The following is a 135,748-nucleotide window of genomic DNA, read 5'->3' on the forward strand; positions in this document are numbered from 1 at the left end:
TCAGTAATGAATGAGATATGGGTTGGAGGAAGAGTAGTCAAAGAAATCTCCCATGTTTCTAGCTTGTATGAGAGAGAATTTATAGAAGGAGAAACTGGCTTTTCTCTTTCAGAGGAGGAAAAAATGTAGATAATTAGGAGTTTGATTTTAGGCATGTTGAATTTAAGATATATCCAGGTCTGGTTAACCAACTAAAAATGGATTTGAGTCTGAGGTTTGTTCAAGAAAGAAGCCAGGTTGGGGAAATGAACTTGAGATTCAGTGCCATGGAGGTGTAATCAATGTCATGAGAGTGGATGGGATCACATAGTGTGGATTTTAAAAATAAGAGCAGTGGGCTGGGGACAGAATCTTGGGGGAAATATTCGTTGTTAACAGGAGTTAAGGAGGAAAGGCCCAAGAAGGAGAGGAGGTGGAGTGAGAATAAGGGCTAGTCAGAGAGTTATGGAAAGCAAAACAAAACAAAAAACTCCAGGAAAGTGCAATGTCACAGAACCTTAGAAACTAGAATATCAAGAAGGAGGGATGATCACAAATGTCAAGTTAGCAAGGAAATCTAGTGAGATAAGGACTGGTAAATGTATATTGAGTTCAGCATTTGGAAATAATCTGTGAAAGCAGTTTTAGTGCAGTGGTGGGGCCAGAAGCTGTATTCTGATGGGTTGAGGAGTGAACTCAAGAAGTTAAAAAAGTAAAGAAACAGGCTTTATCAAATTAAATATACTTGTCTTTTGAACAATGCACAGTTTGGGACACTGGGCCCTGAACAGTTGAAAACACAAGTACAACTTTTGACTCCCCCAAAACTTTACTAATAGCCTACTGTTGAACAGAAGCCTTACTGATCACATAAAATGTATTAACATATATTTTGTATGTTATATGTATTATATACTGTATTCCTATAATAAAGTCAGAGAAAAGAAAATGTTAAAATCATAAGAGAAAATACTGTACTGTATCAACACTGTAAGTTTACATCATCTTTTTACAAGACTTCCCTGTCAGTATCTAATTAACACTAGACATCAAAAATGAAAAGATAATGTGAAAAAGAAATTCATATTTACAGGTACTGTATATTTATTTGTAGAATGCACAGTTCAGACCTCTGCTGTTCAAGGGTCAAATGCATATATAGTAAGATTTGGAGGATTATGTTTAAGAGGGGAAATAGACTGTGTAAATAACAAACCAATGAGAAGTAAAACTTGGAATAAGAAAATGCAAATAAGCAAAATTATCAATCATCTTCCTCAAGAATAAGACAAGGTAAAAATAAAAAATAAGCATAGAAAAGTGGAACAATTAAAATGTACAATACTATAAATGAAATAAATATTAAATATATTGAGGTTGTTAGATTGGATTATTAAAATCCATTCCTTCTTGCATCTTATACCTTTCTTCTGACCACTTTACTCACCTAAGTATCCTTTGGAAGTTCTTCTAGTGAAGATCTTTTGAGTCTTTCCTGAAGCCTAAGGACAGGAAAACGTTTAAAAAGAAAGAATGAAAAAGGACAATCAGGCAAGTATTAATAAAAAGTAATCAGGGATCAATATATTCACAAAAGATTTTAAGACAGAAAGCATTATTAGAAACAGAATGGATTTCTAGGTAATCCAAAAAGGTTCAATTGACAAGGAAAATACAAAAATTCCAAACAACTATGCATTTTTAAAAGTCTCAAATAAAGCAAAAATTGATAGAACTTTAGAGAAAAAGAGACAATCCACCATCAGTGCATAGATCTCCACCAAGCTTTTTTGTGGAAAGTGACAAGCTGATTCTAAAATTGATATGGAAATGCAAAGGATCTAGAATAGCCATGGCAATCTTGGTAAAAGAACAAATTCAGAGAGATTACATTACCAGATTAAAGATTTATCATGAAACTAGAGTAATTAAGACAGTGTGGAATTTGTGCTTAACAGACATTTAGACCAATTGAATCGAATACAGAACCCGGCAATAGTCCCATACACATTAGTTTATCAAAGTGACGATCAGGAGCAATGGAATGAAAGAAAGAAAGAAAGGATCTTGGGACATGACATACACATATAGAAAAAAGTGAAAGTTGACCCTCCACCTCACACCATAACAAAAATGAATTATGGATGGATTACACACCTAAATTTGAAATGCAAAATAATAAAGCTAAAAGATAATAGAGAATACTTATCCATGGTGGTGGGGAGGGAGGAACTTAAACAGGAGTTAAAAAGCACCAGTCATAAGGAGATTGATAAAGTTGACTAGATTAAAATTAAAAACTGTATCAAAAGATTCATTAAGAGAGTAGAAATGCTACAGAATAAGAGAAGATATTTGAAACACATAGAGTAAATGGCTTGAGTATATCTAAAGTATATGAAAAACTGCAAAACAAGGAAAAGGCAATCTAGTAGAAAAATAGGCAATAGAGACCTGACTAGGCACTTCAAGAAGATACCCAAATGATTAACAAATACATGAAGAGATGGCCCATCTCATTAGTAATTGGGGATATACAAATGAAAACCACAATGAAACATCACTAAACACCTACCAGAATGGCTAAAATGAAAAAAGATAATCCAAGTGTTGCCAAGAATGTGGCAATAGGAATGCTCCTACACAACTGGTGGGAGTGTAAATTGATCCAACTACTTTGCAGATTGGTTTAGTATTATCTATTAAGGTTGTTAGATAAATATACCTACAACACAGCAATTCTGCTCTTAGTTATAAACCAAATCAAAATGCATGTTCATGAATATTAAGCATAAGAATGTTCATAGAAGGAAGTATTCATTATTCATAATTGATCCAAACTAGAAACAACCCAAATGTCCATCATCAGAAAAATGGATAAATTGGTACAAAAGAAGGCTGAAGAGCAATGGACATTATCAAACTATAATTACATACAACCACATAGAGGAATCTCACAAAGTTTTAATGTTCAACACATTTTTCCCTATATCATTTGAAAGTATGTTGCAGACCTAGTGATACTTCACGCCTAAACATGTAAGCATGTACCTCCTTAGAATTATATATTCTCCTATAAAACCACAATACCATCTTTATACCAATGAAAGTTAGTAATTCAATACTGTCTAAAATGCAATCCATTTTCAATTTGCCAGCTACTTCCAAGAATTTTTTTTTAACCAAGATCCAATCTAGGTTTATACATTGCATTTGGTTAATATGTCTATTTGGTTCCTTTTATATTGGAACAGTGCCCCTAATTTTCATTTCAATGGCATTGGCTTTTTGAAGGGCTCAGGCCAATTGATAGAAAGTTCTACATTTTTTATTTACTTGGGAACTGGAAATTAGGTTAGAGGTTTGATTAAATTCAGGGTAAATTTGATTAGACTCAGGTTTTGACAGGAATACCTTAAAGTTTATTTTGGGGACATCATATCACACCAGGGAGCAAATAATACCCAGAGGAAGAGGGTTATAAAGTCATTAGTAAAAAATAGGAGGAATTCATGTGAAAACATTGAGGGTGTTCAATTAAGAAGAGAAAGATCACAGACTGAGAAAGGACTAGTGGTTACCAAAGGGAAGGAGTTGGGGAGGCTCGTTGGAGAGAGAGAAAGAGATAAGGGGCACTATAATTCACTGTCACAGTATAGGTAGGTCATGAGGAAAGCAGTATAGCACAGAGAAGACAAGTAGTGACTCTATAGCATCTTACTATGCCGACAGTGCCTGTAATTGGGGGGAAGTAATGAGGACTTGATACTATAGGTGAATGTTGAAACCACAAGAAGGTCGTTCATGTGAAACCTTCACAAGATTGTATCCCAATGATACTTTAATTTAAAAAATTAAGGGAAAAATATAACTTTAGGTCTAGTGCTCTTTATGGATATGGATGTGTCTGCCACAGATTTTAGATTTAATGTCCTGGTTCAAGCATCTGGGCATTTTTTTTTTTTTTGAGAGGGCATCTCTCATATTTATTGATCAAATGGTTGTTAACAACAATAAAATTCAGTATAGGGGGGTCAATGCTCAATGTACAATCATTAATCCATCTCAATTCTAATTCTCGTCAGTCTCCAATCTTCTGAAGCATAACGAACAAGTTATTACATGGTGAACGAATTCTTACATAGTGAATAAATTCTTACATGGTGAACAGTACAAGGGCATTCATCACAGAAACTTTCAGTTTTGATCACGCATTATGACCTATAAACAATCAGGTCAAATATGAATATTCGTTTGATTTTTGTACTTGATTTATATGTTGATCCTACATTTCTCCCTTTATTATTATTATTATTATTTTTATTTTTATTTTTATTTTTTTTTTGAGAGGGCATCTCTCATATTTATTGATCAAATGGTTGTTAACAACAATAAAATTCAGTATGGGGGGGGTCAACGCTCAATGTACAATCATTAATCCATCTCAAGCCTAATTCTCGTCAGTCTCCAATCTTCTGAAGCATAACGAACAAGTTCTTACATGGTGGACGAATTCTTACATAGTGAATAAATTCTTACATGGTGAACAGTACAAGGGCATTCATCACAGAAACTTTCGGTTTTGATCACGCATTATGACCTATAAACAATCAGGTCAAATATGAATATTCGTTTGATTTTTGTACTTGATTTATATGTTGATCCCACATTTCTCCCTTTATTATTATTATTATTTTTATTTTTAATAAAATGCTGAAGTGGTAGGTAGATGCAAGATAAAGGTAGAAAACATAGTTTAGTGTTGTAAGAGGGCAAATGTAGATGATCAGATGATCAGGTGTGTGCCTATGGACTAAGTATTAATCCAGGCTAGACAAGGGCAGCAAAACATCCACGGATGCAGAAGATTTCTCTCAAAGCAGGGGGGGTGAGGTTCTGGGCCTCACCTCTGTTGATCCCCAGTTTCTCACCTGATGGCCCCCCTGCGACTGTGCCTGTCTTAGGTTGTTCCTCCCTTGAGGAATCTTACCCGTCTCTGGCTAACCACTCATCTTCCGGGGCCATACAGGGAAATGTAAAGTTGGTAAGTGAGAGAGAAGCCATATTGTTTGAAAAGGTTAGCTTTTTACTTCTTTGCAGATTTATGCCCTGTGGCTTCTATGCCCAGCACTTGTCTCGAGGTATCTTTACCACCTGGAGGAATTATGATACTCGGTAAATTCGATATGAGGCACGAATTCTATTTAAGGGTTGTAATTAGGAAGGAAGAAGAAAAGCTATAGAGGTAGCATATGGGAGGATTGATTATTTCTTTGACATATCTTCTTGTAGAGTACCTTAAGTATGTATAGGTTTTAAACTACTAACTAATTTGCACACACATATTAACATAATAGGAATACGGTGACATAAACAAAGCAAATCTATAATTACCATCCATCTCCAGTGAAGCCAAGAAAACCATTTAGGCACCCTAGGCATTTGTGAAAATTTGTCTATGATATGATGGATATTGTCCAACTGTACTTGAACAGTCTGAGAGAAATAAGACAAATTAAAGCAGCCCATTTCTGGGATCTGTTCACCTCCCATATGTTCTTTTAACCGTAGATAGTCTATAGTCATAAGATTTTGGAGTGCTACACCTTGCACCCCTCCCAACTCCTAGTTGAGTTCCAACAGTACAGATCCGGTCAAATTCGTTGTCTCACTGTATGCACATGCCAGCCTAGACATCTCCCTCCTCATTCCTATGGCAAGTCCAGGAGACGGTGGGCTGGATGCAGCCACAACTGCAGCATCGTCTGGATACCTGTGGAGGCTTTTTGATGATCATCCCCCTGCACAAGTCCTCCAGAGAGTGCTGATGCCGGAAGCTCCTCCTCATATCTTATCTTAGTTCATTTTCTGGGTATCCAAGCTAGGCCTTGATTTTCTGCATAGAAACAAACAGACCCTATGCCCACACTTTGACATGCCCTCTATACCACTGTGCAGAACTCCTTGGAGTCAGCACACAGTAACTGCTTTATTTTTTTTTTTTATTAAGAGAAAGGAATATTATCAGAAAAGAGTACCTCCATAGCTGATCATCTGACACCCTTTAAGTGATCAACATTAAGGATATTTAAAGCATGCGTTGATCTTTGATTTACCAATAGTTTTATCCTATCAAGGAGTAATCCCCCTTTTCTTTCTTTCTTTCTTTCTTTTTTTTTAAATTTTTAATCTATACTTACATGAAGAATACTATGTTTACTATGCTCTCCCCTATATCAGGTCCCCCCTAACAACCACATTACGGTTACTGTCCATCAGCTTAGCAAACTGTTGCAGAGTCACTACTTGTCTTCTCTGTGTTGTGCAGCCCACCCTCCCCTTTCTCCCTCCCCCCTATGCATGCTAATCTTAATACACCCCTTCTTCTCCCCCCACCCTTATCCCTCCCTGCCCACCCATCCTCCCCAGTTCCTTTCCCTTTGGTACCTGTTAGTCCATTTTTGGGTTCTGTAATTCCACTGCTGTTTTGTCCCTTCAGTTTTTCCTTTGTTCCTATACTCCTCAGATGAGTGAAATCATTTGGTATTTCTCTTTCTCTGCTTGGCTTATTTCACTGAGCATAATACTCTCCAGCTCCATCCATGTTGCTGCAAATGGTTGGATTTTTCCACTTCTTATGGCTGAGTAGTATTCCATTGTGTATATGTACCACATCTTCTTTATCCATTCATCTACCGATGGACATTTAGGTTGCTTCCAATTCTTGGCTATTGTAAATAGTGCTGCGATAAACATAGGGGTACATCTGTCTTTCTCAAACTTGATTGCTGCGTTCTTAGGGTAAATTCCTAGGAGTGAAATTCCTGGGTCAAATGGTAGGTCTGTTTTGAGCATTTTGATGAACCTCCATACTGCTTTCCACAATGGTTGAACTAATTTACATTCCCACCAGCAGTGTAGGAGGGTTCCCCTTTCTCCACAGCCTCACCAACATTTGTTGTTGTTTGTCTTTTGGATGGCAGCTATCCTTACTGGTGTGAGGTGATACCTCATTGTAGTTTTAATTTGCATTTCTCTGATAATTAGCAATGTGGAGCATCTTTTCATGTGTCTCTTGGCCATCTGTATTTCTTTTTTAGAGAACTGTCTGTTCAGTTCCTCTGCCCATTTTTTAATTGGGTTATTTGTTTTTTGTTTGTTGAGGCATGTGAGCTCTTTATATATTCTGGACGTCAAGCCTTTATCGGATGTGTCATTTTCAAATATATTCTCCCATACTGTAGGGTTCCTTTTTGTTCTATTGATGGTGTCTTTCGCTGTACAGAAGCTTTTCAGCTTAATGTAGTCCCACTTGCTCATTTTTGCTGTTGTTTTCCTTGCCCGGGGAGATATGTTCAAGAAGAGGTCACTCATGTTTATGTCTAAGAGGTTTTTGCCTGTTTTTTTCCAAGAGTTTAATGGTTTCATGACTTACATTTAGGTCTTTGATCCATTTTGAGTTTACCTTTGTATATGGGGTTAGACAATGGTCCAGTTTCATTCTACATGTAGCTGTCCAGTTTTGCCAGCACCATCTGTTGAAGAGACTGTCATTTTGCCATTGTATGTTCATGGCTCCTTTATCAAATATTAATTGACCATATATGTTTGGGTTAATGTCTGGAGTCTCTAATCTGTTCCATTGGTCTGTGGCTCTGTTCTTGTGCCAGTACCAAATTGTCTTGATTACTATGGCTTTATAATAGAGCTTGAAGTTGGGGAGTGAGATCCCCCCTACTTTATTCTTCTTTTTCAGGATTGCTTTGGCTATTCGGGGTCTTTGGTGTTTCCATATGAATTTTTGAATTATTTGTTCCAATTCATTGAAGAATGTTGCTGGTAATTTGAGAGGGATTGCATCAAATCTGTATATTGCTTTGGGCAGGATGGCCATTTTGACGATATTAATTCTTCCTAGCCATGAGCATGGGATGAGTTTCCATTTATTAGTGTCCCCTTTAATTTCTCTTAAGAGTGACTTGTAGTTTTCAGAGTATAAGTCTTTCACGTCTTTGGTTAGGTTTATTCCTAGGTATTTTATTCTTTTTGATGCAATGGTGAATGGAATTGTTTTCCTGATTTCTCTTTCTATTGATTCATTGTTAGTGTATAGGAAAGCTACAGATTTCTGTGTGTTAATTTTGTATCCTGCAACTTTGCTGTATTCCGATATCAGTTCTAGTAGTTTTGGAGTGGAGTCTTTAGGGTTTTTTATGTACAGTATCATATCATCTGCAAATAGTGACAGTTTAACTTCTTCTTTACCAATCTGGATTCCTTGTATTTCTTTGTTTTGTCTGATTGCCGTGGCTAGGACCTCCAGTACTATGTTAAATAACAGTGGGGAGAGTGGGCATCCCTGTCTGGTTCCCGATCTCAGAGGAAATGCTTTCAGCTTCTCGCTGTTCAGTGTAATGCTGGCTGTGGGTTTATCATATATGGCCTTTATTATGTTGAGGTACTTGCCCTCTATTCCCATTTTGCTGAGAGTTTTTATCATGAATGGATGTTGAATTTGGTCAAATGCTTTTTCAGCATCTATGGAGATGATCATGTGGTTTTTGTCTTTCTTTTTGTTGATGTGGTGGATGATGTTGATGGATTTTCGAATGTTGTACCATCCTTGCATCCCTGGGATGAATCCCACTTGGTCATGGTGTATGATCCTTTTGATATACTGTTGAATTCTGTTTGCTAATATTTTATTGAGTATTTTTGCATCTATATTCATCAGGGATATTGGTCTGTAATTTTCTTTTTTGGTGGGGTCTTTGCCTGGTTTTGGTATTAGGGTGATGTTGGCTTCATAGAATGAGTTTGGGAGTATTCCCTCTTCTTCTATTTTTTGGAACACTTTAAGGAGAATAGGTATTATGTCTTCTCTGTGTGTCTGATAAAATTCCAAGGTAAATCCGTCCGGCCCCGGGGTTTTGTTCTTGGGTAGTTTTTTGATTACTGTTTCAATTTCTTTGCTCGTAATTGGTTTGTTTAACTTTTGTGTTTCTTCCTTGGTCAGTCTTGGGAGGTTGTATTTTTCTAGGAAGTTGTCCATTTCTTCTAGATTTTCCAGCTTGTTGGCATATAGGTTTTTATAGTAGTCTTTAATAATTCTTTGTATTTCTGTGGAGTCTGTCGTGATTTTTCCATTCTCATTTCTGATTATATTGATTTGTGTTGATTCTCTTTTTCTCTTAATAAGTTGGGCTAGAGGCTTATCTATTTTGTTTATTTTCTCAAAGAACCAGCTCCTGGTTTCGTTGATTTTTGCTATTGTTTTATTCTTCTCAATTTTGTTTATTTCTTCTCTGATCTTTATTATGTCCCTCCTTCTGCTGACTTTAGGCCTCATTTGTTCTTCTTTTTCCAGTTTCGATAATTGTGATGTTAAACTATTCATTTGGGATTGTTCTTCCTTCTTCAAGTGTGCCTGGATTGCTATATACTTTCCTCTTAAGACTGCTTTCACTGCATCCCACAGAAGTTGGGGCTTAGTGTTGTTGTTGTCATTTGTTTCTATATATTCCTTGATCTCTATTTTGATTTGTTCATTGATCCATTGATTATTTAGTAGCATGTTGTTAAGCCTCCATGTGTTTGTGAGCCTTTTTGTTTTCTTTGTAGAATTTATTTCTAGTTTTATACCTTTGTGTTCTGAAAAATTGGTTGGTAGAATTTCAATATTTTGGAGTTTACTGAGGCTCTTTTTGTGAGCTAGTATGTGGTCTATTCTGGAGAATGTTCCATGTGCACTTGAGAAGAATGTATATCCTGTTGCTTTTGAATGTAGAGTTCTATAGATGTCTATTAGGTCCATCTGTTCTAGGGTGTTGTTCAGTGCCTCTGTGTCCTTACTTATTTTCTGCCAGGTGGATCTATCCTTTGGGGTGAGTGGTGTGTTGAAGTCTCCTAAAAAAAAAAAAAAATGAATGCATTGCAGTCTATTTCCCTCTTTAGTTCTGTTAGTATTTGCTTCACATATGCTGGTGCTCCTGTATTGGGTGCATATATACTTAGAATGGTTATATCCTCTTGTTGGACTGAGCCCTTTATCATTATGTAGTGTCCTTCTTTATCTCTTGTTACTTTCTTTGTTTTGAAGTCTATTTTGTCTGATATTAGTACTGCAACCCCTGCTTTCTTCTCACTGTTGTTTGCCTGAAGTATGTTTTTCCATCCCTTCACTTTTAGTCTATGCTTATCTTTGGGTTTAAGGTGAGTTTCTTGTAAGCAACATATAGATGGGTCTTGCTTTTTTATCCATTCTATTACTCTGTGTCTTTTGATTGGTGCATTAAGTCCATTTACATTTAGGGTGACTATTGAGAGATATGTACTTATTGCCATTGCAGGCTTTAGATTCGTGGTTACCAAAGGTTCAAGGTTAGCTTCTTTAGTATCTTACTGCCTAACTTAGCTCGCTTATTGAGCTGTTATATACACTGTCTGGAGATTATTTTCTTCTCTCCCTTCTTATTCCTCCTCCTCCATTCTTCATATGTTGTGTGTTTTGTTCTGTGCTCTTTTTAGGGGTGCTCCCATTTAGAGCAGTCCCTGTAGGATGCCCTGTAGAGGTGGTTTGTGGGAAGCAAATTCCCTCAGCTTTTGCTTGTCTGGGAATTGTTTAATCCTGCCATCATATTTAAATGATAGTCATGCTGGATACAGTATCCTTGGTTCAAGGCCCTTCTGTTTCATTGTATTAAGTATATCATGCCATTCTCTTCTGGCCTGTAGGGTTCCTGTCGAGAAGTCTGATGTTAGCCTGATGGGTTTTCCTTTATAGGTGACCTTTTTCTCTCTAGCTGCCTTTAAAACTCTTTCCTTGTCCTTGATCCTTGCCATTTTAATTACTATGTGTCTTGGTGTTGTTCTCCTTGGATCCTTTCTGTTGGGGGTTCTGTGTAATTCCATGGTCTGTTCCATTATTTCCTCCCCCAGTTTGGGGAAGTTTTCAGCACTTATTTCTTCAAAGAGACTTTCTATCCCTTTTCCTTTTCCTTCTTCTTCTGGTATCCCTATAATACGAATATTATTCCTTTTGGTTTGGTCACATAGTTCTCTTAGTGTTGTTTCATTCCTGGAGATCCTTTTATCTCTCTCTATGTCAGCTTCTATACGTTCCTGTTCTCTGGATTCTATTCCTTCAATGGCCTCTTGCATCTTATCCATTCTGCTTATAAATCCTTCCAGGGATTGTTTCACCTCTGTGAGCTCCTTCCTGACATCTGTGATCTCCCTCCGGACTTCATCCCACTGCTCTTGCATTTTTCTCTGCATCTCTGTCAGCATGTTCATGATTCTTATTTTGAATTCTTTTTCAGGAGGACTGGTTAGGTCTGTCTCCTTCTCAGGTGTTGTCTCTGTGATCTTTGTCTGCCTGTAGTTTTGTCTTTTCATGGTGATAGCGATAGTGTGCAGAGGTGGTACAAGTGACCGCTGGAAGAGCTTCCCTTCTTGTTGGTTTGTGGCCTTCCTCACCTGGGAGAATAGCGACCTCTAGTGGCTTGTGCTGGGCAGCTGTGTGCAGACAGGGCTTCTGCTTCTTGCCCGGTTGCTATGGGGTTTATCTCCGCTGTTGCTGTGGGCGTGACCTGGCTTGGGCTGCTCCTCCAAAATGGTGGAGCCCCGTTAGAGGGGAAGTGGCTGGGAGGCTATTTATCTCTGTAAGGGGCCTCTGTGCTCCCTGCTGCCCAGGGGGTTACAGTGCCCAGAGATCCCCAGATTCCCTGCCTCTGGTCTAAGTGACCTGTCCTGCCCCTTTAAGACTTCCAAAAAGCACTCTCCAAACCACAACAACAACAGCAACAATGAGAGAGGGAACAGAAAAAAAAAAAAAGAGAAAAAGAAAAAACACTTGATTTTTTTTTTTTTGGTCCTCAGGCGCTGGTCCCAGGCACCCGCTCACTGGTCCTGCTGCCCTGCCTCCCTAGCACCAGGGTCCCTGTCCCTTCAAGGCTTCCAAAAAGCACCCGCCCACTGGTCCTGCAGGGAAAAATGCGCGATATTCTTTGTCCTCAGGCGTCTGACCCAGGCACCCACTCACCAGTCCCGCCGCCCTGCCTCCCTAGCACCAGGGTCCCTGTCCCTTTAAGGCTTCCAAAAAGCACTCGCCAAAAAGAGAAAAAAAAAGGGGAAAAACGCGCGATTTCCTCTGTCCTCAGGTGCCGGTCTCAGGCACCCGCCCACCGGTCCTGCAGGGAAAAACGCGGTATATTCTTTGTCCTCAGGCGCCAGTCCCAGGCACCCTCTCACCAGTCCCACCGCCCTGCCTCCCTAGCACCGGGGTCCCTGTCCCTTTAAGGCTTCCAAAAAGCACTCACCAAAAAGAGGAAAAAAAAGGGGAAAAACGCGTGATTTCCTCCGTCCTCAAGTGCCGGTCCCAGGCACCCGCCCACCGGTCCTGCAGGGAAAAACGCGTGATATTCTTTGTCCTCAGGCGCCGCTCCCAGGCACCCACTCACCAGTCCGGCCGCCCTGCCTCCCTAGCAACGGGGTCCCTGTCCCTTTAAGGCTTCCAAAAAGCACTCGCCAAAAAAAAAAAAAACCGCTCTGGTTTCTTTCCTCCCGCCGGGAGCCGGGGGGGAGGGGTGCTCAGGTCCCGCTGTGCCGGGGCTTGTATCTTATCCCCTTCCCAAGGCACTGGGTTCTTGCAGGTGTGGATGTGGTCTGGATGTTGTCCTGTGTCCTGTGGTCTCTATTTTAGGAAGATTTTTCTTTGTTATATTTTCATAGCTCTATGTGTTTTTGGGAGGAGATTTCCACTGCTCTACTCATGCCGCCATCTTGGCTCCGCCTGGGGGCATGTTTTTAATAGACAAAGCTAAACATAATGGTCAAGCTGAAGTGACAGAAATTCCTTTGTAAAATGTGGAGAAAGGAATCCAGGATTCAAGGAATTTTGGAATGAATTACCAAATATGTAATCCCCTTTCCCAGTGTATCCCTGTCAGATCCGTGTTATAGAAGTACTAGAATAAGTAAAATGTGACTTAGTAGATGTTTTCTGAAGGTCAAGAGTGCTAGGGAACTATACTTCATATTTTCAGTGGAGTAGGAATGTTTCCAATAGCCTTTAACAGGGGCCTGCCTGCAATTTATGGTAATCATAATGGATAAGAAGATCTTTGGAGGTGATTAATTGAGGATAGAGTCCGAGATAAATGGCAGCATATTAAAGTTCTATTTGATCTGTATAGACAGATTTCCCCAGGTTTGGAGACAGATGTCATCAAGATAGAAAGGTTGCCCTGCATTCTATTGCTAGACCTCATCTAGTTCACAGATCTAGAGCCCACTGAGTAATGGGGAGGCCAGGTATCCTTGAGGAAGGAGCTTATAAAACCCCTATAAGTATGTGTGCCTTACTCTTGGCCTTTCCTAAAGGAATCCATTATCATTTTATCTGGGTAACTGCACTGGGGAAACCACACATACAAGATTGAGCAACAATAGCTCATTAGCCATTAGCTATCACTAATTCCTGAGTACCCATAATATCACTGTCCACTTGTCAGAGTGAGCATATGGGGATCAGGTAATGATGGAGTTTTGACTTAAGTCAGCTTCACCAGAGGCCCAGTGAAACCTTAAACCCCTCCTATAGTAATTCCCCCAAGTTACTGAGTGTCTAGTTGGAAAAGATGTCCTTAGCAACTAATAGAATCCCCACATTCGTTTGCTTACCTGTGAAGTAGGAACTGTTAAGAAAGGAATAGACAAGAGGAAGCTCTTAGAGCTCTTCCTTGCCAAAATAATAAATCAGTAGCAGTCTTCCATCTCTGGGGGAGTTGTAGAGATTAATGTTCCCATAAAGACTTAACAGATACAGCCGTGTTGTTTCCTATCACATGTCCATTTAACTTGTCAGTCTAGCTGGTGCTAGACATGGATAGGTTTGGGAGAATGATGGTAGATTGTCACCAACTTCACCAGGTTAATAGCTCCAAAATGGGTGCTACCAATTGCAGCTGCTCTTCCAGAACTCATTTCCTTATTGAACTATATCCGAATAGTGCCTGACACCTCATATACATCTATTACCATGATAATTTGGGAAGGGGTATCTATCCTTATTTGTATGTTTTTGTTAAACCAAAATATCAGAAGCAGTTTGCCTCCACCTGGTAAATCAGCAGCATGAGTTTCCATCCTTTTTGATTAATATACTAGCTCTTAGATCTATGCCTGTAGAGGCTTTGACTGTCTCAGTGTGGTAGATAGTATTTTCCAAAGACGGCCACATCAATATATATCCCATCCCAAATGTTCAACTTATGTGACATTGGCATTGACATTCTTTCATTAAAAAGTGGAGTCTGTTTTCTCTTCCCATGAACATGGTAGAGCTTTTTAACTGCCTTGACCAATAAAGTACAGCAGATATGACGCTGCATGACTTCTGAGATTAGGTTATAAAAGGGCCATATGGCTTCTTCCTGACTCTCTGGATCTTGCCATTCAAATCAAGCCCACCATATTTTGATGAAGCCCAAGCCACATGCAAAGGTCATCTGTGGGTTTTCTGGCCAACACCCCTGGCCTGGCCTATGTGGTACTGAATAAATCTTCAGATGTTTCCAGTTCTCTGCCTTCAAGTTTTCCAGTTAGGCCCCCAACATCATAGAGCAAAGACAAGCTGTCTTCACTGTGCACTGTCTGAATTCCTGACTCATGGAAACTGATAGATTTCCATGAGACATAATAAGTAACTTGCTGTTTTAAGCAGGAAGTAATATGCAATCTATAATAAAGTCCAATCTATAGGGAGTACATTTTTTTGAGGTTTGTTGGGATAACTCTTTTAAAAGTGAGGAACAAGTTGCTGAACTTGCTACTTCTGTCATGAAAAAGAACAGTACTTCGTGAGTCTCTTTGGATTTGGGAAACACATATATTGAAACTGGGTGTTTTGGCTCAACCAATTTTTGGGAGGACCTGAAAAATGGCCTACATTAAGTGGAGCCCAGAGTAAGAGAAGTTTCTTCTCATTCAGGCTATAGGCAGCTCTATCTTCTGCCCTTATGATTCATTAAGATGATCAGTAGATCAGCAGCATATGAAGATACTGTATAGAGACTCTTAAAAGCCAGTTACAGAACCACCAAGGAGGAAAACAAGGTTTTCAAAGCTATGCTTTCTTTGGTAAGTAACTTTTTCTCCATCTGGACTTGGTGGGGATGAAATCCCTGATCAACCCTCAGTGCTATGGGACCAGAGCTACCCCACATGAACTGAGTGGGGGTCTGCTTGGGGCAGATCGTTAGGGAGCCCTCAACATCAATAACCTTAGGTCTTTTTCTTGTGCGCCAGTTGGAGTCACTGAAGGTTCCCCACCCCAACCCACCCCCAACTTGCTGCCTATACATCTAGGTCGAATATATTCTGGAAAGGTGATTGGGAAATATATAAATTTTCCTATATTGTCGTCCCATTCCCCCCTCCGTTGCCCACAACTGTTCTGATGTCCCTTGTTCAGAGGCCCCTCTGTTTTACCCTCTCGTGAGCATAGTCCTCCAGTCTCCTGCAGAGACAGAAAAGGAGAGTCACCAAACTATAGAGCAGCATAGGGGTGCCGGGAGTCTAACTGCTTCTTCAACAGATTCGCAACCAATATTCCTTTTCTAATATCCCTTTCACTCCCCATTTTTACCTAAGACCAATTTCTTTGCTCTTGGGGATTCTGCAGTGTAAATTGGATTTCTTATCGGCTTTCCCCACTGCCTAAGATGCAGCCTTTTCAGAACTTGTTAGTCTTGTCACTACTGTTTTTCAGTTTCCAAAATTTTGTTTTTCTCTTCTCCATTCAATTTGTCTCTGTGAGTTTATGCCTTTGGTTTTAAATCCCTCTTTCAGCAGTTACGGTGGGATTTTGTGAAGGACTAGAGCTAAATATATGCATTCCATCTCCCCCTTCAACTAGAATTTAAGACCACAGGACAAAGACATGAAAAGCAGAAAAGCCAGGGGATGAGACCCTTCTTTGGTGAAAGTGTGTAGTGTTCCCAGGGAAGGGGGCTGTACACTAGAGCCTCAAAGAAAAGGGCACCTATGGGAGGGGGATTGTGACCACCGTCCTTGGGGACTCCCATGTTGTCAAGTACTTTCTCTTTAAGAGATTGAAAGGTAATTACAATTTTAATTCTGAATTTCGCTTACTCCCCCATAAAAATATCACAAAACTGTACAGTCTGGTTTATTGATCTTGAGGGGGACTTAAGAAAAGCAAACAAAGATGGCTTTGTTCTGTCCCATTGTCTCCCAGGATGGAGAAAGGGTGTTAGCTTTGAGTACCCACCCTTCCTAGTGAAACTGGTAGTCGCAAAGAGACACAGGACCTTGGAGGATTGTCACAAAGAGGGTAAGTGAAGAGGGAATAACCTTTTCTTTACTCACATATTTTAGTGAAGCTTGTTCCTTTGAAGAGAAGGAACGACTCCGGCAAAATGCTGGATTATTTAGGTGGCGTGGCAAGATGATTTATAAACTGAATGAATTCACTAGACTAGAAGCTCAGAGTCAGACATGACTGTGAGTCTGAAAGATAGTTTTAATTGTTACGTATTTGTCTTTTCAGCTGTTTAATTGAAGTGCCTCCTATAGATAGGAAAGTACACAAATTATGAATGTATGACTTGATGAATTGTCTCTGTGCCTAGTTTTAGTTTGTACTAGCAGGAATATAACTAGTACATTAAATATGGAATTTCAAGGATTTTATTGTTTGGAATGAGGGCAGTGTATGCTGGTAAGGCTTGATCACTCACCTTACAAGGACTGCATGACTTACAGGATCATTGCTCATGTACTCAGCAGCTGTCTGATTTGGGTTCTCTCACAAGCAGGCTCTGAGACAAAGATTGGAGTGCAAATAGTTTATTTGGGAAACGGGAAATACCAAGAGGGAAGTAGGGGAAATGAAACAGGGAAAGGAACATAGCCAATAAAAGATATCTAGTAAGCTAACTATCACTGTAGGAGACTGGAGCTTAATCTCACTAAAACTCTGAAAAACTACAAAATGCAAACCTCAGAATTATGTCACCCATTGGGGAGCAGACTGGGCACTCTCTTAGCAACTGCCAAAAGCTGTTGATTGAGGGCTTGTGGAGTGGGTGGTGGGAGGGTAGTCAGTGTTAATTCCTTGACATTTGAGGCAGCCCAGCTTCAGGCACAGAGATGCAGGCACTGGCAGCCAGCATCCGTGGGGGCACACTGGAAGGTCTGAAGGACATGTGTAGGGCACGAACGGCATTGGCTGCTGTAACTAAACTTTCCATCCTAAATGCTTGGAAGCATGGAGAGTATCACGATTCTGAATGCTAGCATGGATTCACTTTGTCAAAAGAAGTATTTTTTACATTAGGAGATGTTGCTAGATTGCTTTTCAAAAGGCTGGTGTACAGTTCTCTCAATAATACATGGAAATATTCTTTCCCTGAATTCCCACCTGCAGTAGCTGTTACAATTCTTATTTTTGCCCAATTTGAGTGTAATGTGGGGCCTACTTATTGTTCTTAATTTGCATGTTTGGCTGTCTTCTCATATACTTGTTGACTATTTGGATGTCTCATCTATGAATTGTCTAATCATATCCTTTGCCTGTTTTCCTGTCAGACTGTTTTTTCTTCCCCCAGCCCCACCACGTTTATGTGGCTGAAGCTCACCTGAAATCAGTAGTTGAAATATTGTCATGGACTGTGGGTGCCCAAACATCAGCTATATGCATTGTTGGCGTTGGACGTGTTGAGTTTAATTGATATTTTAAGTATCTTAAAAGTAACAAAGTGACTTAGCACTATGTTGAAAAAATTGCCATGTTCATAAAAAGGCACAGAAACACAGCAGCATGAAATGTGAAAGAAATTGATGCCTAAAAATAGTCTAAAGAGCTCTCTTACCAAGTATAAAATAAAATTCTAAGCTATAAGAAAGCAGTGTGTATTAATTTAATTGCAATATTTTTCTTTATTGGTGGTACATAAATTATGGTATATTTAAAAACAAATGATATTTTAGTCAACCAAATATATATTTTGTCTGTCATCTGCTTATAAATGTGTTTTTCATATGCATCATCTGTATATTGACTTTAAGGCATCTTTTGCTTACAAAGGTTTTTAATTTTTATATAATCAAGCATGTTGATTAGGTTTCCAGACTTGATTAAAAACATCTCCCCACTCTCGATTGTGTATGTACTCTTAGCATCACCTGCAAGCTGATTGATGCAGGGCAAGTTACTTCTCCAAACCTCAGTTTTCTTAGCTGCAAAGTGGGAATAATAATAGTACCCATCTTGAGGGGTTGCTATGAGGATTAAATCAGTTAAAATATGTAATGCATATAGAACAAAGCCTCATACTCTGTAAATACTATATCCTAGCATATTAGGCAGCTTGGGCTGCTATAAGAAAAGAGTGGATGGCTTAAACAACAGGAATTAATTTTCTCACAGTTATGCATGCTAGAAGTACCAGATCAAGGCCTAGCAGGGTCAGCTGTTGGAAACTCTCTTCCTAGTTAGTAGATGGCCCCTTATGTTAAATCCCCACATAACCTTTCCTCAATGCCTGCACCTTCGAGAGAGAGAGAGAGAGAGAGAGAGAGAGAGAGGAGAGGAGAGAGGAGAGAGAGATAACGATTAGGGCCCTACCCTTATGACCTCATTTAATCTTGATTACTTCCTTACTCCAAATACAGCTTCCCTGGGGTTTAGGGCTTCAACATATGAATTTGGGGGTGGGTGGGTTTCATAAAGCTAGCAACTACCTGGTTTTATTCTATTTTATAAATTGTTGTTTTTGTAAGCTACTAATGTAGAAGTATATTTGGAATGCCATACATCTATTTTGAAGAGACAAACTCTAGCAATAAAACAGCATTGGGGTATAATCGTTGTACATAAGAATGCATGAAAGAACGTAAGTGGTGTGTGTGTGTGTGTGTGTGTGTGTGTGTGTGTGTGTGTGTGTGCGCGCGCGCGCGCGCGCGCGCTTAGGTTAAGTTTGTGCACCAAATATGAGCAATGTTTATCTCTTCTTGGTGAGATTATAGGTAATAATTATTTTGCTTTTGTGCATTTTCGGGCATTTCAGAAATATGTATAAGGAATGCAATCAACATTAGAACTTACTGAATACTAGAACAAAAAATCTCGCTGTGAAATTCTTTTGATAGAACACTGGATTCCATTCCATTTTCAGTCTTTTCCACGTACATAGTATTATGAAATATATATGAAATACTATGTGAAAGTGGTATGGCTTCTTTTATATCCATGTTGTTTCGACAAAAAGTGACACACATATGCTTCTCTTCTGCCAAGGTTTGCAAACCTCCACAGAAACATTCGCCTGCCTAGTCTCAGCAGAGGGGACACGGTTCTAGTCAGTAATCTCTGAAGGCAGGAGCACGGGTTCCACCTTCTTCCGCACGAGCGGGGCTGCTTTTCCCTGGGTTCGGATCCCGGGACGCAGCAAACCGCGAGCACCTGGACGCCGGCAGAGAATCCCTGGAAGCGGCCCCGGAGGACGCTGGGAACCACTCCTGGAGGCAGCCGCCGCGCAGGCGCACTGGCCAGGCGGCGCTAAGTGGGAGGATCCCCGCGCCGGGCGGACCCTTGCAGGTCCCGGCGGGAGGGCGAGGGCGTCTGGGCCTAGTCGGTGATAGGGGTGAGTGGGTCTGGGGAGGGGACGAGCAGGAAAGCGCCGTTTCTGCGCCGCCCGCGGTCACCCTTGGCGTCCCGAGCGCTCAGTGCCCTGGTGTCGGGTTCAGACAGGCCGCGCGGGGAGGGCCTGGCGAGGCCAGCCCTGGAGAAAGGAGGGAGAAACACGATTAGAGGGGTTCTGTGATTGTCCACAGCCGACGAGGGAAGGAGCTGGGATTCAAATCCAGAGCCTTTTTGAATCCAAGTCTCAGACTATTTTGAACATGGTACTACTTAAAGAATTGGGTTTTATTCAAGTCTTTATGTTTCGTGACACCAGCACACTGTTTGGACCATGTGGTCTGTGCATATCCACTGTCTTCATGTACTCTTTGTAAAAATTTTTCAGTGATTGGGCCAAGTTCTAGAATTCCGACCGTGTGGCAGTATTCTAGATCCTTTTGCTGACTTTAATGTTTTCTGCTCAGCCATCATTAGGGGACCGTAGAGAGGTGGCTGCTTAGAATAAATAACTGGAGCTTGCAGCTGCCTGGTAAGGAGACAGATGCAGCTTAAGGTGGGAGTTGTTCCTTGTGAGCCTAGACATTAAAAGGACCAGACTCCCTGGGCTCCTGAGAGTGGAGGACGCCCACGCAGCTGTGAAGCCTCCCGCCAGTTTCCTCATCAAAAGTGGGCAAGCCCCATCAGGACTCTCTGCCTTCTGGGCTGAGGCCAGAGAGTCCCCCAGAAGGAAGTGCTGAGGTCGTCATGCTGCAGCAGCTCCTGATCACCCTGCCCAGCGCACCCAGCGCCTGGGTGAAGCTGCGCCATCCGAAGAAGGCCGAGGACGAGGCGCCCCTGTGGGAGTACATGACTAAAATGTTTGAAGGAGCAGGTGAGAACACACTGATTGGTGTGAGGGAGGAAAAGTAGCATCTTCCGGTGTGAGAAGGAAGGTAGACACCTGAACAGAAGCATCTCTTGGGGAGACAATTGGGTTAAAGGTCTCTGGAGTTCTTGATTATGGCTCTTGGCGTCAGGTTTTCCTGAGTAGTGGTCAGTTCAACCTAAAATCAGTATTTCAGAGTCGTGGCTGTATACGTTATTTCTTTCATCTTCCCTATAGGAATGTGAGTCAGGGAAGACTTGCCTTATTTACAAGACTCTTATTTTACAGTAAGGAAATTTAAATCAAATGAGAGACCTGTCCAGGAACTTGGTAGCCAGGTCAGAAGTAGAAGGCAGAAGGTAAAGTATCAGCTGAGCCTGGAGTATCTTGTGCCAGAAAGCAAAGAAGAGCTCAAACACTAATGGATGTGTATCAGGATGCAACAGCCAGATTCAAGGGGCTTCCACTGGACAGATTTGGGCAGGTTAAGTGTCCAAGATGGTTGTGACACCTTGAATAAATAAAATTTCACAAGTTCATGATGACACTTAAAATAGAGAAAAAAATGGGGGAAAATCCATTTACCAACATTGGAGGTGATTAATACCCTGATTTCTTACTTTGAAAATATATTGTTCTTGGAACCAAGAAATGCATTTACCTTGCTTTTTAGATAATTTCTGGTTGTTGAGGGAAAGCTCTTTACAGAATATACCTTCCAGTAATAAATGTAGAAGGAATGATAGAATATTTTATTGTAAATGAAATAATTGAAAAGTTGATGGAAACAGGATATTCACATGGTATCAAAGTATCACCCACAAAACGCTTGCTAAATGCTAAGGAAAGAACATACTTTTCCAACAGCAAGATCTGGTGGTCACTTTCTTAAACATACGTCCCCATCATGGGGATAACCTGATATTTCTGCCTTTCAGGTAATGTAATATAAAGCACATGGTGTCACTCATGAAGTATTAATGCCAGAAATACTTAATCTGATCCTAAATTAAACTTAAAGGCTGAATTTCTGGTTTAAAGAAAATACAGGGGATGGGGAAGTAGGATAAAGCCCATCATGAGGGTACAGTCAGAATGTTCTGGTCTCTTAAAAATCCAATGTCATGAAACAAAGGCAAGTACTATTCTAGAGAAAGAGAGACTAGAGATAACAACCACTTTTAATGTGTGAACCTCGATTGGTTCCTGGTTTGAAGAAAATCCAGAATAAAAGACAGTTTGGGAGTTGAGGAAATCTGAATGGACAAAATATTTAGATGATTCTATGGAATTACTGTTAGCTTTCCTAGGTGTGACAAATGGTATTGTGGTTATGCAGGACAAGATCCTTATTTGAAGTATTTGGGAGATGAAGTATCTTGATGTCTGCAACTTTGGAACAGTTCAAAAACATATATAGATGAAGCAAATCTGGCAAATGTTAACAATCGCTGACTGTAGGTGCCAGTCATATGGGTGTTCAATATTCATTATAAAAAATTGGGAAAAAATACAAGGACAATATTCTACGTGCCTTAATTCCTACTTCATTTTTTTAATTAAAGTATCACTGATATACAATCTTACGATTGTTTCACATAAACAACACAGTCGTTTCAACATTCACCCATATTATCAAATCCTCACCCCCTCTTTATCGTCACTGTCTATCAGCATAGTAAGATGTTACAGAGTCATTAATTGTCTTCTCCATGCTGTACTGTCTTCCCTGTGACCTACCTGTATTGCGATTGCAAATTATAGTGCCCCTTAATCCCCTTCTCCCTCCCCACCCACCCTTTCCAACCCCTCCCCTTTATGACCACTAGTCCCTTCTCCATGTCTGTGATCTTTCTCTTCTTAATTGAACACCCTCAATGTTTTCACATAAATTCCTCCTATTTTTTACTAAGGACTGTATAACTCTCTTCCTCTGGGTATTATTTGCTCCCTGGTGTGATACAATGTCCCCAGAATAAATTATAAGGTATTCCTGTCAAAACATTGACCTGAATTTAATCAAACCTGAATTTAATCAAACTGCTGCTATTTTGTTCTTCAGTTTTACTTTGTTTTATATTCCACAGATGAGTGGAATCATTTGGTATTTGTCTTTCTCCACCTGACTTATTTCACTGAGCATAATACCCTCTAGATCTATCCATGTTGTTGCCTACTTCATATTTTTAATACCTCAAATTTAGCCAGTATTTCTTGAGTTCTACGGACCTTCCAGGGTATTATACTTAACACCTTATCAGATGGAGAAAAATGAACCAGACACTTCTACGCATATACTCATACTAATACTCAATTGAGGGAGATAATTATACAAATAAATATAATAGGAGGTGGCCTGAGTTAGATTCCAGAGTAGAGATTTAAAAAAAGTTTTGGGGAGGATGGAAACGGAAGCATTAAGGGTATCCGAGAAAACCTCATTTGAACTGGTCTAGAAGAATACCTCGGTTCTAGACTAAGTAGGACTAGGGAGAGTACTGAGGTGGGTGCTGTCCCGGTAAGTTCAGAGTGGTGGAGATGTGTATGTGGGTGGGTGGGTGCGTCCTGTGGATGAAGGGTGGTATTTAGAGGGAGATACTGCTTGGAGAAGCAGCTGTGGACTTGTTGTGCTGGATTTACAAGTCCATGGTAAAGATTTCCCTTTCTTCTCAATGGGGAACCTTTGAGGACTTTGAAAAGAGGAGTGGCCTGGCAGATCTAAGCTTTCGGACCAGCAGGCAAATTTTCTTTCTAGGGGGTTTGGGGGGATACAAACCTCACAGCTTTTTTCCTTCTTCAGCTCTTTTCTCTCGGGTGGCTGATAAGACCCAGGGAGAACGTTGTGAGTATGAAATGACCCATGGGTCTCTGACAACAGAATCCCAGGTATGTTGGAGTTTTCTGTCACTTCCTTGGAATTGTTTCTCAGCTTTTAAGAACCCTGGACTTTGATATTTTTGACTCAGCCTGCTGGACTGGATTTTCTTAGCCCATTTGAAACCAGGATGAATTGACTGATTTCACAGGTAATTTTACCACTGCTAGTGACCTTCCTCAGGAACCCTCTTGAGTCTAGCAAACTTCTAGCCATTTGTCCAATAAAGTTAAAGCTCATGCTGGTGTGCACATGAATGTAAAAGTTTGTGATGGAGTTCTTGCCCTTAAACCTCATGGATGTCATCTGCTGGAAAGAAAATATCATAAAATATTTTAAGCAACTTTTAAAAATTAACAGGATGTGGCTCTGATATTCTTAGAGGTGTATATACTTCATTAATGACCATTAAGAGTGTTTTGGGTCATGTCCTGGAGCAGAACTGTGAAAGAAAAAAAAATGAGTAAGGAAGCTACTGGCAGGTCATGAAGGACACAAATTAAATAGGCTGAGCAGAAAAGGAAAAGAAACTTCCAAGAGCAGTTTAACAGTGTCTGTACCATAAATGAGCTAATCAGATCAGTGGCACTGGCAGCTGACAAAGCTCTGTGCTGCCAAACCCCAGAATCATAGGGAAACTCAGGAAAATTCTAGAGTAATCAAAGATGACTTCAAAAAGGACTTATATAGAAGAAGATATTATTAGAGAACAGAAAAGTTTTAAAGTGGAATGATGGTAATTTCCAAAATCACTTGGTACAGGATTTAATACTATGTCTTTAGCATTTCTCAAATTCGGTTTTCTCATTGATTAAATATGGATGCTCTTGTTGACCATGCAGGCCTGAAATGCATTCCAGAATTATTTATAATACATAAAATGTCTCCATACTTAAAGAATACTTTGGTATTATCTTAGCCCTCTGGCTTCCGGGTTCTCTTTGCATTTGGTAATACTTTATTTTATTTTATTTTATTTTGATATCATTAATATACAGTTACTTGAACAACATTATGGTTACTAGACTCCCCCTATTATCAAGTCCCCCCGACATACCCCATTACAGTCACTGTCCATCAGCGCAGTAAGATGCTATAGAATCATTACTTGTCTTCTCTGTATATACTGCCTTTCCCGTGTCCCCCACCCCCACATTATGTAATGGCTAATCGTAATGTCCCGTTTTCCCCCCTATCCCTCCCTTCCCACCCATCCTCCCCAGTCCCTTTCCCTTTGGTAACTGTTAGTCCATTCTTGGGTTCTGTGAATCTGCTGCTATTTTGTTCCTTCAGTTTTTTCTTTGTTGTTATACTCCATAGATGAGTGAAATCATTTGATACTTGTCTTTCTCCACCTGGCTTATTTCACTGAGCATAATACCCTCTAGCTCCATCCATGTTGTTGCAAATGGTAGGATTTGTTTTCTTCTTATGGCTGAATAATATTCCATTGTGTATATGTACCACATCTTCTTTATCCATTCGTCTACTGATGGACACTTAGGTTGCTTCCATTTCTTGGCTATAGTAAATAGTGCTGCAATAAACACAGGAGTGCATATGTCTTTTTCAAACTGGGCTGCTACATTCTTAGGGTAAATTCCTAGGAGTGGAATTCCTAAGTCAAATGGTATTTCTATTTTTAGTTTTTTTGAGGAACCTCCATACTGCTTTCCACAATGGTTGAACTAGTTTACATTCCCACCAGCAGTGTAGGAAGGTTCCCCTTTCTCCACATCCTCGCCAACATTTGTTGTTGTTTGTCTTTTGGATATTGGCCATCCTAGCTGGTGTGAGGTGATATCTCATTGTGGTTTTAATTTGCATTTCTCTGATGATTAGCATTGTGGAGCATCTTTTCATGTGCCTGTTGGCCATCTGAATTTCTTCTTTGGAGAAGTGTCTGTTCAGCTCCTCTGCCCATTTTTTAATTGGATTATTTGCTTTTTGTTTGTTGAGGTGCATGAGCTCTTTATATAATTTGAATGTCAACCCCTTATCAGATATGTCATTTATGAATATATTCTCCCATAGCATTTGGTAATACTTTAAAAAAACTATCAAATGGTTAATTTGTGTAAATCATACATAACAGACTCTTGTGCTTCAGAACACAGAGTCTGCTTTGGTCAAGGCATCTTCCTTGCTAGACAGAATTCATGCTGCCTCCAAAAACATGCATGAATATACCAAAACTACCCACCTAAGGATATTTTACCCATGCTGAAATGTTCTCATTTTAGCCAAGTCTTTCAGCCCAGCAAAGGTCCCTATCTTCTTTTGGCCTTAGCTCCTTTTGAACACTCCCCTTTCTCTAATATTCCTGATCTTTATTGTCCTTAATGTAAATTATTATATGGTGTTCTGTGACCACCTTTAATATTTCATGAGTATCTTGCCTTCAGCCAAATTGTAAGTTGCAGAATACAGCTTACCTGGTCTCTATGTTGTTTTGTAACCTCCAGCAGATTGTCAACCAAACAGTTTTCAAGAGAGTGTCCAGGAAGCTTGGACACTAGACTCTCTTGGCATTTAGGCAAGGTTCAAACAACTTCCTGAACTCTAACTGGAAAGGGACACATTTGATGTTCTAGGAATTGTTGACCTTCAAGGACATATCTGTGGACTTCACTGAGGAGGAGTGGGGACAACTGGCCCCTGTTGACCGGAATCTATACCAGGAGGTGATGCTGGAGAACTATGGGAACCTAGTCTCAGTGGGTAAGGATGGCACCCCTAGTAACTAGAACCTGCCTATTGGAAGAGAGCCTCTTTCTAAGTTAAGTGGTATGTTTGGGTTTTGGGTTATGTGTTAGAGGCTTCTAGTTCCTTCTGAACAGCAAGTCAGGATTGCTGTGGCCTTTTCTGCCCTGACTTTATCCTCTTACCCTTCAGAAGGCCTGAATACCAAAGAGCTAATTCGTGGATGGCTCTTTAACCTCAGCACTTGTAGTTTTTTCTTTTACATGAGCAGGGTATCAGCTTTCCAAACCTGGTGTGATTTCTCAGTTGGAGAAAGGAGAAGAACCATGGCTAATTGAGAGAGATATTTCAGGAGGTCCAAGTTCAGGTAAGGTGGGGTCTTTGTCATGTTTGCCAGAGAGTTCTACTCAGAGACTCTCCAGGCTGTGGGGAAGACTGAAGCTACCTGGATGGGACCACGAGGCACCTGATTACCACTCTGTTACCCACTTCCTGCACTTGCCTCTTCTCGTTAGTTTCTCTGGAGTCAGGGGAAGAGATGCCTTTCTTAGCAGGGTAGCCTTCTTCACCATTTCTCCTGACCTGACTTTCATGGTTTTCTTCCTTTCTCCAGCATTCCAAACCTTACCCTGATCATAGTTTCTTTCTCCTGTATGTTCAGATATTCATGGGTCTCTCCTCATTAAGTATGACACCCTGCACCAGCTTCTCGTATGTAATTTTGTCATGGATTTCACTTTCTCTCATTATTTCATTTAAAATTTAAATCTTATTCTGTAGTCATAACTTCAATTCTGATTTTCTTTTTAACTTGTCTAATTGACTTTTAATTTCAGATTATTTGTGACTCCTTGAGAAATCACCATAGAATTCCTTCTTATCAAACCTGGTGGCTTTTAACAGTCTTCAGCTTTTAAGAACAGTAGTAATGATAGCTGTTTACAAGCTTCTCTGTGAGTCCTGTGCTTACCTTAGCCCCATCTGACACATGAGGAAAAGAAAGCCTATCGGTTAAAAAATTTGTACAGGGTCACTCGGCTACTACTTGGTGGAGTCAGTATTTGAATTCTAATCATTCTGACTCTGTAATTTGTGTCCTTATGGTGCTATTCTACATGGCATCGTAAGGTTATATAGACCTAGCCACTTCTTAGTATCCTTTCCTCCACCAGCTAGTTTAGTAATTTTTGTGTCCTCTGTATCTCTGCTGTGTTTTCAGTGCTTCTCACCAATATCCTTTTTAATGCAGATATATCATTTCTGCCTTCATTAGGATAGGCTAAACTATTAAAGTAAACAGACTCTAAAATTGGGCTCAAACAGAACAGGAATTTCTTGCTCATATACTGGTCTGGGGGAATTGTTTAGTTCAATGGACAGTTCTTTTCCACTTGGCGAATCTGGGACTGAGATTCCACTTCCTTCTGGTGGCTCCATCATCCCCTAGGACCTCCTCATCATCCAGATTCAGCCATCAGTAGAGTAAGGAGTCAGAGTTGCTCATATAGGAGGTTTCTATGGGCCAACCTGGAGTGGTTCACATCACTTGCAATCTTATTTGATTAAAGAGGAGACCTTTATCACTTCACTCAATCAAATTCAAGAAGACTGGGAAAAATAGTGCAGTTTTATGTCCAAAAATGGGGAGAAAAGATTTCAGTGAACAGCCATCTCTGCCACAATCCCCAAGGAACCTCTATCGTTTATGCTATTATTCTATTTCTGTACAAACTCCTACAAATGCATTATCAAGGTTTCGACAATCCCTTTGACAACCATATTCTCCATATTTTCACCTTTGTCTTCGATATCCCTATGGACTCTATTCCTACATGTTCTTGGTGTTTAGGACATCTCTATAGATGTATTTGTTGTCACTTCAAACCCAGTACATCCAAAATCAGAAGCTGTCTTCTCTTGTAAACAAATCTCTCATCCTGACTCCTATTCTTCCAGTCTCAAAGTCTAGAAATCATGGTATCAACAACAATGTATCATATTTCCCACTCAGTGTTTCCCTCATTCCCCATGGTTCTTCTCTGACATTTCTTGCCATACCCACTTCTGGTCTTCATCTCTGTTGATGCAGTACTAAGCCAACTTCCTATCATCTCATTCCTATTACTATAATTTATAGTCTTACTTTCTTTTTCTGAATCATTTTGCATGTTATTGCCAAATCTGACCACTTGAAAGATGACATTTTTCTTGTTCTTACCCTAAAAAGAAGTTAAGTGACTCTCTATTCCCTGTGGTAAGTAATCAAAACATCTCTACTTGATTTTTAAATTCATTCCAAAATTTATCCAGCTGTTATTGAGCACTTTGTATGTGCTGTTACTAAAGTGAGGTTAGAAATTCTGGGGAATAATATTTTGCTGTGAACAGGAAATATTGGTGCTTTAGGATGGCAGGGTCCAGAATGGATGGACAGGAATAGAAAGAGGAAATATCAGGGAAAATTCCTCATCTGAAAATGCTGGGCTATGTATACTATGGACAAGATACATATTCTCTATTCTTAAAGATTTTACAATATAGTTAATACTGTGTCACAAATTAAGAAACCATTTTTCACCTCTTATATAGGCAAACATTATGAAGATTGATAAAAATCCAGTGAGTTTGCAGGGAAAAGCACCCGTATTCACTGAGAGCACACATCCCACAACCCAAGTCCTCTTCAGTAAATCCTATGAAATACTGACAGAAGTGTATGCAAATTTATGTGTAATTAATGATAAAGTGGAAATTTGGAGACAACCTAAATATTTTTCCTTAGGAAAAAGTCAATATGATATGTCCGTAAAGTTGAATTCAATGCAGTTGTTAAAAACAATAAGGTAAATCTCAATGTATAGACATGGAAAGGGGCCCATAAGATATAGTTGAGTTAAAGAACAAAACACATGCAGAACTGTTTATATACCTTGATCCTTTTTGTGTTTGTGCAAATGTATATTTATGATGATATATACATTAAAGCACAAATATATATTGTTGGGAAATGTCTAAATGGAGCATTCCAAAATCCTAAGAGACTGAAGGGAATGAGGATGAGATTGAGAGAGGCCATCCCTTTATGGTGAAAGCATTCCTATATTATTTAATGTTTTATTTTAATGTATAAAAAGCCTGAGATAAATACTTTTTCATAGATTTTCAAAAACTTTTAATAAAAATTTTTTTTGTAGAAATATGGCCTTGAGATGATATGGTGTTAGAACCCTATCTTCCTTAATCTCTCTCTTCTTCTTACAATGATGCTCTCTTCTTAGTCCATTTCTTCCTGCAATTCACATGAACGAACTCCTCCCAATTTCTCAGTCACCTCACATACTTCTGATAGCTTCATTTCTTTGACCACTTTTTCACTTCCTTTCATTTTAGCTTTCTAGGTGGCAGGGATCACATTTGAAGGTAGTCCAAAATTCCTGTATGTAGCATATGTTATTTATTTCCCTTCTTTTTCTCACTATGGCCATTTACTTTTTGAAAGTACAGTGAATATATATTTTCTCACTATGGCCATTTACTTTTTGCAAAGTACAGTGAATATTTGTACTTTTGGATTTCTTTCAGAGTTGGAGAGCAAAATAGAAACCAAAGAGTCAACGTTCAAGAATGATATTTCATGGGAAGAATTACACCATAGCCTGAAGATGGAAAGAGGAGACACCTTGTATTCGAAATTGGGAAGAGTTTCCAAAAGTGCTAAGTTAAAAAGCCATCTGGAAAATCAAGGAATGGGTGAGGGGCAAATCTCCTTGACCCACAAGAAAACACTCATGCAGGAGAGAGGCCAAGAATCTAATAGATTTGAGAAAAGTTTTAACATGAGCTCAAAAGTTATTATAAGACCAGTTGGTTCTCCAAGAAAAAGAGACCATAAGTATGACATGTATGGAAAGAGGAGATACAATTTAGATTTGATTAATCATTCAAGGAGCTATACAAGAACAAAAACCTTTGAATGTAATATTTGTGAAAAAATCTTCAAACAGCTCATTCATCTCACAGAGCACATGAGAATTCATACTGGGGAGAAACCTTTCAGATGTAAAGAATGTGGAAAAGTCTTTAGCCAGAGTTCATCCCTTATTCCACATCAGAGAATCCACACTGGTGAGAAACCCTATGAATGTAAGGAATGTGGGAAAACCTTCCGACATCCATCGTCTCTTACTCAACATGTTAGAATTCATACTGGGGAGAAGCCCTATGAATGTGGTGTATGTGAGAAAGCATTCAGCCAGAGCATTGGACTGATCCAGCATCTGAGAACTCATGTTAGAGAGAAATTTTTTACATGCAAAAACTGTGGAAAAGCATTTTTCCAAATTAGACACCTTAGGCAACATGAGATTATTCATACAGGTGTGAAACCCTTTATTTGTAATGTATGCAATAAAACCTTCAGCCATAGCACATACCTAACTCAGCACCAGAGAACTCATACTGGGGAAAGACCATATAAATGTAAGGAATGTGGGAAAGCCTTTAGCCAGAGAATACATCTTTCTATCCATCAGAGAGTACACACTGGAGTGAAACCTTACCAATGCAATCATTGTGGGAAAGCGTTTAGGCATGATTCATCTCTTGCTAAACATCAGAGAATTCATACTGGAGAAAAACCCTATGATTGTAATGAATGTGGGAAAGCCTTCAGCTGTAGTTCATCACTTATTAGACATTGCAAAACACATTTAAAAAATACTTTCAGCAATGATATGTGAAATATGTTCAACATTGAAGGGTCCTCATACTGGAACAAAAGCATCTAAATCAGTGGTTTTCTGACTTTCTGATATTAAGAACCAATAATTTTTAAATGGTTTGAATCAGTGTTTCAACTATTAATTTTTCCGTATTAAAAAACTCACCTGTTATCAGCATTGTTTTAGAAAAGAAAGTATATTTTAATATTTTTAAATATACGAAGGATATCATCATAAAGAATAGCCCTTTACATTGAATTGTCAGCTTTATAAAAATCTACCAAATTTGTCTTTGTTTTTCTCATTTCACTATGGCCAATGAAAACTTCATCATGGCAAGTTAGTAATCTGTGGATTGGCTTTAAAGAATCACTGTTTTAAATATCCCTTTAATGAACCAGAATAAAGTACAGTGTAACGTTTTACTATAGCCCTTTAAATGGCTAGAAGAGGTATGAATAAAAATATTGGTTGGCTTATTTCTAGAAGAAATAATGTTAAAGTGAGCTTTCCAGAATTAATAGATAACCTACTATACACAAGATATTTATGTATATTTTATGGTTTCTTATAAAGAAGAATTGGCAAGGTTTTTCTATAAAGGGCCAGATAGTAAATATGCTAGGTATTGTAAACCATATGGTCTCTGTCCAAACTACTCAACTCATCACTTTAGTGCTATAAAGCATCCAGAGACAGTACATAAACTAGGGTATCCCAGTCTTAGTACTACTGATATTTCGGGCCAGATACTTTGTTATGGTCAGTTGTCAAAACTGGAAATTTTGACATTTTTGGTTGTCAAAGGGATAAGGGAAATTTTTGTGTCTAGCACTGTAGTCTGTTTAGCAGTTTCTCTGGCCCCAAGATGCCAGTACTAGATACAAAAATTTCCCTTACCCCTTTGACAACCAAAAATGTCTCCAGGCTTTCCTAAGTGTCTCCTGGGGTCTCAATTGGCCCTACTTGAGAACTACTGACATAAATGAATGGGCATAGCTGTATTCCAATAAAAATTTTTATTTAAAAAACAGGATTTGGATTGCATTTAGCCCAAGTGCAGTAGTTTACCACTTCTGCTATGGAGTCAGTCAATGATTAATAATGGCAAAATCCTTTAATGTCAAATTAGTATGTTTGTGTATATCTATGCCATGAGTCTTATCTCATTATGAATTCCTTTGCTATTTTGTTGAAAGAAGTTTTGAAAATCACATTTTCAATGCTGCCATGGGAGCCTAGGAATTATTTATGGAGATATTTATGCAGATTTCAGTTCATAATGATGCTTTTCTTGTTTATTTGTAAGTACTTTGGGATGTATCACTAAAAGATAAGCACTCTTTTAAAACATAACTGCAATGCTGTTTTACACCAAAGAAGATTAGGCCTTAATTCCTTAATGCAAATTGATGCCTTTTGCCTTTTGAAGATTTGAATTGAATTATGTATCCATGGTGTCAATAGAGAAAGGAGATCCCTATATTTTCCTACCTAGATTTAATAGTGAGGAAATGTTTTTGTCTGTTTATTTTTTTTTTGCTTTGCACATGAATCAGATTAATTCACTACAACCTATATTGAGATTGGTAGCTGCCATTTCGATTATCTTTAACTTTCCCTTTGACAAACAGTATCAGATTCAAAATGTGGTTTTTATTGATTGGGGGTTCTTTAAGAAAATCATCAGAATAACACATCTACAGACCCATCCCCCCCACCAAAGAAGACCAAGGAGAAGGTGACTTCAGGGGCCATACTGAGGCAGGAAAGAGGAGGAATTGGCTCATAGTACTTCACTACACTTAATAGATCCTGCATCCTTCCAACCGTAATTGGACGTAGGTTAAATTCAACTTGATACTCTTCCATGGCAGAGCAATTCAATTGCTTGAGCATTATATATGTGAACAATCAAAATAAGCCTGTCAGTCCAGAATATGTACCATTTACCTCTTAGGTTTTTTTTCCTGTTATTACACTTACTTTTTAAAAAATAGGGCCTCTAACTCTTGAGTCCTTGTATGATTTTGATGGGTTAAAGGACAGAGCAGATACATGATGTTTCTTACATAGGTTCTGTCATGTTTCTGTGGTCTTAGATTTCCCAAGAATTTTGGTTTTCTGATGCTACTTGCAGTGACAGTTATGACTATCATTTTTCTCTACAGTCTCTGCCTTAGTGATCTCATATGATCTTACGGCTTAAAATACCATCTCTATTTAACTGCCAAATTTGTGTCTCCAGCCCAGACCTTTCTCCTGAACTCCAGCCTTGTTCATGATCAGGCTTTTGCATTAGCTGTTGTTTCAGATATCCTACAATATTACCTTCTCGTCTTTGCTCAGATGTTGCCTTTTCACTACAGCCTATCTTGCTTCTTAATATTGCAACCTTTCCCTTTCCCCCACCCCAACTCTATCACTGCCAAACCCCTTAACTTATTCCACTTTTTCTATTACATATCACCTAATGTACTAGATAATTTACATATTTATTATGCCTATTGTTTACTATCATCTCTCCATAGTAGTATATAAGTTCCATGAAGGCAGGAATCTTTATTTTTACTGGTGTATCACAAGTGCCCAGAACAGTGCCTGGCACACAGTAGTGACTCAATAAATATTTGTTCATTTGAACTGAATTGGATTATGTATCCATGGTGTCAATAGAGAAAGGAGATCCCTATACTTTCCTACCTAGATTTTATAAGTGAGGAAATGTTTTTGTCTTTTTTTTTTTTTTGCTTTGCACATGGATCAGAATTAATAGGCCTGTAAGAACTATGAATCATAACTGACATACTTCTTAAGATAGGGTATTTTTAAGTTAATTTGCTAGAAATGCAGCTAAATATGGCTGATGAGCTATATGAGTTTATCTCTGTTCTGTAAACATGAGTTTATAAAGAACTAGGGGAGGATAAAAGACAATACAACATGAAGAGAATACAGCAGCAGACAGGACATGTCAACATTTTTGGTAGTAAGAAAACAAAAGTGGTAACTGATTTAGCAGAGTCTACAGAAAAGTATATGGCCAAGAAGAGGTTCCCAGGAAGGCTGAGGTCTTGCAGACACTGGAAATTTTGGAAGAAAAAAGGGCTGAAACAGGATTGGTTGAAGTTCTGTACTACTAACATTCCTGAGGTCCCCTCAGCTTCCCCATACAGCAGGCTGCTACACACACATTGCTCTCTCTTGGGCCTTTCTCCATTCCATTACCACCTTTCCTTATCCCAAAGGAGATTAGGAGTTAGTTCTCTGGAGAGCAGCCAGAGCTGATGTGGAATCAGGGACACCAGCCACAGTAGAACTACAGGTAAGAGGCAGGGCTAAAATAGAGCCTAAGGTTGCATCCTGAGCTGTAGGGCTCTCAGTACCCTTTCCCACTGAAAACCAGGCTTTCACCCCTTCAACAGTCCTCACCCCCCACTGCAGCACAAGGTGGGAGGAGTCTTCTCCAGAGAAACTGAAGGATCCAAAGAAAAGGCACTGCCACTGTGGCTACTTCAGTGAAAAACCAAGGCCAATCACCCAAATACCCTGCACATGCAGATTGAGCATCCAATCTCCAGAAAGAGAAGAGAAAATGAAGGGTAGCAAATATATGCACACACAAGACAATTTTGCAGAATTGAAAGACATGAATTTAAAGATTGAAAGGCTCTTTGTACTCAGCACAGTAAGCACAAACAGCTAACATTTTTCATGTACTTACAATGTGTGAGGCATTGTTTTAAGTGCTCTATACATAGTAGCTCATTTAATTCTCCCAGAAATCTCCTGAAGCGTCTAGTACTATTATCCCCATCTTACAGATGAGGAGGACATAGAGTCCAGGTTTTACAAGTGAAGGCACCAGATTGAAAATGGCAGAGCTGAGATTTGAACTCAGGCTCTCTGCCTCCAAACAGAACCCATTCCAAAGAACATCATTATGAAATAGTATTCCAGAGGAAAAGAGAATGTCCTAAAAGATTCTTGAGCAAGATGACAGGTAACTCATCTATATGGGAATCAGAAAAGAGACTACTCACAGCAATGATCAAGCAATGTCTTCAAATTTTTTAGAAAAATTACCTTCAGCCTAAAGTTCTCTGCCCAGCCAACTACCAAACAAGATGATGGGAAAATAGAGACATGTTTAGATAGCCAGGTGTTAAAATTTGTCTCTTATGCACCATTTCTTAGGAAGATGCAGGAGAATGTGCTCCACCAAAACAAGGGAGTAAGTAAAAAAAAAGAGGTAGTCAAAGGATCCAGAGAACAGGGGCCTCCAACACAGGAGGCCCTCCCTGCCTTCCCTGCCTCCTGGAAGCACAAGGAAGAGGTCATGTGAGCACACAGTGAGATGGCAGCTGCCTCTAAGCCAAAAGAAGAAGCCTTAGAATAAGTCTACCTTGCTGGCACCTTGACCTTGGACTTCCCAGTCTCTAGAATTGTGAGAAATTAGTTTCTGTTGTTTAAGCCACCCAGTCTATGGTATTTTGTTATGGCAGCTTGAGCAGACTAATAAAATATCGTATCTACTTAAATTTCTGGATAAACTGTAGTATTCCACACTACTTCTCCCAACTCCATTGGACTTGTGTCCTCTCCCCACCCCCAGCCCCTTTCTCTCACTCTCATTTTATTAAAAGAAAAATTGAAATGCAATACTTATTCATGAGTAGTGTTTGGACTGAGGGCAGAGAACCAACCTGGACAATTCAGTACACAATACTATAGTGCTAAAACAATGTGTCACTATCTTTTATTACAAGGACAACATAGAGGACTGCTTTTGTTATTTGGAGTCCTCTTGCCTGTGCATACTTTTATTTAATCGGGATCATGTTTTAGCCACTTTTGGAATTGGATGTTTTTCACTGAATATTAGATTGTGCTCAGATCCTAAGCCTTCATGGAATGTTAAAGAGTTTGCACTCAAGAATCATAAAAATCTGAATTCAAATTCCAGCTCTACTGCACCCTAGCTTTGTGATCTTAGTCAAATTACTTATTTTTTTCTTAATCTTATTTTTCCATCTGTCAAGAGGCATTTTTAGTAGGCACCTTACAGCAAGTTTGTTATGCCAGGTACACATAACCACTCCAAAATAAACTATTAATATTGTTTTTTTTTTTACTTCATACCAAAGAGTAAACACTCATTTATGAAAACATAAATGTGTAAAGAAAATATGGCAGAAACGAGATATTACAATGTTAAAATGTTTATGTGAAAAGACAACTATTGTATGATTCCACATATATGAGGTATCTAAAGTCAAATTCATAGAAATGAAAAGTAGGGTGGTGGTTGCTAGGGCCTAGGGGGAGGGAGAAAAAGGGGAGTTTTTGTTTGATGGGTATAGAGTTTCAGATTTGTAAGATGAAAAAGCTCTGGAGATCTATTTCCCAATGTGAATATATTTAATGCTATGGAACTGTACACTTAAAACTGGTTAATATGGTACATTTTATGTCATTTTTTTTTTTTACCACACACACACAACTTTTGTAAAACGGACACACAGAGCAACACTGGAGGCAGGCAAGTCCAGAGACAAGAAAAACTATTCCAGGCCATTGGGAGAAGCCAGTTATTTGCAAGCCAAGGAACACGGTCTCAGGAGAAACCACCCCTGCTGAAATCTGTTTCCTGGACCTTTTTCAGTCTCCAGAATTGTGAGAAAATAAATTTCTGTAGTTTAAGCCTGTGGTATTTACTTATGGTGGCCCTAGCAAACGAATACACTCCTCTAAGAACATTAACCATACACATTCCTGACTTTATTTTTTAATCTTACTGCTTTCTAAGGTGGGGGTGGCGCGTTTGGTAACTGCGGTGTGCTCAGAGCCTGTAACGACGCCCTGCAGATGGTGAGCAGTCAGAAGATAGCTGTTAAATGAATGACAGAAAAGGCCTCCCCTCTGGCAGAGCTGGCCGCCCACGAGGTCTCCCCGGCCACAGCCTGGAAACGCGCGGCGCGGGGCTCGGCTGCGCCAGGACAGTACGGGGTGCGCTCCGCCGCGTCCGGGTTCCGGGTTTTCGGGGCGCCCCCTTCCCTCCCGGGCGGCCCCTCGCGGGCGGAGCCCCAGCAGGGCGTGCGAGCCGCCGGAAGACGAGCCGGCGCGGGGCCGGGAGGCAGCGCGGCCGCTCCGTGTGGCCGCAGCCGGGGGCCCGCCGGGGCCGGCGCGATCGCCGGCCAGGGTGGGTCGGCAGGACCGTGGCGGCGGGCTGCGGCCCAGGAGGCGGGGCGCCGGGCTGGACCTGGCCGCTGACGCCGGCCGGCGTTAAACAGCAGCCAGCGAGGTGCCTTCGTGGCCGGGAAACCGGCCCAGGGCACCCCTTCCGTGGCGGCCGGAGCTCTAACTGCCCCCTGGGGATGCGGCTGGAAGAGGCCACGCTGGAGTGTGGCGGGTTGTTCTTAGCAGCAGCTCCCGCCCTAGGCCGGCTCTCGTGAAGAATTTGGAAAAGACCCACGTCCAGTCCTGAGGCCGAGGGTCCTCTGGGCTTCCGAAGGAAGCCTTCGTGAACGATGGGCGTTTTTTGAAGAATCATTGGGTTGAGTGGGGGGATGTGGTCTGTCTATGAAATGCTGGGAAAAAACAAAATCCGTTAACCACCGAGTCCTCGAAAGAGACACCCCGTGGAGCTGAAACCTCATGAGCCAGCGCTCTCGCGTCCCCTTCTCTGGCCCTGCCAGCGTCCGAGGCCGATCTGGTGAGTGGGAGGCCACCCTGTCTGTCTGCAGTCTCTGAGGCCGAGGGAGGCATGGCTGGGAACAGTGAGACGGGCATCTTCGAAATAAAGCTGCTCGGTCGTTAACCGTTTCCTAAGTAAGAACCGAAAGTTTCTCCACTTTGGTAACAAGACATTTACTTGTATACATTCAGGGGCAGAATATTTTCCACATGCTCCAGTCTGAGGGCTGCAGCTCCTCTCTGCATCAGTCATATTTAGGGGGTGGGGGAGAAGGAGCAGCAGCGGGTAAGCCATGCACCCTTCCTCACACACTTCAAAAAGTTGAGCCGGCTTTGTTTGCACGGAGCTAGTGTGTCCCAGATAACACTGAACCTGCTCGCCGTGGAGGCAAAGGGTTGGACGAGATGGTGGATTCGGGTTGTTCCCGGATTTTGCTATTACAAAGGGCTCTGCAGTAGACCTCATTATTCTCGAAGTCCTGTATTTCCTCCGTTTGAAAACATACCCTTTCACCCAGTTTTAACATTTCTGAAACCTGGATGCAACTTACAGACATTAAAAGGACTCGCCAGTTGCTGGGCATCTGCGTGGGTGGTGATGTCACTGTTTACCCATGTGAGAATGCAGCTGTGTGATTATTCCATCATTTGAGATACCTGAAACGAACTTTTAAATTTAGATATCTAATTGTTTTTTTAAATAACTTCAAAAGATAATGCTATGTTACAGCTTAAAAAATAAAGGTTTATAATAATGTTTTTAAGGGTTTAATGTGTCCCCAACATTGTCTCAATTAATAAACATTGCAACCTTATGAGGTACAATTATTATCCCTTTTATAGATGAAGAAACTGAAGCTAAGTGCCTTAGAGCTTTTACGTGCCAGGATTCTAATCCATGCTTTCTGATTTCAAAGCTTGCCCTCTTAATTCCTGTTAAAAGAAAGCCACAAACTCAAGAGTTAGTCACTTGTGCTGGGCCAGGTCTCCAAACTGGGGCCTAATACCTGGGCCCAAAATGTAGTCATGACAATCAGGAATTTTCTGGTCCATGCCAGAAATGAGGTAAAATATCACATGAGCCAAAAAAATGAGGTAATCTGCATTATAAGACCCCCTTACTCTTACCCCGAAAGGAGAATGACCTTACCTGATACAATCCTGTATCTTTTCCTAATGACTTCTTTTCCCATTCTCCTGTCTGTAAAAACCTGCCATTTTGTGTAACTCCCCGGAACATCTCTCTAAGTCCTGGATGGGATGTGTTCAGATTCGTGAATCGCTTAGTAAATCCAATTAGAGCTTCAGATTTACTCGGTTGAATTATTATTTTTTTTTTAACACTTGAGGGCTGTATCCAGGCAGGAGCTATATGCAGCTTACAAGGAGGCAGTCAAGGCAGGGTCTGTGCATGGTGGTGTCTCTGGCTGTTTGTGTTGTGTGTGTACGAAAGAGAGAGAGAGCCACATCCAACAGTATCGATCATACTTATTCCCACATTGATGCCAAATCTTTGTTTTTTGGTCTTTGCAGTTTTAAATCTATTTCTGCAAGTTCCACAGTTCGCGCTGTATGATTGGTGCTTCTGGATCCCTCCTGTCCTGCCTTTTGCTCTTCTAAGGAAATGTAGAGGCATGCATTCAAACCCACTCAACTGGCTACCTCACCAGGAGGCAGAACTTAATTTAAGACAGGAGCCAGTTTTTCAGAGTTGTTAAAGTCACATCAGCCCCCAGGAGTCCCCAGTTTCTGGTGCTTCAGGGTCCACTCAAAGCCCTGAGGGCAGGAGGTTGTTCCCAGAGGAGGACCACACAACCTGTGAGGACAGGTTCTGGCAGTTTCCTCACTGGAAGTGGCCAAGCCCAGCTGGGCGGGCTTCATCATGCTGCAGCAGCTCCTGATCACCCTGCCCAGCGAGGCCAGCACCTGGGTGAAGCTGCGCCATCCAAAGAAGGCCAAGGAGGAGGCGCCCCTGTGGGAGGATGTGACCAAGATGTTTGAAGGAGCAGGTGAGAACAGACTGATGGAGGAGGCAGAGGGGAAAGACAAGCTGTCCGTCTGCATGTGACGAGACAGGTATACATTTCATTGAGGTGGTGTCTTGGGGAGAAATGAGGGGAAAGCAAGTCTTTGGGGTTTGTGCTGTGGCTTTGGGGAAAGGGACAGCTGTGAGGGAATGCTGGCCTCTCAGCGTGGGCTCCATGCTGCTCTCATCTCCTGTCCTCACATACAATACACAACAGGAAGATAGCACTGAGGTGTTCCCCACCGGCAGCTCCCCCGTGTGTAAGTGTGAAGCCAGGCAGTGGGGTCAAAGGTTTCTACCCCCTTAAGCTCTCCAGTGGTTTTCCTTCACAAGTTTCGGTTATTTTTAGCCCCAAACCAATATTTTTCACAATTGTCAGTTCATTCTTTTCATCCTTTGCTGAGAGGAAGGAATGACATACTTGGCCACTCATTTTACCTTGAAATGGGTTGAGTGGGATTCATCTCCATGATTACACATCATTTAGTGGTCAGGACAGATAGATGGACAGAGGAATCGTGTGCCTCATTTGGTCTCTCAGTGTATACCTTTCACACTTTAAATTCAGCCACTCTTTACTGTATTCTAGTTGTATCATCAGGGACTTTTCAGCATCTTGCCAGATGGAAAAATGAATAATAATCTCCAATGCTAATTATTAATTGATAGAGATAGACACATGCCCAGATCAAAATAATAGAAGGTAGCCTAAGAGAATGCTATGATCAAGTTCTTTTGGAAGACAAAAGACAGGAAACATTTTTCTGGTTGTACTTATTGGAGAAATTCTCACAAAACAGGAAACATTGAATTGAGCCTGAAAGAGGTCTAAGTTTTTAATAGAAGGGTTGGGGAAAGGATACAAAAGTGGGTACCTTGGAACATGGTTCAGAGAATGGAGACTGTTCTAGTCTAACTTAGGGTTAAGAATGTGGGTGTATGTGTCCCATGGATAAAGGATGGTGGAAAGGAAATTAATGCTGGGAAAATAGACTTCAGGCAAACTGTAGAGTACCTTGAAGTCCATGGGAACTGTTTGGATTTTTCTTTCTTGTTGGGAACCTTTGAACAAGGGGTGGCCTGGTAGATCTGTGCTTTTGGACCAGCATTGACCATTGGGAAATATTAATCACCAAACACACTGCAGGTCTCCTTATTTGTGGGATGGGGTTTTGGGATCCTGACATTTTTTTATTGAAGTATCATTGATATACAATTTTATATTTGTTTCAAATGTGTAACAGTGGTTCAACAGTTACCCATATTATCAAATCCTCACCTCCTCTAGTGTGGTTATTATCTATCATTGTAGAAAGATGTTACAAAATCTTTGACCATATTCTGCATGCTGTACTATTGTCCCATGACCAGCTTATATTGTGATTGTGAATTATTGTGCCCCTTTATCCCTCTCCCCCTACCACCCCGCCTGCCCCAACCCCTTCCTCTTGGTAACCACTAGTCCCTTCTCAGTGTCTATGAGTCTACTGCTGTTTTGTTCCTTCTGCTTTGCTTTGTTTTTATACTCCACAAATAAGTGGCATCACATGGTACCTGTCTTTTCTGCCTGGCTTATTTCACTGCACAGGTCTTCTTCATTGAGGAGGCTGCAGGCTGCTCAAGTCCCTCTAAATGTCCTGCTTCATGAATGCATTGAAAGAGGAGCCATTATTCAGCAGATCTGTGGGCAGTTTTTCTCTTTGGAGGGCTTGGGGAGATGCAAACCTTATGGCTCTTCTTCTTTTTCAGCTCTGCTCTCTCAGGCAGCTGATGAGACCCAGCGAGAAAGTTTCAAGGATGAAGTGACCTCAGGGCTCCTGAAAGCAGAATCCCAGGTGTGTTGGAGTTTCCTCTCATTTTCTTGACATGCTTCTTGGTTTTGAAAGCTATAACTTGCCCCTTTTTTGGAGTGTGGGGTGTTGAGGCTAACATTTAACCTAGGGAGCTCAGTGCAAGTTGCTCTTGTACAGAAAACTAGGCCACATTTCTTGTAAAGAAAACTGGCAATTTGCACACTCATGGTGGCCTCCCTCTATGTATCTCTTGTTTCTAACCAATATCTAGATCTAAGATTGTGTTCCTTTCAGTAGAGAAAGCAAAATGCGTGAAACAGTTGTAGCCCCTAAAAACCAACAGATGCCACTTGGAGCCTAAGATAAACCTCAGTTATCTTAAATGTTTTATATTCAAAAACAAACTTTGTAAGTGAGAAGGAAGTTCTGATATTCTTAGTGATATACACATATCTCTGGTGAACTTAATGAGATGATCGTTAGTACTGCATTTGGGAGCAGAGTCAAATGGCACCTAAAGGAGAATTAAATGGAGGAGAAATGGTCCGGCAACACAGTGCACACGTGAGGCAGGTTGGGCGTTTCTGTAGAGTGTCAGAAATGGTGTCCTCACTGCCTGTTGGAAGCATAGGTGAAACAGAAGACAAATTTAGAATAAGGGTGAAAGAAAAACTACTGAAGAGGAGATGTTCTTTGAAGACAAAGAGTTTTAAGTGAAAAGAATTTGATTTCTTGTCTCTTGCATTTCCTTGCTTGCTGATCAGGGGCAATTTTTTTAGTCATTTACAATCCCAGTTCCCTTAGCTAATCAGATGCTAATAACCTCTAGGACTGCAATGCACTCCAGAATTATTTATAGTAATATGGAAGGTGTGATAATAGTCCAATTATTTTAAAAATTATCTTATCTCTATATTCCACTTATCTGGAATTCCTCACTTCCTAACGTTTATCAAAAACTGATGGAATTCTTAACTCTAGGAAAAGATTAAACCTTTTTAAAATTGTGGTATAACTTCCATGTTGGAAAATATACATAAAGTATATAGTTCTATTCTGACGTATTTATACACTGTGTAACTAAATCAAGAATGTTTCTACCATCTCAGAAAGGTCCTTCATGCCCCTTTCCAATCAAAACTCTGCTTTGCCGCCCGTAGAGAGTACATGGGATCTGTGTATTATTTCTTACAACTGCGTGCAAATCTATAATTATCTCAAAATAGGAAGTTAACTTAAAAAGAATGTCTATTCTGCCATTGTTAGGTATAATGTTCTATAAATATCAATTAGGTTTGATAGGTTGTTTGATAGGTTGTTCAAATCCATATCCTTGATTAATTTTTCTCTACTTGTATCATCTACTGAGAGAGGAGTGTTAAAATCTCTAATTATTGTGGTTTCGTCCTATCTTCCTTTAGTTCTGTCAGTTCTGCTTTATTTTGAATTCTGTTTTCAAATGCATAAACACATAGGATTGTTGTCTTCTTGATGAGCTGACCCTTTATCATTATGAAATGGCTCTTCTTTATGCCTAGTAATACTCCCTTTCCTAAGTCTACTCTGTCTGATTTGATATGGCTCCTCCAGTGTTCTTTTAGTTAGTGTTTGTATGGTATAGCTCTTTCCATTCTTTTGCTTTTACTCATCTGTGTCTGTATATTTAAAGAAAGACCTTCTTAAATGTAGCTGGGTTTTGCCGGTTTAGTCCATTTATAATCAATGTAATCATTGATATGGTGGGATTTAAGTGTATATTCTTGTGTGTTGCTTGTTCCTTCTATTCTTTGTTTCTTTGTCCCTCCTCTCTGCCTTCTTTTGGATTGGATATTTTCAGGTATTCCATTTTATGTCCTCCAGTGACTTTTTAGCTACACTTCTTGGGTTTGTTTTTAGTGTTGCCATTACAATATGCATTTTTCACATATCACAGTTGAATTAATATTATGCTGTTTCACATATAATATGAAAGCCTTATATTTCCATTTACTCTTCCCTTTCCTTTGTGTATTATCATCATACATTTCCCTTTACATGCTATAAACCCCAAAATATGTTGTCAATTTTGCCTTTAATAGTAAATTGTCTCATAACAACTAAAGGAAAAAAAAGGAGTCTTTCATATTTGCCCACATACGTACCATTTCAGGCATTCTTCATTCCTTTAGTTCTAAGTTTCTAATTGGCATCACTTCCCTTCAGCCAAAAGAACATGGGTTAGCATTTCTGATAGTGTTGGTATTCTGATGACAAATTGTCATAGTGTTGGTATTCTGATGACAAATTCTCACCGCCTTTGTTGATTTAAAAGTTCCTTTGTATTGTCTTCCTGTCTGGGGATCTTTTACTGGATATTATCAGGTGGCTTTTTTCTTTTAAGCACTTTAAAAGTGTTCTGTGATCTTTTAGCTTGCATTGTTTTGAATGAGAAGTCTGCTGTTACTTTTTTTTCCCTATATGTGACATGCCTGTTTACTAGAGATCTTTCTGCTGTTGATTTCTAATTACTTCCATTAAAAAAATTTTTTTTTATTAAAGTACGGTTGATATACACTCTTATGAAGGTTTCACATGAAAAAACAATGTAGTATTATCAAGTCCCCACCCATACCCCAATGCAGTCACTGTCCATCAGTGCAGCAAGATGCCACAGATTCACTATGTGCCTTCTCTGTGCTACTGTTCTCCCTGTGATCCCCCACACCATGTGTACTAAACACAATACCTCTCAATCCCCTCTCTCTCCTTCCCCACCTGCCCTCCCACACCCTTCTCCTTTGGTAACCACTAGATCATTCTTGGAGTCTCTAAGTCTGCTGCCATTTTGTTCCTTCAGTTTTGCTTCATTGTTATACTCCACAAATGAGGGAAATCATTTGGCATTTGTCTTTCTCTGCCTGGCTTATTTCACTGAGCATAATACCCTCTAGCTCCATCCATGCTGTTGCAAATGGTAGGATTTGTTTCTTTCTTATGGCTGTGTAGTATTCCATTGTGTATATGTACCACCTCTTATTTATCCATTCATCTACTGATAGACACTTAGGTTGCTTCCATATGTTGGCTATTGTAAAAAGTGCTGCAATGAATATAGGAGTGCATATGTCTTTTTGAATCTGAGAAGTTGTATTCTTTGGGCAAATTCCAAGGAGTAATTAGCTGTTCTACTTTCTTTACTGAGGCTCTTTTGGTGGCCTAGTATTTAGGGGACAGCTATTAAACCTTAGGAACACTTCCATCTATAGTAGTCCCTCCAAAATAGACTGTAGAAATGGTTTATGGGAGGTAAATTCTCTCAGCTTTTGCTTATCTGGAAATTGTTTAATCCCTCCTTCAAATTTAAATGATAATCTTGCCAGATAAAGTAATCTTGGTTCCAGGCCCTTCTGCTTCATTGCATTAAATACATCATGCCACTCCCTTTTGGCCTGTAAGGTTTCTGCTGAGAAGTCTGATGATAGCCTGATGGGTTTTCCTTTGTATGTGATCTTATTTCTCTCTCTGGCTGCTTCTAGTAGTTTGTCCTTATCCTTGATCTTTGCCATTTTAATTACTATATGTCTTGGTGGTGTCTTCCTTGGGTCCCTTGTGTTGGGAGATCTGTGAACCTCCATGGCCTGAGAGACTATCTCCTTCCCTAGATTGGAGAAGTTTTCAGCAATTACCTCCTCAATTATCCCTTTCTCTCTCTCTTCTTCTTCTTCTGGTACCCCTATGATGCGAATATTGTTCTGTTTGAATTGGTCACACAGTTCTCTCAATATTCTTTCGTTCTTAGAGATCCTTTTTTCTCTGTGCTTCAACTTCTTTGTATTCCTCTTCTCTAGTTTCTATTTCATTTATCATCTCCTATACCATATCCAATCTGCTTTTAATTCCCTCCATTGTGTTCTTCAATGATTGGATCTCTGACTGGAATTCATTCCTGAGTTCTTGAAGATCTTTCTGTACCTCCATTAGCATGTTAATGATTTTTATTTTGAACTCCCTTTCAGGAAGAGTCATGAGGTCCATGTCATCTTTCTCAGGAGTTATATTAATTTTACTCTGGACCAGGTTCCTTTGGCATTTCATATTTGTATATGGCACCCTCTAGTGTCCAGAAGCTCTACTCTCTGGAGCTGCTCAGCCCCTGAAGCAATGTCAGGGGTCACAGGAGAGTGGTATTGGTGCCTGGGGGGAGGAAAGAGTGTTTCCTGCTTCCCGGCCGCTATGCCTGTCTCCACTGCCTGAACCAGTGGGCCGAGGACACAGGCATAAGCCTCTATGCCTTGCATTTGCAGTTGCTGTAGACAGATCTTCCCTCTGGCTGGCCTCATGCCAGGGTAGGGTTTGCTGGTTTGCGAGCCAGGTGGGGCCGGCTGGGAGAAAGGCGCAGTAGGCTGCCTATCATGGAGGGGGTCCCTGGAGCTGTGTCACCAGCCAGGGAGCTGGAGCCCCTGGAAATCATGAAAGCTCCTAACTGGCTGGGCAGAGTGCACCCAGACAATTTTGTCTTCCTGTCCTTTCTCCTGAGGAGTATAAGCTCTGTGCAATCCTTGCTCCTTTAGTAGCCCTCTTGTTAAGGGCTTCCTTGTTAGAAAAGTTCTCAGACTGCCTGCCCTTCCTTTGTTCCAGAGCAGCTGGATATGGATCCCTGCTTTCCACAAGCAGCTGGAATCTCAGTCTCTCCAGGAATTCTGCCTGTCTTAGCTTTTCAATCCCCCAATCACGAGAGTATCGTGAAAGCACCACAAAATGTAGGATTGTGCTCTCAGTGCAGATCTCCGGAGTTAGGTATTCAGCAGGCCCAGGCCTCCACTCCCTCCCCACTCTGTTTCTCTTCCTCCAGCTGGTGAGCTGGGGTGGGGGAAGGGCTTGGGTCCCACCAGGCCACAGCTTTGGTACGTTACCCTGTTCCGTGAGGTCTGCTCTTTTCTCCAGGTGTATGCAGTCTGGCGCAGTCCTCCTACCTGGTGCTCTTTCAGGATTAGTTTTATTAATTATATTTTCATATTATATGTGGTTTTAGGAGGAATCCTCTGTCTCACCTCTTACGTGCCATATTTCTACTTCCATTGTTATTAGAGAGCATACTTGGTGTAACTTGAATCTTTTTTTAATTTGAAATATACAATATTATATTGACTACAGGTATACAACATAGTGATATGACAGTATATACATTATGAAATACCATGATATGTGTAGTTGCCATTTGTCAGCATACAAAGATGTTATAGTATTATTGACAGTATTTCCCATACTATACTTTCATCCCCTTTACTTATTTTATCCCCTTTACTTATTTCACCTTTCCTCCCTGCTATATGGCAACCACCAGTCTGTTCTCTATGTTTATGACTCTATTTCTGCTTTCTGTTTGTTTGTTCATTTGTTTTATCTTTTAGATTCCACATGTAAGTGAAATCCTGTAGTATTTGTCTTTCTTTTTTTGACTGATTTCACTTAGTAAAATACCCACTAGGTCCATCCATGTTGTTGCAGACAGCAAGATTACATTGTTTTTTTTATGAGTAATATTCCATTGTGTATATGTGCCACACTTTTTTTACCCATTCATCTGTCATTGGACACTTAGATTGCTTCCATATCATGGCTATTGTAAATAGTGCTGTAATGAACATAAGAGTGCAGATATTTTTTCAAATTAGTGATTTGGTTTTCTTCTAGTAAATTCCCAGAGGTGAAATTAACTGGGTCATATGGTATTTCTATTTTTAGTTTTTTGAGCAACCTTCATACTGCTTTCCATAGTGGCTGCATCAATTTTCAATCCCACCAGCAGTATATGAGGGTTCTGTTTTTTCCGCATACTCCTCAATGTATATTATTTCTTGTCTTGTTGATATTAGCCATTCTTAGTGTGAGGCAATATCTCATTGTGGCTTTGATTTGCATTTCCCTGCTGATTAATGATGTTGAGCATTTTTCAAGTCAGTTGGTCATCTATAGGTCCTCTCCCCATTTTTTTATTGTATTATTTGGGGTTTTGGTGTTAAGTTGTATGAGTTATTTATATATTTTGGATATTAGCCCCTTACCAGATATGTCATTTGTGAATGTCTTCTCCTTTTCAGTAGGTTGTCCATTTTATACCAACCTTTCTTGTTTGTTTGTGTTTTTTTGGTTCCTTTCTTAACTTCTGTTTTCTTCTGATAAATTCCCAGAGGTGAAATCACTGGGTCATATGGTGTTTCTATTTTTAGTTTTTTGAGAAACTTCCATACTGCTTTCCATAGTGGAAAACTCCCTTTTGCTTTTTAGGTCTTCCTTTTTATCTTTGCTTTTCATTTTCATTCAGGTTATTTCAATAGTTAACCATATTAAATCCTCACCCCTCTAGTGTGTTTACTACCTATCAGCAGAGAAAGATGTTACAGAATCATTGACTGTATTCTACATGCTGTACCACCATCCCTGTGACCAACTTATATTGTGATTGTGAATTATTGTGCCCCTTTATCCCCCTTACCCTCATTCTCACCCAGCTCAAACCCTCCCCTTGATAACCACTAGTCATTTCTCAGTGTCTATGAGTCTACTACTGTTTTGTTCCTTCTGTTTTGATTTGTTTTTATATTCCATAAATAAGTGAAATCATATGATACTTGGCTTATTTCACTTAGCATAATACTCCCTAGATCCATCCGTGTTGTTGCAAATGGCAAGATTTCTTTTCTTTTTATGGCTGAATAATAAATACTCCATTGTGTATATGTACCACATTTCTTTAACCATTCATCTATTGATGGACACTTAGATTGCCTCCATATCTAGGCTATTGCAAATAGTATGGTGTGTAGCTCCAGGAGTAGGGGGTTCCCCACTTGGGGCAAGTTTCCTATGGATCTGATGAAACTGAAGGAAGTCAAGGGAAAGGGCAGGTTAGGAGGAAGGGTTTTATTGATCACAGCTCAATCTCTCACTTATCTCCACTGACCAGCTCCCACTCCCTCCCTGCTGCCCTGGTGTGTGCGCACTTCCCCTACACCCTTTCCTGGAGGAATTCCCTAGGTTGGTCCCTGGTGACTGGTGGGGACCAAACCAATTATGTACCAGGAATGGAGGGGAGGAGAGAATGGCTGTTTTCCCCAGCCGTGGCCCTGCCATGGCCTATTGCTGTGCAAATAGCATATTTCTATTTTTAGTTTTTTGAGGAGCCTCCATACTGCTTTCCACAGTGGTTGCATTAATTTATATTCCCACCAACAGTGTAGGAGGATTACCATTTCTCTGCATCTTTGCCAACATTGTTTTTTTTTTTAATGAAGTATCATTGCAATATAATCTTATATTGGTAGTGATGCTGTTCACTTTCGTGTTTCTCAAGCAAGCCAATGATGCTGTCACCTGGGTCCTTTGTACCTGCCTACAACACTCTCCCCAGATTCCCACTTGGCTGTTACTTGCTGAATTAATGTCTTTGGTCAAATACCCTTTTAAAAGACTTCCCCAACCTTCTTACATAAAAGATTCTCCCTGCCCTCACTATGGATCTCTCTATTCCCCTTATCCTGCTTAATTTTTTCTGAGACACTATGACCATCTGTCCTTTTATATATTTAATTATTTATAGTAATCACCAGATAACCTCCAAACAGATCCAGTGGAGACTCCCAGTAAAACTAGTTTAGATCTCTCAGAACTTAAAATATTGTCAGACCTCTTTGAACCTTGATGGAGGTGGTCTCTGGCTAAAATGGAACATATCTGATGTTCTAGGAATTGTTGACCTTCAAGGACATATCTGTGGACTTCACCCAGGAGGAGTGGAGAAATCTGGCCCCTGCTCACCGGAATCTGTACCGGGAGGTGATGCTGGAGAACTATGGGAACCTGGTCTCAGTGGGTAAGAATGGGCTAAACATATATCCAGAAACCTGCTCATTACAGGAGAGTCATTATTTCTAAATCATTAAATGTGGAACTTGGCCTTGGGTTCTGTATTAGAGATATCTTGTTCCTTTGAAAATCAAGCCAGGGTATATTTGATTCTTCTTCCTCTTGGAAACCACTTTACTTTGGCAAGCTAGACTAGAAAGACATGCCCCTTTCCATTTTCAGAGACCCTGACTGCTTAAGGCCTAGAACTAAATTTTTCATGTGGTTCTTAGACCTCAGCATAAGCATTCATACTTTTTTTTTTTAACTCCATAAGCAGGATATCAGTTTTCCAAACCTAGTGTGATATTGCAGTTGGAGAAAGGAGAAGAGCCATGGATGACAGAGAACAATGGCCCAGGATATCCCAGTTCAGGTGAGACCAAGGTCCAAGGAAGATGGTATCTTTTAATATATAGGCCAGAGTGTGTCATTCTTCATAGGCTGTGGGGAAAGCTGAGGCCACTGGACAGGGCATCCACTAAATCTGATTTCACCCCTCCCTCCCTAACCTCTTTCCTGCACCTGACCTTGCAAAAGCCTCTCTGGGGTTGGGAGGAAGAGAAATCTGTCTTCATTAAGGTTAAACTTGATTTTCCCTCTTTCTTCAGTATCATAGTATCTGCCAATGGAAAGATCTTTCTAAGCAGTCAGATGTACATGGCCTCACCTCACAGAAGACACATCTCTTTTCAGGACTTTCACTGCATTCTACAAATCTTTAATTTTTTTCCCATGCATTCTATTTGCACTTTTCACCAACTTTCATTTTATAATCCCACCTTTGATTTTCATTTTCTTTTTAATTCATGCATCTTAACTTTTTTGTAACAGCTACTTTATGAAAACTCTTGTAAGAGAAATTACCATTTGATCCCTTTTCACCAAATCTAGTGGTGTTTAACAATCTCCTTAAACTTTGCTTTATTATGAAATATTTCAGATGTTAAGAAAGGCATAGAGAAAGTTGTAACAAATTGCTTTGTGGCTCCCACTGAGATTAAGAAATAAAACAGTGAAGCTCTTCTGTTCCTCTCCTACCTTTTGAAACAAACTCTTCTGACTTTAAATATTAGCATTCTCATGTGTCTTTGATTATTATAAGTTGAAAATAATATATTTTTGCATGTTCTTATTTTTTAAATAGGTGATATGTAACATCTTCCACTTGCTTTGCTCATTCAACAGTATTGATGTTCATCTATATTGTTCTAGTTCATTCATTTCCATTGAGTCAATAAACCACAGTTCATCCTCTTAATAGACATTTCTACTGTTCTATTGGGGTGGGAGCTACAAAGATACTGCAGTATATCTTCATGTATATATCTTTTTGTATACATAAACGAGTGTTTCTCTGAGATAATTTGGTAGAAGCAAAATTGTTGGGTAACGGAATATATGCACTTGGATTTTGCTAGGTATTACCAAATTGCTCTTCATGTACTCCCATCTTCAGGTTTTAAGAACTCCCAGAACTCAGCATCTTGTCAACACTTGGCATTGTCAAACTTAAAAAATTCAGTGTATGAACATGGTACCTTGTTTCTTTCATTTTCCTGATTACTAGTGACAGAATATTTTTCATATTCATTGAACATGCATCCAGGATTCCTCTTATATAAATTACTTATTTCTATCCTTTGCCAATTGTTCTACTATTGTTTATTTTTGTTTCTTATGAATTTAAAGGAAAAAATATGTTATCCTATATCCTTAAATTTTTGCTTTTCATATTTAGGTTTAATTCACTTGGAATTTCTTTTACATGTAGTGTGAAGTGAGGATCTAGTTTAACTTCTTCCACTTGGATAATCGCTCCAGGGACCAACTATTTAATAGTTCATGGCACTCTGTCACCTGTCAAGTTTCCTTATATGCTTGGGTCTGTTACTGGTGTCTCTCTATTCTGTTCCATTTTTCTTTTTTCTCTATCCCATCTGTAATGCCCAGCTGTCTTAATTACTGTGCTGCATAGAGAAACTTAAATATCTAGTAGAGATAGTTCTTCCACCTTGTTCTTCAAAATTGCCCTGGCAATTCTTAGCTTCTTGCTTTTCTGTACAAATAACATAATGTGAGCATCAAAATACACACACACACATGGTATTTTAATTGGAATAATATTGAATTTACAGATCCATTTTGGGGGCAATTAATATTATATATTGAGGCCTGTTATCCAGGAACATAGTATATTGCTCCATTTGTTGATACTTCCTAATCTTTTTTCTGTAAAGTTTCAGGGTTTTTCCCTGTTAAATTCATCTTGAACACCTTATAGTTTGTTGCTCTTGTAGATCATATGCATTTTTTAAATATTTCTTCTGCTTATATATTGATCTTATAGCCAACCACCTTGTTTCACTCTGTTATTTCCAATAATTTTTACATTTTTCTGGGTTTTCTCTTTTTCAACTTATAATAATGAAAATAACAAAATAAAAGCTACCATGAATGTTTTTTTTCCTGACTCTGGATGAAACTTGAAAGAGGTCTCATAAATGGCCGAGTCCCTTTGATCTTAGTAAAATGCTTAGTTCAGTGCAATAATTAAAACTCCCAATTTCATTCAAAGTTAAAATTTCCCCCATAGCTTGGGCCTGCTTCAGGCCTAGATATTGAATTGGGGAGCAGGACATAGATGGCTTCTTCTCTCTTTCTGTGTCTTCTTCTCTCGCCCTTTCCCTGTTCAAGACCAGAATCAGGGGCCTGCAGAACATAGACTCTACTATTACCTTTATTCACAGAACTTGGAATTTGGAAGTACTAATGATCCATTTCTGGTGACCAAAAGTCCCAAAAGAAGTTACATCTTTCAGGAATACAGAGCTGTCCACTGAAATATTAGTAATGGGTACATCAAATTATCAAGTAAGAAAACCTGTCAGAATTTTAAAGGTTAAAGGTATTTTCATAGACCACAGCATTGGTAGCAACATAGAAGACTGGGCTTCTTACAAGTCTCTTTTTGCATAAATAACACTTTCCAGGGACAGATTAATAACTACAGGAAATAGAGCAATCTATAAATATTAATACAAGTTTCAGTAGAAGACAGCTTAATGTTCTTATGAATGTTCTTACCTTATTTTTGAACTAGTGTTCAAGTCTTATTTTTTTAACTATAGTCTCTCCTGCTGCTGCTGGGGAGGGGAAAGGGACATCCTTTATCTTCTGAGATTGTTTTGCAAAAGTAGTTGTCAATTAAAAAGACATTTTTAAGGCATAAATGCTGACATTTTATTATCAATTATTATTAGAAAGAGCTGGACTTAAAGCACTCAAATTTTGCTCTCTATATAAATTCACACTTTTACTCTATTTACTGTTTCATAATTTAATTTCCCATTACCTTTCCAGGCTGCATAGCCATATTTAAATGTACTCATGTACTTTATATGTGTTGTTATCTAACTCCCTATTCTATGCCCACTACAATGATTGATTTTTCAAAACAATGAATATGAGTTATTTGCATTTTTTTCTACTTTCAGATTTGAAGAGTAAAATAGAAACTAATATGTCAACTGCAAAGAATGACATTTTACAAGAGCAGTTATATCATGGCATTATGATAGAAAGGTTCATGAGAGATGATGTCATTTATCCCACAATGAGAGAAGTCTCCAAATATGATGATGAATTGGAAAGGCACCAAGAAACCCATGGAAGAGATGTGAGACAAGCCATCTTGACCCACAAGAAGAGAGGCCAAGAAACTAACAAATTTGGGGGAAATTTTGTGAGTTCAAATAGTATCGTAGGACAGCGGTACCATAAATGTAACACACCTAGAAAGAGGAACAAATACAAACTAGATTCAGTTAATCATCCAAGTTACATAAAAACAAAAACCTATGAATGTAATATATGTGAAAAAATGTTTAAACAACCCATTCACCTTACTGAACACATGAGAATTCATACTGGTGAGAAACCTTTCAGATGTAAGGAATGTGGAAGGGCTTTTAGTCAAAGTGCATCCCTTACTACACACCAGAGAATCCATACTGGTGAGAAACCCTTTGAATGTGAAGAATGTGGCAAAGCCTTCAGACATCGGTCATCTCTTAATCAGCATCATAGAACTCACACTGGGGAGAAACCCTACATATGTGATAAATGTCAGAAAGCTTTCAGCCAAAACATTAGCTTGATCCAACATCTGAGAACTCATTCTGGAGAAAAACCCTTTACGTGCAATGAATGTGGGAAAACCTTTCGACAGATTAGACACCTTAGTGAACATACAAGAATTCACACTGGGGAGAAGCCCTATGCATGCACCGCATGTTGTAAAACCTTTAGTCATAGAGCGTATCTAACGCATCATCAGAGAATCCATACTGGGGAAAGACCCTACAAATGTAAAGAATGTGGGAAAGCCTTTAGGCAGAGGATACACCTTAGCAACCATAAAACTGTTCATACAGGAGTGAAAGCATATGAATGCAACCGCTGTGGGAAAGCCTATAGGCATGATTCATCCTTTAAGAAACATCAGAGACATCACACTGGAGAAAAACCATATGAATGTAATGAATGTGGAAAAGCTTTCAGCTATAATTCATCACTTAGTCGACACCAGGAGATACACAGGAGGAATGCTTTCCAAAATAATGTATGAAAACATTCAACATGAGAACAAAGCCAAGTCTAAATCAGTGATTCTATACTTTTATATTTCAGGATTCTAAATTTCAGGAGTTGATATGATGCCAACTCTTAATTTGCCCACTGTGTAAAAAACACTGTATTGATAACTGCTATCTACTAACACCTCTCTACAAAGTACTCAATCAAGAATAAAGGATAGTCCTTCAAATCAAATTCAGCATTATGGAAAATACACGTGTAACTATTATTTTTCTTATTTCATGGTGAATTTAAAAATTAGTCTTCATGGTATTTACTGATTTCCAGATGAGTGTTTGGGAAGTACTGTTTAAAATATCACCACCCTACTTTATTTATTTTTATTAAGTCATCATTGATATAAAATCTTATGCCCAGGTTTCACATGAGCAACATTGTGGTTACTATATTGCCCCCATTATCAAGTCCCCACCACATACCCCATTATAGTCACTGTCCATCAGCATAGTAAGATGCTATAAAGTCACAACTTGTCTTCTCTGTGCTACACATCCTTCCCCATGCCCCCCTATATTATGAGTGCTAATCATAAGGCCCCTTAATCCCCTAATCCCTCCCTTCCCACCCACCCTCCTCAGTCCCTTTCCCTTTGGTAACTGTTGGTCCATTTTTGGGTCCTGTGAGTCTGCTGCTGTTTTGTTCCTTCAGTTTTTGCTTTGTTGTTATACTCCACAGATGAGTGAAATCCTTTGGTACTTGTTTTTCTCCACCTGGCTTATTTCACTGAGCATAATACCCTTTATCTCCATCCATGTTGTTGCAAATGGTAGGATTTGTTTTCTTCTTATGGCTGAATAATATTCCATTGTGTATACATACCACATCTTCTTTATCCATTCATTTATGGATGGACACTTAGGTTGTTCCATTTCTTGGCTATTGTAAATAGTGCTGTAATAAACACAGGGGTGCATATGTCTTTTTGAAACTGGGCTCCTGCATTCTTAGGGTAAATTCCTAAGAGTGGAATTCTTGGGTCAAATGGTATTTCTATTTTTAGTTTTTTGAGGAACCTCCGTACTGCTTTCCACAATGGTTGAACTAATTTACATTACCACCACCAGTGTAGGAGGGTTCCCCTTTCTCCACATCCTCGCCAAAATTTTTGTTGTTTGTCTTTTGGATGTTGGCCATCCTAACTGGTGTGAGGTGATATCTCATTGTGATTTTAATTTTCATTTCTCTGATGATTAGTGATGTGGAGCATCTTTTCATGTACCTGTTGGCCATCTGAATTTCTTCTTTGGAGAAGTGTCTGTTCAGATCCTCTGACCATTTTTTAATTGGATTATTTGCTTTTTGTTTGTTGAGGCATGTGAGCTCTTTACATATTTTGGATGTCAACCCCTTATCAGATATGTCATTTATGAATATACTTTCCCATACTATAGGATGCCTTTTTGTTCTGCTGATAGCATCCTTTGCTGTACAGAAGCTTTTTAGTTTGATATAGTCCCAGTTGTTCATTTTTGCTTTTGTTTCCCTTGCCCAGGGAGATATGTTCATGAAAAGTTGCTCAGGTTTATAGTTAAGAGATTTTTGCCTATGTTTTTTCTAAGAGTTTTATGGTTTCATGACTTACATTCAGGTCTTTGATCAATTTCAAATTTACTTTTGTGTATGGGGTTAGACAATAATCCAGTTTCATTCTCTTGCATGTAGCTGTCCAGTTTTGCCAACACCAGCTGTTGAAGAGGCTGTCATTTCCCCATTGTATGTCCATGGCTCCTTTATCATATATTAATTGGCACTGTATGTGTGGGTTTATGTCTGGGCTCTCTAGTCTGTTCCATTGATCTATGGGTCTGTTCTTGTGCCAGTACCAAATTGTCTTGATTACTGAGGCTTTGTAGTAGAGCTTGAAGTTGGGCAACATAATCCCCCAACTTTATTCTTCCTTCTCAGGATTGCTTTGGCTATTCAGGGTCTTTTGTGGTTCCATATGAATTTTAGAACTATTTGTTCCAGTTTGTTGAGGAATGCTGTTGTTATTTTGGTAGATTTTCATTGCATTGAATTGAGTTGAATTCATTTGATTGCATTGAATATGTAGATTGCTTTAGGCAGGATGGCCATTTTGACAATATTAATTCTTCCTACCCAAGAGCATGGGATGTATTTCCATTTATTATTGTCCTCTTTCATTTCTCCCAAGAGTGTCTTGTAGTTTTCAGGGTATAGGTCTTTCACTTCCTTGGTTAGGTTTGTTCCTAGGTATTTTACTCTTTTTGATGCAACTGTGAATGGAATTGTTTTCCTGATTTATCTTTCTGTTAGTTCATCATTAGTGTGTAGGAATGCAACAGATTTGTGTATTGATTTTGTATCCTGCAACTTTACTGAATTCAGATATTAGTTCTAGTAGTTTTGGAGTGGATTCTTTAGGATTTTTTAGGTACAATATCGTGTCATCTACAAATAGTGGCAGTTTAACTTCTTCCTTACCAAACTAGATGCCTTTTATTTCTCTGTGTTGTTTGGTTGTTGTGGCTAGGACTTCATGTACTATGTTGAATAAAAGTGGGGAGAGTGGGCATCGTTGTCTTGTTCCCTATCTTAGAGGAAAAGCTTTTAGCTTTTCACTGTTAAGTATGATGTTGGCTTTGGGTTTGTCATATATGGCCTTTATTATGTTGAGGTACTTGCCCTCTATACCCATTTTGTTGAGAGTTTTTATTGTGAATGGATGTTGAATTTTGTCGAATGCTTTTTCAGCATCTATGGAGATGATCATGTGATTTTTGTCCTTTTTATTGATGTACTGGATGATATTGATGGATTTTTTAATGTTGTACCATGTTGCATCCCTTTGATGAATCCCACTTGATTATGATGTACGATCCTCTTGATGAATTTTTTAATTCAGTTTGCTAATATTTTATTGAGTTTTTTTACATCTATGTTCATCAGGGATATTGGTCTGTAGTTTTTTTTGTGTGGTGTCTTTGCCTGGTTTTGGTATTAAATGGTGCTGGCTTCATAGAATGAGCACCACCCTTATTTTTTAATTCAAGTTTTATTTTTTTTAATGGGGAAACTTTCACATGCCATGAAATTCAAACACACAGGCAGTTGTGTATGTGAAAAGCCTCCTTCTCCCATCTCCCAACACCAAAATCTACCTAGTGGCAACTATTTCTTTATAACTAATTTTTTGTGCACCCTTACAGATAGTTTTCTATTCAAATCCAAGAGAATACAAGTACATAGTTTTTCTTTTTAAGGATAAATGGTAGTCTCCTATACAAACACATCTGTACATTACTTTCATTACTTAATCATATATTATGGAGATCACTCCACATCAGTAAAGTACCTACTTATTCTTTTGAGCATACTTTAACTTATTAAGTCAATGATGGGTTTTTACTTTTTCCAGTCATTTGTTTATATGATGTTGCAATGGATAGTCTAAAGCATTTTCATTTCTCATACACTAAGTGTATGTGTACCATAGGTTCCTAGAACTGGAATTTCTGTGTTAGAGGGTATGTGTATTTGTATGATGAGGTATTGCCAAATTGATCTTCACAGAGGTTGGACCAATTTATTTTCCCACCAGCAAGGTGTAGAATTGTAGGAGATACATCTGGTGCTGAAGCATCTCCTGGACCAACTGTATAAGTCATCAAAGAAGTATTAGCTTGTCTCAATAACTTAGCCTGGAAGTATCAGCTGAGCTTCATCCCCAGAAAGAGCAGGACTTTCCATCCCTGCAACCAGAGAGGAATCTGCATCTTACCAAATGTAAGTCATACCCACCAAAGTCTCAGCTGGATAAGGAGAAGACATCTCTCCACCAACTGCTCCAGAGCCTAACTTTTGAGGCTGAAACTGATAAACAAGAGTCCCTTTGAAGAGACTGACCCACATGCTTTAGCAAATAAAATCTTGGCTGCAACTCCTTTGGAATTGAGGAAAACTGACAATTGGGTTGGTTTTTAAATGGCAGAATCTACCATGGATCATCTACCATACATAGTATTTTACAGGATGGTTATGTGAGTGAGTTATAGGTAAGACATGGAGAAAGACAGAAAAGAGGTAGGACAGGACTTCCTAATAATGAATGAGCACATTAATTAGTTAACATTCCTTCTTATGTTAAAGGTAAGCACGAAGTTCAGGACCACGGTGATTTTTGTACATGTTCATTTTTCAATCTGGTAAAGTTTTATTAAAGTATTAGTGATTCCGTGACATGTTGATGGATTTCCCTTCATCTCCATCTCCACAGGCAGTTCTTCAGTTAGAAATCAAAGCCTGGCACTTAAGATCCTCATATCTAGTCTTCCCTTAAAGCTTCACCTCCAGTTGATGTTTCACCTTCACATATGGGCTCTGACTAAACTCAGTATGTTAGTTGGGAATATCTAGGTTGCATATAAATCAACAGTCTATTTAGGTCTCAAAGGGGATGTTATTGGTGATGTATTGGGGTATCATATAATTCATGGGCTGTAATAACAGTCAAATAGAGGACAGGGATTAAAGCATTTTGGAAAACCCAGGTAGTTTTATCTCCATCTCTCAACAGGTGCTTGTGTCCTTCATTCTGGCCTTTTTTTTTTCTTTTTAAACCATCTTGTTGCAAATCAAAGTTACTATCAGCTCCAGATTTCACATATATTCAATTTCCATCAGAGAAAGATGTCTTGTTTTTCTCAATTCCAATCTCCAAATCCTGGGAAAGTCTCTTATTGGCCCAGATAGCTCAGGTGCTCACCTCTAAACAAGTCAATTGTAGGCAGAGATCTCAGCTTCTATGGGAATTGTGAATGGGAGGCTGGAGGGACAGGGGTGCAGAAGAAAGGGTTATTCATAGAATTCCACATCTACCCATTCTTCAATGCCAGCTTATAGGATCAAATTTTCAGAAGTGGGATTCTAATGAAAACTCTTCTAATTATAACTAAAACTCCTCACTTTTTAGATGACTAAATGGGGAATCCCCTTTAATTACTCATGTCCTTTTACTTGAGTCACATTTATGAGCATTTTTCTCCTAAGTTTTTTAGCCTAGCTTTCAAAACATCTGTCCTTAGTGGTTGAACATGGCTGTTCTTAGATCTACTACCACCTCAAGGGGTCCTTATAAGTTATTCTTCACAGCCCATGTGCTGGCTTTGCCTAGTGCCTATTCATTCTGTTTATCTCACAGTCACTTCTGTCTCTGATGATTACATGAATGTTCTACAGGGCTGTGTCCCTTAGGCATATTCTCTTCAACTACACATTTTGTCTAATTGATCTTAACATCCCATCACTTCTTACATCTACATCTATTATCTTAGGAATCTCTCCTGAGCTGCAGAGCATTATAGTCAATGTCCCATTGAATATCTCCACTTGGATATAACATGGTCACCTCAAAATCAGTATGTTCAAAACTCACAATCTTTTCAATAAAATCTGTACTCCTTGATCTAGGAATGGTACTGCCATCCACCCAATTCTCCAATTTAAATAACTTCCCCTGATTAATCACCAAGTTATATATAGTCTATTCAGGATCTCGTCAGTCCTTTCCACTCAGTTGTCAGAGTTCTTTAATAAGATTCTTACCACTTCCTAACTTCTTAAGTAGATTCCAAACTGGTTTTTCTATATGAAATTTGGAATCATCTCTATTCTCCCCACTGCAGCTAGAGTGATCATTTTAAATGATATCTAATCAAACCACATTATTGCTTAAAATCCCTCAATGGCTTCTCATAACTGGAAGATGAAGGTCAGACTTTTTAATATAGGACAACTTGGTATAAAGCATTATCTATTTCTTGGCAGTGTCTCCCAAATTTCCCCTCAAGCATAATTTGCTCCAGCCATAAAGACCTTAATGATCCTTTATTCCATGCTAATGGAATCTAAAGCATGAAATCATGGTTTCTGCTCTTTGTGCTATTTTTCCTTCCTTCTGCCTAACTTCTTTGTTTAGTTAGCTCCTCCTACTCATCCTCCCAAATTTATTTTGTGTCACATTATCAGGGAATACTACACAAAATGTATGCCTTCTTGGGTGAACACTTGGATTCTCGGCTGAATTTACTAGGTAAAAGGATAAGTCTCAAAATATTTTTGTCCAGAGAGTGACATGGATTTTAATTTTATAAAATTACTCTGGAATCTGTGGAAAGATCATGGATCAACATGGAACAATATCCAGTGAAAAAATGCACCATTACAATTTGCTTCAAGTTGTTGCTTGCTTCACTTCTTTTTTAAAAAGTCAAATCCTTTGCCTATTTTTTTAAAAATTGAGATTTAATTGACATTTCTTTCTTATCCTTTTTTCAAAAAGGCATCTAATCTTTTCCGTGGGCTCTGTTTTCTAGAATACTCTGGCTAAGACATGAATACAACACCAGTTGACTAATCAGGGCCATGGGATAATTTCTGGATGTATCTTTGAGGTATCAGGGAAATGGACTTCCATTTTTCCTACTAGACACAAATCTGGAAGGCTGTAGCCCTGGAAGTTACTGGCAGTGGAAAAGGAGGGAGGCTGCCTAGCAAGCAAGCAAACACAGGGAAACAAATCCAAGAAATGGAGACAGAAAACTCAATTCTTGTCATACTGTTTGACCACTGGATCAAGCCTCATCTGAAGCTAGACCTCCTAGGTTTCCAATCTCATATAAATAAATAAACCCGAATTGATTCCAGGGTTTAAATGTAATATATCTGAAGCTGCATCTTTGTAGCAGAGGCACACCCCTGTCTTACATCCTTAGCTCATTCCCACCTCTTCTAGCTTCCTTGCATAGGGTTACCTCCTCTGGAATTCTCTGGGTGAAGCAATACCCTCTTCAATGACCAGATAATGGTATTTGGCTGAAGAGAGGCTGCTCTTAATATGTGTAAGAGAAAATTCTTAAATACAGAATACTGTCAACAAGCTTCTCTTGAGCATATAAAAGTTAGGTCAGTAATTGTTCTGGCACTTGTAATGAACACAGACTTGAACAAGATAAATTCCCTGCCCTTAGGCTCTAATGCTCTAAGCAGCACTGTCCAAGAGAAATATAATGTCACAACACAAATGTGGACTGCTTATGTAATTTAAAATTTTCTAGCAGCCAAATTAATAGAATAAAAAGCAGTAAATAAAACTAATTTTAAAACTATATTTCACTTAATCTAACATATCCAAAATATTATAATTTCAACATGTAATCAATATAAAAAATTATTTGTATTATTTTACATTGTTATTTTTTCCACACTAAGTCTTCAAAATGTATTTTATAGTTACAGTACATCCCATTTTGGACCAGCCATATTTCAAGTGTTCAAGAGTTACATGGGGCTACTGTATTATACAGTGAAACTCTAGAGAGTGCTCATATAGATAAACACCTACATGGTGAACTGTAATCAGTACAATGTTAGAGGTATAACTCCTGTTCTCTGAAGGAGTGAGAAAACAGCCCATTTGTGTCTAACAGTATTTCCATGGTTATAGATATCCCTGAGGATGAAAGAACTTAATCAATGACTTTTGTATATGATGAACCTTAAATACCCAGACTTCTTAGGATAGCCTTTTGTGGAAAGAGCATCCTTTTCTAAAATTTGACTCCCACAGTCTTGAAAATGACAGCTTTAGGGAGCATGGTCCTGCTGTCTTCGTATTTCTTTTTCCCAAAGACTCCATGTTTCTGAATCTTCTATATTACTTCTCGTAGAAGAACTGCCCATGCAAACTCCATTTGAAAGTAGGTCCACATGTGAAAAGGTTGAGGACGGGCTTTCCTGGCATTAGGAGTTACATCCTGGCTACAGATCATACTGGGGAGGAGGCAGAAACCTCCAGCCTCAATCCAGCAAAGCCTACTCATCTTTCACTTTCTTAGAAAGATTTTCCTCAAACTTTCATATTTCTAAGGACAAGGCTGTTTTCCTACAGAACCACAATATCATTATCACACTCAGGATATTTACAATTGATTCAACTCTTATCTAATATACTAGTCACGTCTAAATTTCCCCATTGACCCAAAATGTCCTTTGTAGTTTTTTAGAAAACATTTCTGTATTTTTAAGAAATCTTTCCCTATTCTGAACTCCAAAAGGTATTTTCCTATATTCTAAAAGCTTTACAGTTTATATCCTTTCACATTTAATACTTTAATCCTCCTGGAATTTATTTTTGTGATAAAGTGAGATAGAGGTCTTATTTTACACATATATATTTTTAATAAGGATATCCTATTGTCACAAGGCCTTCATTTAAAAGACCGTATTTTCTTCGTTGCTATGCGATCCCATCTTTATCATAAATTAAATTTCCAAATATGTAATAAAATTGTAAAAAAAAAAAGCAAGGAAGTGATTCATAAAAGTCAGATTAGTGCTTTCCTCAAGAAGGAGGCATGGGAGTATTTGGGAAGAGCTTGACACTCTTCTATTGTTCTAATGATTACACGTCTTTTAAATAATCCTTATATTTCTTTAATATTTCAGAATATAATTGTGTTGCATCCCCCCCCCACACACACACAAACACACAAAAAAGTTAAAGAGTAAGCAAACAGAAAAACGAAATCCACAAATAAGACGAATACAGCATCTTTTCAAAATGAGGCCGTGGTTGTTTGCAGCTGGGAAAGCTGACGCGAGGTGCTAACAGCGGGATACGGATTCCAAGAGGGGCAAAGGCAAGACGCAGCACTCAACAGGTAGAGGGAGGCACACCAGGGAAAGGGATATGCCCAAACGTTCCTCGGACACCGGCTTGGAAGTAGTCGGGATACCCCCGCGGGAGTGGGCGCATGGGTCGGCTGACAACGCGGTTCCTTCCCGAATTACTCCGCACCCTCAATCTGCGGGCAGAGGGAAGCCACGCCCAAAGAGGACCCTCCTCCGCCCCGTGGAGAGAGAGATTCCCGTCTGAGCCATAACCTCGCGAGGACTCAGAGTCACCGCTGAGGCTTCTGGGAGGGGGCGTACCTGGAGCAGCTGCTGGGCCTGCTGGGTCTGGTCTCCCAGTGCGGTTGTGCAAAGCTGGGTCCGAACGGGTCTGTGCTCAAACTGCCTATGCTCTTTGCGGAAAGAGTCCGGGAGCAGTTTCAAAGCCGCCACGGAACCGAGTGGAGCCCAAGGTTCGGAGGAGTATCCGAAGTTTAGGGGAAGGCCGCCGAATGGGGGTGCGGGGTTATGGGGCTGCATTTTGGAGCCCAGGGTCTGACCACGCGTGCCCCACCCGACCCCTCACGTGAGAGAGGCTCCCGGGCAGCGGGGTGCCTCCCCTGCCTCCGCAGGCCAGGCTTATGTGGGTTCTGGATCTCCCGCCCTCCGAAAGCCCTGCAGTGCGCCGGGACGCCTTGCCTTCGTTCTCGGCCCCTGCGGAATATTGTAGGAAGTGCTCAAAAAATTTGACGGCATGCACAACTCCGGGGAGACAGTGGCCTTGGGCCAGTGGGAAGATCCCTGCTGAAAGCAGATGCTCCCAGCCCACAAGTCCGGGCTGCACGGAACAAGTTCGGAATGGTGAGGGTGAAAGTAGTGGCCGTTCCACAGGCAGCAGAAACCTATCAGAAGAGAAAAGCCTCTCATCAGAGGTCTCTGCCAAGCTTTTGGGCTGAAGTTGAAGAGGGAACTGATTTCGGATCTCCTGGGGGACCTTGATTATTTTTGACCCTTTTACTTGCAGGAAGGAGGGATTGGGTCAAATAACTACACTCAGGGTATGGGGAAAACGAAGTCATGGAGAGTTTGATCCAGGAGGGAGGCAGCCTAGGATCTGGAGTGGGCAGCAGTCTGTGCAGTGCGGATCAGAGAGGAGGAGACGCCACGATGTGAGGGCCTGGTCAGGTGAGGAAGGACCAAAAGTCCCCTTTGTACCACAGCAAGGCCCAGAGTTGCGCATCTAGATTCTGAAGTGCAGACCTGGTCTTTCAGAGCTCCTTTCTCCTCCCTGAGCCTTGTCATTTCAGCATTTGCCCTTCCTAGTGAGAAGGAAAGGCAACCAAGCCCCAGGTGAGTAGCAGTTTTCTCTCAAAGTTCAGTTCCATTTGTTAGAGGGAAGATACACTATTTCATTTCTTCTTGGGAAGGGGAAGGAGATTCACGTTTGGTGAATGCTAATATGCATACTATGTTTTATCATTTAGTCCTTTGGGTAGCTGACTTCAGCTGGAAAGAGTACTCTAATTTTAAAGATGTGTCAGTAGCTTCAGGAAAACTAAAAACTTGCCCAAGAGTACTCATAAGGCAGGTAGCATACTGGTAAATGCTACTGGTATAGTTCAGGTTCAGAATCCAAATCTTTAGGATCCCCAGACTCTTGACACTATGCTAGTGTTTCCCAAACATTTCATTCACTACCTGATGACTTGCCGTATCTATTTACTGCCTGTATTGTTCTCATATTTTGATCTTTTAAATTACATTTGTTTAAAAATCAAATTTGTCCTAAGAAACACTATGAAATTATGTATTTGATGGATGTAGTAATAGCTTTATATTTATTGTAAGGTATATCTAAAAGTGTTGAACCATATACATGTAAAATGATCTTATGTCAAAAAGATACAAACTGCGTTTTGGGACACAGTGCACTGCATCATGGATTTTTTTCTGCATAGGAAAGCCCAGGCAACACATCTGAGTCTAAATTGTCCATCCCCCAGTATACTGTTTTCTTCTTTTAGATGTAATTCCATAGAGAATGCCCCACCTTTTGTGTCTTCTTACAAAACAGTTTACTTACATGTTCAGGGCTACCCTGTTGTCAGTATTGTATGTAAAACAAGTAGAAAGTCCATATGGTTCAGGAGCTTACTCTCTCTTTGGGGAGTTAATACATACACATAAAATAGTCTAAATCCATACTATCCACTAGAACTTTCTGTGATCAGGGGAATGTCCTGTTAGTTGTGCCTTATGAAGTCGTACCCACTAGCCACATTTGAAGTGTGCCTGATGCAACTGAGAAATCGTTTTAAATTTAGTTTAAATTTAAATTTAAGTAGCCATATGTGACTGGTGGCTACATACTGGACAGCACAGGTATAGGTATTTGAAATAAAATATTTTCAAGGTCAGCGGATTTGGATCTAGTGCCCTTCCCCTGGGGGTGGGGAGGGACCCAAAATACACATGTTAATTGCTGTTAGCTTTAGTTTATTGGTGGCAGCAGGTATAAAGATTTTCTCCAACACTCAGGGACCTGATAGTTCAAATAGCATTATACATTTTGGAACTATCATCTTCTAAGGCACATTTATAGTTGTAAGTCACTTGAGCAAATGTGCATCTTCTGTGTTTTATTACTATTGAAGTATCCTATAGTCGAGTAACTTTAAGGCTATAAGCAAAAGTCTTAGCATTGTATTGCTTTTGTTCATTGCAGATAACTTTTTTTTCCAGCTATCTGTTTTTTCTTCATTAGGGATGTTTAGACTATTTAAAAATTAGTTAACTGCAACCATGACTAATAATACCATTTCCAAGGCATTAGTTCTTCAGCTTTAAGGCAGGAGTTGGTGTATTCAGCTTATTCATTCCTTATTAGAATAACAAGGAGGAAACATGGCTCATAGTTACCTCAATCAGTTTAATTTTGTGTCACATTATTTTTCTGGCAGCCAAAGTCAAATACTGGTGGGCTGGTCATACCTTGTTTTGTTTCATTTCTCCCTGTACAGGGTTAGATATGTGAGATTAAAAGGAAGGCTTAAAAAGAGTATCTTCACAAGGTAATTTGTCCAGTTTCTTAAGGTTAGAAATACTTGGAGGAGAAAACAATCAAACATAATGTGTGGTCTCTGTTTCCTGACTTAAAGCTATCCAAGACATTTTTAGAGCATTTGGGGAAATATGATACATTCCAGAGTATTAGGGAATTGCTAATTTGTTAGCTCTGATAATAGTATTGTAGTTAATTTAGGAGAATGTCCTCATTTGGAAGTGTATGCTGAAGCATTGATATTGGAAGTGTTAATGATGTCTAGTTTACCTTAAAATAATTCAGCCTCCACAAACACTGTGCACATGAGAAAAGCAAATACAGAAACATGTCAACAACTGTTTTCTGGATGGTGTGTATATGGTGTTAATTGTTCTGTTCTTTCTATTTCTCTGTCTGAAGTTTTTTTTTGTTTTTTTTTGGTATCATTAATCTACAATTACATGAGGAACATTATGTTTACTAGACTCTGCCGTTCACCAAGTCCCCTCCACATACCCTATTAGTCACTGTCCATCAGCGTAGTAAGATGCTGTAAAATCACTACTTGTCTTCTCTGGATTGCACAGCCCTCCCCGTGACCCCCCACCCCCCGCATTATACATGCTCATCGTAAGGCCCCCTTTCTTTCCACCCCCTTCTCCCTCCCTTCCCACCCATCCTCCCCAGTCCCTTTCCCTTTGGAACTGTTAGTCCCTTCTTGGATTCTGTGATTCTGATGCTGTTTTGCTCCTTCAGTTTTTCCCTTGTTCTTATATTCTACATAAGAGTGAAATTATTTGGTACCTGTCTTTCTCCGCCTGGCTTATTTCACTGAGCATAATACCCTCTAGCTCCATCAGTGTTTTTGCAAATGGTAGGATTTGTTTTCTTCTTATGGCTGAATAATATTCCACTGTGTATATGTGCCACATCTTTATCCATTCATCTACTGATGGACACTTAGGTTGATTCCATTTCTTGGCTATTGTAAATAGTGTTGCGATAAACATAGGAGTGCATCTGTCTTTTTCAAATTGGGCTTCTGCATTCTTAGGGTAAATTCCTAGGAGTGGGATTCCTGCATCAAATGGTATTTCTGTTTTTAGTTTTTTGAGGAACCTCCATACTGCTTTCCACAATGGTTGAACTAGCTTACATTCCCACCAGCACTGTAGGAGGGTTCCCCTTTCTCCACATCCTCGCCAACATTTGTTGCTGTTTGTCGTTTGGATGGTGGTGATCCTTTCTGGTGTGAGATGATATCTCATTGTGGTTTTAATTTGCATTTCTCTGATGACGAGCGATGTGGAGCATCTTTTCATGTGCCTGTTAGCTATCTGAATTTCTTCTTTGGAGAACTGTCTGTTCAGCTCCTCTGCTCATTTTTTAATTGGATTGTTCACTTTTTGTTTGCTGAGGTGCGTGAGCTCTCCATATATTTTGGATGTAAATATATTCTCCCATACTGTAGAATGCCGTTTTTGTTCTATTGGTGGTGTCCTTTGCTGTACATCAGCTTGATGTAGTCCCACTTGTTCATTTTTGCTTTTGTTTTCCTTGCCCGGGGAGATATGTTCATGAAGAAGTCGCTCATGTTTTTGTCCAAGAGCTTTTTGCCTATGTTTTTTTCTAAGAGTTTTATGGTTTCATGACTTACATTCAGGTCTTTGATCCATTTTGAATTTACTTTTGTGTATGGAGTTAGACAATGATCCAGTTTCATTCTCTTACATGTACTTGTCCAGTTTTGCCAACACCAGCTGTTGAAGAGGCTATCATTTCCCCATTGTATGTCCATGACTCCTTTATCGTATATTAATTGACCATATATGTTTGGGTTAATGTCTGGAGACTCTGTTCTGTTCCACTGGTCTGTGACTGTTCTTGTGCCACTACCAAATTGTCTTGATTACTGTGGCTTGTAGTAGAGCTTGAAGTTGGGGAGCGAGATCCCTCCCACTTTATTCTTCCTTCTCAGGATTGCTTTGGCTATTCGGGGTCTTTGGTGGTTCCATATGAATTTTAGAACTGTTTGTTCCAGTTCGTTGAAGAATGCTGTTGGTAATTTGATAGGGATTGCATTAAATCTGTAGATTGCTTTGGGCAGGATGGCCATTTTGACAATATTAATTCTTCCTAGCCAAGAGCATGGGATAAGTTACCATTTGTTAGTATCCTCTTTAATTTCTCTTAAGAGCGTCTTATAGTTTTCAGGGTTTAGGTCTTTCACTTCCTTGGTTAGGTGTATTCCTAGGTATTTTATTCTTTTTGATGCAATTGTGAATGGAATTGTTTTCTGGTTTCTCTTTCTATTAGTTCATTGTTAGTGTATAGGAAAGCCTCAGATTTCTGTGTATTAATTTTGTATCCTGCAACTTTCCTGTATTCCGATATTAGTTCTAGTAGTTTTGGAGTGGAGTCTTTAGGGTTTTTTATGTACAATATCATGTCATCTGCAAATAGTGACAGTTTAACTTCTTCTTTACTGATCAGGATTCCTTGTATTTCTTTGTTTTGTCTAATTGCCATGGCTAGGACCTCCAGTACTATGTTGAATAACAGTGGTGAGAGTGGGCATCCCTGTATTGTTCCCGATCTTAAGGGAAATGCTTTCAGCTTCTCGCTGTTCAATATGATGTTGGCTGTGGTTTTGTCATATATGGCCTTTATTATGTTGAGGTACTTGCCCTCTATATATCCATTTTGCTGAGAGTTTTTCTCATGAATGGATGTTGAATTTTGTTGAGTGCCTTTTCAGCATCTATGGAGATGATCATGTGATTTTTGTCCTTTTTGTTTATGTGGTAGATGATGTTGATGTATTTTTGAATTTGTACCATCCTTGCAACCCTGAAATGAATCCCACTTGATCATGGTGTATGATCTTGATGTACTTTTGAATTCGGTTTGCTAATATTCTGTTGAGTATTTTTCATCTATGTTCATCAGGGATATTGGTCTGTAATTTTTGTTTTTGGTGGGGTCTTTGACTGGTTTTGGTATTAGGGTGATGCTGGCTTCATAGAATGAGTCTGGAAGCATTTCCTCTTCTTCTATTTTTTGGAAAACTTTAACGAGAATGGCTATTATATCTTCTCTGTATGTCCGATAAAACTCCACAGTAAATCCATCTGGCCAGGGAGTTTTACTCTTGGGTAGTTTTCTGATTACTGCTTCAATGTTGTTGCTGGTAATTGGTCTGTTTAGACTTCCTGTTTCTTCCTTGGTCAGTCTTGGAAGGTTATATTTTTCTAGGAAGTTGTCCATTTCTTCTAGGTTGTTAGCATATAGTTTTTTGTAGTATTCTCTAATAATTCTTTGTATTTCTGTGGGGTCCATTGTGATTTTTCCTTTCTCATTTCTGATTCTGTTGATGTGTGTAGATTTTCTTTTTCTTTTTATAAGTCTGGCTAGGGGCTTATCTATTTTGTTTATATTCTCAGAGAACTAGCTCTTGGTTTCATTGATTTTTTTCTATTCTTTTATTCTTCTCAATTTTATTTATTTCTTCTCTGATCTTTATTATGTCCCTTCTGCTGACTTTAGGCCTCATTTGTTCTTCTTTTTCCAATTTCGATAATTGTGACTTTAGACTATTCATTTGGGATTGTTCTTCCTTCTTTAAATAGGCCCGGATTGCTGTATACTTTCCTCTTAAAACTGCTTTTGCTGCATCCCACAGAGGTTGGGGCTTTGTGTTGTTGTTGTCATTTGTTTTCATATATTGCTTGATCTCGATTTTGATTTGGTCATTGATCCATTGATTATTTAGGAGTATGTTGTTAAGTCTCCATGTGTTCGTGAGCCTTTTTGCTTTCTTTGTACAATTTATTTCTACTTTTATACCTTTGTAGTCTGAAAAGTTGGTTGGTAGAATTTCAATCTTTTTGAATTTACTGAGGCTCTTTTTGTGTCCTAGTATGTGGTCTATTCTGGAAAATGTTCCATGTGTACTTGAGGAGAATGTGTATCCCGTTGCTTTTGGGTGTAGAGTTCTATAGATGTCTATTAGGTTCATCTGCTCTAGTGTGTTGTTCAGTGCCCCTGTGTCCTTACTTATTTTCTGTCTGGTGGATCTATCCTTTGGAGTGAGTGGTGTGTTAAAGTCTCCCAAAATGAATGCATTGCATTCTATTTCCTCCTTTAATTCTGTTAGTATTTGTTTCACATGTGTTGGTGCTCCTGTATTGGGTGTATATGTATTTGTAATGGTTATATCCTCTTGTTGGACTGAGCCCTTTATCATTATGTAATGTCCTTCTTTATCTCTTGTTTCTTTCTTTGTTTTGAAGTCTATTTTGTCTGATACTAGTACCGCAACACGTGCTTTTTTCTCCCTGTTGTTTGCATGAAATATCTTTTTCCATCCCTTGACTTTTAGTCTCTGCATTTCTCTGGGTTTGAGGTGAGTTTCTTGTAAGCACCATATAGATGCGTCTTGGTTTTTTATCCATTCTATTACTCTGTGTCTTTTGATTGGTGCATTCAGTCCATTTACATTTAGGGTGATTATTGAAAGATATGTACTTATTGCCATTGCAGGTTTTAGGTTCATGGTTACCAAAGTTCAAGGTTAGCTTCTTTACTATCTAACTGTCTAACTTAACTCATTTATTGAGCTATTATAAACACAGTCTGATGATTCTTTATTTCTTTCCCTTCTTATTCCTCCTCCTCCATTCTTTGTATGTTAAGTGTTTTGTGTGTCTGTGTGTGTGTGTGTGCTCTTTTGTGTTTCCTTTGACTGCTTTTGTGGGTAGTTGATTTTATTTTTTGCCTTTAGTTAGTATTTGGTTTGTCTGCTTTCTTTGCTATGATTTTATTTTCTCTGGTGACATCTATTTAGCCTTAGGAGTGTTCCCATCTAGAGCAGTTCCTCTAAAATACCCTGTAGAGGTGGTTTGTGGGAGGCAAATTCCCTCAACTTTTGCTTGTCTGGGAATTATTTAATCCCTCCTTCATATTTAGATGATAATCATGTCCATATTTAGATGATAACAGTATCCTTGGTTCAAGGCCCTTCTGTTTCATTGCATTAAATATATCATGCCATTCTCTTCTGGCCTGTAAGGTTTCTGTTAAGAAGTCTGATGATAACCTGATGGGTTTTCCTTTGTAGGTGACCTTTTTTCTCTCTCTGGCTGCCTTTAATACTCTGTCCTTGTCTTTGATCTTTGACATTTTAATTATTATGTATCTTGGTGTTGTCCTCCTTGGGTCCCTTGTGTTGGGAGTTTTGTGTGCTTCTGTGGTCTGAGAAGCTATTTCCTCCCTCAGTTTGGGGAAGTTTTCAGCAGTTATTTCTTCAAGACACTTTCTATCCCTTTTTCTCTCTCTTCTTCTGGTACCCCTATAATGCGGATATTGTTCCATTTTGATTGGTCACACAGTTCTCTGAATGTTCTTTCATTCCTGGAGATCCTTTTATCTCTCTCTGCATCCGCTTCCTTGCTTTCCTGTTCTCTGATTTCTGTTCCATCAGTGGCCTCTTGCATCTTGTCCATTCTGCTTTTAAGTCCTTCCAGAGATTGTTTTATTTCTGTATTCTTCCTCCTTAGCTCTTGCATATTTCTCCGCAAGTCCATCAGCATCGTTATGACCTTTATTTTGAATTCTTTTTCAGGGAGATTGGTTAAATCTATCTCCTCAGATTCCTTCTTAGGGGAGGAAGTCTGGTTTAGTCTTGTCTATATCAAATTCTTCTGCTTTTTCATGGCAATAGAGGTAGTTGTAGGCAGTTGGCGTGTGTGTCAGCTGGGAGAACCAAGTCCCTTTCCACTTGCTCCTGGCCTTCCTTTTCTGGGAGAATGGTGGCCCCTCGCGGCTTGTGCTGGGCAGTTGCATGCAGATGGGGTCTCTAATTGTTGCCTGGCCGCTGTGGAGTAAGCTCCGCGCAGTTGCTGTGGGCATGGCCGCTTTCAGGCTGCTGCTTCGCTATGGTGCGGCCACACCAGAGGGGGAATGGGCGGGAGGCTGTTTATCACCATGAGGGGCCTCCAAATTGCACTGCTGCCAGGGGTTAGGGCGCCCGGAGTTTCCTGGGATTCCCAGCTGCTGGTCTGAGTGCACCGGATGCTTCCATCCAGCTGTGAGGCCCCTGTCCCTTTAAGACTTTCAAAAAGCACTCGCTTTTCTTTTTTCCCAGGGGCGCCAGCTGTGGGGACCTGCTCGCAGGTTTTACTGTTCCGTTTCTCTAGTATCCAGCACTCCACACACGCACTGTGTGTCTGCGCTCTGGTGTGGATGGCTAGGGCTGGCTATTTAGCAGTCCTGGGCTCCCTCTCCCTCCCCGCTGTGACTCCTCTCCTCCCGCCGGGAGCTGGGGTGAGGGGCACTTGGGTCCCGCTGGGTGGTGGCTTGTATCTTACCCCCTTCATGAGGCGCTGGGTTCTCACAGATGTAGATGTAGCCTGGCTGTTGTCCTATATCTTCTGGTCTCTCTTTTAGGAATAGTTGTATTTGTTGTATTTTCAAAAATATATATGTTTTGGGGAGGAGATTTCCACTGTCCTACTCATGCCGCCATCTTGGCTCCTCCACTGTCTGAAGTTTTTATAGTAAAAAGTTTTAAAAAAGAATACCTGACCCGTGGTAGAATGGTGAGACTGGATATGAAGCACTTGGCTCAGTGTCTAGCACACAGTTATGCACAATGAATATTCACTACTATTAGTGCAAAGACAATTATATTTTTAAAGTGTTTATTGAGAGATATTTTCCATAAGAAGCTAGTTTCTCATGGAGGGAGAAAATAAACAGCAGGAAACATTACTTTCTATAATGTTTGCAGGATAATTTATAAAGTCAGTAAGGATAAAATAAACCCACCAAGAGCATTTTTTTTCTTGTCCTTTCCTTAATATATCTCAAGTTTAGAAAGCAGTTGATTTCTACATGTTGCTATGAACATCCTCTCTTATTATGTCATTCTGTTATCTCCTGTATGAGATTTATTTGTATTTCTCTATAGTCTTTGACTTTGCCATACTATGTTCCTGGAGCTACATTTAAAAACAGTCATTATAGACCTGATTTTTCTCAAGGAACTGTTTGTAATTGAAATTTATGTTCCTAGTTAAGGACTTTGTAGCAAAGGAATTGTAGAAGTGGCTGATGGTAAGCAATCAAACATTGCTCTGACATTTACAAAGATCTATATTCACTTGAAATAATGTCCTAAGTCAGTAGAATTTTGAAGCAGAAAAGGCAAATCTCAAATCTCCTTTTAAATGAAGAAATTGAGGCCAAGTAAAGTGATTTGCTTGAAATAACACAAAATAAGTTAGTACCAATTCAGGAATAAAACTGTGTGCTTAAAAAGTTTTGCCAAGTGTTCATGTGTGGGTGAATTCAAGGAACCTTGTTATTTTAAGTTGTACTTGCGCTATACAACTGTGTAGCATTACTAATTGGTTTTTAGTAACTAGATTTCTTTCAAAAATGTAAATAAATAATTAGTCATATGATTCTTTTTATCTCATTAGTATTTGAAAGTGCTTTTGAGAAGTATTTTATTTGGATAATGTGTTTCTTTAACATGATGTGCAGGGCCTTTGCCCAATCCACAGCTGTTACATGGCAGAGCCTGGGAAAGAAGAGATGGCCTCAGCAGAGGCCTCAGGGTTCTCAGACTTGAGTGACTCAGAGATTCTAGAGTCTCTGGACCCAGAAGATAACCAAGAGTCAAGTGCTTCACTCAGCAAGCCTGGCTCCTCTTCACAACTCCCCGGGAAGGATGGCAAGCTTAGAAGCTTACCAAAGTGGAAAAGAGGATTGGATGTCTCATCACCTATGGAGCAATTCCACCTTAAATATTTGTATGTCACTGATCTATCTACTCAGGACTGGTGTGAACAGCAAATGATATATGGGAAGGAGTTTTCTGGTTTCTTGGCACCTGAGAAGGCAGCTGTTTTGGACACTGGTTCCAGCATCCACCTAGCTAGAGAACTGGAAGTTCATGATCTTGTGACTATCCCCATCACCACTAAAGAAGATGCTTGGGCAGTTAAGTTTCTCAACATTTTATCAATGATTCCTACCCTGCAGGCAGAAGGGCTCATCAGAGAGTTTCCAGTATTTGGAGAAGTAGAGGGTGTGCTTCTTGTTGGAGTGATTGATGAGCTGCACTATACAACCAAGGGGGAACTGGAACTTGCTGAACTCAAGACACGCAGGCGCCCTGTGCTCCCTCTGGAAGCTCAGAAAAAAAAAGACTGTTTTCAAGTCAGCCTGTATAAATATATCTTTGATGCCATGGTACAAGGGAAAGTGACAACTGCCAGCCTAATCCACCATGCAAAATTGTGTCCTGAAAAACCACTGGGACCTTCAGTGCTGAGGCATGCCCAGCAGGGAGGCTTCTCTGTGAAGTCCTTGGGTGACCTCATGGAGCTGGTCTTCTTATCTCTGACACTGTCTGACCTCCCAGTTATTGATATCCTGAAGATTGAGTATATCCACCAAGAGACTGCCACTGTGCTGGGTACAGAGATTGTGGCCTTTGAAGAGAAGGAGGTGAGAGGCAAAGTGCAACACTATATGGCCTACTGGATGGGCCACCGACATCCTCAAGGAGTTGATATAGAAGAAGCTTGGAAATGCGGGACATGCAACTATGCAGATATCTGTGAATGGAGGAAGGGTGGTGGGGTTCCCAGCTCCAACCTAAAACCCCAAGCCAAAAAAACTAAATGAACAAAAGTTATTCCTCCAGGAACTTTGATCCTCCTGCTCCTGATATGCTCAGCAGAGTAAAAGGGCCAATCAGTGAGCTTGGCTTTCATGGAGAGATCTGGGATTGTGTTGTCCCTGGAGCTTTACCATGGATTACTAATAAGACAGATGCTCATCATGCCTGGAGCAGTCTTCAGCAGTTAGTACTTCCCTAAGAAAATTCTTTAGTTTCTGTTAAGTCTTCTACCTATTTTTTCTTAATTAAGGCTTTCTACATTTTATATGATAAAATAAAGTGAAATGCTCTCCTGGTCTAGTTTCATACTCTCACTCCTTTATAGATGACCACTATAAATAGTTGTGTGTGTGTTATTCCCAAGCCTTTAAGTACATACATACAGATATTTATGAAGCACAATTAGCAGAATGAATAGACCAATAATTTAAGCATAATAAGTATGCTTAAAGGATTAAGGGAAAATGAAGTAGAACAGGAAGTCAAAAAATGAAAATATCAAATAAGAATACATGAAATAATATGTAACTTCACACACTGTACAATCCAGCAATACCACTTCTAGGTATACGCTAAGAGAAACTCTTGATACATGTACAACAAGAAATATGAACAATATACTCTTTAGCACTTTGACAATAGCAAAACTTAAACCAAAAAAATATCCAGGTGCCCATCATCAGAAGAGTGGATGATGTATAGCAGCCAAAACAAATAAGTTACAATGACATGCAATGATATGGATGAATCTTAGCAGCACAATATTAAGTGAAAAAATAAGTCCCAAAAGGTTACATACAGTAGGATACCTTTTATAAAATGAAAACATTTTAAGGAAAATGTAAACATAGTGGACAGGAATCTCAATGCAAATAAGAGCAAATGGATATTGACAGCTTGCAATCTCTGCATGGTTGAAATTTTCAGGAACAGAGCTGGCACTTTTTGTTTTGTTACACTCTTGGGGGAAAGAGGAAGAGATGAACATGTCCAGTCCTTAATTGGTCCCCACAACTCCAGGTTAAGGCAGATAGTTTTAAAAATGTGATGTCATCTGCTAGATCAATCTGGACAACTCTTTTTCTGCCTTGCATATTCTGGGGCAAAAATCATTATGAGGTCAACTTCCAGAATATGATAACTTGCACACCCACTGGAGGCCTGCAGGAGGCAGATCTTCAAGGCCATAAGATTTTGGAAACAATAATTCAGGGCATCCTGTGTCACAAAGAGGAAATCAGCTTTGAGAGGACCCAGCCAAGAGAAATGCAGTTCTGGCCTTCATACTTAATATAGTCTGCCACAGAATACAGACACGTAAGCAAGCAATGATAAAACCATATAATAAGTGTTAGTGTAGAGTGTTACAAATTAATAGAGATTCACAAAGGGAATACTTCACTGGACTTTTGAGGTCAGGAAAACATTCTTGTAGAAGTGAAGACTGCTGAGACCTAAATAATGAATTGGTTGAGTTGAGAGATTTTGGGCAGTTTTTCAAGCAGAGAATGTATGGACAGCATGGTAGATAATGAACATGCTACTAAACAACCAATGGGTCAAGAAAGAAAGAGAAAATCAGAAAATACTTGAGACAAATGAAAATGGAAACACAAAATTCCAAAATCTATGGGATGCAGCAAAAACAGTTCTAAGAAAGTTTATAAGATGATAGGCCTACCTCAAGAAACAAAATTCTGAATTTAACTTTACATCTAACCTTACAATCTAAATAACTTTTACAATCCAATTTTACACATTAAAGAACTTGAAAAAGAACAAAGCCCAAAGTGAATAAGTGAAGAAGGAAATAATAAAGATCAGAGTAGAAATAAATGAAATAAACACTTAAAAAATAGAAAATATCAATGACACTAAAAGCTGGTTCTTTGAAAAGATAAAATTGATAACACTCTAGACAGATTCATCAAGAAAGAGAGGGACCAAGTGAAATCCAAAATAGAAGTTACAGCTGATGTTACATAAAGGATCATAAGAGACTACTATAAACAAATATGTCAACAAATTTGAAACCTAGAAGAAATGGATAAACACAAAGCTTCCCAAGACTGAATCACAAATAAACAGAAAATCTGAATAGATTGGCTACAAGTAATGAAATTGAATCAGTAATTTAAAAACTCCTAGAAAACAGGACCAGGGAGCTTCACAGGTGAATTTCCCCAACATTTAAAGATGAATTAGTACCTACCCTTCTCAAATTATTGCAAAAATTAAGAGGAAGGAAAACTTCTAAACTCATTTTACAAGGCCAGTATTACTGATTAAAACTAGGTGCGTGCGCGTGCACGCGCGCACACACACACACACACACACACACACACACACACGAGAAGGGGGAGGGAGGGAGGAAGAAAGGAAAGAAATTAGGACAATGCTATATTTAGTGATCAAGATTATTGTCTTATAGACCTCTTCTTAACATTCCTTTTGTTTCATTTCAGACATACTAGCCTTTGAAACTTAAAGTCATAACTTTCAGAAGTACAGAGCAAAAAGACATGGATTCATGTTTTAAAAGACCTTGATAATAGTTGGCTTAAGATAATTTTCAAAAATACCAAAATTGAACTTCTAGAGATGAAAAATACACTGTATTAAATTAATGACAGGTTTGACATTGTAGAAGAAAATAGTAGTGAACTTGAAACATAGCAATAGAAAGCATCCAAAATGAAACACAGAAAAAATACTGTAAAGGAAAAAAACCCCAGCACTTGAGTTAGTTATGGGAAAACATTAAGCAATGTCTATTTTATGTGTATTTGTAGTCCACAAAGGAGAGAGAGGGAGGACAGAAGTTTTTGAAGAAATAATGTTAAATTTTTTTCCAAATTTTATGAAAACTATCAATCTGCAGACCCAAGAAGATCAATTACCTCCATGCCCAAGAAACATGGAGGAAATTACACAAAGGCGCATCATAATCAAATTACTTAAAACCCCAATGATAAAGAGAAAATCTAAAAAGCAGCCAGAGAGGTGAAATACATTGGATATGGAGGGTGGGAAAAAAAAGACAACAGATTGCTTGTTGGAAATGATAGAAGCCAGGAAAAGCGGTAGAGCAATATCTTTACTATCTTTAAATAAAACCTAGACTTTTTAATGCTGTGAAAATATTTTCCAAAAATTACAATGAAATAAAGACTTACTGACATAAAGAAGTTGAAAATAATGTTACATGACATCCTTCAAGCAGAAGGAAAATGATACCGGATAGAAATCTGGATTATGAACAAAGGAAAGAAAACTACAGGAAATGGTAACTACACGAGCAAATATAAACACTATAATTATTTAAATGTAAGAGATAACTTGTTTAAGGTAATAATAATAGAATGCTTTGTGGGATTTATAACTTGTAAAACTGTGACGATAATAGCACATAAACCAAAAAGGAAGAAATGAAAGTTAATTGTTGTAAACTTCTTTTCTTTTTCTTAAAAACTGAGACATAATTCCATATAGCATGGTATGTTGTAGGGTTCTCCACTGTTAAGTGAAGTGGTATAATATACCATGAAAGGTAGTCTTAATAAGCTAAAGATGTATATTAGAAACCCTAAAGCAACCACTAAAGAGACAAAATATATAATAAGCCAACAAAGGAGATTAAAATGAAAGGCATTTAAGAGAGGTGGGGGAAAAGGAATAAAAAAACAGATGGGAGAAATAGAAAACAAGATGGTAGACTGACAAATAGTTTAACAAATAGTTAAACTAAAAATGATTTATCAAGATGGTAGATTTAAACCAGTCATATCAATCATTACATTAAGAATACTGTTTTGAGGGAAAAGGCAGTAATTGTGAGGTTGTATAAAAAAGCAAGACCAATATATATATATATTATATATACTTCTTAAAAACTCACTTTAAACATAAAGACAGTAATAGGTTGACACTAAAAGAATTTAAAAGATATACTTTGGTAACTACTCAAAAGAGACAGCAGAGGATGCTGGAGATACTGGAGGAGGAGGATGTAATGGTTAATTTTCAGTGTCAACTTGACTGGGCTAATGGGTTCCCAGATAGCTGGAAAAACATTATTTCTGTGTTTTCAGAAGAGAGATGCATTTGAAGCAGAGTGCTGACTAAGGAAGATCTCTTTCACCAATGTGGATAGGCATTATCTGGTCCGTCAGGGCCTGAATAGAACAAAAAAGGTGAAGAAAGTGCAATTTCTTGGTCTCCTTGTAATGGGACATTCATCTACTCTCCTGGTACTCCAGGACTTATTAGCGCACCCACGCCACTCCAGTTTTCAGGCCTTTGGCTCAGACTGGGCATTACATTGCTGGCTCCCTTGGTTCTTGGGCATACAGACTTGGACTGAATTATACACACTGGCTTTCCTAGTTCTCCATCTTGCAGACAGCAGATTGGGGGATTTCTTACCCTCCATTACCACTTGAAACAATTTCTATGGTAAATTCTCTCTCTCTCTTTACTCTCCGTCACACACACACACACACACACACACACACACACACACACACACACGCGCGCGCATACCTTTGTTTATTGTCTCTGTCACATTTTGGTAATTCTTAAAATACTTCAGTTGTTTTCATTATTGTGATTTGTGATCAATGATTATGACTTGCTGAAAGCTTAGGTGACATCATTTTTTAGCAGTATTTGTAAATTAAGGTGTGCACTTTTTTAGATATAATGCTATTGCACACTTTAGACTACAATGTAATCACAATTTTTTATGCAATGGAAAACCAAAAAATTCATTTGACTTGCTTTATTGGGATATTTCCTTTACTGTGGTGGTCTGGAACACAAACCACAATATCTCCAGGGTATGCCTGTATGTATATATACATACATATATCTCCTATTGTGTTTCTCTGGAGAGTCCAAATACAGGAGTTTTCTTTCCTATTTCCAGTTGTGTATCTGAGCTCTTGCAGTGTGCATGTCTTTTTGGTAGTGACCTGGCTACCACCACTGATTGGCACCTCCCTAGCTTCCCCCTGTCCAACCCCTTCCTGTAGTTGCCAAAAGCATCTGGTGTTACCTCCTAATAAACAGGTTATTTGCTTTTTGTGTTTTGAGGCATGTGAGTTCTTTATATATTTTGGATGTTAACCCCTTGTCGTATATGTCATTTACAAATATATTCTCCCATACTGTAGGATGCCTTTTTGTCCTGCTACTGGTGTCCTTTGCTGTATAAAAGCTTTTTAGCTTGATGTAGTCCATCGTATTTTTTAGAGCACTTTTCACCCCCTTCTTAGCCAATTCACACTTACACCAATCACCTGTTAATAATTATTTTATTTTTTTTGTGGCTTAACAAATTTATTTTTTATTGAGGAACATATAATAAATGCACAAATCTTAGTGTATAGCTCAATGAATTTTGATGTTTATATACTTATAACCACCCAGATCAAGATGTCAAACATTCTCACTAATTTCCCTTCACCTCCCTTTTAATAATTCTTTACATGAAATTTTCTCTGCTAAAAATACTTGGCAGTTTCTACCTCTGGATTTAACCATAACTAATATTATGCCAGGGATAAAAAGGGGCACCTAGAAAATTTTAAAAAGGGTCAGTTTATCAGGAGGTTATTATAACCCTAAATGTTTATGCATCTAGTAACATCAAAATACATGAGGCAAAAACTGATAAAAATGCAAGGAGAAATAGAAGACAATTCCACAATTATACTGTGAGATTTCAATACCCCTCTTGTATAAATGATAGAGGACAAACCTAGAATATAGAACAGGTGAACACTATCAACTGTTTGACCCAATTAACACGAAAACAACACTCCACCCAACAAAAGCAGAGTATACTTTTTTTTCCCCAATTGCACACAGAATATTTACCAAGATAAACTATTTTTCTGGGCCATAAAACAAGTCTAAATGAATGAATACAGATGCAGGTCATATCAAATATGCTTTCTGATGACAAAATTTGATAACATCTGAATAATTAAAAGATATGTGGGAGCTAAGTAACACACTTAAGTATTCTGTGAGTCAATGAAGAAATCACAAGGAAAAATGAGAAATTATTTACCTTTGACTGAAAATAAAAATACAATATAGGAAAATGTATGGGATGCAGCAGTACTTAAAGGGAAATTGATCACACTAAATACCTATAGTGGAAAAGAAGAAATATCTCAAATTACTGACCTTAAACTAAGGAAAGAAAAAATGAAACCCAAAGGAAGCAGAAAAATGGAATAACATCAGAGCTGAAATCAATGAAATGGAAAACAGATAAGCAATAGAGGAAAACCGATGAAACCAAAAGCTAGTTATTTGAGATCTAATAGAATTGATGAAATTCTAGCCAGACTGATCAGGAAAAAAAAGGAGAGAAGACACGTGATGACCAGTATCAGAAATGAGGAAAGTGGTATCACTACAATTACTAAAGATATTAAAAGGATAATAAGGGAATATTAATAACTTTATGCCAGTACATTTGACAATTTAAACAGACAAATTCCTTGAAAGATGTAAGCTACCAAAGCTCTCTCAAGAAGAACGTTATAAACCAAATAGCCCTATATCTAATAAAGAGATTCACTTTACAGTCTAAAACGTTCCCTCAAAGAAAACTCGAGGTCCAGATGACTTTACTGCTGAATTCTACCAAATAGTTGAGGAAGAAATAACACCAGTCTACACAGACTTTCAGAAAATGCAAGAGAAAAACTTCATTACTCTGTGTGCCAGCATTACGCTGATACCCAGAACAGATATTACATGAAAAGAAAGGTATAGACCAGTACCCCATGAATATACATGCAAAAATCTTAAACAAAATTTTAGCAGATAGAATCCCAACAATATATAAAAAGGACAGTACACCATGACCAAGTGAAGTTTATTCCAGGAATGCAATATTGATTTAACAGTTGAAAATACCAGTTAATGTAATTCAGAATTAATAAAACTATCTGATAATCTCAGTAGATGCAAATAAAAAAAGATTTTGACAAAATACACCATCTGCTTTTCATAAAAACTCTAGGAAAATTAACAGGGAACTTCTTCAACCTCATGAAGGGCATCTGTGAGAAACCAACAACTAACATCATACTTAATGATGAAGGATAATGTTTTCTCCTGTGTTCAGGAAGAAGGCAATTATGTCTTCTGTCACTATTTCTATTCATCATTGTAGTGGTGCTTAAAGCCAGTATACTAAATCAAGGAAATTGATAAAAGGCATCCAGGATGAAAAAGAAGAAATAAAACTTTATTCTCAGATAACATGATTGTCTATGTAGAAAATCCTGTGGAAACCTTTAAAAAGCTACTAGATCACTATTCCAAAATAAATAGTATTTTTACATAGTCACAGTAAATAATTAGAAATGGAAACTTTAAAATACAATTTGTAATGTTAAAAATATGAAATACTTAGGGCCAAATCTGACCAAAAAGGATATGCAAGAGTTGTGCACTAAAAACTAGAAAACACTGCTGAGAGAAATTAAAGCAGACCTAAATAGATGTGAAGGTACAACATGCTCATGGATTGAAAAACTCAATATTTAGAAGTCAGTTCTCCCCAAATTGATCTAGATTCAAGACCCTGAGTCAGACAAGCTATATGGTGCAATAATGGAGATGAAACTATAAACAGTTTCACTTTTATTCAGTACTCACAAATACTTATTTAGCACCTATTATGTGCCAGGCTCTGTAAATACTGTCGTGAACAAAACTAAGATTCTACTCACACCAATTCCAATGTGTAGTTTTTTTCCCCACCACTGGCAATTTTCTGAACTGGTGATAGTGTCAGATCCCTGTGTATCTGACAAGGCTGCCCTGCAGTCCTACAAGACATGTTCACAACCCAGAAGCTCTTTTTTTGGTGGGGGAAGGGGTGGTTATACTTTGGTTTTTATGAAGGCTTCACCACATAGGCATGACTAAATCATTGGCCATTGGTGATTGACTCGAAGTGCAGCCTCTCTCCCCTCCCCAGAGGTCTGGGATGGGACTGAAAGTATCAACCCTCTAATTATGTGGTTGGTTCCCTTGGCAACCAGCTCCTAGTCTTAGGTGCAGTCCCAGAGTCACCTCATTAATATAATAAAAGACACCATTGTAATTTTCATCACTTAGAAAATACCAAGAGTTTTTGGGAGCTCTGAGCATGGGGATGAAGAGCAGTTATATATTTCTTATAAATCACAATATTGCAAAAACAAAAAATATGCCCTTATGGAACAAATATACTATGAACTATAGAACAAATATGAGAGAAAGAAGGGAAAGGAACAAGAGAAATCAATGATGACTCCTAAATTTTTGCTTTAGTAACCAGGTGGATGATGATGCATTTATTGAACTAGAAGTGCTAGATTGGGTATGGGGAGTAGAAATTGAAGAGTTTGATTTGGGCATGTGTGGTTGGAGGTGGCTTTTAGATACCCAAGAGGAGATTTCAGGTAGGAATTAAGAGTCTGAAGTTCAGGGGAGAAGTGAGGGCTGGAGATACAGATTTGTCAGTCATCATCACATAAATTGTATTTAAAGCCATGGCACTGAATGAGATAATTTAGAGAAGAACTTAGAAAAGGCCCCAAGTCAAGCGCTTGAGTATTTTAACATTTGGAGATGGAATAGAGGAAGAGTATTCACTAAAGGAAATAGAGAAGTAGTCTTAGTAAGGTGGGAAAACTAGCTTCTGTGAGGTGTTACAGAAACCAAAGTAAGGAAGTATTCTAATTTTGTTGAATGCTGTTGAGGTCAAATATAATGAGGACAGAGTGACCATTTAAATTTTCAACTGAAATTTCATTGGTAATGACAAGAGCAATTTCAGGAGAGAAATTAGGGTCAAGAAGCCAGTTAGAGTGGATTAAGAAGAGAACTGGAGGTGAGAAATGTAGGCAGCAACAAGAAACAACTCTTTAGAGAACGTTTTGTATTAAGGAAAGTTATGAAATGGAGCAATTGCTCAAGAGGGCTACAGGTCAAGAATATTTTTAAGATGAAATATAGAAATATGTCTTTATGACATTGAAAATGCTAGTAAAGTCAAAGGCTACTAATATCAAGTGGGCTCTTACTGCTGCAGACAATAGTACTACATTTCCTTAGTCTGTTCACTGTCCCACATTCCTCAATAACTAACAGAATCTCAGATACCCTTGATTATAAGATTCATCACTATTTTACTAACTACTAAAAAAGAAAGAAAATGCTCTCACTTAAACTATGGCATGGCATTATTTGTAAGAGCAATCTTCACATACACTGAAATATAAAAAGAGTATTAGAATCAATGAAATAAGGTATTTATCTTTTTCTTTCCTCAAATTTCTAATGCCTTCTCCCTATCTTCACTTTCAGCTTCCTACTTCACTGAGAAAATAGAAGCACTCAGAAGACATCTTCATTCTCCCACTACCAAATCTATCTGCCTATCTGGCATTTATGCCTATAAACTGCCTCCCCTTTATGTCAATGGGTGAATTGTCTGTACTTGTACTTAGAATGGGTACTTCTGAATGTGTATGGGAATCCATCCCTTCTCACCTCAAGAACTTTCTGCCTGCAGTTGTCCTGTGTAGGGGCTAAGGGCAGGCCTCCCTAAGATGTTCCACTGTGACATGCAGATTATTTCAGAGCTGAAAACAAGCCCCAAAAGACTCAGAAAGAAACTTTGACATCTCCCACATCCTTAACTGCATGAAAGAATTTATATGGAGGATCTGCTCCACGAAAACAGTTATCATCAGAGATAATCACATTATAATGTGAAATAGGTGTGGAAGACAGAGATGTGGCTAAATCTGTTAAAATTCCTCTCTGTGCCCCAGTGTTTCTGTATGGCACATCAAGTATGTATTTACCAAATATTTACTCTTTCATATTCCTGTGAATTGTCTTCGTTTTTCCTTGAAGTCTCAGACCCTACCTCCTCCTTAGTTCAGGATGACACATACACCTCATTGTCCCTTGATTGTCTTTGTAATCTATGGATTCCCCATATGTTTGAAATTAAGTTTTGGTGCTTTTTTTCTCCTATTAACCTGTTTTATGTCAATTTGATTCTTAGCCCAGCTAGAAGAACTTCGAAGTGTGGAGGAAAATTCTTCCTCACCAACACCCTTCTCTCTGATATTGTCAATTCCCCCTTCCACCATTTCATTTTAATTAGGATACATATGTAATTCCTTCTATCTTAAACATTCTGGACCCCAAATCCGTAAGCAACGAGAGCTTTATTTTTCTACTCATCTTAAAAGAGCCAAAGTTCTTAAGAGTATTGTCTATACTTGCTTTCTCCACTTGCTCTCCAACCATTCTTAATAAACTCCTGACTTTTTCAAACCCCCACCACTATGTCAAAACGTCATGTTTCCACAACCTCCGCGTTGCTAAACCATAGTTCATTCATAGTTCAATTCATAGTTAATAGTTCTTATCCTACTTGACCTATCAACTACATTTACGCACACAATGGATCATTCTCTCCTTTTTGAAACATTTTCTTCCCTTGATTTTTTAAGGTCTAAACTCTCCTACTTTTCAATCCCTTTTCTTTTTGGGGTCCTCTTCATCTCCCAAAGCTAGCGCATTGCTAGAAGAAACTGAACTAAGGGTAAATTAGATATTAGCATACTGTCTATTTAGATTTTCCCAGTACTTAAAAAATTCTGATGTATACCTTTTAAACGAAAATGACATACAGACCTCCCTTTGATCTCGGGGTAAACTCCAGAGGTTCCAACCCAAGAATCTCCTCCGAGAGCATCCCACGCTTTCCGGAAGCGAGCGCCACAGGCCTTATGGGAAATGTAGTCTCCAGATGGATAGTCTGTACCGCGGAGGAGCCTGGGAACTCTGGATGGGCAATTACTTCCGCACACGGGGGTCGGGTCGTAGTTGGTATTCTGTAATCGTTGAACCAGCACGGCTTGGAATAAGAGCGGGGAGTTTCTCTCCGAGTCTGTGGAACTCTGTAACCTGATCTCGAGTTTAGGGAGCCGAAGCTTCGAGCTTGGCTGTGAAAGGCTGGCAGGTATGACTGCGGAATTTGGCGGTTGTGAGGGAACGGCGAGGAGAAAGATAGGGACCTGTTTATTGGCTCACCCAACCGAAGATAAAACTTAACCCGATGTGGGGTGACTTTGTGTTCGGGTGTGTGGGTTCTGTCCAATTTTGGAGTAGTTCAGAGGAAGCAAGATAAAAGAGTCCGACTGCCATTCAGTGGGTTCCCAGATCCCAGGTGGAGCTGGGGCAGGCTCAGTTCGCATTCCTGCTCTGGTAGGTAAAAGGTCACTGTGTAGGAGTTTGTGCATCAAATTGTACCTTTCATGGTTGCAAGAGCACTATTGGCCCTACCAGAGTCTACCAAGAGAAATATCAAACCATTTAAAGGGGTATAGGAATCAAGCATTCTAGAGAAACTGCTTGCAGTCTTAGGGTATTCTCATTAACAATCATCTGAAGTAACTACATATGGATTAACTGAAGCTGAGGGATGTGATTAGTTACCTAGACTCACACTGCCTAGTAAGTGGGAGGGCTGAGATTCAAACCCAGAGTACTTTTCTCCAAATTTCATTTCTTTGTTGCAAAGTAACACCCAGCAAAAGGTAGACTTATTCTCCTTTTGAAATATTTGAGCAATGAATGCTGAGCAAATTTCGATTTATCTTTTTTTTAAGGTATGCTTGGTGCATCTGCAGATCTTCCAGTGAAGACTGTGTAAAACCGTGAATTCCTCTTGCACATTTAGCCTTCCTGGGGTCACAGCAGTGCTTGTTGGAATTTAAAAGCCCACTGGGCTCCTAGGAGATGATGAGTTCCCAGAGAGAAGTAACAGATTTAGAGTATAAATTGCAGGTTCCAGTTTTGGGGGTGGAGGGAGATTGTTTCTGGGTCCTTGGATCCAGCTTTCTCAAGAAAGCCCAATCTAGTTTGAGATCTCTTTATCTCAACTTCAGAGCAGAGTCCAGAGAATCATAAGGAGTAACACCCAGGGATACTGAACTTAAGAGACCAGGCTTTTAGTTAGTCTTTTTTTTTTTCCCCACGCAAAAGATTTTATTATCTGAAAGAGAAAATGACTGCCCCCAAAGAGAGAGAGCAGCAGCAGCTCCAGGAAGCACATTTTTAAGGAGTAGGGGGTAGGGTGTGTTCTGCGTTGGTGGTTGGATCTTAAGGGGTGGGCGACCATCTGGTCAGTGGTGATTGGATCTTAAGGGGTGGGCGACCATCTGGTCGGTGGTGATTGGTTCTTAAGGGGTGGGGGTCTTAGCGCGCCAGAATTTGCCTTCATTCCCATCTTTTTCTTAATTGGGCCTTTGGGGAACTGGGCATAGAATCTCATTCTCTAGCTACTTCCTGCTAGAAGGGGGCGCAGATTATGGGGTTAGCGAGGCCATTGCTGTAGAGTTGGGGAAGGGCGGGCATCCTGAGATGACTCGTGATGTCATCTAGCAGGTTTCGTTATTCTTCGTGAGAAGGCCTTAATAGCCCTGGAGGAGTAACAAATTGAACGCTGCTATTGGGCGAGAAGACGAGCGACCGGGGAAATGGATGGTGAGCTGGTGGAGGAGGATTGGTCAGTGAGGGTTCCCAGAGCAGCTCAGATTCCTCAGGACGACTCAGGAGACATGGGCCCATGCCAAGAAATTTTATCATCTGAAAGAGAAAATGGCTGCCCCCAAAGAGAGGTCGCAGCCTAGTTAGTATTTTAACTCATTCATTATTTTCTTAGGAAAAATTTCTGGGAGAGAAAAAAAAGTCACTGGTTTAAAGGTTAACAACTCGCTGTTAGATCACTAGAAATGTGTAGCAAACATATTTAAGTATCATATATTCATAATAGAACCACAAGTAGAGATGGATGCTTATAAAATATGGTCTTTGTGGCTTGCTAGAAACAGCATTTGCACACTAGGTGGCATTTTATGAAGCTGCACTGTGGGTGCTTCTGTTCTGATAGAGCTGGGTTCTACATTGTAGTCCTGGCTTTTCATATATTTCCATTATTTTCTCTAATTCTAATTTCATAGATCTCTGTGCAAGAACTGCAGAAAATGATCAGCTTCCAGGTAAGGCATCCACTTATTCAATCATTGAAATCTCAAAAACCCATATAAAAAGAAAATGTACTGTCGGGGAAAATGCAGATTGAATAAATCCAGCCCAAAAAGAAATTTTGAAAATTGTTAAGTTAGTATCTAGGTCATAGAGTCTGCACATAGTTGGAATAAGTTTTGAAAGGAAAGGAGTGACACACAGCAGCAATTCACTGGAGAATTCCGCTTTATTAGGGAAAGGTGCTGGGTTATATAGGAAGGGGCATGAATTGATTGAGGTGTCACTTCTACGGGGCTGGTGGCTGTTGGCTAGGTGCTGGGATTGGGAGGGGGAGCGAGAGGTGATTGGGCTTCAGGTGGCGCCGGCGGGAACCGAGGACCCCGAAGAGAAGCTGGAAGTTTGCCATCTTACTGGTGGGGGCCCTTCATTCCCCCCTTTCTCCTCTGTGGGGTTGTGGACGTTGCTTTCTCTCTGGCTGCTTCCTGCTGAACTGGGGCGGAGAAGGGAGTGAGGGCTTGAGGATTGGGAGGAAAGTGTTGATAAGACTCCCCACAGTAAGGATGAGTAGATGTGGACTTCTTCAGGTTTGGAAATCAATGAAGGTTCCCTGTAACCATAGGTCAAGGACCTGTTGATTCCAATGGTGCCAAGAGGATATGGGTGTCAGGAGCCAGGCGTCTGTGGCCATTGTTTCCAGGAACAGTTTCCAGTGGAGAGAGGGGTCCATCTCAGCGTGTGGTGAGGTCACGTGAGGGTGAGGGATCTTCTGTGGCCAGAAGCTGGTAGTTCCTGAGTAAAAGCTGGTTGAAAGCTTGATTAGAGATTTTTCCGACTTGGAATTTGATGAACTTTATTATACAGGCTAAGAAGAGACAGGCGAGAAGAATGATTATTATGGGGCCTGCAATAGGCCAGAGCTAGGTGAGGAGGGGGTTTGTTAGTATTGAAGAGAATGGGTTGGAATTGGAAGCAGAGTGGAGGCTGGAGGCAAGGTCGGTGAGTTTGGTAATGTCAGTTTCTACAATGCCAGATTCATTGATGTAATAGCAGCACTCTTCTCAGAGGAAGACGCAGGTGCCGCCCTTCTCGGCTGTAAGCAGATCTAGGGCCTGCCGGTTTTGAAGGGTGACCTTAGCTAGTGAAGTGACCTGTCTTTGGAGAGAGGCTAGGGAATTGGCAGTGGATGTCAGGGCTCCCTCAAGTTTGGCGTTGAGATCTCTAACTGCCCATAGAGAGTGACCCAAGGTTTCTCCCAAAAACCCTGCCCCAATGGCTGAGGTGATCAAAGAGATACCGACCATGATGGGAAGGAAAGCAGCTCTTTTTGTGCGCGAGGGCAAGGGAGGTTGGAGCTCAAGAAATTCTGCCATGCTGTAAAGTGTAAGCTGTGGGATTAGGGTGATGAGAATGCAGGGTGTATCGGAGTTGAGAGGCAGTGAGTTGAAAAGACTGCCATTACACCAAAAGAAGTGTCCCAGTTGCGTAAAAGTCTTAGAGCCGGAGGTAGGGGTGTAGATAGAGAGGCAGTGAAGTGCACTAGAGGGGGGTGGAGTTGGGCCTACACAGTGGTGGATGGTGAGATTATCTGCGTATTCTGGTTCCCTTAGGGGTATGTCTGCCAGGGGGCAGAGGGGTTGTCTTTCTGCATGGAAGGAGTAGTTGGAAATATTAAGGGGCATGGCGGCCAGCAGTGGGCGCTGTAGTGATGCACACAAGAAACAATTGGCGGTGTTAAGGGTGTGGTTGAGAAAGATGGTGGTGTCTTGAATGAGCTGTAATGAAGAGTAGGAGAAATGGGAAGAGGGGCGGGGATAAGAAGATGAAGAGGCGCCGTCAAAAGTTTGGATAATGACTTTTTCGGAATGATATCTGATGCAACTTGAGAGATCTGGGAATGAGAGGGAACATACTTTTGAGAGATATGAAGGGTACCGTGGGGGGTCGAGGACCCCCCGTAGTAAACTGAGGCTGTGACTCTGGCGGCCCATCGAGAATCTCAGGGATCTGGGATTGATAAGGAGAATGAGCCATTGGGATATTTCATGAAATGGTTGGAGGAGTAATACTGTGGGTACTGGAAGTTACCCATGTAGTGAATGGCACAAGACCAGTAGGGACATCTGTAGGTGTCTGGCTATCGCCTGCAATAGGCTTGTTTTTGGTCATAGAGGAAGCAGAGGTAGGGAGAATAAGGGTAGCTGCTAGTGAACACTTCGGTGGAGGGAGGAAAGTGGAGGTATAAAGGCTCAGAGCAGCTTTTCAGAGGGCAGTCTGGTGTGGCAATGAGGGCAGTAACTTTTGTTTGATGCTGTGTGTAAGTCTGTCTGAATCGCCATACAAAGGAGGCTGGGGTGGTGGGGAAGACAATAGGAATGAGGAAAAAAAAGCGAGAGAGCAGTAAAGGAGGAAGAAGTCATGATTTGGGTATGGATGGCAAAGGGGGTGAACGGGATTTTGGAGGAAAGAGGACAGTAAGGTCAGGAGTCTGGAGGGAGGGAGAGTCTGTAAACTTTTGTAGGTTAAGAGATCTTTTAGGTGATGTGGGGACAGAATGGTAAGGGGCGCCCTGAATGTCAGTTTATGAGCTTCTTTCTGCAAGAGCTGTCTAGTGGCTAATGCTCATAGGCAGGGGGCCCATCCCCGAACTGTGGGGTCTAATTGCTTGGAGAGATAAGCTACTGGGGCAAAGGATGGGCCATAATATTGGCTTAGGACTCTTAGAGCTTGACTGGACCTCTCATGAATGTATAATGAGAAGAGCTTCGACAAATCAGGGAGATGGAGAGCTGGGGCTTCTACAAGGGCTTGACGGAGCTTAATGAAGGAGTGTCGGGGTGAGGAGGATAATGGTTCTTTAGGGGGGCCCTTGCTGAGGTCGTATAGGGGTCTTGCCAACAGGGAGAAGTTAGGGATCCATGCTCTAAAATACCCAGCCAGGCCTAGAAAGGAAAGGATTTCTGTCTTGGTTTTGGGAACGGGCAAGTCAGAGAGGAGTCGTTTTCTGTCTAAGGTAATGGACTTTCTTTGTTGAGATAGAAGGAATCTGAGGTAAGTGACAGGAGGGGAAGAGATTTGAGCTTTGACAGGGGATACCCGGTAACCTCTGGAAGCTAGAAGGTTAAGTAGGGAGGCAGTGTCAAGTTGAAACTGTTCCCACGAGGGACTGCAGAGTAGAAGATTGTCCATGTATTGTAATAAGGTGGACTCAGAGTGATCATGATGAAACTGTTTGAGGTCCTGAGCTAGGACCTGTCTAAAAATATGGGGACTATTTCGGAAGCTTTGTGGCAAAACTGTCCAAGTGAGTTGTTCAGAATGTCTTGTGTATGGGTCTGTCCAGGTGAAGATGAAAAAATCTTGGGAGCAGGGGTCTAGAGGGATAGAAAAATGGGTCCTTGAGATCTAGGACTGAGAAGTGGGATGCTGAGGCAGGGATCTGCGATAAAAGGCTGTATGGATTTGGAACTAAGGGATGGATAGGGACAACGGCCATGTTGATGAGGCGAAGGTCTTGGACGAGGTGGAAAGATCCGTTGGTTTTTTTAACAGCTAATATGGGGGTATTAAACGGGGAGTGAGTGGGTCTGAGGTAATTTTTGTTTAAGAGATCTTGAACGATGGGTTGGAGGCCTATGAGGGCTGAAGTGGTTAGGGGTTATTGGGCCTGACAGATATACTGAGAGGGGTCTCTTAATTTGATAGAGGCAGGGGGACATAGGGCCACGGAGGGGCTTGTAATGTCCCAAACTTTGGGATCTACAGGGTGTATGAGGGCGGAACCGGACCTTTCATTGGGTAGAGGGGAGGTCGTCGGCTATGAGGGCCATCAGAAAGGGAGTACTGGGGGCTGTGGGAGTGGATATAGTTATGGAAACGTGGAGGAGGGAAAGGATGTCCTGTCCTAGTAAAGGGATGGGACACTGGGGCATAACCAGGAAGGAGTGGGAGAAAGGTATGGGATTGTCTAGGATTGTGCATAAAAGGGCGGGGGGGGTTAATGGGAAAATCTGTTTACCTCCTACCCTGACTATAGGAGTAATGGCTGGCGTGGTAGGGCCCCGGTATTCTCGCAAGACTGAGAAGGTGGCTCCTGTATCTAGGAGGAAGGAGATGGGGCGACCGTCTACTGTTAAAGTAACCCTGGGCTCCTGTTTGGTGATGGAAATGGTCTGGTGAGAAGCCCCCAGGCCCCGTCAATCTTCTTCTGCCAGCCCCACTACGGCAGGCTTAGGATGGGGGTTGTTCGTCCAGCCTCCCCTTCGGGTGGTTGGGCAATCAGACCCCCAGTGGCCCTTTTTGTGGCATCTGGGGCATGGGGTGGTAGGAGATCTGGGGGAGGGGCACGCCCTTGACCAATGTCCCTCTTTTCCGCACTTGAAACAAGCTCCTGTGGGGGGCTTGTTTGTAGATGGGCGCCCAGGTTGTGGTTTTATCAGCTGGGCCAACATCTGGAAATTGGCCTGATCAGCCTTTTGTTTACGGCATTCTTTCTCCTCCTCCCGGTTATGGAAGACTTTAAAGGCCACTGTTAGGATCTCAGTCTGTGGGGTAGCGGGGCCCTGTTCTAACTTTTTGAGTTTAACTTTAATGTCGGGGTAGCCTTGAGCTAGGAAGTATTTCATAAGGACATGTCTTCCTTCAGGTGTTTCTGGGTCCAGGCTGGTATACTGTAATAGGGCTTGAGTGAGTCTGTCTAAGAACTCAGAGGGGATTTCGTCTCTCTTTTGACTTATGTCTTGGAGCTTTTGAAAATTGACTACTTTATGAGCTGCCTTTTTCAGACCTGCTATTAAGCAGGAGGCAAAAATATCTTGAGAGCGGAGACCCATGGCGGTGTTATAATCCCAGTGTGGGTCTTGTTCGGGGACAGCAGTGGGACCAGGGAATAGGTGGGGTCAGTCCTGTGGGTTTCCGTAGCGTGCGTTTGGGCCAAGTCCCAAACTCATCTACGCTCTTCAGGGAGGAGAGTATTGGCCAGGAGCATGAAAATGTCATGATGTGTGAGGCTGTAAGACTGGAGGGTCCACTGAAACTCCCTGATGTATGTCGTGGAATCAGTGGAAAAGGAACCTAGGCGTTTCTCTAGTTGGGCTAAATCTCCTAAGGAGAAAGGGACATGAACACGCACGCTGCCTTCGGATCCTGCTACCTCCCAGAGTGGGGCGATAATTTTGGGAGGCCCTCAGAACCGAGTCTGAGGGGGACTGAAGGGTTCTGGCTCAGTCTGTGGGGGAGTGACGCGGTCTAGCCGTGCCTAGTCAAGCAGGTCCTGAAGTGTGGAAGGGGGGCAAAGAAAATAAAGAAAGATAGAATCGGACCCACGTGTCGCCAGCCAGCAGCCCAGCTGCTTCCCTCTGCTGCTCTAGTTGGGCTTGAACTCATGACTCTGAGGTTAAGAGTCCCATGCTCTTCTAACTGAGCTACAGCAGGGCTCCAGTCAATTGCTTATGGAATGCATAAACAGAATGTTCTTTGTTCTCCATTCCTGCCACATCGGCAAGTGGGGGAAGGGCATAGCTAGAAGCAGGGGCGGTGTTTCTACACATCTTCAAGGTCTCTCCCTATTTTCAGAGTGAGGAGTCTTGGCTCATCTTCAAGGACAAGATATGTTTTTGTGGACAGATAACTTCTAAGGACTACACCGGTTGTTCTCTAGCTTGTGCTTTCCCATGCTGGAGACATGGGGGAAGGTGCTTTCCCATTCTCCCTACAAACATGTGAAAAGACAAAGGCGGTCCCTAACAGGGGAGAAACAGGTGATGAGGGCAAAGACGGAGGAGGCCCCCGGGACCTAGTTAAAGGGGGGCTGAAAGGCTCAGGCTTAATCTGTGGGGGACGAAGGCAGAAGAGGTGAGATGGGGGAGGAGATGGTGGGGGAGGAAGGGAGAAGGGCTGTTGTAGGAGAAGAAGGGGAAGGGAGTGAACGGGAGGCTTCTGCAGGGGCAGTGGCTTGCAGGCTAGGAGAACTTGGGAGGGGGCGGGGGGAGGAGGAGGCGGAAAGCTTCGATATAGGGAATCTCCTTCCATTTTTTCAGGCACTGGCGGTAGTTAAAGAGATTGCGAGTGATGTTAGGATCAAGAGTTCCCCCTGCGGGCCATTGGTTGTTATTGTCTAGGGGGTATGTCGGCCAATCTTGGGAGCAGTATTTACAGAGAAGTTTTGGTTTTATATCAGGCATCAGGGAGAGGGTAGCCAGATGCTTAAGCAGGCATTCAAGAGGTGAACTTTCAGGGAGGGATGAGGAGGCTCCCATGGCTAAAGGACAGAGAAGGAGACAAACAGGGGAAGACGAACGGAGATCCTCGGATTGGAAGCAGACGGCAAGGAGACAAAGGGCATCCCTGATGATCCTTGGTGGTCTGCGGAAACTCATATACGAGTCGGAATTTCTTAGGAAGTGTGGGTCGTCACCCAGACTTCCCTAAGAAGGCAGAGTGCCGGAGTCACGAGGTACCTAGCGCTAGGAATTTTCGGCAGACAGAACAGATTTCAGCGGATGGAACAGAAGGAGGAGGGGGGAAAAAGGGAGCGTTCTCATCTGCAAAGGAGTCACCTTGTTTATGGCTGTTGGAGGAGGGGCCTGAGGGCCTGCCCGTAGCCTTGAAGGCCTGAGGCGGGGATTTATGGCTGTTGGAGGAGGAGCCTGAGGGTCCGCCGCAGCTGTGAAGGCCTGAGGCCGGGGAGAGTTTCCTCCTCGTCCCCGAGCATCAGGGTCTTGCCAGATGATCACGGTCAATGGCACTGTGATAGCTTGGGGAAGAGTGGCCCATCCCGGGGAAATTTTGCTTAAAAAGTTTCGGCACTGATGGAAGGTACAGTGAGTGCTTTTATGACTGTTGGAGGAGGGGCCTGAGGGTCCACCGCAGCCGTGAAGGCCTGAGGCAGGGATTTATGGCTGTTGGAGGAGGGGCCTGAGGCGGGGAGAGTTCCCTCCTCATCCCCAAGCGTCAGGGCCTTGCCGGACGATCACGGTCAATGGCACTGTGATAGCTCGGAGAAGAGTGGTCCACTCCGGGGGGAAAACTTACCTAAAGGCCAGAGAGGAGTGGTGAGTGTGATGAGCCAGCACAGGAAAAAGAGGACGAGGGCAAGCTGCTGCTGGTGTCGGGGGGAAGATGGGGCCCAGTTGGGGTGTCCCGTCTCCCGGGTTTCGGCACCAATGAAAGGAAAGGAGCAATATACAGCAGCAATTCACTGGAGAATTCCTCTTTATTAGGGAAAGGTGCTGGGTTATATAGGAAGGGGCATGAATTGATTGAGGTGTCACTTCTACGGGGCTGTTGGCTGTTGGCTAGGTGCTGGGATTGGGAGGGGGGGCGAGAGGTGATTGGGCTTCAGGTGGCGCCGGTGGGAACCGAGGACCCCCCCCACCCCAAGAGAAGCCGGAAGTTTGCCATCTTACTGGTGGGGGCCCTTCAAATTTGAGCTGCATATGTGTACACACTTTCTGGCAGTTATAGAAATTGGATAGCAAGCCAGTTAAAGTATTGATACTGTCTGTGAGAGAAAGCAAAACAATTCCCCAGATGAGTAAAGTTTTCCTGACAAAATTCTCTGAAGATAATATAATGGATTTTCATAGAGATAATGTTAAAAATAATATTCATAGTAACAATCCTGTGATAAATATAAAATCAGATTTCTTATGACTTTCTTACAGTGTTCCCTAGAGTAAAGAGAACATAGTGCTAAGCAGCAATTCATAAGTCCAGGTACGGAGCTTTTTTAAAGTTAATCTGGATCCATAAGTAAACCCTGTACATTTTCCAGAATCCCCAGGTGTTCTTGAGCATTTCTCTTCCAGGTGAATTTTAAAATTACTTTGTTAGGGTCCATAAAGGAGTGTGTTAGGTGTTTTTATTTTGATTACACTACACTTTTATATTAATTTTGGAGAGAATTCCAGTTCTAACTTTCCAATGAGGCTTCCACGTATTCAGTTTTTCTAACAGGTCCTTCATTATAGTTGTATAGGCCTATTATTGTAATTTTTGTACATTTGTAGTGTTTATCCTTACATATGGTTTAAGTTGCTATTGAGAATGGGATGGATCTTTTTAAATTGTACTTTCTAATTGTCCATTCTGGTATATAGGAAAGTATGGTATAGGAAAATATGGATTTATCTATTTGACTTTATACCAGCTTACAGAACTCTTCTTAAAGTCCAAGGGTTTTTTAGTTGATTTCTTAGATTTTCTAGATAGACAATCATATACTCTTTAAATGGAGTTTTGCCCCATACTGCCCAATATGTATGTTGCCATTTTTTTTTCTTACCTTAACTGCAATGGACAGGATTCTAGTAACTATAATTTTGAATATATCCTCCAACCAAAATCTTCCTGGTTCCAATTTTAATGGGAAAGCTTCCAGTGTTTCACTGCTTCTTCTTGTATTCTGGTAGACGGTTGATTTTTATTTTGCTTTGTTTTTGTTTTTGATCAAGTTAAGTATTTTTTTTAATCAGTCATATATATATATATATATATATATATATATATATATATATATATGTATATTTGGTATCATTAATCTACAATTACATGACGAACATTATGTTTACTAGACTCCCCCCATTATCCCCTCCCCCACCAACCCCATTAGAGTCACTGTCCTCCATCAGCATAGTAAGATGCTGTAGAATCACTACTTATCTTCTCTGTGTTTCACAGCCCTTGCTGTGCCCCCCCCCACATTATACATGCTAATCATAATGCCCCCTTTCTTTTTCCCCCCCACCCATTTATCCCTCCCTTCCCACCCATCCTCCCCAGTCCCTTTCCCTTTGGTAACTGTTAGTCTATTCTTTCTGTGATTCTGCTGCTGTTTTGTTCCTTCAGTTTTTTCTTTGTTTTTATATTCCACATATGAGTGAAATCATTTGGTACTTGTCTCTCTCTGTCTGGCTTATTTCACTGGGCATAATACCCTCTAGCTACATCCATGTTGTTGCAAATGGTAGGATTTGTTTCTTATGGCTGAATAGTATTCCACTGTGTATATGTACCACATCTTCTTGTTGGACACTTAGGCTGCTTCCATATCTTGGCTATTGTAAATACTGCTGAGATAAACATAGGGTTGCATATGTCTTTTTGAATCTGAGAAGTTGTTTTCTTTGGGTAAATTCCTAGGAGTGGAATTCCCAGGTCAAATGGTATTTCTATTTTTAGTTTTTTGAGGAACCTCCATATTGCTTTCCACAATGGTTGAACTAGTTTACATTCCCACCAGCAGTGTAGGAGGGTTCCCCTTTCTGCACATCCTCACCAGCATTTGTTGTTCTAGTCTTTTCTATGTTGTCCATCCTGACTGGTGTGAGGTGATATCTCATTGTGGTTTTAATTTGCGTTTCTCTGATGACTAGCGATGTGGAGCATTTCTTCATGTGTCTGTTGGCCATCTGAATTTCTTGTTTGGAGAACTGTCTGTTCTACTCCTGTGCCCATTTTTTAATTGGATTATTTGCTTTTTGATCATTGAGGTGTGTGAGCTCTATATATATTTTGGATGTGAAGCTTTTATCGTATCTATCATTTATGAATATGTTCTCCCATACTGTAGGAAGCCATTTTTGTTCTATTGGTGGTGTCCTTTGCTGTACAGAAGCTTTTCAGCTTGATATAGTCCCACTTGTTCATTTTTGCTTTTGTTTCCCTTGCCCAGGGAGATATGTTCATGAAGAAGTCGCTCATGTTTTTGTCCAAGAGATTTTTGCCTATGTTTTTTTCTAAGAGTTTTATGGTTTCATGACTTATATTCAGTTCTTTGATCCATTTCGAATTTACTTTTGTGTATGGGGTTAGACAATGATCCAGTTTCATTCTCTTACATGTACCTGTCCAGTTTTGCCAACACCAGCTGTTGAAGAGGCCGTCATTTCCCCATTGTATGTCCATGGCTCCTTTATCATATATTAATTGACTGTATATGTTTGGGTTAATATCTGAACTCTCTGTTCCACTGGTCTGTGACTCTGTTCTTGTGCCACTACCAAATTGTCTTGATTACTGAAGCTTTGTAGTAGAGCTTGAAGTTGGGAAGCGAGATGCCCCCTGCTTTATTCTTCCTTCTCAGGATTGCTGTGGCTATTCGGAGTCTTTTGTGCTTCCATATGAATTTTAAAACTGTTTGTTCTTGTTCGTTGAAGAATGTTGTTGGTATTTTGATAGCCATTGTATTGAATCTGTAGATTGCTTTAGGCAGGATGGCCATTTTGACAATATTAATTCTTCCTAGCCAAGAGCATGGAATGAGTTTCTATTTGTTAGTGTCCTCTTTGATTTCTCTTAAGAGTGTCTTGTAGTTTTCAGGATATAGGTCTTTCACTTCCTTGGTTAGGTTTATTCCTACGTATTTTATTCTTTTTGATGCAATTGTGAATGGAATTGTTTTCCTGATATCTCTTTCTGTTAGTTCATCATTAGTGTATAGGAAAGCAACAGATTTCTGTGTATTAAGTTTGTATCCTGCAACTTTGCTGAATTCAGATATTAGTTCTAGTAGTTTTGGAATGAAGTCTTTAAGGTTTTTTATATACAATATCATGTCATCTGCAAATAGTGACAGTTTGACTTTTTCTTCACCAATCTGGATGCCTTGTATTTCTCTCTTTTGCCTGATTGCCGTGTCTAGGACCTCTAGTACTATGTTGAATAAAAGTGCAGAGAGTGGGCCTCCCTGTCTTGTTCCCAGTCTTAGAGAAAAAGCTTTCAGCTTCTTGCTGTTCAGTATGATGTTGGCTGTGGGTTTGTCATATATGGCCTTTATTATGTTGAGGTACTTGCCCTCTATACCCAATTTGTTGAGAGTTTTTCTCATGAATGGATGTTGATTTTTGTTGAATGCTTTTTCAGCATCTATGGAAATGATCATGTGGTGTCTGTCCTTTTTGTTGATGTGGTGGATGATGTTGATGGATTTTTGAATGTTGTACCATCCTTGCATCCCTAGGATGAATCCCCCTTGATCATGGTGTGATCCTCTTGATGTATTTTTGAATACGGTTTGCTAATATTCTGTTGAGTATTTTTTGCATCTATATTCATCAGGGATATTGGTCTGTAATTTTCTTCTTTGGTGGGGTCTTTGCCTGGTTTTGGTATTAGGGTGATGTTGGCTCCATAGAATGAGTTTGGGAGTATTCCCTCCTCTTCTATTTTTTGGAAAACTTTAAAGAGAATGGGTGTTATGTCTTCTCTGTATGTCTGATAAAATTCCAAGGTAAATCTATCTGGCCCAGGGATTTTGCTCTTGGGTAGTTTTTTGATTACCGCTTCAATTTCTTTGCTGGTAATTGGTCTGTTTAGATTTTGTGTTTCTTCCTTGGTCAGTGTTGGAAGGTTGTATTTTTCTAGGAAGTTGTCCATTTCTTCTAGGTTTTCCATCTTGATAGGTTTTCATAGTATTCTCTAATAATTCTTTGTAGTTCTGTGGGATACGTCGTGATTTTTCCTTTCTCGTTTCTGATTCTGTTGATGTGTGTTAATTCTCTTTTTCTCTTAATAAGTCTGGCTAGAAGCATATCTATTTTGTTTATTTTCTCAAAGAATCAGCTCTTGGTTTCATTTATTTTTTCTGTTGTTTTATTCTTCTCAATTTTATTTATTTCTTCTCTGATCTTTATTATGTCCCTCCTTCTCCTGACTTTAGGCCTCATTTGTTCTTCTTTTTCCAATTTCGATAATTGCGACTTTAGACTATTCATTTGGGATTGTTCTTCCTTCTTTAAATAGGCCTGGATTACTATATACTTTGCTCTTAAGACTGCCTTCGCTGCATCCCAGAGAAGTTGGGGCTTTGTGTTGTTGTTGTCATTTGTTTCCATATATTGCTTGATCTCTATTTTAATTTGGTCATTGATCCATTGATTATTTAGGAGCATGTTGTTAAGTCTCCATGTGTTTGTGAGCCTTTTTGCTTTCTTTCTTTGTACAATTTATTTCTAATTTTATACTTTTGTGGTCTGAAAAGTTGGTTGGTAGAATTTCAATCTTTTTGAATTTACTGAGGCTCTTTTTGTGGCCTAGTATGTGGTCTATTTTGGAAAGTGTTCCATGTGCACTTGAGAAGAATGTGTATCCTGTTGCTTTTGGATGTAGAGTTCTATAGATGTCTATTAGGTCCATCTGTTCTAGTGTGTTGTTCAGTGCCTCTGTGTCCTTACTTATTTTCTGTCTGGTGGATCTATCCTTTGGAGTGAGTGGTGTGTTGAAGTCTCCTAAAATGAATGCATTACATTCTATTTCCTCCTTTAATTCTGTTAGTATTTGTTTCACATGTGTTGGTGCTCCTGTATTGGGTACATTTATAATGGTTATATCCTCTTGTTGGACTGAGCCCTTTATCATTATGTAATGTCCTTCTTTATCTCTTGTTACTTTCTTTGTTTTGAAGTCTATTTTGTCTGATACAAGTACTGCAACACCTGCTTTTTTCTCCCTGTTGCTTGCCTGAAACTTTTAGTCTGTGCATGTCTTTGGGTTTGAGGTGAGTCTGTTGTAAGCAGCATATAGATGGGTCTTGGTTTTTTATCCATTCTATTACTCTGTGTCTTTTGATTGGTGCATTCAGTTCATTTACATTTAGGGTGATTATTGAAGGATATGTACTTACTGCCATTGCAGGCTTTAGATTTGTGTTTACCAAAGGTTCAAGGTTACCTCCTTTACTATCTTACTGTCTAACCTAACTCAGTTATTGAGCTATTATAAACACTGTCTGATGATTCTTTATTTCTCTCCATTCTTATTTCTCCTCCTCCATTCTTTATATTTTAGGTGTTTTATTCTGTGCTCTTTTGTGTTTCCTTTGACTGCTTTTATGGGTAGTTGATTTTATTTGTTGCCTTTAGTTAGTCTTTGGTTGGTCTGCTTTTTTTGCTGTGATTGTATTTTCTCTGGTGACATGTGTTTAGCCTTAGGAGTGCTCCCATCTAGAGCAGTCCCTCTAAAATACCCTGTAGAGGTGGTTTGTGGGAGCCAAATTCCCTCAAATTTTGCTTGTCTGGGAATTGTTTAATCCCTCTTTTGTATTTAAATGATAATCATGCTGGATACAGTATCCTTGGTTCAAGGCCCTTCTGTTTCATTGCGTTAAATATATCATGCCATTCTCATCTGGCCTGTAAGGTTTCTGTTGAGAAGTCTGATGATAACCTGATGGGTTTTCCTTTGTAGGTGACCTTTTTTCTCTGGCTGCCTTTAATACTCTGTCCTTGTCTTTGATCTTTGCCATTTTAATTATTATATGTCTTGGTGTTGTCTTCCTTGGGTCCCTTGTGTTCGGAGTCTGTGGGCCTCCAAAGTCTGAGAGACTATTTCCTCCCCCAATTTGGGGAAGTTTTCAGCAATTATTTCTTCAGAGATACTTTCTATCCCTTTTTCTTTCTCTTCTTCTTCTGGTACTCCTATAATGCAAATATTGTTGTTTTGAATTGGTCACACTGTTGTCTTAATATTCTTTCATTCCTGGAGATCCTTTTATCTCTCTCTGCCTCAGCTTCTCTGTATTCCTCTTCTCTGATTTCTATTCCATTAATGGCCTCTTGCACCTCATTCAGTCTGCTCTTAAGTCCTTCCAGAGATTGTTTTATTTCTGTATTCTCCCTCTCTACTTGCTCCTTTAGCTCTTGCATATTTCTCTGCAGGTTCATCAGCATGGTTATGACCTTTATTTTGAATTCTTTTTGGGAAGATTGGTTTAATCTATTTCCCCAGGCTCTGTCTCAGGGATTGTCTGGGTAATTCTGGACTGGACCAAATTCTTCTGCCTTTTCATGGCAATAGAGTTAGCTGTAGGCAGGTAGTGCATGTGTCAGCTGCGAGAACATATTTTCCTGTTTGCTGGTCCTCTTGCCCTTCTCTGCTGCCTGTGTCAGTTATCCACACTCCTGGAGCAGGCTCCAGATTAATCCCCTAAGCTTCCATAGGTGGCGTCACCGTCAGGGTAGCCCAGAGCCCTGTGGGGAGTGGCAGGCGCACTGGGTGCGGTCTTCTGCGAGAGCGACACCCCTTCACGCCTTGCCCCGGTTTCTTCTGCCTGTGCCCGGTGGTTGTGCGCTGGCAGCGGCCTTTGGGTCTGGCCCAGGTGGCTGTGCACTGAGAGGAGATTCTGGGCGGCTGCTGGGGGTGCAGCTCCCAGGTGTCTCCTCCACTGCTGTGGGCTCGCACGGCCGCTCAGCTGCCACCGCTGGCTTGCGCGGCTGCTACCAGGCTGCTCTGCCACAGCCGCTGCTGCGGGCTCCTGCAGCCACTCCTGGGCCACTCCGCTGACAGCTCATGCGTGGGCAGCTGCTCTCAGGCAACTGGGCCGCTGTGTCAGGGGCTGTGCCAGCTGGGGGAACGACTGGCAGGCTGCTTATCGCCGTGCGGGGCTTCAGAGTTGTGCTGCTGCCCACGGGATTAGGGCATCTGAAGTTCCCCGGGATTCCCAGCTACTGGGCTGAGTGTGCCGGGACGATTCCATCCAGCTGTGAGGTCCCTGTCCCTTTACGACTTTCAAAAAAGCACTTGCTGTTCTTTTGTCCCAGGGGAGCTGGTTTTGGGTTCCGCTTGCCGATTTTGCTTTTCCATTTCTCTAATATCCAGCGCACCATGCACTGTGTGTCTGTGCTCCTGGTGTGGATTACTAGAGCTGGTTGTTTAGCAGTCCTGGGCTTTTACTCCCTCCCCGCTCCGACTGCTTTCCTCCCACCAGGGAGCTGGGGTGGAGGGAGCGCTTGGGTCCCGCCGGGTTGCAGCTTGTATCTTACCCCCTTCATGAGATGCTGAGTTCTCGCAGATGTGGATGTAGCCTGGCTGTTGTACTATATCCACTGTTTGCTCTTTTAGAAATAGTTGTATTTGTTGTATAAAAATATATATGGTTTTGGGAGGAGGTTTCTGCTGCCCTACTCACACTGCCATCTCAGCTCCTCCTCCCAAGTTAAGAATTTTTAACTGATGAAGATTGTTTTCATAAATTGGGAACTTTTTTCTTATATCCTTTATTTTATACTGGTCAATAAAATATATTTTGTCTTCTTTAATAGAGCAGTTTAGAGAATTTCTAATATGTTTTCCAATATTGAACTATCTGCATTCCTGGGATAAACCGTATCTAGTCACTTAACTTTTTAAAACTTTTTAAAAACTAAAATAGGCTTGAAAGACTATAGCCTTTGTGGCAACTATTCAGTCCTGCTCTCGTAGCTGAAGTAAATGAATGGCTATAACTATGTTCCAGTAAAATTTTATTTATAAAATCAGAAATCTTGCCCATGGGTTGTAGTTTGATGACTCCTGCTCTATATGGTATTAACTCTCTCTTTGTGATTGACATGTAGCTACGTCTTTTTAATTTCAGTTTAGGTTAATTAAGCATGATTTTGGCTTTATGGTTGATAAGTTATATTTTATCATGTGAAAATATATCTCCTCCTATTTTATTATGTTTATATGAGTCTGGCATGTTAACCATATAGCCCTGCTAACATTTTACTTACATGTTTACTTAGTAGTGTCTAACAGTTGGTAAGAATCTCTGAGGAAAGTATAATATTTTATTCTTTTTTGTATCACTAGTACAATATCTGATATATCCTCACTAAATATTTTGAGTGAATGAAGAACATATAAACAATATTTCAAAATAATTTTATTGATATATAATTCACATACTACAAATTGACTATTTAAAGTATGTACAATTCAGTAGTTTTTAGTATATTCATAGAATTGTGAAACCATCACCATTGTCTAATTTAGAGTATTTTCATTATCCTCAAAAGAAACCCCGTAACTATTAGCAGTCACTCCCCATTCCTCCCTTTTCCCAGCCTAATTTGTTTTCTGTTTCTATGGATTTGCCTACTCTGAACATTGCATACACATCAAACTATATACAATGTATGATCTATTATAACTGGCCTCTTTCATCCAAGACAATATTTTCGAGGTTCATCCATGTTGTAGATTTCTTTATATTGCATTATATGGGTATACCTCATTGTGTTTATCCATCCATCAGTTGATGAATATCCCCATTGTTGCCATTTTTAGCTATTATGAATAATTCTTCTATGAAGTTTGTGTGATCATTTTTGTGTGGACATGTTTTCAGTTCTCTTGGGTATATACCTAGGAGGAATTGATGGGGTATAGGGTAATTCTGTTTAATATTTTGGGAACCTACTGAACTGTTCCCCATAGTTTACACCATTTTACAATCCACCAACAATGTATAAGAGTTCCAGTTTCTCCACATCCTTGTCAACACTTGTCATTGTCTGTCTTTGATTTTAGCAATGCTAGTGGGTATGATGAGGTGGTATCTCATTGTGGTTTGGATTTGCATTTTATTAATAACGAATGATAATGAACATCTTTTCATGTGCTTATGTACCATGTAAGTCTTTGGAGAAATGTTTCTTCAAATCCTTTGTCCATTTTTAAATTGCGTTGTGTTTTTATTGTTTTGTTGTAATAGTTTTTTATATTCTAGATACAAATCTCTTATCAGATACATGATTTGAAAACATTTCCTCCCATTCTGTAGACTGTCTTTTTACTCTCTTGATGTTTTGTGAAGCACAGAATTTTTAAATTTTGATGAATTACAACATACCTAGTTTTTCTTTTGACACTTAAACTTTTTCTGTCATAGATCTAAGAAACCATTGCCTAATCCAAGGTCACATAGATTTACTACTATATTTCCTTCTAAAAATGTTATCATTTTAACTTATATTTAGATTTCTCATTCATTTTCAGTTCATTTTTGTATAAGATGTGAGGTGTTAGGGAGGGAGTGAAGGTGAGTCCAACTTACTCTTTTGCATGTGGATATCCAGTTGTCTGAACATCATTTGTTAAAAAAAACTATTCTTTCCCCCATTGAATTGTCCTGGTGCTAGTTGAATATTTTATTAAAAGATTTTTGTTTCTGTCACAAAGAATATTTTTGAATTAAATGTAGAGTTGTTAGTATAAATAATGTTCTGAATACTCAACAATGAATATGATATGACCATAAGAGACTGCCATGATTCTCTTGCAACTCCCCAAATTATGCACATTTCAGTTAAAGATTTGTGTGCTCCTGCAGGGATCAGTGACATTCCAGGATGTGGCTGTGGACTTCACCCCAGAGGAGTGGCAGCTGCTTGACTGTGATCAGAGAACCTTGTACTGGGATGTGATGTTGGACAACGTTAGAAACCTCATCTCAGTGGGTAAGGACTGGGAGTGGTAACTTTTCAGGCTAGCTGAGCATGTGCTGGTAGTGAGTGCCCTTCCTTTGAGACTTGTGAAAGCTGTGAACATTCTGAAAGCATTAATAAGTTTGGCCCTGAATATTCGTGGTCAAAGATCCCTAATCCCCTTTGGAAATCAGATAGTGTGTTTATGGTTCTACCTCCCAGATGGAGGAGAAGGGTCATCCTTCTGTTTCTAAAGCCAATTTGTCATCCCTTCCAGGCCCTGAGACTCAAGGAGACAGACCTGAATTGTGAGGTAGATGTATGTCCCTAGTTCTGTGTTGTTTCCCATGAACAGGGGACCCAGCTACTGAAGCAAAAGTGGTCTTCAAGGTGGAGCAAGGACAAGAACCATGGATGGTGGAGGGAGTGAACCCACGTTGGTGCCATCCAGGTGAGTGAGAGAAAACCAGGTCAGCGGGAGTCTTTGGAACTGAGATTCCCATTGACCATTGAGGGACAGGCACCTTTGAAATACTTTTCAGGAAGCACCTCTTAAGAGCCACACACACACCTTTGGAAGTGCCTGGGTCCACTCGATACAACATCATCAGCTCCCCAAGTGATGCCTTCACTCTGCCCAGTAGCTGCTCTTTCTCTTTGCTCAGCTCTTGTGTGAAGGGATGTCTCTCTCCTCTCTACTCTCGTGCCTTGTGCTGCCTGTTTCATCTGGGACCTCACTGTTCTCTTAATTCCTGAAATCCTCATTCTTCTTCCCTCCTCACCAAGATCACAGATGTTTTCATACATCTAGTTTTTATGATGTAGTCAAATTGTGTGAAGTCTTCACCAATCACTGTCTAACTTAATTATTTTGTGGTATACAACTTCATTTATAAAATAGGGATAATAATTCCCAAATATGTTGGGAGGAGTTAGGTTCGGTATCTCAGGGAAGCTGGACATAGGAAACCAAAATCAAGCAAGCAAGCAATCAAGCAGATTTATTATGCTTTTGGAGCAGGCCCTTAACTAATGTCTAACAGGCCTCCGAGTGTTCATGGAGGGCTTCTTTTTATATGTGATTTGCGAGAGATTTTAGGTGGGGTGATCCATGGTAACAAGCACTGACTGACAGCTCAGTAGTTATGTCTTCTTGTGCTTGGAGACACCTGTGGTTGTCCACCCCCTCCCCCTGCTAATGTCCTACGAGTTGGAGATGCCTGTAGTCGTTAGGTTTCATGTAAAGATTATATATACATGCAAAACCCTTCAAATAACTAATAGAAAGTCAGTGTTCAGTATGTTAATTGTTTTTATTGAAACTTTTAGTAACATTATATTCTTTCTAACCATTTTCCTTTTAAAAAAGCTCACTCCGTTTCTTGCAACATATACCCTGTCAGTGTGTCCCATCCACTTTGCTCATCTTTAATTTCACTGCTGACTTGGGATATCTACCTTCCAGTGCATATTCTGCTTTACTTGGTGATATTGACATCTTTTGGAAACTTCTTCAACTTTGTGTTGGTTCCTTGCTAATCACCCTCAACATTTTTTACTGCTTATTCTCCTTTTGCTTCTTGCCTTCTCTTCCATCTTCTGAACATCTCCTCACAGTAATTCCCTCAGAAACTTTTAAAGGCTAGTTATTTATTTTGTGCCATCTCTAGCATCTTTGACTCACAAGCTTTCTGTTCATGTAATTTTACTCTATCTGGCCTTATCCTGTTTTTTCATAGTAACAAATGTCAGTATTCAACTTTCACCTTAATCTTCACATCACAATAAAGACTAATGTCTTGACCTGCCACTTTGCAGTCTCAGAGTCACTGTGGTAAGCAATTTATTTGTTTGTTTTTTTCTCAAGAGTTTCTCCTTAAGTATATTGTGACTGATTACCTATGATTTCAACTATTAGTTTATCTAAGACTGATTGAGGATAAAATTTTCCCTTTTCATAGAGCCCATAAAAGAAGTTTCAAATAATTAAGACACCAACTAAGTGTATTTTAAATCATCAGTAACCCCACCTTCTAATGATATAAACCAAATGAATTTTAACCCCTGATATGGTGTCTAGGCTGTTTATGTTCCTATATTGCCAATTCCATTCTATTTTCTGGTTTATCTTAGATGTTATTACAATATTAATCCAAATTTTTCACTTTTCCTGTCACTCTCATGACAAATAAATGCAAGTTATTCCTTTATAACCTATATTATGATTAAATGACTTTTAAGGCCCTCTTTAATGTGATCTCATTTTGTTTATGCAGAGTGGTCTTTTTCCCTATTCCATGGCAATTGGCATTTTTAGCATCCTTTACACAAAATTTTCCTCTCTGTATCAATCAATCCTTTTGATTCTGGTGTGCTATACCTAACTAAAACCAGCTTCCTATTAAGTCTAAATTCAGTTTTCTGTTCTTTCATGACTCCAGCCTAGATTAATCTCTATTTTCTTTGAACTCTTATCCCAAACTCTGTTATGGCTTTATCATAAAAACTTGACATACATGGTTATCCTTGAACAACACGGGGATTATGGTGCCAACCCTCCTGCACAGTTGAAAGTCTGTATATAACTTTTGACTCCCCCAGAATTTAACTATTAATAGCCTACTGTTCACTGGAACCCTCACTGATAATATAAATGTCAATTAACATATATTTTCTGTTACATGTATTGAGTACTATATTCTTACAATAAAATAAGCTAGAGAAAAGAAAATGTTTTTTAAATTGTTACAGATATCCAAAAAATTTTCCAACTTTTATTGAAAAAAATGTGCATATAAGTGTAGACCTGTGTTGTTCAAAAGTCAACTGTTCTGAGATTTTTTTCTTTAAGCCTTGTGACTTTTGAGGCATGTTTTCTCATAATGCCCTGAAGAGAGTCCTGTATCATTTATTCGTTTGCTGAGTATATAATAAGCATTTAATGAACATTTTATTAATTCACTGTTGTAAAGTCAGGCACTGTGGGGATGTCTTTTACTCTTTCATTCAATAAGACTTTTTAATGTTTTCTGAGAGCAATTCAAAGAAAGCAAAAAAAAATCCATTACCATTTTCCAGGTGTATAAATTGTACTCAGAAAGGCAAAGCATAGCCTTATAAAATATTTTAAAATTTGATGAGTGTGGAAGATTTGTTCAATGCCCAATAACATTGAAGTTTTGTTTAGTTAATTGTCAAAATTAATTGTTTAAGCAGCAACAGTACCTTAGAAGTTCGAGAAAATGAAGCTTAATGTTTGAAGTATACAAAGATTGGAGAAGTCATATTTTGAGCTCATGGAACAATGGCTCTATCCTAAAGAATATCCAAGTATTAGAGGATGAGGGGGTGAGGAAGGGTAAGTTATGGTGGGGAAGGAACATGAGCAAAAGACTGTAGTTACGTACAGTCTAGAATCCTTGCAACAGAAGGTGTTTGTAGAGAAATGCATGTTTAGATACCATGAGTGAATTCATTGTATTGTGTAGTTTTTTTCACTAGGCTGACTGCCCTGGATTTTCCAGTTGGTTTTTGTTGGTTGAGGTAACACAGGGTACTACTTCCCATTGGTTGAAGTAGAGAGGAAAGAAGAAACCAAACCCCCATACTAAGAACCAGTCTGTAAAGAAATTAGTACTAATGGCTTGAGTCTACTACTCAGTCAGCTCCACAGAGAAGGATAAGTCATGGGGCAAGAGGCTAAGGCTATTGTACTGACATTCCATATGGAAGGAAACTAGGAGTGGGGAATATAACCCTATCTCCTTAAGTTTTAAAAAAATGGGGCAGTGGATTTGGGATTTATAGGATTTTGAGGATGGGAATGAAAAATTGTGACTTCAGAAACAAAACAGCTTTCTGAGGACTACTTTGTTAGGTAAGGTTTATAGAGGATGCAAAAACAGTACTTGTCAAATACAGTTTTGACAAATGTCATATATAGAAACCCAACCATAATAAAAATGATAGCTCCAAGGCTAAGGATGACATACCTTTGAATGACCTGCTGGACATTTGTGTTCCTGGGCTTTTGTACAAGTACATGTAAGGATGAATCCCAGCTGTAGAGAGTTGGAACCCTGTCTACAGATGTGTCTCAGTGGTGTTTGGTTGGGATTAGTGGACTGGAGTCACAAGAATGTTCCTTAAGGGAACTGACATTGCACCAGGTGATTAAGAAGAAAAAAAGATGTGAATGAAGAAAATATAGAACTATCCTACTAGGGTAATCTAGGAATTAGGTAGTGAGGACTCTGATTCTGATCACCTCCAAACCTAGTTTCTCATCTGACATTTTCCCTTAAATTCCTTGTCTCTTGTTCCCCACATTACCCTATCCATTAATCAGATCTCCACAATGGACTCTTTTCTTTCTATGAGCTAACTGTGCACCTCTGTTGAATCTTTTCGACTTTGTTTGTACTCTATTCACTATATCTTTTGTCTAATTTACTGTCTTTCCACAGGTCATAAGTTAAGCCATCTGTTCTCATTGTCATTCACCTGCTCCCATTTCCTCTTTGTCAGTTTTCTTCTCAAAGCTCAGGAGCAAGGCAAGTAAAAGATCTGTTTCAGAATGAGAGACTAGATTTGAAATCATCTAAGTTTCTACAACTGTTGGAAAAAATTAACTAGGAATGTTTTATTATACTCCTTTTTAGGAGCTGACTGCCCATTTGTTGATGAATCAGAGAAGCACCAAGAAAGGAAAGACAATTTTTTAAATTCAGTTTTGTTTATGTTCAATAAAATTCAGACTATGGAGAGACTTCAAGGCTATGATACGAGCACAAGTCTTCGTCCTACAAGAAAAAAATCACATAAAGGGAAATCATATGGGAAGAGCTTGCAATCTATTTTAGACTTACTTAATTATAATAGATGTTATACTGGAGAAAACACTTATGAATGCAATGATTGTGGGAAAGCCTTCAAACAGAAGTTTCATTTCATTAGACATGAAAAAAATCATACAAGACAAAAACCCTTTGAGTGCAATGATTCTGAGAAAGCCTATAGCAGGAAGGCATACCTTGCAACTCTTCAGAAAATTCATAATGGAGAGAGACCATTTGTGTGCAGTGATTGTGGGAAAGCGTTTAAGCGTAAAGAACAACTGGTGGTCCACCAGAGACTTCACACTGGAGAGAAACCTTACGAATGCAGTCAGTGTGGGAAATCATTCACTTGGAATTCCTCCTTTACTCAACATGTGAAATCTCATACACTTGAGAACTCATTTGAATGTAAGGAATGTGGGAAAACCTTCAGGTATAGTTCATCCCTTTATAAACATTGTAGATTTCATACAGGAGAGAAACCCTATCGATGTATTGTTTGTGACAAAGCCTTTAGCAACACATCTGTGCTTGTTACACATCAAAGAATTCATACAGGAGAGAAACCATATGTATGTATTGCATGTGGCAAAGCCTTCATCAAGAAGTCTCATCTTTTAAGACATCAGATAACTCATACAGGAGAAAAGCCCTACGAATGTAACAAATGTGGAAAAGCTTTTTCTCAGAAGTCACATCTTACTGTACATCAGAAAATTCATATATAATATTCACTTTATGAAAAGCCTCAAATATTAGATAAATCCTATCAAGTAGAGAATTCATAGAAATCCACCAAGTTAAATGATTTGGAAGAGTAGATTCTCAAAAAAATAATGCCAATCATGTTCTGGAAGTAATAATAAAGTTTTTATAGAAAAGATCACAGAAAACATTGATTTATAAATAATAGAGCCTGGAGCTTGGAACATAAGCATAAATTAAAGAATCAGTAAAAAGTACCATCTGATTTATTTTTATAACATTGTACAATTATGCAAATATGAGTATAAAATGTTTATATTAAATTATATCCATTAAGGGGTTTCTGTAGTAAATATTTTTTCTTCCAGTTCTAACAACATGCAAGTGAAAAAGTGATTTAATACGTAGTGTGAATTTCAGTAATATTTTTATTCATTTGCTGGCACTTTTATTGGGTATATCAGTGTGACTGACTCTCAGTCTCCTCTTTAATTATAAAACTGTCATAAAGATGTTTTCCTATGTTTCTAAATATCAAAACAAGAAATAAAGAAAAATACCAAGAGGGGGAAAAGCAGTTGTATTCTATATTACCTTAAGTATTCAGTTGAAGAAAAGTAAATAAGTATGTAAGAATAAAAGATTTGCACTTCAAATATTCTTGTTCTTTTTCTTTGCTATATCTACATAAGATGTAAGCATAGCTCAAGTAATAATTTAACTGGGTTATTTGTATTTGATTTTAATAAATTAGGGTGTCATGATACTTTGCAACATTCAGGGAGTGAGCTTTTGGGTCTTTGTTTTCTTGTAGGAAATTGATTCAGGGTTAACTCCTAGGGGTGCCTGGATTTTTTTTTTTTTTATGTAACAGCATAAGCAGCATTAATCAAGTTGAAAAGAGCAAGTGTCTTAGCAACTTCACTTTGGAATATGACATTTTGTAATTTCCACATACTCAAAAGGATAAACCAACCATTATTTAAGCTGCTTTTAATTGCTATCCACAATATTCCTTGATAATGTTAAAAAAAACTCTATACTTTTTCTTGAGTGAGGACAAAGTTTGAACCTAAATTAAGTTTAAGCTCAGTTACAACTATTGCGTAGCTTTTCTTTCAATAGCCATGTTTTGAAGAATGATGTTGAGTGATTTTCATAAATGAATTATACTGCTTTTTTGAACAAGCACACTAGAACTTAATCTAAATCTTGTCTACCAACAAAGACTCTTCACTTGACCAAACTAGTCAGGCTCTTGAGCCTTCTAGGCCTTCTGTTCTATGCACTTGTAAAGTCTAGTTTTAGCAAGAACTGCCAGAGTCCAGCTCCAGCGAGTCCAGGAGTCCCTGAAGGACGGATGGTGTCGGTGACTAACCAAATGAATGAGGACACAGGCACTAGCAAAAGCTGAGCCTGGCCTTTAATGAAAAGTGGCAGTTTGTTTATATACTCTTTGATTACATAAAGTAAAGTACAGGCATTGATCATTTATTTGATACATAGCATGGTTACATGAGTTTGGAAAATGAGATTAAATCACGTGGCTTTGTTCCTAGTTATTGCAGTAAAAAAATCTTGCAAAGTTTAGGTAGGTGCCAGGCTCTTGGTTTCTTTACAGATGACTAAAGTTCACTATTGTTTTTATGTAGGGCCCTCATTCTTTCATAGCTATACTCCCATTCTTCATCTCCATTAGGAAAGACCGAGGCTTTCTCCAAAGGGACACGATGACCTTTTGGCAGGCAGGGTCAAATTTTATGGACTGTGCCTTGGACCAATTTTCAGTAAGGCTTACAATGGAGATTTTTCTGATCTGGAGTTAGGTAATGGCCTGTTCCCATTTGTTTTATAGTTTGCCAGGCTGTTCTTTGGCGGGCTAGCCAAAGAGTATCATTTGTTCTCTGTACCCACCTGTCACCATTAATCATCGAATATGCTGTTTGAAGGCCATGTAGGGGCAGGGGAAGGGACCTCGACCCAGGTAAATTTTCCATATCTTTTTCCCCATAAACGTGGGTCCAATATTCATGGGGTCTCACTTTCCCATCATCGGAGGGTAGTCACAAGGACAGTAGTGTTTTTTTCCAACTTCCTTTGGGGCTAGTACCAGAAATTTTCAAGGAGAGTTGGATATGGCCTCTTCCCTGAAGGGGAAGCTTGAATTGAAACCTAAATAATCAAATTTATTAGGAGGGACATTTTGAGCAGGAGGGATATCGGGGTTACTCCTCTGGGAAGGCCGCTGTGCCGTCCCTTCCATCCAACTGCCTGGACTGTGTCATCAGGCTGGCTGTTCAGACCGGCTCCCGACAAAGAACCCCACTAAGTCAGTTTAACCAGAACTCCCAACCCTAGATACCTGATGAGGTCCTTTACCCTCTACCATTCTTAAGGTGATGTTTGACCACACTGGCCTATCTTCAAGAATCCTGTTGGGTCCATTTAACTAGAACTCTTTACCACTGACAGTTCCTCTTAGTAATTTTCCATCACTGACACCCCCACCCCCCCACCCAACTCCCTGGCTATTAATTCCCATTGTGCACGCTGTATTTGAAGTTGAGCCCAATCTTTCTCCCCCACAAATTCCACTGCAGTGGTCCTATACCTATTGCAATGGTCCTGAATAGAATCTGCCTTGACATCTTTAACAAGTGTCATGGAATATCTTCTTTCCTTTTTATTTTTTACTTCAGGTAATGGAAAATTTTTAACACACACAAAAGTAGAATTGTATAATGAGTTACCATCAGTGTACCTGTCTCCTACTTTAACAGTCAGCAATTCAAGACCAATCTTATTTCTTCTATCCTCCTCCCCAGTCCTAAAGTATTTTTTGAGTGATTCCCAGACACCAGATCATTTCACTCATACTAATTCACCACCTATCTATAAAAAAGAATTCTTTGTAAAATAAATACATAACTACAATAGTATTTTTTCTAACACATTAAAATAATCTATAAATATTGGATTGGTATTTGAATTCCTCTTCTAATTTATTTTTAAACAAACATCTCTAAGGTTCAACAGTCAAAACTATATTTATTACATCCCATTATCCCCCATCCTATAGATAGTAATTTTCATTCATTTCTGGTTTATTTTAGGTTCTTTTTGCCAAAACAGACACACACATATGTATACATATGTTATTTTTTATTTTTGTCATACAAAAGGTAATATACTTCCCTGTATGGCCCCGGAAGATGACTGGTTAGCCAGAGACGGGTAAGATTCCTCAAGGGAGGAACAACCTAAGACAGGCACAGTCGCAGGGGGGCCATCAGGTGAGAAATTGGGGATCAACAGGTGAGGCTTAGAATCTTCCCCCCCCCTCCCCCCCCGTTCTGAGAGAAATCTGCTGCATCCGTGGATGTTTTATTGCCCTTGTCTAGCTTGGATTAACACATAGTCTACAGGCACACAACTGATCATCTACATTTGCTCTCTTACAACACTAAACTATGTTTTCTACCTTTATCTTGCATCTACCTACCACTTCAGCATTTTATTAAAAATAATAATAATAATAAAGAGAGAAATGTGGTATCCACATATAAATCAAGTATAAAAATCAAACGAATATTCATATTTGGACTGATTGTTTATAGTTCATAATGCATGATCAAAACCAAAAGTTTCTGTGATGAATGCCCTTGTACTGTTCACCATGTAACTTATTCACTATGTAAGAATTTGTTCTCCATGTAAGAACTTGTTCGTTATGCTTCAGAAGATTGGAGACTGACGAAAATTAGGCTCGGGGTGGATTAATGATTGTGTATTGAGCATTGACTCCCCTATACAGAATTTTATTGTTGTTAACAACCATTTGATCAATAAATAGGAGAGAGGCCCTCACAAAAAAAACAACAACAACAACAAAAAAAAGTACACACTTCCAATTGTAAAATAAATAAGTAACCGGGATGTAATGTATAGCATAAGGAATATAGTCAAAATATTGTAACAACTTGGTATGGTGATAGCTGGTACCTAGAATTATCATGTATATAAATGTTGAATCACTGTGTTGTACACCTGAAACTAATGTAATACTGTGTCAACTACCCTTCAATAAAAAATAATTATCTACAAAAAAAAGGTAATATACTGCATAATTTCTTATGCATTTTGCTTGATTGTTTAGGGATTTTTCACTTAATATGTGTATCAAGGTCTATGCAGCAGACAGAAACCACACAGGGAAAGTTTAATGTAACAATTTTTATAAGAGGAGATTGGATTAACAAGGGATTGGCTGCTAAAACATAAAGAGAACTAAAGAATATAGAAATAATGGATGGAGCAGCCACTGAGCAGACAATCAATGAGTGTCCAAAGGAAAAGCAGTTCTCCAGCTGGTGCTGAGTTCCAGACTGGTGGTGAGGACTTGGACCTCGGCAATGACAGAGATGCCAGAGAAGTGGTTGGCAGAGATGTGTGGTGCTGCACCTGGTCCTCTGCAGGGCTAGGGGAAGCTATTCATTCGGAGGTGTTTCACTGCAAAAATATGGTAAAAAAGCTGCCATGGGAAGTGGGTAAGCTGCTAGTCACTGGCTGCTGCTGGCCATGACACCAGCAGCTAGGCACAGCAGGAGGTACACATACTGCAGGAGCCTGAAGCACTCTGCCAGAGACCCAACCCAGGGGCACACTGCCGGGAGCTGCTGGACTCACTGTTTTTCATTCCCTACTGAGAATAAAATGAGAGAGTTTGAGGGAAATAAGTCTGAATAAAACTCCTTGCAGTAAGGATCAAATCAAGGTTATGGGTGGCATACACATTAAAACTCCAACAGTGAAATATTTCTCAGAAACTACCAATTAATATTATGATGCTCATGACAACTTTCCATGAAAAAATAGCTGGGGGTCAGGAGGTGGAGACTAAAGATGTGTTTCTCCCCTTGAAGAACTGGAATCTCAAAGTCCTGTTGCCAGGCGCTGTGGAGGGCCGGTTGTGATGTCACCCCGGAAGTGACAGGGTGACATCACTGGATCTGGACACCAGGAAGTGATAACATCGGAAGTGAGATCACCGGAAGCAGAAGTGACAACACCGGATAGGAGATCTGTCCTGAAGTGACATCATTATGAGCCTGTGCATAAAGTTGTGTTCATAAAATAAACTGCGTCACTTGTCCGCCACCAGCAGCCAGTGAACCTCCTGATCCCAGCTTTGGTTTCCGTGTCTTTCTTATATCTTTCTGTGTTTCCCTTAATCTCCTCATCCACTCCTCTCAGGTTCAGCTGGTTTGTGGAGCTGGTCTCCGCAGGTGGCACCCGAACAGGGACCTGAGTACAGAGGGAAGGGGACCTGAGAAGGGTCAGGTCTTGCATTGACGGTCGGCAATTTCAGTGAGGAGCCTCCCGTAGGAGAACAGACGGACATCAATAAGGTATGGACTTACTAAAGTCCAGGGAATGGTATGTATGGAAGCATTAGAATCTGGGGTAAAACTTGGGATAGCAAGAGTCAAAGGACTGTCGGGTCGACTGTAAAAATTTTGCATATATGCTTAAGGCTACAAATATGGACAGTCTGGATCAAAAGACCAAGAAATCTTTGTACATATACTTAAAGCTATGAGTCATGCCCGCAGCAGTAATGTGCGCAGCCAGCAGTTAAAATCTTTTCTTTCTTTTGAACAGACTTGGCAAAAAGTGGGGCTGCAGCTTAAACATCACTTCACTCTCCACGAGCCTCAGGACTTTCCCGTGGAAACATTTGCTTTGTGGAATTCAGTGAAAGAAAGTTTAGACCCCCTCCCCCAAAACCTCCCATTTGCCAGATAAACCTCTCGAAGGGAACATTGTGGCTGAACAACTTAAACAGGCAGTGACTGGCTGTGAGGCACTTGGAAAATCCAGTCTCAGGGAGTGATTAATCTTTGCCTCCTGAATATGAGCAGGAACTGAACCAGGAGAAACAACAATACCTTCAAAAAGAATCTGGGTCATCGGGGCGGGCGGAGGGGGAAGCAAAATGATGATGCGGATCCACCTATGGACTCCGTGTAAGTGGTAGCTGACCTTGGAAAGCCTAAAATAACCTCTCCTTATCTCCTACTCCCTTTGCAAGTCTACCTCATTCTCTCTAGTAATTTGCAAACTGGGCAATTAATGTAGCATGCAAGCCCAGCCATAAACTACACAGTAGAAGCCAGGATGGATTCCATCTTAACTTACTCTTTAGCAAACAAACAATAGCTCAGCCCATAATTATGTCATTATTTTGCACTTGGATGTGTAGGATCTGAAGAATCAAAAGTTAGCATAAGTACAGCCATCTTAAAGGCTTAAATACCACCCCCTAACCTAGAAGGAGGAAAATTATTAGAATCTTGAAAAACAAGTTAGTCAGCCAGTGTTAAATGTAGTGACCTTTAATTAGCTGACCTCAAATCAGTTAATCATACACACCAAGCTTATCTTACTAGAACCACCCTAAACATTCCAAAGGTAATCTTATCTAACCAGACCCCAGGATGTGGCCCCAGGCAAAGATTTATGTGTCTATGAAAAAACACTGTATTGTGATTGTGGAAAATGTTGCCCCCTTTGAAAATGCTATAAAACCTTCTGGCTTTGTGTGCTCAGGGTCCTTGTTGAGACCCGCTGCTTCGGGTTAACTTGGACCCCAGCTAGCTGGTTCCTGAATAAATTCCTCTTGCTTATTGCATCAAGAGATGCTTTTCGTGAGTGATTTGGGGCGGCGTCCTCCTCTGGGAAAATCCAACATTTGGGGGCTCGTCCGGGATCATGCGCTCACCCCACTTCACTCCCGAAGTCGCTCTTGGAGGAAGAGGTAAGATTAGTGGCACCTTGGTTTGTCTGTGTTCTGTTTTCTGTTTTTCAGTGAGACGGGTCAGAATTCTGAAAGGGGGTACCCACTGTCTGGCAGCTGTCCCGATCCCGTAAAGGGGTCGAGACTGCGGTCGGTAGACGTACTAGGAGCACCGCAGGCTGCAACCCTGGGGGATGCCTTGGGGAGGTTGGGAGGCCAGGGACGCCTGGTAGCCTCCCGTCTGTTTTTCCGGCAAGGTGAATCTGATGGGATAGAGTTGATTTTCAGGCGCCAGGAATATCAACCCTCTGATTCCTTTCGGTTTCTGTTTGAAAATCTGAGAAAAAACAAAAAGCGGCGGCTGTGTGTCTAATCTGTGTGTGTCTGTTTTTTGTGTCTTTCACGTGCCTAATAATTGTTATACTGACAATGGGACAGATTCAGACAACCCCCTAAGTGTGTAAATGAATATATCTTTCTACCTCCGGATGGTATTAATGAAATTAATTTAAAGACAAGCGCTTGTGAAAATTGAGTATTCTAAAACTTCCAGAAAACCTGATAAAAAAGTGTTAAGCATTAATGCTAATTTGAGTTTGCCTAAGGAGGGCATGTCTTGGTAGTTGTCGGCTGCCTGAGTTTACCTAGAGTCATTTGAGTCATGTTATCTGCTTTTAAGAATAGAATGCTTAGAAGCTTGGCTTTGTCTAGTGTTCAGTGGGGGGCTTGTGAGTAGGCTAGCGTAGTTGTTGCAGGTAGGTGAGCTGGATAAGTGTGGCAAGTGAACACCTTTTTAATTGTGTGTTGCAGTGTGTATGCCTACCTGCAGCCTGAGAATCTTTGTAGTAACTTAAAGCCTTAGAGTTTTGTTAAGCTGAGAAGATGTGCTCTGTGTTTGCTGGGAGATTGTGCTGTGAAGCTCATGGTTGCAGAAATTGTAGAATGTGTTCATAAGTTTGTCAGTCTAGGGAATGTTGGTTTGACAGTTTGCAGTGTCCTGCTTCTCAGTGTTCACTGGAGGTTGAAGTTTCTAATAGTTTTGAGTTCTGGTTAGAACTGCTTAAGGTGATGGAGAGGGCATTTCTCTGCTGGAAGATGTATGTTTTGATGAGAGAAAGTGTAAAGAACGGAAATTCGTTTTGTTGAAAGTAAAAGAGAGTGATTGTTCTGAAGTGCAGCTATTTGTTTAAAGAGAGAGAACACTGAATGTAAAAAGAAAGTTGTAGAAGGCTTGTGGAAGAGTTAGTATAGTCATGCTATGTGAAATTGAAGCGAGTAAGTCTTGGTATTGAGTGCATAGCAAAATTAGAATCTCGTTTCCAGTTAAACAGTTTTCTTTAACTGTTAGTCTGCTCTTAATGTTGAAAGATCAAAGCAGTTTCTCATGCTTAAAGTCTCAGTGAGTTGCCAGATTAAAAAAAAAAAAAATGAAATCGTAATATTAAAAAGACTAAAAGCTAAAGTTTGTTAACAACTGTATAACCTTTATTTGCCTTTGAAATATTTTGTTATTGAAAATGATTGCATGGCCTGAGAAATTGAATTATTTATTCCATATATTTTTATAAGTGAAAATCTCTAACCAACAAATGATTAAAGTTGTTACTGATTATTTGTTTTCTTAATTTATCCTAAGCAGAATGGTAACAAAGCTTTTTTCAGCTGATTAAATGCACTTAGTTAACAAACCAAAATTTATTCTTAAAAATTAAACTGTAGAATCTGGACAAGATTATGTTTCTTCCAGAAAAATAGGTTTCACTGTAAAGGTTTAGATGGACGAACGTGTGACTACTTTTGAGAAAAGTTGTAATAGATTTTTTTGAGAACCACCAGGTCTTCTTGTTTAATTTATATGCTGTGGATATGTTTGTATGTTTTAAAAAACATGGAGGACTCCATATTTTTTTAATGCAAATGATCTTATAAGCTGCTAAGCAAATTCTATTAAAAAGCTCTATCTAGGGGGGTGTGTCAAGATGGCGGCGTGAGTAGAGCAGTGGAAATCTCCTCCCAAAAACACATAGAGCTATGAAAATATAACAAAGAAAAATCTTCCTAAAATAGAGACCACAGGACACAGGACAACATCCAGACCACATCCACACCTGCAAGAACCCAGCGCCTTGTGAAGGGGGTAAGATACAAGCCCCAGCCCGGCGGGACCCGAGCGCCCCTCCCCCCGGCTCCCGGCGGGTGGAGAGAAACCGGAGCAGTTTTTTTTTTTGGCGAGCGCTTTTTGGAAGCCTTAGAGGGACGGGCCCCCGTTGCTGGGGAGGCAGGGTGGCGGGACCGGTGAGGAGGTGCCTGGGAACAGCGCCGGAGGACAAAGAATATCCCGCGTTTCTCCCTGCGAGACCTGGGGGCGGGTGCCTGAGACCGGTGCCTGAGGACGGAGGAGGTCGCGCGTTTTTCCCCTTTTTTTTTTTCTCTTTATGGCAAGCGCTTTTTGGAAGCCTTGAAGGGACGGGGACCCCAGTGCTAGGGAGGCACGGTGGCGGGACTGGTGAGCGGGTGGCTGGGACCGGCGCCTGAGGACAAAGAATATCCCCCGTTTTTCCCTGCGGGACCGGTGGGCGGGTGCCTGAGACCGGCACTTGAGGACAGAGGAAATCGCGCGTTTTTCCCCTTTTTTTTTTCTCTTTTCTGCGAGTGCTTTTTGGAAGCCTAAAAGGGACAGGGACCCCGGTGCTAGGGAGGCAGGGCGGCGGGACTGGTGAGCGGGTGCCTGGGACCGGCACCTGAGGACAAAGAATATCCCGCATTTTTCCCTGTGGGACCGGTGGGTGGGTGCCTGAGACCAGCACCTGAGGACGGAAGAAATCGCGCGTTTTTCCCCTTTTTTTTCTCTCTTTTTGCCAAGTGCTTTTTGGAAGCCTTGAAGGGACAGGGACCCCGGTGCTAGGGAGGCAGGGCGGCAGGACTGGTGAGCGGGTGCGTGGGACCAGTGCCTGAGGACAAAGAATATTGAGCGTTCCTTCCCTGCGGGACCGGTGGGTGGGTGCTTTTTGGAAGCCTTGAAAGGACAGGGACCCTGGTGCTAGGGAGACAGGGCAGCAGGACCAGTGCGCGGGTGCCTGGGACCGGCACCTGAGGAAAAAAAAAAAAAATCGCGTGTTTTTTCTTTTTTTTTTCCTTTCTGTTCCCTCTCTCATTGTTGCTGTTGTTGTTTTGGTTTGGAGAGTGCTTTTTGGAAATCTTAAAGGGGCAGGACAGGTCACTTAGACCAGAAGCAGGGAATCTGGGGATCTCTGGGCACTCTAACCCCCTGGGCAGCAGGGAGCACAGAGGCCCCTTACGGAGATAAATAGTCTCCTGGCTGCTCCCCCTCTAACGGGGCTCCACCATTTTGGAGGAACAGCCCCAGCCAGGCCAAGCCCACAGCAACAGTGGAGATAAACCCCAAAGCAACTGGGCAGGAAGCAGAAGCCCTGTCTGCGCACAGCTGCCCAGCACAAGCCACTAGAGGTCGCTATTCTCCCAGGAAAAGGCTACAAACCAACAAGAAGGGAAGCTCTTCCAGCGGTCACTTGTACCAGCTCTGCAGACTATCTCTATCACCATGAAAAGGCAAAACTACAGGCAGACAAAGATCACAGAGACAACACCTGAGAAGGAGACAGACCTAACTAGTCCTCCTGAAAAAGAATTCAAAATAAAAATCATGAACATGCTGACAGAGATGCAGAAAAAAATGCAAGAGCAATGGGATGAGATGCAGAGAAAAATGCAAGAGCAGTGGGATGAGATGCAGAGAAAAATGCAAGAGCAGTGGGATGAAGTCCGGAAGGAGATCACAGATGTCAGGAAAGAGATCACAGAAGTGAAACAATCCCTGGAAGGATTTATAAGCAGAATGGATAAGATGCAAGAGGCCATTGAAGGAATAGAAGCCAGAGAACAGGAACGTATAGAAGCTGACATAGAGAGAGATAAAAGGATCTCCAGGAATGAAACAACACTAAGAGAAATATGTGACCAATACAAAAGGAAAAACATTCGTATTATAGGGATACCAGAAGAGGAAGAAAGAGGAAAAGGGATAGAAAGGGTCTTTGAAGAAATAATTGCTGAAAACTTCCCCAAACTGGGGGAGGAAATAATCGAACAGACCATGGAATTATACAGAACCCCCAACAGAAAGGATCCAAGGAGGACAACACCAAGACACATAATAATTAAAATGGCAAGGATCAAGGACAAGGAAAGAGTTTTAAAGGCAGCTAGAGAGAAAAAGGTCACCTATAAAGGAAAACCAATCAGGCTAACATCAGACTTCTCAACAGAAACCCTACAGGCCAGAAGAGAATGGCATGATATACTTAATGCAATGAAACAGAAGGGCCTTGAACCAAGGATACTGTATCCAGCACGACTATCATTTAAATATGATGGTGGGATCAAACAATTCCCAGACAAGCAAAAGCTGAGGGAATTTGCTTCCCACAAACCACCTCTACAGGGCATCCTACAGGGACTGCTCTAGATGGGAGCACCCCTAAAAAGAGCACAGAACAAAACACACAACATATGAAGAAGGGAGGAGGAGGAATAAGAAGGGAGAGAAGAAAAGACTCTCCAGACAGTGTATATAACAGCTCAATAAGCGAGCTAAGTTAGGCAGTAAGATACTAAAGAAGCTAACCTTGAACCTTTGGTAACCACGAATCTAAAGCCTGCAATGGCAATAAGTACATATCTTTCAATAGTCACCCTAAATGTAAATGGACTTAATGCACCAATCAAAAGACATAGAGTAATAGAATGGATAAAAAAGCAAGACCCATCTATATGCTGCTTACAAGAAACTCACCTTAAACCCAAAGATAAGCATAGACTAAAAGTCAAGGGATGGAAAAACATATTTCAGGCAAACAACAGTGAGAAGAAAGCAGGGGTTGCAGTACTAATATCAGACAAAATAGACTTCAAAACAAAGAAAGTAACAAGAGATAAAGAAGGCCACTACATAATGATAAAGGGCTTAGTCCAACAAGAGGATATAACCATTCTAAATATATATGCACCCAATACAGGAGCACCAGCATATGTGAAGCAAATACTAACAGAACTAAAGAGGGAAATAGACTGCAATGCATTCATTGTAGGAGACTTCAACACACCACTCACCCCAAAGGATAGATCCACCGGGCAGAAAATAAGTAAAGACACACAGGCACTGAACAACACACTAGAACAGATGGACCTAATAGACATCTATAGAACTTTACATCCAAAAGCAACAGGATATACATTCTTCTCAAGTGCACATGGAACATTCTCTAGAATAGACCACATACTAGCTCACAAAAAGAGCCTCAGTAAATTCCACAATATTGAAATTCTACCAACCAATTTTTCAGACCACAAAGGTATGAAAGTAGAAATAAATTCTACAAAGAAAACAAAAAGGCTCACAAACACATGGAGGCTTAACAACATGCTACTAAATAATCAATGGATCAATGAACAAATCAAAATAGAGATCAAGGAATATATAGAAACAAATGACAACAACAACACTAAGCCCCAACTTCTGTGGGATGCAGCGAAAGCAGTCTTAAGAGGAAAGTATATAGCAATCCAGGCACACTTGAAGAAGGAAGAACAATCCCAAATGAATAGTCTAACATCACAATTATTAAAACTGGAAAAAGAAGAACAAATGAGGCCTAAAGTCAGCAGAAGGAGGGACATAATAAAGATCAGAGAAGAAATAAACAAAATTGAGAAGAATAAAACAATAGCAAAAATCAACGAAACCAAGAGCTGGTTCTTTGAGAAAATAAACAAAATAGATAAGCCTCTAGCCCAACTTATTAAGAGAAAAAGAGAGTCAACACAAATCAACATAATCAGAAATGAGAATGGAAAAATCACGACAGACTCCACAGAAATACAAAGAATTATTAAAGACTACTATGAAAACCTATATGCCAACAAGCTGGAAAACCTAGAAGAAATGGACAACTTCCTAGAAAAATACAACCTCCCAAGACTGACCAAGGAAGAAACACAAAAGTTAAACAAACCAATTACAAGCAAAGAAATTGAAACAGTAATCAAAAAACTACCCAAGAACAAAACCCCGGGGCCGGACGGATTTACCTCGGAATTTTATCAGACACACAGAGAAGACATAATACCCATTCTCCTTAAAGTGTTCCACAAAATAGAAGAAGAGGGAATACTCCCAAACTCATTCTATGAAGCCAACATCACCCTAATACCAAAACCAGGCAAAGACCCCACCAAAAAAGAAAATTACAGACCAATATCCCTGATGAACGTGGATGCAAAAATACTCAATAAAATATTAGCAAACAGAATTCAACAGTATATCAAAAGGATCATACACCATGACCAAGTGGGGTTCATCCCAGGGATGCAAGGATGGTACAACATTCGAAAATCCATCAACATCATCCACCACATCAACAAAAAGAAAGACAAAAACCACATGATCATCTCCATAGATGCTGAAAAAGCATTTGACAAAATTCAACATCCATTCATGATAAAAACTCTCAGCAAAATGGGAATAGAGGGCAAGTACCTCAACATAATAAAGGCCATATATGATAAACCCACAGCCAGCATTATACTGAACAGCGAGAAGCTGAAAGCATTTCCACTGAGATCGGGAACCAGACAGGGATGCCCACTCTCCCCACTGTTATTTAACATAGTACTGGAGGTCCTAGCCACGGCAATCAGACAAAACAAAGAAATACAAGGAATCCAGATTGGTAAAGAAGAAGTTAAACTGTCACTATTTGCAGATGATATGATACTGTACATAAAAAACCCTAAAGACTCCACTTCAAAACTACTAGAACTGATATCAGAATACAGCAAAGTTGCAGGATACAAAATCAACACACAGAAATCTGTAGCTTTCCTATACACTAACAACGAATCAATAGAAAGAGAAATCAGGAAAACAATTCCATTCACCATTGCATCAAAAAGAATAAAATACCTAGGAATAAACCTAACCAAGGAAGTGAAAGACTTATACTCTGAAAACTACAAGTCACTCTTAAGAGAAATTAAAGGGGACACTAATAAATGGAAACTCATCCCATGCTCATGGCTAGGAAGAATTAATATCGTCAAAATGGCCATCCTGCCAAAAGCAATATACAAATTTGATGCAATCCCTCTCAAATTACCAGCAACATTCTTCAATGAATTGGAACAAATAATTCAAAAATTCATATGGAAACACCAAAGACCCCGAATAGCCAAAGCAATCCTGAAAAAGAAGAATAAAGTAGGGGGGATCTCACTCCCCAACTTCAAGCTCTACTACAAAGCCATAGTAATCAAGACAATTTGGTACTGGCACAAGAACAGAGCCACAGACCAGTGGAACAGATTAGAGACCCCAGAAATTAACCCAAACATATATGGTCAATTAATATTTGATAAAGGAGCCATGGACATACAATGGGGAAATGACAGTCTCTTCAACAGATGGTGCTGGCAAAACTGGACAGCTACATGTAGGAGAATGAAACTGGACCATTGTCTAACCCCATATACAAAGGTAAACTCAAAATGGATCAAAGACCTGAATGTAAGTCACGAAACCATTAAACTCTTGGAAAAAAACATAGGCAAAAACCTCTTAGACATAAACATGAGTGATCTCTTCTTGAACATATCTCCCCGGGCAAGGAAAACAACAGCAAAAATGAGCAAGTGGGACTACATTAAGCTGAAAAGCTTCTGTACAGCGAAAGACACCATCAATAGAACAAAAAGGAACCCTACAGTATGGGAGAATATATTTGAAAATGACAGATCTGATAAAGGCTTGACGTCCAGAATATATAAAGAGCTCACACGCCTCAACAAACAAAAAACAAATAACCCAATTAAAAAATGGGCAGAGGAACTGAACAGACAGTTCTCCAAAAAAGAAATACAGATGGCCAAGAGACACATGAAAAGATGCTCCACATCGCTAATTATCAGAGAAATGCAAATTAAAACTACAATGAGGTATCACCTCACACCAGTAAGGATAGCTGCCATCCAAAAGACAAACAACAACAAATGTTGGCGAGGCTGTGGAGAAAGGGGAACCCTCCTACACTGCTGGTGGGAATGTAAATTAGTTCAACCATTGTGGAAAGCAGTATGGAGGTGCATCAAAATGCTCAAAACAGACCTACCATTTGACCCAGGAATTCCACTCCTAGGAATTTACCCTAAGAACGCAGCAATCAAGTTTGAGAAAGACAGATGCACTCCTATGTTTATCGCAGCACTATTTACAATAGCCAAGAATTGGAAGCAACCTAAATGTCCATCTGTAGATGAATGGATAAAGAAGATGTGGTACATATACACAATGGAATACTACTCAGCCATAAGAAGTGGAAAAATCCAACCATTTGCAGCAACATGGATGGAGCTGGAGAGTATTATGCTCAGTGAAATAAGCCAAGCGGAGAAAGAGAAATACCAAATGATTTCACTCATCTGAGGAGTATAGGAACAAAGGAAAAACTGAAGGAACAAAACAGCAGCAGAATTACAGAACCCAAAAATGGACTAACAGGTACCAAAGGGAAAGGAACTGGGGAGGATGGGTGGGCAGGGAGGGATAAGGGGGGGGAAGAAGAAGGGGGGTATTAAGATTAGCATGCATGGGGGGGAGGGAGAAAGGGGAGGGTGGGCTGCACAACACAGAGAAGACAAGTAGTGACTCTACCACATTTTGCTAAGCTGATGGACAGTAACCGTAATGTGGTTGTTAGGGGGGACCTGATATAGGGGAGAGCATAGTAAACATAGTATTCTTCAGGTAAGTGTAGATTAAAAATTTAAAAAAAAAAAAAAAAAGAAAGAAAGAAAGAAAAGGGGGATTACTCCTTAACAGGATAAAACTATTGGTAAATCAAAGATCAACGCATGCTTTAAATATCCTTAATGTTGATCACTTAAAGGGTGTCAGATGATCAGCTATGGAGGTACTCTTTTCTGATAATATTCCTTTCTCTTAATTAAAAAAAAAAAAAAAAAAAAGCAGTTACTGTGTGCTGACCTCCAATGAGTTCTGCACAGTGGTATAGAGGGCATGTCAAAGTGTGGGCAAAGGGTCTGTTTGTTTCTACGCAGAAGATCAAGGCCTAGCTTGGATACCCAGAAAATGAACTAAGATACGATATGAGGAGGAGCTTCCGGCATCAGCACTCTCTGGAGGACTCGTGCCGGGGGATGATCATCAAAAAGCCTCCACAGGGATCCAGACGATGCTGCGGTTGTGGCTGCATCCAGCCCACCATCTCCTGGACTTGCCATGAGAAGGAGGAGGGAGATGTCTAGGCTGGCATGTGCATACAGTGAGACAACGAATTTGACCGGATCTGTCTGTTGGAACTCAACCAGGAGTTGGGAGGGGTGCAAGTTGTAGCACCCCAAAATCTCATGACTATAGACTATCTATGGTTAAAAGAACATATGGGATGTGAACAGATCCCAGAAATGGGCTGCTTTAATTTGTCTGATGGTTCAAGTACAGTTGGAAAATATCCATCATATCATAGATAAATTTTCACAAATGCCTAGGGTGCCTAAATGGTTTTCTTGGCTTCACTGGAGATGGCTGGTAATTATAGATTTGCTTTGTTTATGTCACCGTATTCCTATTATGTCAATATGTGTGTGCAAATTAGTTAGTAGTTTAAAACCTATACATACTTAAGGTACTATACAAGAAGATATGTCAAAGAAATAATCAATCCTCCCAAGTTTCCTTCATATGCTACATCTATAGCTTTTCTTCTTCCTTCCTAATTACAAACTTTAAATAGAATTCGTGCCTCATATCGAATTTACCGAGTATCATAATTCCTCCAGGTGGTAAAGATACCTCGAGACAAGTGCTGGGCATAGAAGCCACAGGGCATAAATCTGCAAAGAAGTAAAAAGCTAACCTTTGCAAACAATATGGCTTCTCTCTCACTTACCAACTTTACATTTCCCTGTATGGCCCCGGAAGATGACTGGTTAGCCAGAGACGGGTAAGATTCCTCAAGGGAGGAACAACCTAAGACAGGCACAGTCGCAGGGGGGCCATCAGGTGAGAATTTGGGGATCAACAGAGGTGAGGCTCAGAACCTCACCCCCCCTGTTTTGAGAGAAATCTTCTGCATCCGTGGATGTTTTGCTGCCCTTGTCTAGCCTGGATTAATACTTAGTCCATAGGCACACACCTGATCATCTGATCATCTACATTTGCCTTCTTACAGCACTAAACTATGTTTTCTACCTTTATCTTGCATCTACCTACCACTTCAGCATTTTATTAAAAATAAAAATAATAATAATAATAAAGGGAGAAATGTGGGATCAACATATAAATCAAGTACAAAAATCAAACGAATATTCATATTTGACCTGATTGTTTATAGGTCATAATGCGTGATCAAAACCGAAAGTTTCTGTGATGAATGCCCTTGTACTGTTCACCATGTAAGAATTTATTCACTATGTAAGAATTCGTTCACCATGTAAGAACTTGTTCGTTATGCTTCAGAAGATTGGAGACTGACGAGAATTAGGCTTGAGATGGATTAATGATTGTACATTGAGCATTGACCCCCCTATACTGAATTTTATTGTTGTTAACAACCATTTGATCAATAAATATGAGAGATGCCCTCTCAAAAAAAAAAAAAAAAAAAAAAAAAAAAAAAAAAAAAAAAAAAAAAAAAAAAAAAAAAGCTCTATCTACTATTAAAGAGTAAAACATTCTTGAAGCTTTCAGGGAAGACCTGTAGACTTAAGCACTTTCTCTGCTTTTTTGTATCTGGTCTTATACACTTATGCTGAGTTATGTTCTTATTATTTTCACTGTTTGTAAGCTATTGATTGTAAGCCAAAGGTCATCATTTCTCAGTCCCTAAATGAAGAAGTAAAATGCCTGATCTCTTTCATCTCAAAGCATATTTCTGGTCATATCTGAATATCTGTGTGAAAGAAAGAGACATTTAAATTTGAGATTCTGCTTAAACTTTTAAGTTGAATTTGATTATAGCCATATTCATTCTTTGTATGTATCTCTAACAGGTCTTTTGTATGCCTGGTGATATTATACTCTGCCTTGAGTTTAGACAGTTCTTTCAGCTAAATGTGAATTCTTATTGTAGCTTTTTTTCCCTTCCTGAAGATGAAAGCAGAGGAATCTACCATCTGCTACCATTCTCTCAAGAATGCTTAGTAACCTAGAATTATTTTGACTTTCTATATATTGTCTTTTAAACTGACAGCAGCAGTCTCCCCTGCTGCCCCACCTTTTTAAAGTATCTCGTTTACTGTGCTGGGTATATAGATAATAAATGTGTAATGATAGACAGTTCTAATAGAATTAAATGCAAAAAAGTGCTTTTACCTCTAGTTAACTCTGACATGTTCCAGAGGGCCCCTGGAACATGTCAGAAGATTTTTTCTCATTGGAGAAAGTATTTCACTGGTTTGGCTTGTTTATCTGATATATATATATATATATATTTACCAGAAAAGCACTGTCAAAGAGAATGATGCTAAATTTTGTTAGTGAATGTTTTGTATTACAGAAATATCAGAATTTCCTTATGTCAACTGTCTTACAGTAAGCTCTCATCAGATCTTTAACCATTGTCATTTGTAAGTCTTTTGTCATTTATAGTCAGTTTTATTATTCCTAAACTAGTAAAGAACTAGATTTGAGCAGAACAGGTATTAGTTACATAAGTTTACATAAACTAAAGAAAATGATTTTGTGTCTTTTTGTTTCAAATGTTGCTGATAAAGTGTTTTAACCTTGTTCTCTTAAACTGACAACAGTTTAGTAAATGACTCAGAATTGAAACATCCTTCTCTCTACCTGATCCCTCCAGAGTTTAAAAATTTTCAGTGACTGTTTTTGTATTCCATGGCAGTATGTTTATTTGCACGAGTTCAATAAGAATCTGCTTTCCTTGTGAGAAGACTACTTAAGAACACTGGTTATACTACCAGGGCTTTGACTGGAATGTCATACCTGAGAGACATGTGTATGGACTCAGATGTGAACAACTTTAAGGAACTAAGATTGACTTTATAAAGCCAACAAAGCCCCTTGGAAGAACTGGCCTGGTACCTTGCTTACAGAGTTCCCAGCAGCCTTACCAGGTGAGTAAAGAAGGTCACTTCCTGGCAGGTGCAGAGACCTCGAGAAGAGAAGAATTCATCCAAATCTACAGGTACTGCAGGCAAAGCCTGATGGCAAGTCTGGCTTGGCTGTCTGGCCTCAAGAGGCCTTTAAAAGTTCAATCTGAAATTCCTTACAAAAAGTTCCAGCAAAGCATATTTAAAAGAGCCTGTGTAATCAATTGCTCTTCTTGCTGCACCTGTGCAAATAATCAAGCCAGCTGTTAATTATTTTCTTAACCTAGTTACTTCTAGTAAAAATGAGAGTGATTTTAGAGAGAAGTATTGTTTCAATAATGCAGCCTCCTTCCAGAATAAAAAATCCAACTCCAGATGTTGCTACATAACCTAATAACACAATTTGTTTTATCTTACCTAGAAGCCACAAAACTGCAAATAGTAATAGAAATGAAACCCAGAATAGAAGCGCCAGCCTTCTGAGGCCCTCTCAACTGACCAGTGATGGAGACCTAGCTGCACCCTTTACTGCGCCCCCTTCTCAGCACGAAGCAGCCAGAGCGGTCATCGCCCCTTTTCCCTAGCAGCAGCTAGAGTCTCTATCTGTAGAAGAAAGAATGAGACCATACCCATAGCCTTCCCTGGTAAAAACAGGTATTTAATCCCTCCTCCCGAGGGATAGTGGGCTTGTAACACTGGAGTGACCCCATGTGTCTCTACTTCTGCCTTCAACTCCTCCCGTGATTTCTGTATCATAGTTCAGCTGGTGCCCAGGTTGATTCATCATGATAATCTCTCATTCGTAGCTGAATTTGAACCTAGGCATAGATATAGGAGAGAGCCGGTCTCGCTGACCTTAGCTGTGTTGTTAGAGATAGGAGTCGCAGCCGGAGTGGGAACGGGGGCAGCCGCTATTGTCCAAGGGAACCAACATTATGAAGGACTAAGGACAGCTACTGATGAAGACTTAAAGACCATAGAGCAATCCATTACAAAACTTGAAGAATCTCTGACTTCCCTCTCTGAAGTAGTCTTGCAGAATAGACGAGGGCTGGATCTGCTGTTCCTAAAAGAAGGAGGACTGTGTGCAGCTTTAAAAGAAGAATGCTGCTTTTATGCAGACCATTCCGGAATAGTAAGAGATTCAATGTCAAAGCTTAGAGAAGGGCTAGACCAGAGAAAGAAAGAACGGGAAGCCAGCCAAGGGCTATTTGAATCTTGGTTCACTAGATCCCCCTAGTTTACAACCCTGATATCCACTCTGTCTGGGCCCTTACTCATCCTTGTGTTGCTCCTCACTTTAGGACCCTGCATACTAAATCGGCTGATAACTTTTGTTAGAGAAAGAGTGAGTGCCGTTCATGTACTGATGTTGAAGCAACAATATCATTCACTCACCCAACAAGGAAACACAAACATTCCATGATTGGAATGTCCCTAAAGAGAAGTGGGGAAATGTAGGATCTGAAGAATCAAAAGTTAGCATAAGTACAGCCATCTTAAAGGCTTAAATACCACCCCCTAACCTAGAAGGAGGAAAATTATTAGAATCTTGAAAAACAAGTTAGTCAGCCAGTGTTAAATGTAGTGACCTTTAATTAGCTGACCTCAAATCAGTTAATCATACACACCAAGCTTATCTTACTAGAACCACCCTAAACATTCCAAAGGTAATCTTATCTAACCAGACCCCAGGATGTGGCCCCAGGCAAAGATTTATGTGTCTATGAAAAAACACTGTATTGTGATTGTGGAAAATGTTGCCCCCTTTGAAAATGCTATAAAACCTTCTGGCTTTGTGTGCTCAGGGTCCTTGTTGAGACCCGCTGCTTCGGGCTAACTTGGATCCCAGCTAGCTGGTTCCTGAATAAATTCCTCTTGCTTATTGCATCAAGAGACGCCTTTCGTGAGTGATTTGGGGCGGCGTCCTCCTCTGGGAAAATCCAACAGATGTTAGTAGCTGAAAAATCTTTGTATCGGTTTCTATCTGTGTATGTATTCTTTTATGTTGACTGTAGTCATTACGTCTCAATCTATGTTTGTATGTCTACATGTGTAAATGAAAAATATTTTTCTACCTCCAGATGGTACTAATTTTTACAGACAAGCACTTGGGCATTCTAAAACTTCCAGAAATTCTAATAAAAGATATTAAGCATTAATACTAGTTTAAGTTTTACTGAAACGGAATGTCCTTACAGTTATCAGCTGCCTAAGCTTAAAGTCATTTAAGTTAATGTCATCTGTTAAGTCTTTCAAGAAGATGCTTAAAGAAAGGCTTGACTTTGTCTAATGTTTGGTAAAAGTTTTGTCAGTAATCTAGCATGGTTGCTAAAAATAAGTAAACAAGTGTAGCAAATGAACATCTTAATAATAATAGTGTGTTAATGTATAACTGTATATCTGCAAGCAACCTGAGAATTTTTGTGGTAACCTAAATTCTTAAAGTTTTGCTGTTATATGGACATAGTTTGTGCTCAGTAAGAAATTGTGCTGTAAGGCACTTTTCCAGAAATGATAAAATGTGTTCATAAATGTATCAGTCTAAGGAATGCTGGTGTAACAGTTTACAATGGCCTATTTTTCAGTGTTAACTGAAGGTTAAGGTACCTAATGGTTTTAAGTTCTAATTAAAACTACTTAATATAATAAGGAAAACATTTCTGTATGCTAAAGAATGTGTGTTTTGATAAGAGAAGGTATAAGGAATAGAAATGCATTGTATTGCGAGTAAAAGAAGGTAACCTTGCTCTTAAGTACAGCTGTTTATTGAGTGCTTAAGAAAATAAGATCTTAATATTAAAAGGACTGTAAGCTAAGTGTTGTTAACTGTGTAACCTTCTGTATTTGCCTTTAAACCTTTTTATTGTCATTCTGGTTAAATAATAAGTATTATTTAATAATAACCTACAATTCTATTTAGACAAGTGCCTGAAAAACTTTCCTTTGACAACTTTCCAAAACCAAATTCTAAAAGGTGCTTTTACCTCTAGTTAACTCTTATATTTTCCAGAGGGCCCCTGGAACATGTCAGAGGAATTTTGTCTCCTTATTAGGGAAAATATTTGGCTAATTCGGCTTATTTATCTGATATATAATTACCTGGAAAGCACTGTCAAAGGAATAATGCTAAACATTATTAAATGTTTTATATTATAGATATATTCAAATATCCTTATATCAACTGTCTTATAGTAAGTTCTCAGATCTTTAACCACTGTAAATTGTAAGTCTCTTGTCATTTATAGTTTATTATTCCTAAACTGATAAAGAACTAGATTCCAGCAGTGGTGCTTATCTGGGGGAGCAGTCATTTCTGCTACAGGTCCTCGCTGGCTCCCCACACAGTTGGTCAAATATCATCATACAGTGGTCAGCTCCAGAAAGGATGAGGACACCCCAGAAGTCCGCCTCCCTCAACACCCAACATCACCTACGACTTCAATTAAAGAAAGAAGTGGGAGAGCTCCTAGCCCCCCAGACCTCTGAAATTTTGCCCTCTAAAGTTTTTCTGAGGTTTTTCCAATCTTTTCACCTTTCTTCCTGTTTGCTGGTTCTGTGATCTTTCTCCTTCCTTCCCAAACATGGCCCTTTCTGGAACTTCCATACCCTGTTGCTCCAAAGAGAATAAATAGGCTGAGTTCCCCAAACTATATTACCTAAGTTAGGGCCCCGCCAACTGGCGAGGAAACCCCAAAGCAGGTGATGGACATGAAGGCCACAGAGACATAAACAACCAAAGAAACAGAGAACTGACTCTCAAAAAATATCGCTCTTTCACTTACATGCCTCACATTACCCTAATTGGCCCCAGAAGGTGGCTGGTCAGCCAGAGATGGGTAAGATTCCTCAAGGGAGGAACAACTTAAGACAGGCACAGTCGCAGAGGGGCCATAAGGAGAGAACTTGGGGGCCAACTGAGGTGGGGCACAGAACCTCACCCCCCTGACCTTGCAGAGGCCTGAACCTTCACCATCTCTGAGAGGTCTCTTCCGCCTATGGCTGCTTTGCTGCCCATGTTCAGCTCAGATTGAGAACCAGACTCTGGTTATAATCCCACTTTCCCCATAATAATACACTATGGGAAATTAATCTTTCACTTTGAGAACTTAAGGGAAAGGCTATGTTAAAAATGGGATATTTAAGGGAAGACTTTCTATAATCTCTATTATATCTACCATCTTCATTTTAAATAAAGTAAAAAGTGAGATCACCAGAAGTGGAAATGACAACACCAGATATGAGATCTGTCTGGAAGTGACATCATTATGAGCCTGTGTATATAAGTTGTGCTCAGAAAACAAACTGCATCACTTGTTCGTCACCAGAGGCCAGTGAACCTCCTAATCCCAGTTTTGGTTTCTGTGTCTTATATCTTTCTCTGTGTTTCCCTTAATCTCCTCATCCATTCCTCTAAGGTTCAGCTGGTTTGTGGAGCTGATCTCTGTAGGGCAGCTGCATCTGGGAGGTCTCTCCCTACATACTAGGTGAAGCACTAGGAGAAAGCTCTCCCTGAACAGAGGAGCATTCTTGACTCTGGATGAAAAACAATTCTCAAGCAGGTCAGAAGAGTAGGTAAAGAAGGAATTCATTAGAGTGAGGGCATCAGGGAATGGCAGCTGCCTTACAGGCAGCAGAGAACAGGAGAATGCAGAGGGAAAGAGGGAAAGTTCTCAGCCTAGGGCAGAGTCTCTTGCCAAATCCTGAAACCAGGGTCACCTGGCATCCTGAGTCTGCTTGGATCAGCATCCATGGGGACTAGCCCCTACCACTCCAAGATTTGGGGGAGCCATGGAACGCAGGACAGAGTGAGATTATGTTCTGAGAACTTCCCAAAGGAGATTTTCAGGCAGGGTACTAAGAGCAGATAGCACAGTGGCAGTTTTGTCCAGGTTACACAGGCGACGGAAACATGCAGGCCCAAATCTGAGCTCTTGACAGTCCCTTCCTACTTATTAAGGAGTAGTGGGGACAGAGTGAAGACTTGGAAATAAAATGAAATAGCAAAGAGAAAAACCACAATAATCTGAGCAGTGAGAAAGCTTTATTTGAAAGTATGCACTTAAAGAAAGGAAAGTGAGGGCATTCTCAGAGGAGGCACCCTTAAAGTTTGGGAATTCTGTCTTTTAAGGCTTTTAAGAATGGGGCAAATGGTGGGCGGGGGGTTGTTGGGTATAGGCTTGACCTGGTCTCAAGATGCTTATCTCTGGCAAGATCCCATATCTCCTCTCCTCTGTTATCAGTCCTCCAGCTAATTCTGCTAAAAAACCCAACACAAGGGATTTAATTATCCTGCTCTTCTCTAAGATAGTGGTTACCCTCAAGCAGTGGGGACATATCAGCTAAGACTGCCTGCCTTGCCTTAAGGTAGGCTGTTGGGTTATTGTATGATTACCAGAGAATATATTAGGAATCTTACTTCTCAACTCTCTGTTTTTTAAAATGGAATCTTAGTCTTAAGATGGAGTCCCTCCTGTTCTTACTATACTGTTTATATCTCAGCATTTTCCTCATAGGCAGAAAAAGTTAATCATGATGCTTGTCCCATGTCCCTGCCCTGCCTCAGTACTTACATTAGGATGAGAAAGAGATGGGCCTAAAGCCAAGAAAAAAAGGTAAATTTAAATATAAAAAGTGTGACTATAAACACCTCGGGCTTAGTGGAATCACATGTAAGAAGTCTTGGAGACAAATGGACTACCTGAACTATAAGAAACTGCAACTATTCAAGACCTAAAACAGCCACTGGAGCTAAAAAAGAAAGTGGGCTAAGAAAGCTGCACAAGGATGGCATATTCTCTAAAGCCCTTTTTAGATGGGGGCGAGGATAATGGAAAAGGGAGAACTCCCAGAGAGGGAACCAAGGTATACAGAGAATAATGGATAAGAAAGAACAACAATAATGAACAGAAGCTACTCCCAGGAAGGACAACAAGACTTAAAAGATAACTTCTCACCCTACAGAAGTTTTGTATTCAGAATTAAAATGGACTTACTGGGCCCTCCAGTTTTCACCTTTCATAATGCAAGTGTATGTTGTGGTCATTCTGTCTCTGTTCTTTCCTGTTCCAAATCAAGATATGTGAGGTGCAGAAAACTTGTGCATTTACTTCCGTCAGATCAAGAGAAGCCATCAGGACTTGATGAAAAGACTACTACTTATTACCCTCTTAATTGTACTACTGTGCATTACCCAGAAATCCTGAACTTAGGAATTTGATATTGCAGATCAGCAAACCACCAAGAGGGACCTGGAGCATCTCTTTGTAGTCTATGGCCAGCTGCAGGTGATTGAGAGTGATCAAGGCACCCAGTTTATTGGACATGTGTTACAAGGATGGGTGCAGCAATTAGGAATAAAGTGAAAGTTTCGTGTACCACATAACCTTACCAGGGCAGGCATGACAGAGAGGTACAATGGTTTGTTGAAATCTGGCCTGATGTTGGACACCAGTAGTCTACAGGGCTGGTCAGTTCGCTTATGGACAGTGCTACAGCATTTGAATGAGAACCCTGAAAAGGAGCCTTGAGCCCTATGGGTGTGCTAACACACATTGCTGCCTCTCCTATACAACTGTATGCATAAACCAAAGAGGAGTTACTGGAGCCAGGATATGGCCAGCAGAGCTACATCCTGCTGCCAGCCCCAACTGCGTTAAACCCTGGAGACACTGTTGATGTGGCCCTGGACATTTGACACATGGACCAGTGATGGCTGGTTCTTCTGGCACCGTGGGGAAAAGGCCTGGAAGCTGGCCTC

General features: G+C 40.0%; 4 protein-coding genes across 11 annotated transcripts; all 4 read left to right on the forward strand.

Annotated features, from left to right (window-relative positions):
• Positions 1-19,554: 19,554 nt before the first annotated feature.
• ZFP69B (ZFP69 zinc finger protein B) lies at positions 19,555-35,442 on the forward strand. 2 transcript variants are annotated; one of them, XM_017674835.3, is made up of 5 exons: positions 19,555-20,519; positions 23,314-23,399; positions 25,983-26,109; positions 26,363-26,458; positions 29,674-35,442. In XM_017674835.3, the coding sequence occupies exons 1-5, from the start codon at positions 20,393-20,395 to the stop codon at positions 30,828-30,830; spliced, it is 1,593 nt and encodes a 530-aa protein (XP_017530324.3). In that variant the 5' UTR covers positions 19,555-20,392; the 3' UTR covers positions 30,831-35,442. The 2 variants fall into 2 exon arrangements, with proteins under 2 accessions (XP_017530324.3, XP_073089800.1); XM_073233699.1 differs by having other exon boundaries at positions 20,457-20,519; positions 23,314-23,539.
• A 1,463-nt stretch (positions 35,443-36,905) lies between these two features.
• Positions 36,906-54,051, forward strand: ZFP69 (ZFP69 zinc finger protein). 3 transcript variants are annotated; one of them, XM_037021352.2, is made up of 6 exons: positions 36,906-37,527; positions 39,042-39,517; positions 41,284-41,369; positions 49,053-49,179; positions 49,492-49,587; positions 52,709-54,051. In XM_037021352.2, the coding sequence occupies exons 2-6, from the start codon at positions 39,391-39,393 to the stop codon at positions 53,839-53,841; spliced, it is 1,569 nt and encodes a 522-aa protein (XP_036877247.2). In that variant the 5' UTR covers positions 36,906-37,527; positions 39,042-39,390; the 3' UTR covers positions 53,842-54,051. The 3 variants fall into 3 exon arrangements, with proteins under 3 accessions (XP_036877247.2, XP_036877245.2, XP_036877248.2); XM_037021350.2 differs by having other exon boundaries at positions 36,907-37,527; positions 49,489-49,587; XM_037021353.2 differs by lacking the exon at positions 39,042-39,517 and having other exon boundaries at positions 36,907-37,527; positions 49,489-49,587.
• An 8,736-nt stretch (positions 54,052-62,787) lies between these two features.
• Positions 62,788-74,531, forward strand: EXO5 (exonuclease 5). Of its 4 annotated transcripts, none has more exons than XM_037021348.2 (2): positions 62,788-62,984; positions 73,093-74,531. In XM_037021348.2, exons 1-2 carry the CDS (start codon positions 62,910-62,912, stop codon positions 74,239-74,241), a joined length of 1,224 nt encoding a protein of 407 aa, XP_036877243.2. In that variant the 5' UTR covers positions 62,788-62,909; the 3' UTR covers positions 74,242-74,531. The 4 variants fall into 4 exon arrangements, with proteins under 4 accessions (XP_036877243.2, XP_036877238.2, XP_073089803.1 ...); XM_037021343.2 differs by having other exon boundaries at positions 62,805-62,974; XM_073233702.1 differs by having other exon boundaries at positions 62,806-63,851.
• A 12,110-nt stretch (positions 74,532-86,641) lies between these two features.
• On the forward strand, positions 86,642-114,145 carry ZNF684 (zinc finger protein 684). 2 transcript variants are annotated; one of them, XM_073233700.1, is made up of 6 exons: positions 86,642-86,818; positions 87,295-87,333; positions 104,412-104,538; positions 104,861-104,956; positions 108,972-109,058; positions 109,167-114,145. In XM_073233700.1, exons 1-6 carry the CDS (start codon positions 86,816-86,818, stop codon positions 110,069-110,071), a joined length of 1,257 nt encoding a protein of 418 aa, XP_073089801.1. In that variant the 5' UTR covers positions 86,642-86,815; the 3' UTR covers positions 110,072-114,145. The 2 variants fall into 2 exon arrangements, with proteins under 2 accessions (XP_073089801.1, XP_073089802.1); XM_073233701.1 differs by lacking the exon at positions 108,972-109,058 and having other exon boundaries at positions 86,660-86,818.
• Positions 114,146-135,748: the final 21,603 nt, after the last annotated feature.

Source organism: Manis javanica, chromosome 4 (assembly GCF_040802235.1).
Source record: "Manis javanica isolate MJ-LG chromosome 4, MJ_LKY, whole genome shotgun sequence".
Lineage (NCBI taxonomy): Eukaryota > Metazoa > Chordata > Mammalia > Pholidota > Manidae > Manis > Manis javanica.

Bases quoted from the DNA above. Each gene is read 5' to 3' on its own strand.
- ZFP69B (XM_017674835.3), top strand. From the start codon at position 20,393: ATGCTGCAGCAGCTCCTGATCACCCTGCCCAGCGCACCCAGCGCCTGG. The intron at 23,400-25,982 runs GTATGTTGGAGT...TTGATGTTCTAG, and splicing joins CTCTGACAACAGAATCCCAG to GAATTGTTGACCTTCAAGGA. The intron at 26,459-29,673 runs GTAAGGTGGGGT...GATTTCTTTCAG, and splicing joins TTCAGGAGGTCCAAGTTCAG to AGTTGGAGAGCAAAATAGAA.
- ZFP69 (XM_037021350.2), top strand. From the start codon at position 39,391: ATGCTGCAGCAGCTCCTGATCACCCTGCCCAGCGAGGCCAGCACCTGG. The intron at 41,370-49,052 runs GTGTGTTGGAGT...CTGATGTTCTAG, and splicing joins TCCTGAAAGCAGAATCCCAG to GAATTGTTGACCTTCAAGGA. The intron at 49,588-52,708 runs GTGAGACCAAGG...TTCTACTTTCAG, and splicing joins CCCAGGATATCCCAGTTCAG to ATTTGAAGAGTAAAATAGAA.
- EXO5 (XM_037021348.2), top strand. From the start codon at position 62,910: ATGCTCTTTGCGGAAAGAGTCCGGGAGCAGTTTCAAAGCCGCCACGGA. The intron at 62,985-73,092 runs GTATCCGAAGTT...CATGATGTGCAG, and splicing joins GGAGCCCAAGGTTCGGAGGA to GGCCTTTGCCCAATCCACAG.
- ZNF684 (XM_073233700.1), top strand. The intron at 104,957-108,971 runs GTGAGTGAGAGA...GTCTTTCCACAG, and splicing joins CCCACGTTGGTGCCATCCAG to GTCATAAGTTAAGCCATCTG. The intron at 109,059-109,166 runs GCAAGTAAAAGA...ACTCCTTTTTAG, and splicing joins TCTCAAAGCTCAGGAGCAAG to GAGCTGACTGCCCATTTGTT.